The sequence below is a fragment of the Schistocerca serialis genome, chromosome 2, assembly GCF_023864345.2.
Source record: "Schistocerca serialis cubense isolate TAMUIC-IGC-003099 chromosome 2, iqSchSeri2.2, whole genome shotgun sequence".
Classification (NCBI taxonomy): domain Eukaryota; kingdom Metazoa; phylum Arthropoda; class Insecta; order Orthoptera; family Acrididae; genus Schistocerca; species Schistocerca serialis.
Window position 1 is genome coordinate 912,376,971 of NC_064639.1, and position 144,179 is coordinate 912,521,149.

Consider the following 144,179-nt stretch of genomic DNA (forward strand, 5'->3'; position numbering starts at 1 on the left):
GAAGCAGTCTTCAAAAGCAAAGTACCAGTGTGTAAGAGAGCAGGATTTCACAGGACCAGCTATTGCAACACCACCGTTTTGATTAGTAAACGGATTTACCATAACAGAGGGCTGGCCGTTTTCAGTGTGTGAAACCAAAAGGTACCACACTCCTTCCAACTGGCGCACCCAGCTTAGGTGATTGTGAGGTGTGACCTGTGGTGTGAACAAACACCTGACAATCACCTGCTGCATGTAAGACACATGGGACAGCATTTAGTTGTGCACAGGAAGGAAGAAAAAGAGGAACCTCAAACACTAGTGAAGGGAAGAAGAAGAAGAAGAAGAAGAAGAAGAAGAAGAAGAAAAGGAACAAAAACCATTTGAGAGAATGTTCTGATGTCAGCTACTTAAAATGCAGAACATATTCCCAAAAACATTCCAGACATGTTTGCCAAGGGAGGGGAGAAAGAGTAGCAAGAGGATACACATACAGAGTGGAAGGGAAAAGATGCTGCAAAGGCTGGGGCCTTGTGAAAGCCAAGCACGATCCCACTGAAGAGTGGCAATCAGCCTCCCCACCCCCCTCCCTTGCTGGTTGGTTGGTTGGTGGGGGCAGGGGAAGGGGGACGTTATTTGGATAACCTGCTTGTACTAAATGTCTTCCATCAGTATTATTGTTTAAAATTACAGGTAAGTCTAACTTATGATACAAATTTCACTAACCAAAGGCAAATGTAATTAATTGCTTTTTATGTGTGACACTAACTGCTGAGAATATTGTATATTGTAAAACAGATTCATTCATACCTCCTCTGCTACTGTATACAATTGGTCTGCCATTGTTTTTCCCGTCTGTTGCACCATCCTGAAGAAGATCCCCTTCTTGTTTTGCAGCAGTATGTATGGATGGTCAAATTCCTTAAAAATTTAACAAAAACAATTTGAGTATTTTTTTCAGAAAAGCAGATGTTTTAAATTCAAGATGCAACTTCAGTACTTTGATTCAACTAGAAAGTGAAGCTACCACACGATCATCTCATTGCACATGAACATGGCAAGCTGAGGTCAAATCAAGTTAAACCCACACTCAAAGTGAGATTATTTAATGCATTGTTTTGTTTGTGCAGTTATGCAAATATGATGACTATCATATTGGAAATAGTTGTAATACTTACAACAACACTTCCAGAATCCATTACAAGCACTTTGTCACTGTCCATGACAGTGTGCAAACGGTGGGCAATTGTCAACACTGTGCAGTCCACAAATTTCTCTCTGATGGTATGTTGTATGAACTCATCGGTTCTGGAAAGGAATATATTTCTGTTGCTTTATCAAATCTAATACTACATAAAAACTGTCTCACCAGAATTATTGTCTTACGGCATTTAATTATTAGAGGGCTGTTTCAATGTGTTCCATTGAAAAATAATTGAAACATGCATTAAGACATTTCGCACACTAGGAGAGGAGACAATCAATTCCTATTTTGTAGAGTGCAGACGGCTGCTGACAGTTCACAACAGCACCCACTTTCACGCCTTACAAACTGACATACATGAATTTCTTCAGGTTGTCAAAGATGTGAAAATCACACAGTGAAAGACCCAGGTTGCAAGGAGCACATTACAGTGTTTCCTAGCCAAATCGCTGAAGCACAGCCTTCATCCAGTTGTGTCTGTGGGGGAAGTCATTATCATGCAGCATGGCAATTCAGTCTGACAGCATTACTGGGCATTTTAACTTTATCATGCATCACACTTTCTGCAAAGTGTCTTCTCATAGGTGCTGCATATTAATTGTGGTTCCACACTTAATGATCTCAATGAGCAGAAGACCCCTGCAGTCTCAGGAGGTGGTTAACACTACCTTACTGTAGCTTGCCAACAGCTTTGTATTTCTTTGCCCGGGGAGATGTGGGATGCTTTCAGCATTGACTTTGCTGTTTGCTGTCTGAATGTTGTATGACAGAATCATCCTGTTGCATGGTAACACCAACTCCCACACTTCAGCAATTTGGTTGAGAAACACTAACATCCTCAGTGCAGGCCAGATCATTCACTATGTGCTTTTCATGTCTTGATGCACATTGACTGTTCACCAGTTTTTCAACATTCAAAATGGGGAAAAGCAGCATTTGACATCATGCTAACTGTACCTTTGGTCTTTGTAATTGGGAATGTTATTAAGGGGAGCTGGAGGTGCCTATGCTGCCCATGTTAAAATCACTAAGTTTGAGGAACATTTATGAATAAACTACCATATAGAAAAATTTGAAATTTTTTTACATGTAGAGTGGTTTAGTATTGCAGTTATGACAGAGGGAGTTTGGAGTATCTTTTCTAGTTTCCTTCCAATTATTTTTTTTATTAATGACCCAAATTTTTTTACAAATAATTGCTTTATAATTAAACTGAAATGAAACTACTGGGCATATTGCCAAATGGCTGTGTTACAATGTAAGTTTGACCACTAGGAGTGCTGTATGAAAATTTCATCTCTCTAACTTGAGTGGATTTTGAGAAAATGTTCCTGATATTCGAAAAATTCTAATTTACAAATGGCTGTCAAAGTTTCTCAATACATTCCTGCACTATAGGATGGATTATCAGGGTCTTCTTCTTCATCCTCCAAAAGCTTCCTCTTCTGTCTTTTCTGGCCTGTTGTTCCATCATACTTCATATGCCTTTCTCTTCTTTTTGTTACTCTTATCCTTTCTCTGTCAATATTTCTTAGTGCTCGTAGAGTGTTCACCCCAGCTGTAAATCCTAATGCCTTCAGAACTTCACACTGTTCCCTTGGTTGTAGGTTGCTATTGTATCATAAATGCCAAAGTGCAGTGTTTCTATGCTTACAAACACCCTTTTAGGAATCACTTTCCAAATCAAATTGTTTACGCTCTCATTAGGATTCTGCGTCTTTCCGTGTAGACATGGTTCTGGGCGATGCAGTCTGGAACTGCGAGACCGCTACGGTCGCAGGTTCGAATCCTGCCTCAGGCATGGATGTGTGTGATGTCCTTAGGTTAGTTAGGTTTATCTAGTTCTAAGTTCTAGGGGACTAATGACCTCAGAAGTTGAGTCCCATAGTGCTCAGAGCCATTTGAACCGTGTAGACATTTGTGTAACAATTCTGGCTGTGCTAAGTCATGAAAAATTGGTTTTATTGCATTTATGACAGCTGCTGGCAAACCATGTTTGTGATCATATTCCTTTTTTGCATTATATTTGCACCAGGAATCTTTTGGGCACAGGCTGTGTTGAGGGTATTCATTGGAAGAGGCAGTATGAAGGAACAATGCCCACACTGCTTTTCGCATATCACTAACATTACTAGTATTTTGCCTTATAGCATACCCATAGTATCTCTGTAGACGTTCAATCACCTCATCAGTAAGCCTGCCTCTCCCTCCTATTGTCTTTCCATCACTGAGCTTACTTGAACCCAAAGTTAGTTTGAGCCTTCGAAGCCGTGCACCCATACGCTTTTGCACATGACCAATGCATTCCAACTTTTCAACTACAAATTCATTTCCATATGGTTTCAGTTCCTGTATAGTCTTGAAACCTTTGGAGTCGCCATCCCCAAGGTAGTATTTGTACCTAACGTTGTATCTGGGAACTGAATGTTCAAAAATTTGTTTCACTCCATCCACTTCCATTGCTCCACTTGATCCACTAAAATTTGCCTCACAGGTTCCACTGCGCTCTCCTTTGATTTTATTTTTGCACCTACAATGTTTTGATAATATTGCAACATCTATCACTTTTGCACTATCACCACAAGTAGCAGTTACAACCCCATTCAGTGATTTATGACCCCTCTTTTGCCAGGAACCATCTAATGCCACTACCAAATCCCTAGAACCACCGTTCATTTCTACAGATTCCTCCACTGCTTCCTTCATGGTTTTCAAAGCCACATCTTCAACAGAGGATCCTACCAGTTCACAGTAGTACCCAAATTTACTTGGAGGCGATGGCAAGTTCATAATACCACAAAACAGTTACCAGCAGCAGACCCTTTTCCAATGGATCGAAGACCATACGCAAGTCGAACATTCACATCAAACACTCTAGATCGTCCATTTTCACCAAAGAGACAGGCATATGAATTGTAGAAAGTCACTTGATACTTGCAACATGCACAGATTATCTTCATCTCACAAGCTAAACCAAAGTGCTTTGTTATCTCTAGTCCCACTCCTACACTAACACATTTTGCACAGAACACTTTCTTTCAGCACAGAAGATAATAATCCAATATTCAGTACTTCGTTAATATCATCACTGTCACTAACATATTCACGAAATCTGTCATTTCCACCAGTCAGCTTCTTGCTAAATGATGTCACAGGGCTATGGCTGGCCATGTGCTGCTTAGCAGAAGAACGCACTGTTTCAGTAATTGTAATATCTCAACTTGGTATTAGTGTTAATTTTCTTTTCTCTGCATTCTTCCTCTTATATACACTGTTACTAAAACGTGGCATCGTAACCAGAACAACGCTTTACACAAAAAGTATAATACTACCAACAACAGGCGCAACACTGAACTAATTCAAAATGGTAAACAGCAAAGAGACGATGTTCCGCGCTCTTAGCGCTTCATTTGTCACAGAAAACAATGTAGCCAACCCTTGTGCACTCGCTGCAAGCGTAACATAAGGCACTGTATGCGTAACAGGCCAAGAAAATCCCAAGCAGTTCACCAGGAAGTCACGAGAGGGTGTTAGATGCATTCAGTGGCCACCCATTTCCTCTGCAGGCGTGGGGGAAAATGGTAATAACTCCACTTCTCAGCGAGTAGAACAATAATTCAAAGTTTACATTAAAGAGGAATGTTCCAATTATTTTTCGGTAGCAAAAAAAAGGTCTTAATTTTTTGGATTTGACCACCTCCGGCTCCCCTTAAACATCATTGTAATGAACAGAGTAGGCTAACATGGCTGGATAGCAGAGTTAAAATTCAACCATAGAAATATACAACCATAGATGTATGTGAAAATCTTACTAGTTGTCCAGGGTTGTTTTGGCCATTAAAACTGAATAATATTTAAAAGTAAATCCATTGATATCACATTGGTATTTTACAGCAAGTGAAAAATGTTTCCTGTAAATGTGACATTTCGAGAACGTACTGTAGTGAATTGCCAGCTTCAACAAATTAAAAAAAGTGCCATCAAAAGCCCATTCTTCCTCTTCCATAAAATTTCTGCTATAGTACTTTTCATTTTAAACAAAACAACTGAAAGAATATTTTGCAGGAATCAAGTAAGAGCAGCTGACATTCAGTCTTTAACAAGAGCAACTGTGATAACACTGAAAATCACTTAGTTATGTATTTCACCTGGGGTCAACATTAGCTGTAGCTTCATCAAGTATCAGTATCTTGTTTTTCCTGATTATTGCTCTTGCTAAGCAAACTAGTTGCTTCTGCCCAGCACTAAAATTTGATCCACCTTCTGTCATCTGCCAACTGAGACCATTTTCAGATTCTATTACTGTATCTTTCAGATCCACCTGAAAACAAAATTAGAATGACAGTAGCAGCTTTGGTCTGTGGAGCAAATAATTGTGTTGTGATTGCTCTGAGAAACTGTAAAATCCAGGTGTTTTGATTAGATACAGTTATAAAATGTGATTTCACAACATGGACAAGTATTTTAACTTACCTTATTACAATGCTGTTATGCATCTCTTTGGTATGTAGATTGTTCATATAATTTTTTGTGCTACTCATCCTTTCTGAAAGTACATTTGCATAAATACGCCTATTGCTGATAGTTAAGAAGAGACACTAATTGCGTAGCTATTTATTGATTATTAGTCTTTAAATGCCACCATGAAAAATTACTTGGTATGTGGGACATGGTTGGCTTTTTTTGTTCATATACATCTGTTAACATGGATTAGAGACATCAGACTTGCTGTTTCACTGACAAATTATTATTTACCACTGCTCGTAGATGTTCAATAGTTAACTATTGTTGCGGCATTTTTTTTGTGGTTTTAGGGCGCACAACTTCAACGGTCATTAGTGCCCAGACTACGTTAGGAATGCACCGTGAGGCACAAGTTTAAAACGGTAACTAAAAGGGAAAACACGATAAAAGATAGACAGGCGTAGAATTAAAAAACAGCATAATCAAATGTCCTTAGACAGGTTGGTCAAGTTGATAAAACGAAGAACGAGAGCAGCTGCTCCTGGGTCATCCACTAAAATGGCATCGAGAGTACATGGCAGGCCAAGATCAGGCCGCAGTGTAGTAAAATCCGGACAGGACGTTAAAATGTGGCAGACCGTCAGCAATTGCCCACATGAGCAGAACGGCGCCAGCGCAGCCATCAGCAGATGGCTATGGCTGAACCGGCAGTGTCCAATTTGTAACTGGGCAAAAACTACCTCCTTCCGCCGAGAGGGGCGTGAGGAGGACGTCCGAGCCGTGGGAAGAGGTTTCAAGGCCCGAAGCTTGTTGTCCGTAAGTGCAGCCCAATAGACATGCCACAGCGATAAAATGCGCCGACAAATGACCAGCTACAATCTGATGAAGGGTCACAAGAAGCTGTTCGAGGCTGGAGGACCGCAGCCTTGGCTGCGGCATCTGCAGCTTCATTCCCAGAGATACAGACATGGCCAGGAACCCACATAAAGCTAACCGGAGAACCATCATCCACCAGCTGCTGAAGTGAGTGTTGGATCCGGTGCACGAAAGGGTGAACCGGATACGGATCACTGAGACTCTGGATGGCGCTCAGGGAACCGGAGCAGATGACATAAGCAGAACGTTGGTGGTGGCAGATATAAAGAACAGCCTGGTAGAGGGCAAAGAGCTCAGCTGTGGAGACCGAACAACGGCCATGGAGCTGGTATTTGAAACTTTGTGCCCTGACAATAAAAGAACAACTGACCCAGTCATTGGTCTTAGAGCCATCTGTATAAATAAAGGTCATATTAATGAACTTCCAACGAAGTTCGTCAAAACGGGAGTGGTATACCGAACCGGGGGTAACCTCCTTTGGGAGCGAGCTGAGGTCAAGGTGAACGCAAACCTGAGTCTGGAGCCAAGGTGGCGTGTGGCTGTCGCCCACTCGAAAGGTTGCAGGGAGTGAAAAATCAAGGTGTTGGAGGCGACGAAAGCGAACTCCAGGGGGTAGCAGGGCAGAGACATACAACCCATATAGACGATCGAAAGAGTTGTCAAAAAAGGAACGATAAGACAGGTGGTCGGGCATTGACAGTAGCCGACAGGCATACCGACAAAGCAGTATATCGTGCCGGTAGGGCAGTGGAAATTCACCGGCTTCAGCATGAAGACTCTCGACGGGACTAGTATAAAACGCTCCGATCGCAAGACGTAAACCCCGATGTTGTATGGAATTGAGGCGGCGTAAGATGGACGGCCGTGCAGAGGAGTATACGAAGCTCCCATAATCCAGCTTGGAGCGGACGATCGACCGATATAGGCGAAGTAGGATGGTTCGATCCGCTCCCCACGACAAACCACTGAGAACACGGAGGACATTTAGAGAACGGGTACAACGGGCAGCCAAATAAGACATGTGGAGACCAGCTAAGTTTCCTGTCAAATGTAAGACCTAAAAATTTTGTTGTCTCCACAAATGGGAGAGCAACGGGACCGAGCCGCAAGGACGGTGGGAGAAACTCTTTGTAGCGCCAGAAGTTAATACAGACCGTCTTCTCGGCAGAAAAACGGAAGCCATTGGCGACACTCCAGGAGTAAAGATGGTCAAGAGAACGTTGAAGACAGCGCTCCAGGAAACATGTACGCTGCGCGCTGCAATAAATGGTAAAATCGTCCACGAAAAGGGAGCCTGATACATCAGCTGGGAGACAATCCATTATTGGATTGATCGCTATGGCGAAGAGAGCGACGCTCAAAACTGAGCCCTGTGGCACCCCATTCTCTTGGCAAAAGGTGTCCGACAGGACAGAACCCACACATACCCTGAACTGTTGATCCATTAAAAAGGAACGAATAAAAAGAGGGAGGCGACCGCGAAGGCCCCATGTATGCATGGTGCGGAGAATGCCCGCCCTCCAACAGGTGTCGTAAGCCTTCTCCAAATCAAAGAACACAGCCGCGGTCGGGCGCTTCCGCAAGAAGTTATTCATAATGAAGGTCGACAAGGTAACCAGACGGTCAACAGCAGAGCGGCGCCTACGAAATCCACATTGTACATTGGTAAGTAGGCGTCGAGATTCGAGCAGCCAAACCAAACGAGAGTTAACCATTCGCTCCATCACCTTACAGACACAGCTGGTAAGCGAGATGGGTCGATAACTGGAAGGCAAGTGCTTGTCCTTCCCCGGCTTAGGAATCGGTACAACAATAGACTCGCACCAGCATGCAGGAACATGTCCCTCAATCCAGATGTGATTATAAGTACGAAGAAGGAAACCTTTACCCGCAGGAGAAAGGTTCTTCAGCATCTGAATATGAATAGAATCAGGCCCTGGAGTGGAGGACCGTGACCGGGCAAGTGCATTTTCGAGTTCCTGCATGGTGAAAGGGGCATTATAACTTTCATGATTCGAGGAGCGGAAGTTAGGTGGCCTAGCCTCCTCTGTCTGCGGGGGAGGAAGGCAGGGTGGTAATGAGTGGAGCTCGAAACCTCTGCGAAAAAGCGGCCGAAGGCATTGGAGACATCCTCAGGGGCCACATGGACGTCATTCGCGACCGTCAAGCCAGAAACTGGTGAGTGGACCTTAGTGCCAGATAGCTGGCACAGGCTACCCCAGACAACAGAAGAAGGAGTAAAACTGTTGAAGGTGCTTGTGAAAGCAGCCCAGCTGGCTTTCTCGCTTTCTTTAATAATACGACGGCACTGCGCACGTAATCGTTTATAATTTATACAATTTGCCACTGTAGGGAGGCGTTTAAAGGTGCGTAAAGCACGTCGATGAGCACGTAAAGTGTCTCTACATGCTGTGGTCCACCAGGGGACTGGTACGCGACGTGGAGAAGTAGTAGTGTGAGGGATGGAATATTCAGCAGCAGTGATAATGACTTCCGTGAGGTGTGCGACCTGACTATCGCAGCTTGTGAAGGTTTGATCCTGAAAGGTCACCCTGGAAGAGAAGAGCCCCCAGTCTGCTTTGGAGATGTTCCAACCAGCTGAGCACGGAGAGGGGTATGATGCAGGAGATGGATGACACACGGGAAGTGGTCGCTCGAATATGTATCAGAAAGGGCATACCACTCAAACCGGCGTGCAAGTTGGGTAGTACATATAGAGAGGTCTAAATGGGAATAGATGTGAGATGTGTCAAAGAAAAGTAGGGGCGCCAGTATTGAGGCAGATAAGATTGAGCTGGTTGAAAAGGTCTGCTAACAGGGAGCCCCTCGGGCAGGATGCTGGAGAGCCCCAAAGGGGATGGTGGGCATTGAAGTCTCCAGTTAACAAAAATGGTGCAGGTAGCTGAGCAATAATTTGCATCATGTCTGCCCTGGTAACGGCAGACGACAATGGAGTGTAAATGGTACAAATGGAAAATGTAAAAGTGGGGAGAGTAATTCGGGCGGCAACTGACTGCAGGCCGGTGTGCAATGTGATGGGATCGTAGTAAATATCATCCCGGACCAGCAACATAACCCCTCCATGAGCCCGAATACCTACCACAGGGGGTAGGTCAAAACGCACAGAGGTGTAGTGTGCCAAGGCAATGTGATCGCATGGGCGTAGCTTCGTTTCCTGGAGGGCTACGACGAGCGGACGGTGCAAGCAGAGCAGCAACTTCAAGTCCTCTCGGTTGGAGCGAATGCTGCGAATATTCCAGTGAATAAGTGCCATTGTGAGAAGAAAAGGAAGATGAAAGAAGGTGTCACCTCGAAGGCCGCTGAGGGCATGGCTTCGAGCAAGTACCGCCGCCCCTATCAGTAGGCGGACAGTCATCGTCCATTGGTTCTATAGGTTCATCGGCCATCTCGTTAAGATGGCCGGGAGGAGGAGCTTCCTCCGCCGGTGGACGGCCAGATGTTTGGCTACCAGCGGTGCGGCCAGGCGAAACGGATGACGGCCTGGGGCGGCAACCGCTGGGTGGCGCAGGAGAAGAAATGCGCCATGGCGGAGAAGGAGAACTGTGCTTCCTATGAGCCTTCTTGGAAGGTCTTTTAGTGGAAATACTGGTTGACGGCTGAGAGTGCGAGGTACGTAGGAAGTCTGCATGGGACGGTTCCTTCTTGAAGGCCCGTGCATCTGACTTCTGTGTCTTCATCTTGGCAGAAGCTGATGAAGGTGCTTGTGTTGGAGGGGTGACGGGAGGAAGAGGAGACGTCGACCGCGCGATCTTAGCACTGGCCGAACAGACGACCGTGGTGCTGAAGGTCAGATCGCATGTCTGCGTCGCCACCTCCGTGGTAGTCCGAGGAGAGGCGAGGACAGTACTGTATTTTCCCGCTGGGAGCAGCGTGGGCTCCCTACTAGCAAATAGTTTGCGAGCAGCCGAGGTGGACACTTTCTCTTTGACCCGAATTTCTTGGATACAGCGTTCTTCCTTGTAGATGAGAGAGTCGCGGGAGGACGCTGCATGGTCACCCTGACAGTTCACACAACGAGGAGACAGAGATGGACAGTCACCCTCATGGGCAGCCCTGCCACAAGTGACATTTAGCCGCATTGGAACAAGACTGGCGAGTGTGATTAAAACGCTGACACTGGTAGCAGCACGTAGGTGTCGGGATATAGGGGCGAACAGAAATAACCTCGTAGCCCGTCTTGATACGCGACGGCAGCTGAACTCTATCAAAGGTCAAGAAAAGTGTCCGGGTCGGTACAAGGTCATTGTTGACCTTTTTCATGACCCTATGGACAGTTGTCACGCCATGCTCAGTGAGGAAAGACTGAATCTCCTCGTCAGTCAATCCGTCGAGTGATCGAGTATATACCACACCACGAGACGAATTCAAAGTGCGGTGAGCCTCCACCTGGACAGGGAATGTGTACAGGAGTGTGGCCCGAAGCAGTTTTTGTGCCTGAAAGGCGCTCTCAGTTTCTAGTAACAAGGTACCATTACGCAACCTGGTACACGACTTGACAGATCCGGCTATGGCAGCTACGCCCTTCTGGATAACGAAAGGGTTGACAGAGGAAAAATCCTTGCTGTCCTCAGATCAAGAAACGACGAGGAACTGTGGGGCAGGTGGTAGTACTTTTGTCACTGGTGGCTGGTCAACTTTCCGTTTGTGGGCAGAAGTCGAGAGAGAAGAAGAGAAATCCATTGCGAAGGAATCCCCCATGATTGCCAGCGTCGCCGATGGCGCGCTCCTTCCTTGTGGGGACCCTCTCAGAGGGCACTCCCACCTTAGGTGAATGTTTACACCTCAGGTCACACCACCCGGGAAACAGATTGAGGGACCAATCGGCATGGTCAGAAGGTATCAGCTCAGGCAATCACCCCTCCCTGGGCCTGGCCTTTACCAGGGGGTAAGTGCGTGCCATACTTGTCTACCCAGGGTGGGGAATTACGCGTTACCCCGTCACCGGCTACGCGTGCGAACGCGTGGGTCGGGCTTCAGGCGCGCACAGGGAGGAAGGAAGAGGAGAAATAAGAAGAGAGAGAGGGGGGGGAGAGGACAGACTGTCTCAAACGCCGAGGCGGAGACCAGAGAAGGCAATGAGAAGAAGGCAATGAGAAGAAGGCAATGAGAAGAATGCAAGTGAAAGAGTAAGGAAGACAGTGAGATGGAGAAGAGCAAAGAAAGGAACCAACCAAAGGAAGGAAGAAACGAGAAGAAGGGAAAAACCAAAATGACCGCAAAAAGAGGTCGTGGAACCGTCCGTCTCCGGACGCAGGCGCTAACTGCCCCCTTGAGGGGGAGGGACTCCTTTTAGTCGCCTCTTACGACAGGCAGGAATACCTCAGGCCTATTCCAATCCCCGGACCCGCAGGGGGGGTTGCAGCATGTGGAGGTTACCTGCAAACTATTGAGGTTAATTGTGTATTATTGGGGGGCTACAAACAGCAAAAGTAAGACACTGAAACATAACTGTGGATCTGTCTGCTACATTATTTACCGTCGTCTGTGTCCAAATTACAAATCCCATTCTTCAGCCAGTGTAGCAACGCAGTACGTTGACACCGAGGACAACAAACAAAATAAAGAAAGCAGGTGGAACCACCACACAGACATAACAGCATCACTTTTGCAACCTTTAAAATGTCAACACAGCTTCTATTCTCTGAATAAATAATAAGAGTCTAGAATCTTAAAACTTTTTGGTGGTGCACTTGATAAGCACACCTTTTCCATCGCATGTTTGAAGCTGCAATGCAATGTTTTTGGGCATTCTTTAGGAAACATAACTTGTCACTGTCTTCCAGTTTATTAAACTCTTCATTTGCTTGCCCACTAACAACTTGTAACCAGATAACATAATGTGAATTCATTATGAAGGACTTGAAAAAATCAATTTTTCTCATTGCGGAAACTGTCAAAACGTGAGCTGGAAAGGTTGAAATGTGTTTTCAATTTGTGTAGGCAGTATGTGTATCAAAGATGTTTGGCTCTGAAAACTGTGTGAACTTGCTAATAGTTCTTCAGATGAAACTGTGATCCTCCCGACCACCAGCTTTTCTGAACTCCGCTTATGGGAGTGATACTTACAATACATTCTCCACTCCTGAAATTATTTCAGCCCCAACTTACAATAACCTATTGTCCTTACATTCTGCACCCAACAGGTTCCTATGTTAAATACAATTTCCCGTACTTCGCATCACAGTAACACTCTGCAGACAACTGGCAGAATGTCACCAGTATGGAAAATGCTGAACTTATGAAAATATTTGTCCTAGGCTGTTTTTAATTGCATGAGATTCAAACTCACTATTTGCACTGTGTTTGGTTTCCTGGTGCAGTCCGAATTCCTGTACTGTTGTAGGGATTGTTAGTTCATCCAGAATTTTGTGCTTTTTGGTGTCTTTTTTGGAGGGGGGGGGGCACCAATTTCTGGGTACATCAGCCACAACAAGTAACACATACAGTGGATTACCAAATAAAAATAAAATACATTTTATAAGTAAAAAAATATTTAGGCTGTACTTAATGACAATATTACGTAAAGGACAGATTGCTACTCACCATATAGAGGAGGCAACATCTCTATATGGTGAGTAGCAATCTATCCTTTATGTAATATTGTCATTATTCCATCCTGGGTTTTCCATTGTTTGATCTTACTTAATATTTGTGTGTGCATAGGAGTCAGTGCCAGAGGTACCAGAGTGACCAAGTTGCTTGGTGTTAACAGCAATATAATGTTAAACTGAAGAGTACACACTACACTCTAAGCACCTTTTGAAATTTTAACCCCACAGTACAGTGAATCAAGAGAATTAGTCATGTATCATTTAAGTCCCTGGTTCAGAAATGTCACTTGCTAATTATGAGTGGCGTTTACTTGGCGAAGAAGTGCTGTACAATTTCATTCTGTTCCAGAGCCATGAAGTTGCCATAGATTACTGAAATTTACAGGTTTTTTACCATTGTTTTCTCTGCTATTTGAAGAGAACTTTACCATCCATAATCCATGCAGAAATTTCTACTTTCACTTTGTTTCAGGTAACTTAAGAAAGAAATTACATTTGTTCCTCAGGTGCATGTAATTAGAAAGATTTCACAATAGTAAGCATTCTTCTATTTCCTAAATCAGTTCATTTGTTCTGATGTGCCATACTGACAAACAGCACATGGAAACATTGAATAAGCTTTTTTCATTATGCACTTAAATTTTTACCAAACTAGTTACATTTCAGTTTTATAAATGAACTTCTACAGTTTACTTATTATTGGTGAACACCTCCATCATGTGTAGTTTTAAGAATCTTCGCCTTTTGTGTAATCTAAGTTGTAGCTAGTCATACACTGGACTGTGGTTTAGTGGTTGACAGCTACATGAAGTCTTAAAGCAGTGGCTCATTACTTACTAGCAGTAATGTGTTAACTAAAAATCTACAAAATGCCTATTTACTACAGAACTTTGAGTGTATAAAGTTTGTCAGAAAAGTTGACACATAACACTCCATTGTCTTCCTGCAACTGAAACTCTCAACTGTAAGTTATAAAATAAGATGTGAACTGTAAAGGTACAGCTTGTGGAGGTGGTGCTTTTATTTTGTATGTGGTGAACTGCATCAAGGGACGACATTTATGTTCAACATGGGACAGCAATCACAACAACTTTGTGAAAGGAAATACACTATGTGATCAAAAGTATCCGGACACTTGACTGAAAATGACTTACAAGTTCCTGATGCCCTCCATCAGTAATGCTGGAATTCAATATGGTGTTGGCCCACCCTTAGCCTTCATGACAGCTTCCACTCTTGCAGGCATAAGTGTAACCAGGTGCTGGAAGGTTTATTGAGGAATGGCAGCCCATTCTTCATGGAGTGCTGCACTGAGGAAAGGTATGAAAGGTATGCATGTCAGTTGGTGAGGTCTGGTACAAAGTCGGTGTTCCAAAACATCCCAGACGTGTTCTATACGTTTCAAGTCAGGACTCTGCAGGTCAGTCCATTACATGGATGTTATTGTCATGTGATCACTCTGCCACAGGCCATGCATTGTGAACAGGTGCTCGAGCATGCAGAAAGATGAAAAGCAATTTGGGGATTGCGATTGCAACAGTGGGAAGCAAGAAGGGGCTTAAAACATCAATGCAGGTCTGTACTGTTATAGTGCCACGCAAAACAACAAGGGGTGCAAGCCTCCTCCATGAAAAACACGACCACACCATAACATCACCACCTCTGAATTTTACTGTTGACACTACACACACTGGCAGATGATTCACCGGACATTTGCCATACCCACACCCACACCCTGCCATTGGATCGCCACATTGTGTACCATGATTTCTCACTCCACACAACATTTTTCCACTGTTCAATCATCCAATGTTTATGCTCCTTACACCAAGCGAGGTGGTGTTTGGCATTTACCAGCATGGTGTATGGCTTATGAGCAGCCTCTCAACCATGAAATCCGAGTTTTTCTTACCTCCTGCCTAACTGTTATAGTACTTGCAGTGGATTCTGATGAAGTTTGAAATTCCTGTGTGATGGTCTGGATAGATGCCTGCCTATTACACATTACGACCCTCTTCAACTGTCTGCAGTCTCTGCCAATCAACAGACGAGGTCGGCCTGTATGCTTTTGTGCTGTGCATGTCCCTTCACATTTCCACTTCACTATTACATCGGAAACAGTGGACCTAGGGATGTTTAGGAGTGTGGAAATCTCTTGTACAAATGTATGACAAGTGACACCCAATCACCTGACCATGTTTGAAGTCCACAAGTTCCGCGGAGTGCCCAATTCTGCTCTCTCACGATGTCTAATGACAAGTGAGGTTGCTGATATGGAGTACCTGGCAGTTGGTGGCAGCACAATGCACCTAATATGAGAAACATTTGTTTTTGGGGGTGCTCAGATACTTTTGATCACATAGTGTACATGCTCTGACATGGAAGTAAGTATTCAGTGGGTCACCAGCTGCCTTAGAAATGTGTAGACTTCGAAAGTATAGTTATATGAACAATGGATGCATGTAATCAGAGACAAAAGAAACCATTTTACTCTTATTCTGTACACAGAATGTAGAAGATGCTCATGTAGTATAATTATGTCAGTAACTGAAGTTAATCATAAAAATAAGGTGCAGGAATCCTGAATTTTTAAGCAGTTTTGGTCCTCTACTTCTTTGACTACAACTACTCCAACTACAACAGGCACATGAAGGTAAATCAAAGCCAACACCATGCATTTATGTGTTTTATTTATTATGAAAAGCAATAGTACAGAAAAGAGACTTACCTCCTCCAAAGCTTGCCATAATTCCTCATCTGAATGTTCATCAAAAGGATCCAGATTTGAGCGCATTGTTCCAGAAAAAATAACCGGTTCTTGAGGAATTATTGAAAGTTTTCGGCGAAATTCTTGAAGCCCAATATGTTTAGTATCAATTCCGTCAATAATAACTGACCCAGTTGTGTGTGCTAGACGGAAGAGAGCTGTAATGATTGATGATTTACCAGCTCCTGTCCGGCCGACTATACCAACCTATGACAATGGGAAGTCCTTATGTATTAAAAATATTAAAACTTTAAATAATTATTTTGTTCTGTCAGCAGTTACTTTCAGCACTCACGCATGCACAAATGGCTGTCAAGACCACTGCTGCCCATCAAGTGGGAAAAAGAAAGTAGCCAGACAGTGATCTTTATGGTATTTGTAACGGTGCCTAGATAATGTAAAAGTAATGGTGGGGCATTTCATGAGCTGTAGACATCTTAGATACCCTGGAACAAATGACAGCTCTTCACAGCCTAAAGAAAAACCAAGGAACCCAAGAAGATACGGTAAACAAGAACAGAAAACTAGAACCCAACAAAAAGACAAACAAGTTGAGAGTGGGAAAACTAAATGTAATAACCTTGACAGGAAAGACTGAAGAGATTGTAGGCATGATGGAGAGGAGAAAGTCATATTCTTGGATTGAGTGAGACCAAATTGGAGGGAAAAATAACTAAATTGTTGAGAGGGGGGTACAAATACTGGCAGGATCACAATAAAGAAGCAAAAATGGAGTGGGGTTTGTGTTTTACAAAGACATTGATCCAGTTACAGATGTGAGCTTTGTAAGTGAAAGGATAATAAGAGAAAGAGTGAACTTGGGAAAGAATAGTTCTACTATACTCCAAGTGTACTCACCTTAGCAAGGGTGCAGTGAGGAAGAAAAAAACGAAATTCCTTGAACTATAAGACCAAGTAAGAGACAATAGCATTATGATAATTGGGGATCTGAATGCTCAGATTGGCATGGATAGAAATGGATATGAGGTGGTGATCGGGGCCCCCTTTTCGATACGGAAGACGAAATGTTGAGGGTGAAGAAATTCGAAATCTGTGCATAAGGAATCGTCTTTTAGTGAAGAATACATTCTTTGAGAAACAAGATAGCCATAAGATTACTAGATATGGTTGAGATGGCAAATTAAGACCGTTATAGACTATATATTAACAGACAAATTAATTGGAGGAAAAGTAAGGGACACTAAAGTCATACCAAGTGAGCACTTTGATAGCGACCGCAGGTTACTAGTAGCTGATGTAAATTATAAGATGAAAAGTTTGAATGCTGTACAAAGAATGCCAAAAATTCAGCAGTGGAAGTCGAAAGAAGAAAGTAAGAAAAGTTTCAAAAATTGCCAAAAACTGAAAGGGGTAGTGTAGTGGAAGAGTGGAACATATTTAGAACATCAATAGTTAATAGTGCTGTGCAGATATGCAGAAAAACAAAGGGTTAAGTTGAAGACAAAGAAACCAGTTGGTGGAATGATAGAGTAAAACACGCAATAAAAAAAAGTAATATGGCAAAGAAAAACATGGAGTTTGAAAAAATCGGAACCAAGGGCTGGTACCAAAAGATGAACATGAACACAAGGTGACAACATTTGAGAAGGAATACCAACAAAAGAAACTCCAAGCAAAGAGAATTGTGAAAGAAAAAAATGAGGAGAGTTGGGAAATATTCACCCAGAAACTAGAGCCAGATAGCAAAGGGAACCAAAATCTGCTATATGGGTTACTGAAAAGTAAAAGATCTGATAGAGAAGACATAAAAACAATTGAAACAGACGATGGGGATATTATCAGGAACATGGAAGATATCAGAGGAGATATGAATTACTTTGAAATCTTACTGAATGCGGAAGGTGCACAAGAAGTGACACCGAAGTCTTTGAACTAGAGGAAGAGCAGGATTCAATCTCTTGGTTAGAAATTGGGAATTCCCTGAAACAGATGAAAAGTGGGAAGCAGCTGGAGTAGGTGAGCTGACAGCGGATATGATTAAAGCTGCAGGAATCCATGAAATACAATGGTTACACCAGGTGCTGGGGGTGATATGGAAAGAGAAAGTGCCGTATGAATGGAGAAAAGGAATTATAATACCATTGTTCAAGAAAGGTAGTAGAAAGAAGTGCACCAACTACCAAGTAATCACACTGCCTTTAGATAATGGAGAAGGCCATAGGAAAAAAAAGATTGCAGAAAAATTATAGAACACCAATTAGAGGAACAACAGCATGGGTTCAGAAGTAATAGGGGAACAATGGATCTCATTTTCTTCCTCCATCAGTTAATGGAGAAATACTGGGAAAAAGGAAAGGACTTGATAGTAGTATTCGTGGATTTGGAAAAGCATTTGACAATGTACCAAGGGATAAAAATATGGGAATGTTTGAGAAAACAATGTTCCTGATATATTAATTAAGAAAGCCCAGATGCTGTACGATGGTTGTGAGAGCATTGTACAAGTAGGAGGTGGAAGATCAAAATGGTTTAAGACAAAGAGGTGTTCAGCAAGTCAGTTTGCTCTCCCCTTTACTTTTCATTACACTTATGGACACAATCATGAAAGAGACCAAGGAAGGAGAAAATGAAGATCTCAAGGCTTTTGTTTTTGCTGATGACATCACCATTTGGGGAGAGATGGAAATGTAGGTTACTGACTAGATTACTGGAACACAAAATTTAAAAAATTCAACTTAACTGTGAGTAGGAACAAGACAGTGGCAATGAAGATGAGCAGGACACCCACACCTTGTCATATCTTACTGGAGTGGAGAAGGTTGAATGTGTGAAAAGCTTCAATTATCTGGGTAGCATCATATCACACGATGGAAGTTCTAAACTATAAGTCTTAAACAGAATAACAAAAGAATCTAACTTCTTCCACCAAGTATGAAATCTAATCTGGGACAAGGAATCCCCTCAAAGAGCCAAACAGCCCATGTATGAAATTTATCTCCAGTCAATCATGATGTATAGTCTAGAGGACTGTGTCGTAAGAGAGAAGAGAGTCAAATACAGGCATGTGAAATGAAGTTCCTTAGGTCAGCTCTACAAAAAACTAGGAGATTGAGTCAGGAATGATTAAGTAAGGAGAGACCTGCAAGTGAATTGACTACAAAGGGGAGAATTAGTGCTTTGAGACTCAAGTGGTTCAGTCATGTGAAGTGAATGCACTCGACTCAAACTCCACACCAGTGTTTGGAGATGGAGGTACAAGGAAGAAGACCAGTTGGGAGGCCTAGAAAGAGATGGACAGACCAGGTTAAGGAAGGTCAAGAGGAGAGGAGTAACGTGGGACGTAGTGAAGAGGGAAAAGCTATACCAGGACAGAAACCAATGGAGGCATATCGTTCATGAAGTTCCTACCCGGCTCGCTGGAAGGAAATCCTGATGATGATCCTGATGGAAGTTAGAAATCTTGATTCAAAATATTTCAGCACAGTTTAGATTCTCTTGGTATTTGAAAGATTGTGGATGCAAAAATATCATGTCTTCATAATCCACAGAACCATGGAAAGCAGTACACAAGGCACATTGGAGACACCATTTAAATTACAGCACAAATTTTCTTTTCTGGCAAATAATGGTTAATAGTGTTTGTAGTGCCATGTGTAGTGAGGTCACAGATGGAGACATTGCTTGCTACACGTATGGTGAACCAGGAGTCCCAAGCCCATGGCTGGCAACTGCTATCACTCCTCTCACATTGCGATGTTTAAGAATGCTGTAGAAAGCACTTTGTGATGCACTGGTGAACATTGCCACAGGAAACTGGTATCTGCTTAAAATGGTGAACAGTGCAGATGGCACAGTTTTGTATATTAAAGATAGAACCAAAGGTTTGAATGCCTGTTAAAACAAAACAGTCTGAAAACCATGTGGGCAACTACCCTGCTTTATTGGGCATGGTTAGGTGTGTGGGTTATTGGCTGAATGGACTTTTATTCAAGTGCAGTTCATAGAGAGAACTTTTCAATGAAAATATCAGCCCCTTTTGTAAATATTTACTATCAAAGTAGTATTAGATGTTCAGCGAAAGAGAGTGACAAAGACAGTAAGTTTAAAACTGACATTCAGTAATAAAACAGATTATGGAAGATTATACTTTTGGTGGATCAATTCATTTAACTGGAAAGGTCATTGACCATTATTATAAACTGCTTTGATAATATACTATAGTAAGAAAACTGTAAAATGCTATTAATTCTGTTACAGATGGGCTGTTTATCACAGATGCAATGAACACAATTTGCAAGGACATAAAGAAGTGGAAATCTTAAGAAGTATGGACACATGACCAGTCTACAAGGGATGGAACTGTGTGTTCAACATTCCAATTAGTGCCCTCCATGCTACTACCATAGCTAACAAGTGAAAGCTCACTAAAAGCCCAAGTTCACTTTCCCCATGTAGATTGAGTGCAGTTTTGCATTGTGACTGCAACAAAACCACCATGGTAATAAAACATAACTGTTAAATGAATTCAAGGCCATCCAAAATCACAGAACTATTGGCAATGACTGTAGATGGTACTCACTGCCCACCCTACTCTCCCCCTCTGTTTTAACTTATATAGTAGTTTCTGTAACTATACACACCCACATAATTGTCACACTATGTTCTTTCTCTTTCTAGGGTGACCTTTTTATTTGGAGGCACTGACGTTTTACTAAGTTGCTTGCTCAATCTTTAACAGCTCAGTGACCACCCAGCAAAACATCTGCTGCATTACCACCCCCCTCCCTGCTTAGGGATTATTATGTGATTCAGTTGCAGTCAGTGTTAATGGACGTTCATTTCGGATAACCAGTAAGAAATCTGGCCTGGAATGTCAATTTGAACTCTAAGTATAAGAAGTTAGGAAATTTTTATAAGACTGTATTAAAACAAATATAAAATTTTAGCATGAAATTTACACTTAATTTGGCAAAAAATGTGCTTACTTTTTCTTTAGGCTGCACTGTGAAACAAAGATTTTTGAGGACTGGTGGATTCATTTTGTCATATGACAAGGAGACATCCTTGAATTCTATTTTTCCTTCAGATGGCCAGTTAAATGTTTCTATAGCTGAAAAGTTTAGCAAGTCATTAGATTTGTGATTAACATATGTACAAGAAATTAGTAAGTGATCTAAATCATACGCAATACGTATATTCACAAATTCAGGTTTTTACCAAATTGTTTCACCTTACAAGACATGCATTTGTAATCACTGAACAGTGATTAAAATCTACTGAAATAATGTATGTGAGAAGTTACTAGTAAACACTGATTAGGGTAATTTTATGGCAATTATGTGGCAGTTTATGACAGTAAACAAATTGCAGATTAAAAAATTTCTTTTCTTTAGTAGTGTGCCAAAACAGAGCACTAAACTGACATACAAATCAGATGTTAAGACTGTAAACTTTCAATCCACCTGTCAAACTGTAATACAAGATGTGGCTCAGGACCTAGTCCTTTGTTTCTTTGTCTTCTTCATATATATATGAACTCCCATATGTAGCTGACACACCACAATCTTATTCTGTGATGCAGATAACATTTTGCTACTACTGGTATAAGAGAATTACACTTCAGTGATCTGCGCCTCAAAGCAACAGTCACCAAATGTCTGTTATTGATATTTAAAGCAGGCAGTTCTCCTCACACCATAGTAAGTTTATGTACCAGTTCCGAGTGTGTACATTGATGAAAATTACTGTGGATGAAGCAAATTAATTTTCTTTGTGGAGAAATCTGTAGTTCCATAATATAACCAAATATTAAAAATAGTGTACTATGGAACAATTTGCTCCTTTCTTAACAGTGAAATTTAGTTAAGAGGCTATGCAGTTGATGTTCATTTAAACAGAATGTTAGTACTGAGAATAGTATGACATAGGTAATACAAAATCACAACATGTCTTGCTTGTGCAGGGCAAATATTAACAATATATTCTTTATATTTGTTCTGATCAATTGATTTGATCTAAAAGCTTCCAACATTGTAAGTGGAATTTAAATTTCTGGCACACAAATGTATATTCATTCAATGAACTTAAAGACTGATAGGAACCAGTAACTATAACATTATAGATGTAAGAAATATAAGATACAATTTTCTGTCACTTTTTAATGCAGTTGTATTAATATTACTATATTTAGCTTTTGTGAAAACCATTGCTTTGATAGCTCCTTTCAGAAATGATCTAAATACACGATGGGCCATCAGTGACCTAGCAATCCAAGGAAAGAGTATTCACAGCACAGGCTGAACACTTAAGTGACTTCAGTTTTATAAAATACATACAATTTCTTCAAAGTGGAACTCAGACTAACTTTACTAAATGCTGTTCATTACTGTTGACCATTCATTATTATGTTATGAAAGATCTTTTTGATTCCCCACCAAGTGATCAGTCATCAGACTATGTATTAGTCTCTTGTGGCAACATCATCATCTCACACTATAATGTATACAGAGCACCAAGTAGTAATATTCCAAATTTTATGACCAAATTAGAAGTTCTGCTGAATAGTGTCAGCTCATTAAATATGAGAATAATACTTTGTGGCGATTTTAACATTGATTTATCAAAAAACAGTAATGCTAAACTTGATTTGTTAAACATGACCAAATCCTTTAATATGATCCCCACAATACACTCTTCAACAAGATCAACAGAGCATACTGATTCAATAATTGATCAAATCTTCATAACTAATACTGGTTACAAATTCACTGGCGAAGTACTGAGCATGGGATACAGTGACCATGATTCTCAGCTACTGAGCGTTGACATGGAAAATAGTAAAGTCAGCCCCAAAAAAGTATTTCAAAGAAGAAACTTCTCAAATGGCAATATTAGGATTTTTAACTTCCTATTAGCTAAGGAAAATTGGGACAGTGTTTACATGCAAACAACTGTTAATATGTTCTTAAGCTTCCATAACACCTTCCTTTATTACTTTAATACAGCATTTCCTTTTGAAACAAAAACTTCAAGCAATCACAATAGAAAGTCGTGGGTAACAAAAGGAATCAAAATTTCTAGTGAGAGAAACAGATTTCTCCAATATTGCTCCAAAAAATACATAGTCACTGAAGAATTTTCTGACTATTGTAAAGCCTACAAAAAACTTATCTTAGAGTGATTAGACAGGCAAAACTTTTATGGAATGACAATTTCGTAAGAAACTCTTCAAACAAAATGAAAGCTATGTGGAAAGTTATTAAAAAAGAAACTTGTAGTTCAACACCTAAAAAGGAAAACATTTCTCTAACACTTAATGACTAAGGTCACAGATCCATACACAGTTGTAAACAAGTTCAATGAATATTTCACCTCACTAACAGAAGATCTCATTCAGGCAAACTGCAAGGTATCGTTCTTCAATTTCACCAATACGTCAAACAGCACTAATGCTACAATGTTTGTTTATGAAACAAACCCTGATGAAATTAGGAACATAATAAAATTGTTACCCAATAAAATCTCTAGTGGCTATGATGAAGTACCTGACCTCATATTAAAGGTGTGTGCTCCCCATATAGTAAAGCCATTATCAACCATCTACAACCAATCATTAAAGACTGGAATTTTTCCAGATGCTCTCAAAATAGCTAAAGTCTCACCATTACTAAGGAAAGGTTCTCCTGATTTGGTATCCAATTATAGACCATTATCCATATTAAGCATCTTTTCAAAAATCCTGGAAAAACTTTATGACAGGCTTATAAATTTCATAAAAAACCACGCACCAATCAGCATTCAACAACATGGTTTTAGTAAATCTTTATCCACCCAGGCAGCAATTTTTGAACTGTTGGACCACATACTGAAGTCAATTGACCAACATAATATAGCTGCAGGTATCTTCTTAGATCTCTCTAAAGCCTTTGATGTACTAGATCATAAAATACTGCTTGCTAAATTGGAAAGAAGAGGAATAAGAGGTGTGGCTCACAACTGGCTATGCTCTTACCTACAAAACCGCAGACAGAAGGTATCACTTCAATACGATATTAATGTACAGAATAAAATAAACAACAGAGTTCTCCTCTCGGAGGAAAGAACAATAAGATATGGTGTTCCCCAGGGTTCTGTTCTAGGGCCATTACTTTTCCTCATTTACATAGATGATCTTGTTGAACGTACGAGCCCACAAAAAACTATCCTGTTTGCTGATGATACAAGCATAGTGTTGACTGGATCTAGTCCTGTGAATCCCTTCAGACAATATCTGATAACTCTATGAAAAAACTGAGTGGTTTAACAAAAATGGCCTAATTGTTAATAGTGGGAAAACTGTATGTATCAACTTCCATCTAATTCCCACATCCAATCAAAAAACTATCCAAGTAAAGTTAAATAATGATAAAATTGAAAATGTAAATGCAACAAAATTTTTGGGTCTATGGGTCCAACAAAATTTAAAATGGGACACACATATAAACAACTTATCAAAGAAACTCTCATCATTGTGCTACGGACTAAGAATACTAAAATCTACTACAAGTAAATCCACACTAATGCAAGAATACCATGCGCAGTTCCACTCATTGCTCCGCTATGGAATCCTCTTTTGGGGAAATTCAACTCGCAGCACAAATATATTTAAACTACAAAAAAGAGCACTGAGGATAATCTGTGGCCTCAAAACACTGGAATCCTGTAAATGTCAATTTATAAAACTTAATGTTCTAAGCATCCCATCCCTATTCATTCAAGAAACAATCCTATTCACCAGGGAATACCTCTCAAGAACAGGCAAATTAATCCAAAACAATGATATACACACTCATTATACCAGAGGGCAATCTAATATCCATCAAATTTTTTCAAGAACATCATCATACCAAAAATATATAACTCATCTGGGTGTCGTATTACACAATAAAATTCCAGAACAAATAAAAACTGCTCCAGATCAAATATTTAAAAATAAACTAAGGGCATTTCTGACAAAGCACTGTTTCTATTCAGTACAAGAATTCCTGGAAATGAAAAATTATAAAGTTCCTTTGTAAAATACTGTGATTAGAGTAAAACATTCTGTAGGCAAAATAATAACCTAATTTCTACTATACACAACTATGTTTCAGTTTCATTTCCCAAAAATTTTTAACTCACTTTTTGATTGTACAAGTACACTTTCTATTAGTATTAAAACTTAATTGTCCGTGAAATCTCAATGTTAATTTCATGTTTAATGTAGTTTTTAAATGACATTGTCCTTCTGTTGTGTTTCCAGTTGACATTTTCACTATTCTGTAATCTCAGTGATTATTTGTGTATATTTAAAGTAGCACTACATCGCCTACATGTTTCTTAGTTCCCCATTTAAATTGTTTGTATTCTCTGTATGTGAAGTTACTATATTCACCAATGAACAATTTTGTGTACATTTTTTAAATGGCAGTCCATTGCCTATTTTTTTTCTCCAAACTACATATTTGTTAAGAAAAATGACCTGTCCTATATCATGTGTACTTTGTACAATATGTGATCCACAGGATGGATAAATAAATAAATACAATACAAATACAATACAATACAATACAGACTCATTTGCACAATTATGCCCTCAGTTATTTGTTGCATGTATTCCAGTCTCAGTTTTCCCTCTTAATACCATATCTCTAACAGATTCTTTTGAGATTTTCTGACATTCCATGATTCACTGAACTAACTGCTATGCTCCCAAGGTACATTTTCAATTTTTTTTTTTTTTTTTTTTCTGAAAACTGAGGCCTACGTTTGATGCTAGTAGACTTCATTTGGCCAGAAATGTTCTCTTTGCCTATATTAATCTGGTTTTATATTCTGATTCATCCATCTTGTCTCATTTTGCTTCTAAGATAGAATTTCTCCTCTGTGTACTTCATGATAATTAATTTATATTTTAATTTTGTCACTAAACTTATTTCTGCTCTCATTACTTTCTTATTTCTTTGAATTACTCTCCCTCCATATTCTGTACTCAGGCTATTCATTCCAGTCAACAAGTCCTGGTAATGTTTCAGTTTCACTGAGGACAGCAATATCCTCTGCAAATCATATTGATATCCTTTCAGCTGAATTTTTATCCCACTCTAATCTTTTTATTCCTATCGTGCCATTTTCAATGTGTAGATTGAACTATTGGGGTGAAACACTGTTCTTTGTCTCCCATTCTTATTGTTCCTCTTCCTTAATATACTTTCGCATATTACCCATCTTTCTCTATACCTTACTCCTATCATCCTCAAAATGTAACATCTTGCACCATTTCACACTGTCAAACACTTTCTATGAAAAAATCATTTTAGCGTTTATATTTCTGTAATTTTGCTTCCATTATCAAGCACGTCAGCAGTGCCACTTTCATGCCCTTACCTTTCCTACAGACAAAGTGGTCATCCAAACAGATCCTCAGTTTTCTTTTCCATTTTTTTTTTCTATAGTATTCTTGTTAGTAACTTGGCTGCATGAGCTGTTAAGTTGATCATTTGATAGTTCTCACACTTACCTGTTCTTTGAGAGTGTGTGAATGATATTTTTCAAGTTGTGTGATGGTAAGTCTCCAGTCTCACAAAGATGAGATGCTGAGTTGCAGACAGGCTCAACAAAAAGATTTTTTTGCATTGAGCTTTCAGCCGAAGCTTTCCTCAAAAAAAAAAAGGGGTTGGTTGGTTGTTTGAGGGTTAAGGGACTAAACAGCAAGGTCATCAGTCACTTGTTTCAAATATGGTCCATTCCGCTAATGTGACATCTCAAGAAAGTCAGAACAATAAAAGGGAAAAGGCTAAAAACGTAAAAGGGCAGTCATGTTTTCAATGGTAAAAACAAAATGAGGGAAGTCAGCAAGAGATCGAACCCAACACTACGCTGAAGCAGCATAGGCAAGACCACCTGTGACTTAAAAGGAGCAACCGCTAGAACGTAGAAGTACGTATGGGAAAAGGAGACTAACCAATCCTAAAAAACAAAGGGGGTAAAAACAGACTAAAATGGGAAGAAAAGAGGAGCTCGGTCAGGGAGGTGAGTCAGGAATCTCCAAACACGGCTTACAGTGGGAGACACCCAAACACTCACCGCCCTGCCCCAACACCAGAGAGGGATTAAAAACCTTAAAACTGAGAATAAAAACCACTTTCCCGGAGGAAACCGAGAACCAGAGAGACTATCTGGGAATTGTCAGCCAACATCAAAGGTAAAGTGTGGGGGGAGGTTGTACTTAGCACGCAGAGCCAAAAGAAGGCGGCAGTCAACCAAAATGTGGGCTACTGACTGGAAGACTCCACAACCACAAAGTGGGGGTGGCTCATCACGCAAAAGAAAACCATGGGTCAGCCTGGTATGGCCAATGTGGAGACGACACAGTGTGGTCGAGTCCTTTCGGGAGAGGCGAAAGGAAGAAAGCCACGGACCTGGTGTCACCTTAATCGCACGAAGTTTATTAACAGGGGAGTAGCCTCCCAAGAATTGGCCCATGACTGTGCGAAGTGGGATTTGATGTGAAGCCGTAAATCCACTACAGGAAGGGTTACAGAAAATGGGGGGTAAGTGACTGCTCCCCCAGCCAAATGATCAGCGAGCTCATTACCCGGGATACCCACATGGCCAGGGACCCAAAGGAAGTCAATGGAACAAGCAGCACGGTGAATATCAGCGAGATGGTCATGGATGGCAGAGACCAAGGGATGGCGCGAAAAACACCATTCAATAGCAAGAAGGCCACTCATCGAGTACGTACATAACAAAACGCGGTTGTGTTGGGACTGTTTAATAAAGGTAAGGGCCTGGGAAATTGCCATCAATTCCGCAGTAAACACCCCACATATAGGTGGCAGCAGATGATTTTTCCATTCCAACAGAGGACGTGAAGGCATACCCCACATGATCAGCAGATTTAGAGCCATCAGTGTAAAAAACAACAGCATCCCGAAACTCCCATAAAATTTGGCGGAAAAAGGAACGGAACACCAGCGAGGGATGGAATCTTTCAGATCCATCTGAATTCGAGGCCGAGGAACTAACCAAGGGGGGTGGGGGAGGGGGGGGGGTGGAGGGGAGGGAGCGAGGAAGACAGGACAAAGAAGGAAGCTGAAAATCACGGCAAAGAGACGCAAGGTGGAGCCCAACTGGTAAACGCGCCCGCCGAGGATGGGAGTTGGGTGGGCGATGTCCGTGGTCTGGGAACAGTATAGAATAGGAAGGATGAGTGGGAGAGGAATGGATAGCAAGTGCATAAGACACCAGAAGCTGCGACCGCCGAACAGAAAGGGGGGGGGATCCCAGCTTCAACTAAGAGACTATCAACAGGGCTAGTAGGGAAGGCACCGGTGGCCAAACGGATACCACGATGGTGGACTGGATCCAGCACGTGCAGTATGGAAGGAGCAGCTGAACCATAAACTTGACAACCATAGTCCAAGCGAGACAGAACTAGAGCACGGTAAAGATGGAGGAGGAGGGAACGGTCCGCACCCCAAGTGGAGTGGGCAAGGAAGCGAAGGACATTGAGTTTACGGAAACATCTTACCTTCAGATGTCTGATATGGGGCAACCAAGTGAGCTTGTTGTCAAAAAGAAGCCCCAGGAAACGAAACTGTGGGACCACAGGCAATCGTCATGCATCAAGATAGAGCTCTGGATCAGGGTGGATCGTAGTATGGCAACAGAAGTGGACCACCCGCGATTTTGAAGGAGAGAACTGAAACCCGTGTGAGAGGGTCCATGCAGAGGCACGCCGTATAGCTCCCTGGAGCTGCCGTTCTGCAGATGGCATCGAGGAGGAACTAACCCAAATGCAGAAATCATTCACATACAGGGCAGGGGCGACCAAAGGACCGACAGAGGCCACAAGTCCATCGATAGCAATGAGGAAAAGAAGAACACTCAAGACAGAACCCTGTGGGATGCCCGTCTCCTGGGTCCGTGGAGAACTAAAAACAGTTCCAACTCGAACTCTGAATGACCGATGGGTCAGGAACTGGGGGATAAAAATTGGGAGTGGGCCCCTAAGACCCCACTGATGAAGGGTGAGTAAGATGTGATGGCGCCAGGCAGTGTCAAGGGCCTTGCGAAGGTCAAAAAACACCGCAGCCAAATGGCGGTGCTGGGAAAAAGCCTGCCGAACTGCGGATTCCAAGCGAAGTAAATGATCGATTGGAGACCATCCCTCTCGAAAGCCACACTAGTAAGGGGACAATAGATCCTGAGATTCGAGGACCCAATTGAGCCGATGGGCTACAATCCGTTCAAGTAACTTACAAACAACATTGGTCAAACTAATTGGCCGATAGCTGTCAACAGATAGGGGGTTCTTACCAGGCTTAAGGACAGGAACCACGATGCTATCCTCCCACTGAGAAGGGAAGTCACCCTGGAGCCAGATACGGTTAAACACCCAAAGATGATGTTGCCGTTGTGGAGCACTGAGATGTTGAAGCAGTTGGTTATGAATGGAATCTGGGCCAGGGGCTGTATCATGAGAAGAAGATAGAGCAGAAAGAAATTTCCATTCAGTAAAAGGTTTGTTGTAAAATTCTGACTCACAAGGGGTAAAACATAAGGGGGAAGCTTCAGCCCGCTGTTTCTGGCGAAGGAAAGTAGCCGGATAGGAGACTGATGCTGATGCCACAGCAAAATGGGTCGCAAAATGTTCTGCAAGAACTAATGGGTCTATACAAAGGCCATCTGGGAGGTGAAGGCCTGGGAGGTGAAGGCCTGGGAGGGTGGACTGCCGATGGCAACCTTGGAGAGAGCGAAGTGTAGCCCATACCCGTGACAGAGGGACAGTAGAACCAAGGGAAGAAACGAATCGTTCCCAACATATCTGCTTGCTCTGTCTGATTAAATAACGGGCTTTAGCGCAGAGGCGTTTGAAGGTAGTAAGGCTGGCTACAGATGGGTGCCTCTTAAAGTGTTGCAAAGCTCGACGGCAATCACAGATGGCAGTGGCAATGGCCGTACTCCACCACGGGACTTGCCGACGACGAAATGGTCCAGATGAGCGCGGGACAGCAAGGCTAGCAGCGCGAACAATCGCGTCAGACACGTCACGTAGGACGTCATAAATACTACCTGACAAAGAGGGAGAAAAAACGACCTGTGCAGTGTAGAGAGGCCAATCGGCACGGTGGAAAGACCAACGAGGTAACCTGTCCATCAGGGAGCGGGAAGGGAGCGTGATAATCAACGGGAAATGGTCACTATCACAAAGGTCGTCGTGTGGCGACCAGTGTAATGAAGGGAGGAGAGAGGGAGAAGAAAGAGAAAGATCAATGGCAGAAAAGGTACCATGGACCGGCACTGAAATGAGTAGGGGAGCCATCATTAAGGCGGCACAGGTCGTGGTCTGCAATAAATTGGTCTATAAGAAGACCTCGTCTAGATGGAAAGGCACTGCCCCACAAAGGATGATGAGCATTAAAATCCCCAAGGAGGAGGAAGGGAGGAGGAAGTTGCTGAAGAAGGGCAGTTAAGGCAGCAGGTGTAACAGTCCTGTCAGGAGGGAGATAAAGATTGCAAACTGTGACCGCAGAGTCTAGGTGGACCCTAACAGCAACAACTTCCAATGTAGTTTGAAGAGGAATCCACGTGCTAGCAATGTCTGTACGGACAAATGTACAAACGCCACCAGAAGCCCGCAGGGGTCCGACCCGATTTCAACAGAAAACACTGAACCCATGGAGGGTCGGTGAGCGAGCATCAGTAAAATGAGATTCCTGGAGAACCACACAAGCTGCAGAGGAAGAAGAAAGAAGGGATTTCAATTCCGGAAGGTGACGATAGTATCCATTACAATTCCCTTGGAGAACCACAGAACAATGATTTAAATGGGGGCTGAACACGCTAAAGCCAGTCATACCACCAGGTCCCCACCCGTCACCGACAAGGAGGGGGCGACATTCATGAATGACAGGTCAGAATCCAGTTGTGAAGTCGGGGAAGGGACCTCCGGTGACACCAGAGGCTCTTTGTCCTGGGTCTTATGTTTCTTCTGTTCAGGCTGAGATCGAGGAGGGCTGTGTGGCATAAAGGAGCCAGCAGCAGAAAGATCAGGAACAGAAAGAGACCGGGCAACCTGGGGGCCGACAGACCGCGTCTCTCGCGGTCGTCACACGGCAGCAGACCTTTGGCCTGGAAGGTGCCGGGAAGGGGCATCCTGGGGCAGATGCTGAAGGAGTGGGACACTTCTCCGGCTGGGGAGGGGGAGCAGCACCCAGAGGAGAAGGTGTGGGAGCCGCAGGGGAGGGGGGAGGAGAGGGGTCCAGGATGGGGGTAAGGAATGGGAGGAAGGGGTGAAGATGTAACCAAGGTGTAACTAGATGTATTGGACACAGGGTGAAGACGTGTATATTTCTTACGGGCCTCTGTGTAGGTTAAACGCGAGGGACTTAGACTCCTGTATCTTTTTTTCCTTCTTTTATACTGGGCAATCTGGTGAACGTGGAGAATGACTACCATGACAATTTACAGATGAAGGAGGGGGAACACAGGGACTCTCCTCATGGAGTGGACGTCCACAGTCACCACAGAGAGTGGCCTGGGAAAAGCGGGAAGACATGTGGCCAAAACGCAAGCACTTCAAACACCTCATAGGAGGTGGGATGTACGGCTTCACATCACACCGATAAACCATAATCTTAACTTTCTCAGGGAGGGTATCCCCTTCAAAGGCCAGGATAAAGGCACCAGTATCAATGCGATTGTCTTTAGGACCCTTCTGAATACGCCGAACAAAGTGAACACTCCGCCGTCCGAGATTGTCCCGAAGTTCATCAGTTTGAAGGATGAGGTCCCTGTGAAAAAAATCACACCTTGTACCACATTTAGAGACTGGTGGGGGGTAATGGACGCAGAAATTGTACCAAGATGGTTACAGGCACGAAGGGCCACAGATTGGGCAGCTGAAGCAGTTTTTATCAGCAACGAACCCAACCGCATCTTGCTCAGCGAGTCCACTTCGCCAAACTTGTCTTCGATGTGTTCCACAAAGAATAAAGGTTTGACACTGGTGAAAGTATCTCCATCAGTCCTTGTGCAAACTAGATAATGGGGGAAAGGTTTTGCCCCTAGCCGACGGGCCTGACCCTCTTCCCAGGGGGTAGCCATGGAAGGGAAGGCCAAAGGGGCAAGAGATGCAGCACTTGAGGAATCAGTTCCACGCAGAGAGATGGCCACAGAAGAACGGCCAGAGTCCTGGACCTGTATGCGTTTCATTTGCATAGCGTCCGTGCTGATACCACCCACTCCGATCAGGGGCTCTCCTCACGGGCGCCACCCAGCCACAGCAAGGGCTGTCTGGCACGGCGGCCATTGCCGGCAGTTCCAATGCTCCAGGATGACGAGCAACCACTCCAAGGCATGCATGAGGAGGTCACAGCTCAGGTATCAGAAGTGTGATCCCTGTGTGTTCAGGGGGCTCAACCAAAAGGGTACATAGCGACCCCACCACATGGGCTGGTTACCGTGCTGGCTACGCACCCTAGCATCAGACAACGACGTGAAAGAGAAGGTGGAATATACTAGGCGGGCGCACGTTGGAGACACTAGGTAAGGTGCTCTTCCCCAAATGGCTCACACTACGGAGGATAAATTTTGTAATGGAGGTCAAACCCCAGAGGGGGACCAAGGAATGCCAAAAGGAGGAGATGATTATGCAACAAAGCCGAATTTTAAAACCAACAGAACCAGGAGGATAACGGGGCCAACATAAGCAAGGACACCAAGAGAGGGAGAGGAGAGGGTGAGGGGAAAGGAGCAAGGAGGGGAAGGGGAAGGGGAAGGAAATGCAGCCCTGGAGAGAAAGAAGGCTGCAATAGCTTGGGGCCCCGTGCTCGCCACGTACGTATCCACAAAAGAGTTGTGGACCCCCTGGGGGGTCAAAAAAAGGGGGGGAGGGGGACAAAGGGGAGAGGGGGGAACAAATTCACATAGTCAAACAAACATACCTTACTCATGACTGCTAGCTCCAGTCAACCTGAAGCGGCTAGAAATAGTGGTCATGTGTGCATGTGTGTTTGTGTGTTTTTCCCTTTCTGGAAAAGGCTTTGGCTGAAAGCTCAGTGGTCAACATCTTTCCACTGTGCCTGTTTGCAACTCAATGTGTCACCTTTATGGTATTAGCAGTCTATCTTTTCATGATAATATTTCAACCTGGACTTTCCAGTGTTTGATTTTAACTAACTTTAACAATCGTTTGGTTGTCACTTCCCCAAAGATTTTAGAAATTCTGAAGGTATGTTATCTATCACTTCTGCCTTATTTGGTTGGAATTCTTGCAAAAACTGAAGAGACAGGTACTAGATCCAATGTCATTCACATCTACTCCGATTTTTTCTGTCATGACAGCAGCAGTACGAAATGTGGAAGTCGTCTGCATACAGAAAAGGTGAGAGAGGGCCCGACAGCTGCTGCTAGACAGTTAACGGCTACTAAAAATAGAGAGACACTCAATACAGAGCCCTGCGGGCCTCCATTCTCCTGGATATGGCTTGAAGATGGGAGTCACGAACTTGGACATGGAAAGTACGGAGCGACAGGAAGTTTGGATAAAAATTGGGGTGGTCCCGGGAGACACCACTCATACAATGTGGCAAGGATATGTCGTCGCCAAGTCGTGTCGTATGCTTTACAGAAGTCAAAAAAGACGGCAATCAGATGTTGCCATCTGGAAAAGGCTGTTCGGATGGCAGACTATATGGACACAAGATTATTAATGGTAGAGCGACTCTGGCGGAAGCCGCACAGACATGGAGCCAGCAAGCCACCTGTCTCCAGGACCCAATCAACCACCAACATACCATACTTTCCAGCAGCTTACAAAGAACGTTGGTGAGGCTGATGGGCCGATAGCTATCCACATCAAGCAGGTTTCCACCGGGATTGAGCACCAGGATGATGGTGCTCTCCTGTCATTGAGATGGAAAGACACCATCGCACCAGGGCCGGTAGAAGATGGCGAGAAGATGTCGCTTTTATTCTGATGAGAGATGTTTACTCATCTGGCTGTGGATGTGGGTCCAGGAGTTGTGTCAGGGCAATGTGCAAGGGCACTGAGGAGCTCCCACTCTGTGAATGGGGCGTTATAGGATTCACTGCAGCGTGTAGTGAATGAGAGGACGTTCCCTTCCAGCCACTGAGTGTGAGAAAGACTGGGGGGAGGGGGGTAGTTCTCCAATGCAGAAGCTCGAGCAAAGTGCTCAGCCATCGCATTTGCGTCAGTATGTAACTCACCATTTATGGTAACACTGGGCACAACTATTGGGGTCTCGTACCCGGAAAGATGTTTGATCTTTGCCCAGACTTGGGAAGGTGATGTGTGACACCCAATGGTAGTGAACACGGGCACGTAGCTGTTTAAAAGCTATGAGGTGCTCCACGGAAGTGTGCCGCTTATTCCGCTGTAGAGCTCGCTGACGCTCCTTAATTGCTTCAGTGACTTCTGGCTACCACCAAGGGACTGCCTTACACCTCAGACACCCTAAAGAGCAAGGGATCGCATTTTCTGCCACAGAAACTATTGTGCTAGTCACCTGCTCAACCATCACATCAATGTTACCGTGTGGGGGAGATTCAGCGGTGACAGCAGAGGTGAAAGTTCCCCAGTCTGCCTTGTTCAAAGGCCATCTGGGCTGGCATCTGTGTGCCTGATGCTGAGCAGTGACAGGAAGATGGGGAAGAGGTCACTACCACAGGTCATCATGTGCTCTCCAGTGGATAAATGGGAGAAGTCCTGGGATGCAAATTGATAAATCAATGGCTGAGTAACTACCATGAGCCACACTGAAATGTGTGGCTGCCCCAGTATTTAAGAGGCAGAGGTTGAATTGCGACAGTGAAGTTTCAACTTCTCTGCCTCTGCCAGTAAGCATGGTACCACCCCACAACAGGTTATGGGTGTTAAAATCTCTCCAAGGCAGGAAAGGTTTAGGGAGTTGATCAATCAGTGCAGCTAATATATACAGGGGTACTGCACATCTGGAGGAGGATATACATTGCCGACAGTTATTTCCTGTGTCGTCATTCTGACAGCCACAGTTTCAAAAGGGGTTTAAAGGGGCACATGTTCACTATGCTACAGTTCCTGCAATATCCCTTATAGCCACAGGGAACAGGGGTCCACATTGCTGGGAACCAGGTTGCCTGGAGGGCAATGCAGATAGCAGGTGTAAAGCTTAATAGTTGCCATTGCTCTGCCAGGCAGTGAAAAAGCCGCTGCAATTCCACTGGAGGATGACATTGTGAGACTGGGAAGGCATGGAACATTCAATGAGGCAGTTTACACCTCGGAGTCACCTGCTGTCACCGATTTATTGCGTGAGCAGTCTATATCCATGGTCTCTGAGGGTCTGGCAAGAGCTAGGTCCTCAGTGGACGCCAAAATCTCCACCCCATCCTCAGCCACAGAGCTTTTAGGTGGTGGTGGTGGTGGTGGTGGTGGTGTGGGTGTGGGTGTCACTGCAATTTCCTTGGTCTTAGGGGTGTTCTTTTTGGATCTGTCTTGCTGCTCCTTGGGTTTCCCTTGCTGGGAGGACTTCACTAGCTCAGTCTCCGGGACTGAGGATGAGCGTGAAGCCCTGCGTCCAGCTGCTTTTGGGCTCTTCAGTCACTGGCATGTGTCGTCTTTCCCACTAGAAGAAACCTGGGAAGGGAGTGATCCAAGGGGACCCCTTCCTAGCAAGAGAAGCCGAAGAAGGCTTATGCTTCTCTGGCTTAGAAGTGGGGACGGATGTCCCCGAAGGTGGCGGATGTTGCTCCCAAAGTAGGTAGTATAGGAGAAACAGGGAGGAAAACTCCCCACCATTAAGGGGGCAGGTTTAGTCTTCCAACTGAGAGGTGGGTTGGCAGAGCTGATGGTGCCAGAACTTTTGTAGCGGCGGCGTAAGACAATGTCTTACACACAGGATGCAGGTGTTCAAATTTTCTCTTAGCCTCAGTGTAGGTCAGTCTGTCCAGGGTTTTTTACTCCTGGATTTTCCTTTCTTTCTGGAGAATCCTGCAGTCAGGCGAGCAAGGCGAATTGTGCCCTCTGCAGTTGACACAGATGGGAGGTGGATCACATGGAGTATTGGGATGAGATGGGCACCCGCAATTTCAGCATGTGACACTGGAAGTTCAGTGGGAAGACATATGGCTGAAGTTCCAGCACTTAAAGCATCGCATCGTGGGAGTGATATAGGGCTTTACATCACACCGGTAGACCATCACCTTGACCTTCTCAGGCAACGTGTCACCCCTAGATGGCCCAGATGAAGGCACCGGTGGCAACCTGATTATCCTTCGGACCCTGGTGGACACGCCAGACAAAATTTACACCTCGCCACTCTAAACTGGAGGGCAGCTCATCGTTGGACTGCAAAAGAAGGTATCTGTGAAATATGATACCCTGAACCATATTTAAGCTCTTATGGGGCATGATGGTTACAGAAACATCCCCAGCTTGTCACAAGCTAGTAACTCCTGTGACTGGGCAGAGGATTGTGTTTTGATGGCAGAGAATGGTGTTTTGATCAAGATTGACCCAGATCTCATTTTGGACAAGCCCTCCACCTTCCCAAACTTGTCCTCTAAATGCTCAACAAAAAACTGAGGCCTCATCGTCATGAAAGATTCCCATCAGCTTTCGAACATACAAGGTATCACGGCAAATGTTGTCCGCTGCCATCCTTAGCCTGATGTTCCTCCCATGATGGATTTAGGGTCATGCTTCTGTGGGTTGAATTGAGCTCATGATGGCTTAGAGACTGCTGGTGTTTCACCACCAGCAAGAGATGGACTTCACTTCATTGCGTGTCATCCACCCTGATGCCACCCACTCTGACCAGGGCCCCTCCCCACGGGCACCACGTAGCCGCAGGAAAGCCACCTGGCAGGATGGCCGTTGCTGGGAGTCCCGATGCCCCAGGGGATGGGTATCTACCCCTTGGCATACATGTGGAGTTAACGGCACAGGCATCAGCAGAGTGATCCCTGTGTCGTCGGGAGGCTACAACCAACAGGGTACATGGCGGCCCCACCACAATGGAGTGGCTACTGTGCTGGATGTCAGGTGCAAAGTAGTCCATGGTCATAGTCGACGCAGAAATAGACACTGCATAGCACATGGTGGAAAACGCACCCAAGAACGTGTCCACACCCAAGAGATGGAGAATGGGCAGGACTGCAATGTGACGATGAGAAACTGGGCTAAAGATCTCAACGCACAATAGACATGATGCACCATGTAAGGCACCCTTCCCCAATTGGCTCGCTCTTCAGGAAAATTTTGAAGAGTGGAGGTCAAACCCTACAGGGGACCATCACATAAAGGCTGAAACATGTGAAACTCCTTTTAGTCGCCTCGTACGACAGGCAGGAATACCTTGGGCCTCTAACAGTTATAAACATTATCTATTCAACGTATGAAAAAACAGTGAAAACTTATAAATATTAATTATTTATATAATATTCTATGATATAATTGGACATATCGATGTGTATCATACAAAGACAATGATAATTTTAAATTCCTTTTATGATCTGCATTTGTCTTCCTTTGTTTTTACCTTTTGTTGGTTGGCTTTTGTAAGTTGCGGACGCATATCGAACTGAGGTCTGTTAAGAAATTGTAATTATTTGTTAATTATTTCTTGAAAATAGAGTTCATTATTATTATGTAAATAAGTGAATAATTATTTGTAACTTTAATTCCTCTCTCAGTAAGCATTATCTGTGTTAAGTATTTCTTTCCGCTGCAACGAGCGCAGCCAATGATTATAGCGATTTGTATCGCGTTTTTTGTCTGTGTTTTCCTTAGAAACAAATCAAATGTTTGCTTGATGAGGTCTAAATAGTGCACAATGTGAAAGTATAGTTTATAGAATTTAATAATCATTTCAAATACTTACTTATTTGGTCTAACAATAGAAAGTCTCTATCAATTGTCTGCCGCCATCTTAACAATTCTCAGCGGCAAATTAAAATTACGCAACTCTGCAGACATAAATGCCGAATGTAATACAAATGTGTAAAAATAGATGTGCACCGGTGGTTCCAAACTCATTTTAATGAAAATGATTCGAATCAGATTGGTTCTTTAAAAACAGTGCTCATAGCACGATCGTTATAACAAACTTTTCTAGCTGATGTATGGAGCCGAAATTAATTACGCACGAGTTGCAAAGAATATTGTTTCAGGTAACGTACGTCAGTGTTGTGCGCGGCTGATATTCGGTGGTTTTAATTATCATTTTGATAAAGATAACTGTTTCCATCATAATCCATAGTTGTATAGAATCCATTGTATGAACTGTGATTTAGTGACACTTACACAACTTACAGACAACACTTTAACACGACGTTAACTTGGAGTTCTTTAGCAACTTGATACAATCTTTAGCTGGGAGAAAAATTATTTAGTAATTACTCAATGTAATAAAATAAGATCATCATTTCCATTTACAAATTAGTTAAATACCAAACCACTGAATAACACAGCGAACGCCACAATGTCCTGGGGTCCAAATGAACATCACTGAGTGTCCACTGGTGTAGAGGGCAAAAAGACTCCTGGATTAACAGTACCAAAGGAAGGGTAGGGAAGTACTTCTCGTTGTCGGCTGCTTAAGGAGTCACTACAAATGACGGACTCACCAGAGCAGGAGCAGATATGATCAAGAGTGCGATAGATGGCAACCAACTCTGCAGTGAAAACGCTGAAGCCATCCAGCAAGGAGCATTGTTTAGTATGGCCAACATGAGCATAGGCATAGCCAACAAGACCGTCGTCCAGTGATCCATCAGTGTAGGTTATTTCTGAGCCATCAAACTTGCCGAGAAGAGAGAGAAAATGCCAACGGAGGGCCCCAGGTGGAACTGAGCATTTGGGGCCTTGCACTAGGTCCACCTGAAGCTGTGGCCAAGGTATGGACCATGGAGGTGTTTAGTAGTGGGCCTGCAGGAAAGGTAGTAAGAGAGGAAGCGTCTAGCTCTTGAAGTGACCCGACACGGATGGTGAAGGGATTCCCAGTTCTGGGCCGCCGTTGTGGGAGATGGACTGCTGTGTTGGGGAAAAGAAGATGGTCATTTTGATGGCGAGGCGAACTATGTATGTGAATGGTATAATTTGTGAGCAATAGTTGCCGCCAGAGCTGCAATGGAGGAATGCCAGCTTCCACAAAAATGCTGTTCATGGGGCTAGATCAGAAGGCTCCCGTCGCAAGGCAAACTCCACAGTGGCGGATAGGGTCTAGTAGACCCAGTGTAGAGGGGGCTGCTGAACCATACACCACACTCCACAATCAACACAGAACTATACCAGGGTTTGGTATAGCTACAGCAGTGTACGACAATCAGCACCCCAATTGGTGTTGCTCAGGCATCGAATAAGATTCAAGTGTCGCCAGCACTTGACAAACTGACAAAGATGGGGAAGCCAACTTGAGCAGGCATTGAAGACCAGTCCCAGAATGCGGTAATTCTCCACTACATCTAATAGTTGGTCTAAAGTTTTGGATTGGGGTGGATGGTATGACGATGACAGAAGTGCATCACACAAGTTTTGGCAGCCAAAAACAGAGCCATGAGTGAGGGCCGACAACTGTGTCTTCCGTATAGCTCCCTGCAGTCACGTTCAGCCACAGCACTAGAAGAGGATCAGAATGAAATACAAAAATCGTCAGCATATAGGAGGGGAGAGACTGGTGATCTTAATGCTAATGTGAGACCATTCACAGCAATTTAAAAGAGTGGGACACTCAGGACAGAGCCCTGTGGGACCGCATTCTCTTGTGTATGGGGGTGCACTATGGGAAGCACCGACACGAACTCTGTGACTGGAGTGTGACAAAGTCCGTATAAAAATCAGGAGTGGGCCCAGAGACGCCATTCATGCAGAGTAGCGAGGATGTGGTGTCGCCAAGTGGTATCGTAGGCCTTCATGAGATCGATAAAGACGGCAATAAGGTGTTGTCGCTGGGAATAAGCTGATCAAACGGCAGACTCCAGATACACCACGTTGTCGATGGCGGGGCGTCCTTTATGAGAACTGCCCTGGGACAGAGCCAGAAGGTTTGGAGACTCAAGAAGCCAACACAACTGTTGGCTCACCATACATTGAAGCAGCTTGCACAGAACGTTGCTGAGGCTGATCAGACAATAGCTGTCGACATCTAATGATGTCTTCCTGAGCTTTAGTACTGGAATTATGACACTTTCCCACCATTGCAATGGGAATTCGCCATCGTTTCATATGCGGTTGAAGACAGTAAAGAAGCGGTGTTGGGAATCTGCTGAAAGATGTTTCAGCATTAGCGAATGGATGCAATCTGGGCCGGGGATGTGTCAGGACAGTTGGCAAGGGCACTGAGAAATTTCCACTCACTGAATGGGGCATTATAAAGCTCAGGCTGGCATGGAGCAAAGGAGGCATTGTCACTCCACCCTCTGTTCTCTGACACATAGAAGTAAGCATAATGCTCAGCAGGATGCTCTGGAATTACATCTGGGTCGGAAGATACAGCTCCACTTTTGGAAATTCCAGGTACACCTGGTGGGTGCCGATAGCCGTTAAGTCGGCGGAGCTTTATCCAAACCTGGGAGGGGGAGGTTCATGTTCAAATGGTGGAGACTGTTCCCAACACCCCTGGTTTCTTCGTTTGATGAGGAGGCGAACCTGTGCTCTGAGCTGTTTGAAGGCGATAAGGTTCTCCAGGGAGGGGTGGCACTTATTACGGCGGGGCCTGCCTATGGTCTCTAATGGCCACAGCGATTTCCGGTGACCATCAAGGCACCGACATCCACCGGGGGCAACCGGAGGAATGAGAGATTGCCGATTCAGCTGTGGTAACAATGCTCTTAGTGACGACATGGATCACTTCATCAATGGTGGCATGCAACGGATACTCAGTGTTGGTAGCAGATGTGAGAGTGTTCCAGTCAGCCTTGGGAAACACCCACCTGGGCAAATGTTGAGATGAGGGACACTGTGGTAGGGACAGGAAGAGTGGAAAGTGGTCACTACCACACAATTCATCATTTGCTCTCCAGTGGATAGATGGGAGAAGGCCAAGACTGCAAATCGAGAGATCAATTGCCGAATACGTGCCATGTGCCATACTGAAATGTGTCGGGACACCTGTATTTAGGAGGCAAATGAGAAGGTGAGTTAGTAGGTCAACATCTTTGCCACAGCCATTAACCTTGGTTCCACCCCACAAAGGTTTATGGACATTAAAATCACCCAGAAGCAGAAAAGGTGGGGGGAGTTGCAAAATGAGTGCAGCCGAAACATGGAGTGGTGTGTCACCATCTGGAGGAAGATAGATGTTACAGATGGTGATTTCCTGTGTTTTCACCCTGACAGCCACAGCTTCCAAAGGTGTTTGAAGCGGCACAGGTGTGCTACAGAGATAAGGACAGAAATACATACTCCACCTGACAGTGTCACAGGCAGGACGGTTTTTGTAGTACCCCCGGCAGCCATGAAGGGTGGGGGTCCGCACTGTGGGAAACCAGGTCTCTTGAAGGACAATGCAAAAGGTGGGTCTACTGCTTAAGAGTTGCCGTAACTCAGCCAGGTGGGAGAAAAAAGCATCACAGTTCCACTGGAGAAAGACTTACTTTCATCTGGGCTGGCATGGAGTGACCAAGGAGGCAAATTAGGCTTCAGTATCATCTGTTGCCACTGGCTGAGTGTTGGCATCCAGTACCATTGAATCTGCATTGTCATGGAGATCTAGATCTTTAGGGGATGCCAGAATCTCCACCTTATCCTTGGACACAGAGCCGTGGGGGAGTGCTGATGTAGGTGCCACTGGGGGTTCCCATTTCTTCATGGACTTCTTCCTTGATGTTTTGCCCTTTCGCCACTCCTTAGGGGCTTGCTGGGAGGGCTCCTCGGAAGTAGCTTCAGGGACAGAGGAAGACCCTGAAGCCCTCCAACCAGCACCCAGTGCCTCTTTCAACCACTGGCTGGTGTCTGCTCGACCACTCACAGAAAGGGATGGGGGAGGGGGTGGGGGTGGGGGTGGGGTGGGGGGGATGGCCGACGAAGGTAGAGTCCAAAGGGACTACTACTGCATAAGATGAGCCGAAGGAGGAGGCGGCCATTGCTTCTCTGGCTGGGGAGGGGTGGGGGGAGGAAACTGATGTCCCCAGCATTTGGGGGGGGGGGGGGGGGGAGGGATGCTGCCAAAGTAGAAAGCTCTGGGAGCAGCAGGAGATTTAACCCAGTCAACTGGATGGGGGAGGAGGATGGGTGGCCCTGAGGGCCCACTGGAGCAATCTTAGAGGATGGGCGTAACGGCATCATTGATGGCGACACCATCATGGCAGCAGCATATGAACCTTGTGGAAAGATAGCCTGTTCAGGGTCTTTTAGTCCAGAATTTTGCACTCTTTTTGGAGTACTGGGCAGTCCAGTGAGCAGGGGGAGTGATGCTGTCCACAGTTCACATAGGCACCTATGGAGAATTCGGACGCAGCAAATGTCCGCAGCCTCTACATGTGGTGCTGGAATGGCGCTGGGAGGACATGTGCCCAGATTTCCAGCACTTAAAGCACTGCATAGGGGGGAGTGGCATAGGGTTTGGTGTCACATTGGTAAACCATCACCTTAACATTTTCAGGTAATGAATCACCCTCAAAGGCCAAGATGAAGGCACCAGTGGCAACCCTATTGTCTTTGGGTCCCCTGTAAATGCGTCAGAAGAAATGAACATCCCACCGTACTAAATTGGCAATTAGTTCATCATCCGACTGTAACAGGAGGTCACAATGAAAAATAATTCCCCCGACCATATTGAGGCTTTTGTGGGGAGTGACTGAATCAGGAGTGTCAGCCAGCTTGTCACAGGCGAGAAATGCCCAGAACTGGGTTGGGGATGCTATCTGAATCAAAACCGACCATTGCACATTTTGTACAGTGCTGTCACTTAACCACACTTATCCTCCAGATGCTCAAAAAAATACAGACTTCGTTTCCAGAAAGGAGTACCCATCAGTTCTGCTGCAAACTAAATAACATTGTGAATAAGGATCCCGTTACTCTGAAGCCCTATGTTCCTCCCAAGGTGTTGCTAGGGAGGGAAACGATTTAGGGTCCTATCTGTCAACATTGTATTGTATCTTTCCCTTCTTAGAGACTGCTGGTGCCATTCAGTCACCAGCAAGAAATGACAGGCTGCTTCATTGCAGGTCACCCGCCCTGATGCCACCCACTCCAATCGGGGTCTCTCCACGGGTGCCACCCAGCCACAGCGAAGACCACCTGGCATGATGGTTGTTGCCAGGAGTCCAGATGCCTCACGAAGACAGGCATCTACTCCTGGGCATATGTGTGGAGTTTACAGCTCAGGCATGAGCAGTGCGATCCCTGTGTTGCCTGGGGGCTACCACCAAATGGATTCAGGATGGCCCCACCACAATGGACTGGCTACCATGATAGATATTGGGTGCAGAGAAACCAAATATTGTCATGGGGGCGAAAGAGGACAGGAGACAATGGAAGAAGATGAAATACCCCGAAAGTGTCCTCACCCAAATAGTTTAATTGCTGGTGGAAATGCAAAGCCATGATAAGAGACTCAGGAGATTGAATCTAAAGAGAACTTCCGTGGAATTTGGAAAGTGGCAGGTCAAACCATAGAACGGGACATTAACTCTTAGGGCCAAAAAGTGAGAGACTCATTGCAGTCGCATCTTACAACAGGCAGGAATACCTTGGGCCTATTCTAACTTCCAGACCCGCAGGGAGGGGGGTGGGGGGGTTGTACTAAACTGTACACTTCACAGTCCAGCACCCGATTTCAGAGTCAGTATGACCAATACGTAGTCCGGCTGGAATGGTCCATTACCTCCAAGCCTTTTTCTGGTGTATCACCACCTTTTGTGATTTTTGAACAGTGTAGTCTCTAGCTGAAACTCAGTCTTTCTCCTCTCAGCTCCTACTACCAAACCCATAATCTCCCACTACTCTTCTATTCTTTCCTCTGCTACTATCATTAACAGTTCATAGTGGTGTCTAAATACAGTGCAGGAAAATTCTCACATATTCTTAAGTTGCGGTCACCATTTATAAAATAATGTAATATACGTGACTTCTATAGCACAGGCAAAATTATGACATTCTTAACAGCTAATGTCACCACATATGGAGACTTAAGTACATAATGTACTAGACAAGTATAATATAATGCAATGAAATTTTAGAAGCTAATGATACTGTGTGAGATATCAAAGATTAAAATTATAAAGTAATGTATCTGATGGCGTGCTGTACTACATTTTAAAAAAGGTTACAGGGAGAAGATCAAGCAGAGTGAGGCAAATTGTTGAGTGTGTATTTTCTGTTAGTTTCACAAACTAATCTGTGCCTTGGTATATCCAAAGTAGTTCATTCCCAGACAAGTTATTTACTATTGATTTTTGTGTAGATTACAGAAACAACATACAGCTTAAAATTGTCAGCACTCAACTTCCTAAAGAGGAAAATAGTGCTCCCTAGCATCCTCCTTACACATTGCACTTTTTATTTTTGTGTTAAATATCACCACACAAGCACACCAGAAAAATATGAGGGAGTACCAAAGAAAACCAGAATAACATTGCTGTGGGTGGAGCTTGTGTAGTATACAATTCTGCCACTGCATATGTATAACAAAACTCATTGCCAGTTCAGTGACATCTGTTGTTGACCTGGCTTGTTCTGTTCATCTGCAGTGATCGTTTTTGCTACTGCTGTTTTGTTCTTGTTTCATTTTTATGATTACAGGTTTAAGTGAACAATGTGCTGCATTGAAAGTTTGTTTTCTACATGGTAAAAATGCTGCTGAAACTTCAATGTTGAAAACAGCTTACAAAGATGATACTGTGGGGAAAACTAGAGTATGAGTGGTTTGCTCAATTTAAAAATGGCAACATGTCTATTTATGATAAACCATGTTCTGGATATCCATCAACAGCCAAAATCTATGGAAATATTGAAAAAATTCAGGCTGTCGACAGAGAATTTCTGAACTGCCAGAGATTACAGGTTTATCTTGGAGCCTGGTTCAATGAATTTTAACAGAAGATTTAGGAATGAAAAAGGTTGCTGTCAAGTGTGTTCCTTGAATTCTGACTGACGAAAGGAATGGCTAGTTTAAACATGTCATGCTTTGAAACAACAGCTTGAAATTCATTCAGATTTTCTATGAAAGGTCATTACTGGCGATGAGTCATGGTTACAACCCAGAAACAAAGCAACACACAAGCCAATGGAAGACATCGTCACCCCCTCCAAACAAAATGTCGTCAAGTCAAACCAAACATGGAAACAATGCTGATTTGCTTTTTGATATCAATGGAATAGTTCATTCAGAATTTGTTCCCCCCAATCAGACTATTGGTCAAACCTATTATTTTGAAGTTAAGAAGATTGCACACGATGTTCATCAGACAACTCTATTTGTGATTGACAGACTAGTTCTGCCACCATGACAATGCATCTCAACACACAGCCGCCTTTTACAGTTTTTGGCTAAAAATGGCACGATTCCACTGCCCTGCATACCTTACTGACCTGATCTGGCTCCATGCAACTATTTCCACACTTTGAAAGGGGCATGAAAGGACACCAATTTGACAACATTGAAGAAGTCAAGAAAAAGGAGGGGGGGAGCTGTCAGCCATTTCTAAAGATGACTTGTTTTAACAGTGGAAGCACCAGCAGAACAATGTATTAGTTGTAACGAAGAGTATTTTGAATGGGATAAGGTTGCTTTGTAAACAGTTTGAAAATATATAGCTTTTAAAAATAATTTTTTTTTTTGGGTGCCCCTCATATGGCTATCAGAGTAAAATGAATGTCATGGAGACACTTCTGCATAAGCCGCTGTAAAATTACAACACACAATACACTCTTACCTCTCTTAGTTTCTGAAGATATGGAAGTTTCATCTTCATCCTCAGATAGGTCCTGTTCAACATTTGTGAATTCTAACATCCTCTCTACAGATGTCATCTGATTGACCAGTTCCGCAGATTGTCTCAGGCCCCACTGGAATGTTCCACTCAGACTTATAGCCTGAGTTACAGCTAAACCTACACTTCCACCAAACATATCTGAAATTAACAAATTATTGACAGTTTTGTTGATCAGAATGTTTGATCATATTGTTTTAATTTTGTGCAAAATTTGCGTTTTCTTCAATTGAGAGAAATCCCCAAAAGAATTTGAAAGTTAACCTAAAAATGTGATTAGGCAGCCAGCCTTTGAATGTATGAATATTTAAATGTAACCATTTGTAGATGTGTCAACTGGTAGCATTAAGGAGAGACGGGGGGAGAGGGGGGGGGGAGAGGGGGGATGGGGGGAGAGGGGGGATGGGGGGGGGGGAGAGAGAGAGAGAGAGAGAGAGAGAGAGAGAGAGAGAGAGAGAGAGAGAGAGAGAGAATTTTCTTGAAGTTTAGCAGTTATGTCTTTTGTACATGTCTATCAACTGCCGAACACCTTTTTGGTGCATAGTCATTTATCATTTTCCATCAATGCAGTTCTTAGTTAATATAGCAGAAGATTAACATACAACATGTTTGTGCAACAAACATTAAAATGTACTGGAAGAAATTTCCCTATTTCTATCTATAAATAAACTCTGCAGATCCTGAGACTACCAGTTTACGTCAGCAATGACTATCTTCAGATCTGCAGCAAAACTTGGAAAAGACGCAAATACAACTAGTGGATTGTCTACAGGTTAAAATAATGAAATACACCATAACGAAAAGTATTTCTGACATATTTGTGAAAATTATACACTTTAAATATGATGAAGTGTAACTGTTTTTAAAACTTGTCCTAATATAATGGAGCCATAGTGGCATCAACAAAAGAAACACAGAATCAGCACAGCATCGTCATACTTACATATCATCTTGTTAACAGTGCTACTGTTCATGAACTGTTTTACAGTAGCCACAAATTGTGTCACAAGCTCGCCAGATGTTGCTTGTGTAGGTGTACACATTCTTCACTCATTATTGTACGATACGGAATGAAAAGAAGAATACAATCAGTAAAGTGTGTAGTGGGATAACCGGGTGTGCAAGTCATCACAGTAATAAAATGCAAAATTTAAACATGGGTGAAGTTAGATTGTAAATAAGGGAAAATAAGTGACCATAATTCTGGTATGCTCTTGGGGTCAATTTTAGACAAAAATATGGTAACATACCTAAGAGCTTATGGATTTCACAAAATAATATACAAATGATAGAACAAATAGGGAAGGAAGCCAAATGAATGAAAACAGCCTTTAATAAATAATCAGTGCCCCCTGTTGGCATGACTGCCAGAATGCCACCTGGACCAAAGAGTTCAAAGGAACTTAACCATCAGAGGGCTCATTGTAATCTGTGACAGTTCCTAGAAAAGAATGGTAGAACACTGTACTAGTCAATTAACAAGGTTGTCTAGTTATATGTATAATCAGAGAAGGGACAAGAAAACATGAGTAATACTCTCAACTTAAGAAAATTAATTATGTATAACATTCTATACTAGACAAAAAGGAAAAATTTATTTAGAGAGGCATTCAGTAATTAATGCAGAATACCGTCAGATTAAGCAAAGGAAGAGTTGGGTACAAAAATCACTCACTGTAATATATTTGTGACCATGTCACAGCTTCTTAAAATGTTCTTTATTGGACTGCTAACAGAAAAAGCTCCACAAACTGACAAGCACTTTCACCATAGAAGAAAGCCAGGAGTCAGTGGACACTGCTGTCTAATGATAGATTAACGTGTCTTCATCCTATCATTGTCACCAAATGGAGGAATACTCCCAGTAACAGGTTTCACCAAGCACATCTGATTTCCTTTTGTTTTGTATCTCTTCTTCCTAACGAACTCTGCATTTGTTCCTTTAACTTTGAACATTTCTGATTATCTTATCTGAACACACCAAACAACAATTAACAGACACCAAGTTTATTAATTTTGATATATCTCATTGCAGAACAGTTCAAGGACAGGAAACAGACATGCTTCAGTACACCACAACAAATAGAACGTTGTTCATGCAGCATTTTTCTTTTGTGTGTGCATTGTATGACACCACAATATTATATTGTGAAGGGTGGTTGCAAGAACAGTCTTTATGCTCAGCCAACCTTTCTACTCCCTCGATTTCATTTTCTGTGGAAAAACTAAACCAACATAAAACTTAAGCATTTTCTTAAGAATATTTAGTTTCTATACCGTTTCCTTTACTTCTGCCTTCAAAAACCATGCATGGGGTTGTCATATTCTCTAATCTGCACTATGCACAGACTTAGTGCTACAGACAAAATTAACAGCACCTTTTCGTAGGAAATTTAATGTAGTTAAATTTTGTACTGGGATACGTTTTCTCTAGGTGCTGTAGTTCGAATTATTCAAGAAAAACATTTAAAGTGACCTCCAGATGCACCCACAGACTGTGCCTACACCCTTGTTTTACCTCTTATGGGCTATGGGGTATATACTTCCCACCAAATTTATTTCTTCACAGTGTTTAAGGGGAACCTGTGCTACCACTACCGCAATTCAGTTGCAGTCCACTGCAAAAGATGTAGTTTCTGTTTGTTGTGAAATATAGCCTCCAGAACTGTGGAAAGTATGTATACCACCAAACAATGGTGTTTTAGATGTTATTGCTAAGTATGGTTACCACCAAATTAGTTTCTGGAAGAAACTTGGGAAGTATACTTACCATAAAATCAATCTCTCATTTGTTGCCCCTGTGAAACATACAAACCACAAACCTACAGGTATCTCAAAGCTTTTGGGAATGTGTCTTACCACCTCTGTCTATGACATCTTGTGGTAGTACACTGCACCAAGTGTATGAAAACTGCTACAACGGTCAGTTTCTGTTTATCATGTGATCACTACTGATGTCTGAACACATTGCTTTGCTTCTGCAATATACATTATTGTGATCTGTATCAATTCATATCTGTATTGCATGGTAAAGTTTCTAGGATTGTTTTCACATTGTGGTAAGTTGTTGTGGTCTTCAGTCCTGAGACTGGTTTGATGCAGCTCTCCACGCTACTCTATCCTGTGCAAGCTGCTTCATCCTCCAGTACCTACTGCAAACTACTTCCTTCTGAATCTGCTTGGTGTATTCATCTCTTGGTCTCCCTCTACCATTTTTACCCCCTACGCTGCCCTCCAATACTAAATTGGTGATCCCTTGATGCCTCAACACATGTCCTACCAACTGATCACTTCTTCTAGTCAAGTTGTGCCACAAATTTCTCTTCTCTGAAATTCTATTCAATACCTCCTCATTAGTTATGTGATCTACCCATCTAATCTTCAGCATTCTTCTGTAGCACCACATTTTGAAAGCTTCTATTCTCTTCTTGCCTACACTATTTATTGTCCACATTTCACTTCCATAAATGGCTACACTCCATACAAATACTTTCAGAAACGACTTCCTGACACTTACATCTATACTCGATGTTAACAAATTTCTCTTCTTCAGAAAAGATTTCCTTACCACTGCCAGTCTACATTTGATATCCTCTCTACTTCGACCATCATCAGTTACTTTGCTCCCCAAATAGCAAAACCCCTTTACTACTTTGTCATTTCCTAATCTAATTCCCTCAGCATCACCCGATTTAATTCGACTACATTCCATTATCCTCATTTTGATTTTGTTGATGTTCATCTTATATCCTCCTTTCAAGACACTATCCATTCCGTTCAACTGCTCTTCCAAGTCCTTTGCTGTCTCTGACAGAATTACAATGTCATCGGCGAACCTCAAAGTTTTTATTTCTTCTCCATGGATTTTAATACCTACTCTGAATTTTTCTTTTGTTTCCTTCACTGCTTGCTCAACATACAGATTGAATAACATAGGGGATAGGCTACTACCCTGTCTCACTCCCTTCCCAACCACTGCTTCCCTTTCATGTCCCTTGACTCTTATAACTGCCATCTGGTTTCTGTACAAATTGTAAATAGCCTTTCGCTCCCTGTATTTTACCCTTGCCACCTTCAGAATTTGAAAGAGTATTCCAGTCAACATTGTCAAAAGCTTTCTCTAAGTCTACAAATTCTAGAAATGTAGGTTTGCCTTTCCTTAAACTTTCTTCTAAGATAAGTTCTATGGTCAGTATTACCTCACGTGTTCAAACATTTCTATGGAATCCAAACTGATCTTCCCCGAGGTCAGCTTCTATGAGTTTTTCCATTCGTCTGTAAAGAATTTGCGTTGTTAATTTGCAGCTGTGACTTATTAAGCTGATAGTTCGGTAATTTTCACAGCTGTCAACATCTGCTTTCTTTGGGATTGGAATTATTATATTCTTCTTGAAGTCTGAGGGAATTTCACCTGTCTCGTACATCTTGCTCACCAGATGGTAGAGTTTTGTCAGAACTGGCTCTCCCAAGGCTGTCAGTAGTTCTAATGGAATGTTGTCTACTCCCGGGGCCTTGCTTCGACTTCAGTCTTTCAGTGCTCTGTCAAACTCTTCGCGCAATATCGTATCTCCCATTTCATCATCATCATCTACCTCCTCTTCCATTTCCATAATATTGTCCTCAAAACATTACCCCTGTATAGGCCCTCTATATACTCCTTTCACCTTTCTGCTTTTCCTTCTTTGCTTAGAACTGAGTTTCCATCTGAGCTCTTGATATTCATACAGGTGTTTCTCTTTTCTCCAAAGGTCTCTTTAATTTTCCTGTAGACAGTATCTATCCTACCCCTAGTGAGATAAACCTCTACATTCTTACATTTGTCCTCTAGCAATCCCTGCTTAGCCATTTGGCACTTCCTGTCTATCTCATTTTTGAGATGTTTGTATTCCTGTTTGCCTGCTTCATTTACTGCATTTTTATATATTATCCTTACCTTTTTAAATAAAGTAAAAGGAAACATAATATGAAAACAGAAAATAATGTTCATTATTTTTTTATGCGTAATGGCAACACACAACAGCTCACAAAAGGAAAGAGAGAAAATCCATTTACCAGGAATTAAGTACCTCAAAAAGGTGCTGTGGGGATTGTGTGTACCACCATAGTTTTTGGTCCTATATCACAAAAATAAAATCATCAAAAAATCTAGTCAGTAGATCGCAATTCTAATAGGATAGCGAAAGAATTATCTTTGCTAAGTTGCTACAAAACATTCACCCACTAAAGAGTTAGCTGTTTTAAAAGTTTTGAAGCATCAGACAACCATTCTCATCAATTGAACCACTGGCAGACTGTCAGTAAATTTATTTTCTTATTCTGTGAGTGAGCTAACACATGGGGCCATTTCATGGCTGGTTATTCACTTACTTCTACCTTCTTGTTGGTTGTATGTATGACTGTACAGTGTGTCCTGCCTTTCCTTACAAGGTAGCTTAAAGGTTAAGATAATATGTGCAGCAGCGAACTATTTTGCTTGTTCTACTGCATGTAAAAAGCTAAAACTTGTCAATTATTCTGCAAGTGGAAATTAATTTGGATGTTGCTGGATGAAAAAAATAAAAATTTAAACCTGAACCCTGAACTCAAGTGTGACAATACAGTGAATGAATTTGTGTACAATAGCAAGTCAAACGATCATAAAAAATGTTGGACTCTGCATGAAGAAAGTGCATTTTGTTGCAAAAATTACTTTTTAATCATTTTAAGTAAACTTCATTGGAAAACTTGCAAAAATGTAGGAAATTTGGACGTAGGAAGAAAGAAACAGGGCACAGGGATTCCACAACCTTGTGCTAGTGTGTGTGTGTGTGTGTGTGTGTGTGTGTGTGTCTACAGGTGATTCAAGAAAAGGAGACGGTTTCTTTGCAGAAAAAAATATTTACACTCTCAGAAAGTTCCATTTATAAAACTCCCGCCAAAATACTACTTTGTGCTGAATAGAAGACACCGGAAAATGCTTGCACTAGGACATTTCATAATGAACAGGAAGTGACAGCAAATGTATTTCGGGCTGCTTTTAAAGTCACAAAAAATGTTTCGGTGGTTTTGAGACAAAAATTGACTGCAAAAACTTAATGGACTTGACATGGGCCACCTTTTACAGTCTGGAAATGTGTGTCCTAACATTATTAATGGCATTGCACTAGGAAAATACTGATTTTGACAAGATCAAAAATATCTTATTATTGATGATAGCACATCAGTTACTCATTTTAATAATTTATTTATGAACCAAACTCCCCAACACAAGAGCCCACAAATATATTCATTCATATAGATGATTTGAATAACATTACTGCTGATAGTATTTGTAACCCATTGCTAAATTATTTGTAATCCATGGGACTTTCTAATGACTTCCTGAAAGAAAATCTTATTTCATTCAAACCAGATGCAGCAGCAGTGATGATGGGATGAAAATAAGTAGCAGTAACCTCAATGGAAACCCAGTTCTAAGCAAAGAAGGAAAAGCAGAAAGGTGAAAGAAGTATATAGAGGGCCTATACAGGGGTAATGTTTTGAGGACAATATTATGGAAATGGAAGAGGAGTTAGATGATGATGAAATGGGAGATATGATACTGCGCGAAGAGTTTGACAGAGCACTGAAAGACTGAAGTCGAAACAAGGCCCCGGGAGTAGACAACATTCCATTAGAACTACTGATGGCCTTGGGAGAGCCAGTCATGACAAAACTACCATCTGGTGAGCAAGATGTATGAGACAGGTGAAATTCCCTCAGACTTCAAGAAGAATATAATAATTCCAATCCCAAAGAAAGCAGATGTTGACAGCTGTGAAAATTACTGAACTATCAGTTTAATAAGTCACAGCTGCAAATTAACAACGCAAATTCTTTACAGACGAATGGAAAAACTCATAGAAGCTGACCTCGGGGAAGATCAGTTTGGATTCCATAGAAATGTTTGAACACGTGAGGTAATACTGACCATAGAACTTATCTTAGAAGAAAGTTTAAGGAAAGGCAAACCTACATTTCTAGAATTTTTGGACTTAGAGAAAGCTTTTGACGATGTTGACTGGAATACTCTTTCAAATTCTGAAGGTGGCAAGGGTAAAATACAGGGAGCGAAAGGCTATTTACAATTTGTACAGAAACCAGATGGCAGTTATAAGAGTCGAGGGGCATGAAAGGGAAGCAGTGGTTGGGAAAGGAGTGAGACAGGGTTGTAGCCTCTCCCCGATGTTATTCAATCTATATATTGAGCAAGCAGTAAAGGAAACAAAAGAAAAGTTTGGAGTAGGTATTAAAATCCATGGAGGAGAAATAAAAACCTTTGAGGTTCGCCGATGACATAGTAATTCTGTCACACAGCAAAGGACTTTGAAGAGCAGTTGAACGGAATGGACAGTGTCTTGAAAGGAGGATATAAGATGAACATCAACAAAATCAAAACAAGGATAATGGAATGTAGTTTAATTAAATAGGGAATTAGATTAGGAAATGAGATACTTAAAGTAGTGAAGGGGTTTTGCTATTTGGGGAGCAAAGTAACTGATGATGGTCGAAGTAGAGAGGATATCAAATGTAGACTGGCAGTGGTAAGGAAATCTTTTCTGAAGAAGAGAAATTTGTTAACATCGAGTATAGATGTAAGTGTCAGGAAGTCGTTTCTGAAAGTATTTGTATGGAGTGTAGCCATTTATGGAAGTGAAATGTGGACAATAAATAGTGTAGGCAAGAAGAGAATAGAAGCTTTCAAAATGTGGTGCTACAGAAGAATGCTGAAGATTAGATGGGTAGATCACATAACTAATGAGGAGGTATTGAATAGAATTTCGGAGAAGAGAAATTTGTGGCACAACTTGACTAGAAGAAGGGATTGGTTGGTAGGACATGTTCTGAGGCATCAAGGGATCACCAATTTAGTACTGGAGGGCAGCTTGGAGGGTAAAAATCGTAGAGGGAGACCAAGAGATGAATACACTAAGCAGATTCAGAAGGATGTAGGTTGCAGTAGGTAACGAGAGATTAAGAACCTTGCACAGGATTGAGTAGCGTGGAGAGCTGAATCAAACCAGTCTCAGGACTGAAGACAACAACAACAACATCAATGAACCGCATTTCTCCCGGATTTTAGTTTCCTGTTGCACTAGTTATAGACTGTCAGTTGGTGATGTAATAAAGAGTTTGCATCACATGTAATTCACTTCAGGTCTTTCTTAAACAAGGTATATTCAATGCACCACTATTTACTGAAGAATGCTGAAGTTAAAGTAGCATGCAGACATACTTTAAATTGAAATTCACAAAATAGGCAGAATCTTTGGTACCAGGTGGGTAGGATCAATCTTCTGATGTGTGTCAGTAGTTTGGGAAACTCCAAAGCTTTGGTTGTTCACCTCATAGCTGCCGAAGATGATCAAAGCAGGAAGTCAACTGACGTTTATTCAAGTCCATCACAGAAGTTGATTTCATTAATATGTGATACCCTGCAAGAATCCTCAGAGCGAAGTCTAACTACAGTCACCAAAACTACAGTCACCAAGACATCACACAGCATTCTGTCCAACAAAAGATCAGAAATGTTCGAAGAAGGAAACTGAACAGCAGTCCTCATTACTGTGAAGCTCTCAAAGCAGTAGAAGAATTGAATGCATTGGAAAAGGGAACAAAAAGCAGACATCCTCAGCTCAGCAGTTTTCGTGATTGTTTAAAACAGTACTTGGAGAATTGTCTCCTGCAGGCAGACAATACTGTTATCTCTGAATGTGCATATGTGTTGGACTCATCAATTTGTGCTGAAAATCCTGGAACATATGTTGAAACAAGTGTAAAATTTTAGGTCGTCATTTTGGTATTCCAGACAGGGACACTTTTAGGATTTCAGGATTATTTGATAAAGAATAGAATTTCAGCATCCTTCCTGCCTCTGCTCAGTGCAGCGACATATGCTCCTGTATATATTGGTGAATGTGAACATAAGTTTTCACAAATGAATCACCACCACACCAGCAAGGATTTCATATCATCTTTATACTGTCAGTGACCTGATGATCGTTAAATTAGTTGGTCCTCCACTGCAATAGTTCCAACCTATGAGTTACCCACACTGTTGGTTGAGGAGAGGCAGACATCTTGCTACCAATACCAAGAGTAAATTAAGAAGACATGACTGCAGCAGCTGTGAACTGGCGTAAATTTTGGAAACTGTTACAAAGCTAGGTAGTGTTAATCTCAATGCAGCTTTACACTTCAATAAATAATGAGTTATATTAAAAACTTAAGTAATTGTTAAATTATATATAGTGTGAGGATACTACCAAACATTTTTAGTAGAAGGACACTGCAAGCAGCTGTAATAATAAACTACTACTATAGCAGGTTAATGTGAAAATTTGGGTTTTAGGATTGCTTTAACAAACTTAAAGAGTTGGAATGTTGGAAAGTACAGATGCCAGTGCTGCAAACAACATCATCTGGTACAGAGTTAGAAGAAACGTAAAGAAAAAAAGTTTAGATGTTACAGGACGTGTGGAAGAAAAGTTGTAAACTCTGAACTAATACAACTAGGGTTTGCCAATGAATCAGTGACAAAATTTGAAACAGTTGAAAACCAGGAAAGTGAAATAGGTACACTGTAGTAAAAGGTATCCCCATGGTGTCACAAGCACTTTAAACATGGGTGTTGCAAGTCCAGGGTCCAATGCTCTTGCAAAATTATTTCAAAGATTTTGACTTCCATACTGCATGTTTTGTCTGACTCCTGTTTATCTTCATACAAATTTCCTTTTGCTATCAGTCTATCTTATTCTTTTTGTGTATAAAGAAATTTGTAGTATATATATTTATGACTTAGGTTAAAATCCATGATCTCACTGTGATAATGAAAATTATTTTGAAGTACAATGCTAAAAATGGTAAGATTTTGAAATAGAGAATGATCATGTCGCTTATGTTGAGAAACTTTGAAGATTGCATTACATTCACTGTAATTCATAAATTTCACTGAATATGAAGTTAGTGAAATTTGTGTGAACAAAAAGTTAAGTGTAAAGATTTTTAAATGTTTTGAAACATTTTTGATCTAGTGTATTTACACGAAGTTATATAATGCTGTATGTTTGCTATCTCAAAATAGCAGGAAGGGGAACAGATATGAAATACTGATTTTTTGGGGCGGGAATTTTGACTGAAGGGTCATTCCATGTCAAATCAACACACTTTAAATAAAAAATTTACCTCGCCCTCTTAGATTTTGCTGAAAGTTGGTATTCTTATAGTGGGTATTCTTATAGTGGGTGCTGAAACTAAGAAAAATACCAAATTTCAATTTTTTACCTCAAACCATCCCTGAAATATGGTCATGTAAACTTTTCAAAAACTGGTGAAAATGTGTGAGAATGGACTTTTTTTTTTAAATTGCCCTAGGAGCTGCCCTAATCAAGCTAGAGAGCTGGGAAAGGTGTCATTTTGCAGCATTTTTCATGCTCTTTCCAGTGGTAGACAAAAACATAGCTTCTAGTTAATAACCTTTTTCAAAATGGTAATTAATATTTTGATTTATTTTTTTTACGGAAAGTACATAATTGAAAATTTTCAAAATATTTCCATAACTGCTTCATACTGTTGCAAATCACATGGAAAAATATAAATGTGGATGATGATTGAAATAATTTTTTTTAACAATGAACCAGACTCTTGTTTTTCACTAACGGTCCTAGTTTGACCAAGCTGACCTTTAAGGTAGTACGTCAGTAGAGGACCGTATACGTAGGGCTTGATGTCTGTACAATAATTCAGAGACTGGAGCCATTGTTGAGATGAAGTAGTCTGCATTGTTACCTTCCAAGGCTTTGTGTGCCTACAGCATTATTGTGCAAACTAACTACAGTAGCAAACAGCAGCTTAAACAATTATAAGCAGTGCATTGCAAAAATGCTTTGCCACCCATCATCAGTTGATTGCAACATGGGAAACTGTGAATACTGCCTAGGAGAAACTGTCATATATAAAATTTTAAAAGACCCTCTTCATGAAAACTTAATTGAACAAGTTCAGTTCCAACAGTGGATGTCAGTTGACCGTTGTAATCTGGAAATTGTTCAGAAAACTTCTGAAGAATTCATAGATTTATTTTGCAGTAAGATGTCAACTTTGATTTGGCATGATTTCATTGCCAAGCAACAACGAACAGTCCTCAACTCCACAAGAGAAAACCTCATGGAATCTGAATTTGTTGTCATATGTGATTTTTCAGAAAATTATAGTATAGTTCTACAGGATGAAGCTCAGAGTTTCCACTGGACAAGACAACAGATTACCATTCATCCTTTTGTTATATATTACAATCAGGAAGACAAAATTGAGCATATGAGCTTTGTCATTGTTTCTGATTGCCTGGAGCACAATACAACTGCGGTTTACACCTTTCAAAATAAGCTAATTTCATATCTAACAAATAAATTTCAAAAGATTCCAAAAAAGATATACTATTATTCTGACAGTTCTGCCGCTCAGTATAAAAATAAGAAAAACTTCCTGAACCTTTGCCTTCACGAGGAAGACTTCAACATAAAAGCTGAGTGGCACTTTTCAGCCAAAGTACATGGGAAAGGGCCTTGTGATGGAGTAGGGAGTTCAGTAAAGAGACTGGCAGCTCGTGCAAGTTTGCAAAGGCCATACCAAAATCAGATCCAAACTGCACGAGATCTATTTGAGTGGGCAGTAGATAATATCACAAATGTTGATTTTGCATATTCCACTCAAGAAGACTACGCTGCTTCAGAAATTCTTAAAAAACCGACTTGAAGAGGCACTGACAAAGGAACACAGCAATTTCACACTTTCATTCCCAACACTACATCAAAATTAATAGTCAAATACTTCTCTGGTGATATGCGGAGTTGGGAGAGGGAAGTAACTACAGCACCAGACAAACTGAAGTTACAAGATGTATCAGGCTATGTCACCACTGTATATGGCAGAAACTTGTGGCTTGGGTACATTTGAGAAAAAAACCAAGAACTTGATGAAGTGAAAATAACTTTTCTTCATCCATGTGGGCCAGCTAAGTCATTCTCTTATCCTGCACATGCAGATGTCCTGTGGGTCTCAGTTGTGGATGTTCTCACAAAAGTGAATCCATTTACTCCGACAGGGAGAACATACATTCTTAATGAAAGTGATGTAAACCAAACCCAGTCAGCTTTATTAAAATGTAATATGTGAAGTTCCAAGACAATTTATTGGGAAACTGCTTTCAACTCAAAACTTAATTTTTGTCTCAGGTTAGTGTTAATGTATATTTTATAGAAAGTTGTTTCAAAATTATTATTAGTACCTATTGTGTTAAATTTAGCTATGTACAGATACCTATTACTCAAAAACAAGCATTACGTATTTAATTTGTTTAATAGTTCCATTTCAAACATCATGGACCAGAATTATAAAATAAATACTTGCACTTATTCATACTTTATTTCAGTTTGTAGTTAAATGGTCAATTTCTTGTTTTTGTTATATCGGTTAATATACTGTTAGTGAAGTTGTATGAAATTAAAATAAGCAATCAACTTAATTATAAAATAGGCTGATTAGTTTTGGTTTAATAAGGTGATGTTTTGATATTTCTAACACTTTTTTACTTACCTTTCAGTATATTTTAAAGAAATTCCTGTTCGTTAAAGGTCAATTTGGTCAAACTAGGGCCATTAGTGAAAAACAAGAGCCCGGAATAATTTTTTTTAACAATGAACCCATCATCCCAGATTTATGTTTTGCCATGTGATTTACAATAGTATGAAGTAGTTATGGAAATATTTTGAAAATTTTCAATTATGTACTTTTTGTAAAAAATTAAAATTAAGTCAAAATATTAATTAGTATTTTGAATAAGGTTATTAATTAGAAGCTACGTTTTGTTGTATATCCCTCGAAAGAGCATGCAAAATGCTGCAAAACGACACCTTTCCCAGTTTTGTAGCTGAATTAGGGCAGCTCCTAGGACAATTTAAAAAGTCCGTTCACACATTTTTAGCTGGTTTTTGAAAAGTTTACATAGCCATATTTCAGGAATGGTTTGAGATAAAAAATTGAAATTTGGTATTTTTCTTAGTCTCAGTGCCCACTATAAGTATACCAACTTTCAGCAAAATCTAAGAGGGTGAGTTAAAATGGGTGTGTTGACTCTGAAGGTAATTTATCATTATATTGTAGTTACAGCCAGCAGCTACATTTGATAATATTTGTGGCAACTATCAACCAAGTCAAGTGTAATATCTTTGTTTTGCCAAACTCTTTGCGGCAGTCTGTGGCCGCATGCAAAAGTTTACAAAAATTGACAGAGATCAAGAATATATCTAACTGTACATGTGAGCTTCCAAGTAATAAAATAGTGTTTATTACATGTGGTATAGTGTGCATCATTGGATTCGGCAGTCCTACAACACTAAAACCCATACCAGTGATGCCGAATTTTGTTTGCGGGTGCTACAACAAACTTTCGTTCCATCGAGCAGTACACAATGGATCGCATGCCATCCACCACACCGCACACGTGCCAGCTAAGTTTCCCAACGGACGCTTTGGTAGGGTTTTCAATTATCCACTGTGTGTTTGTAATAGTTCAACGCAGTTTCCGAACACACCTACTAGCAGTACGTAACAGGACAGTGCTTCTGCATTCCCACAGCCATGTGTGCCGGCATCAGGTACAAACAATAACTTTCCATTATTGGACATGAGTCAGCAGTCATGTGGCAGTGTTCCTTACCAACAGAACGTTTTTTGCACACAAAACTTTGAATACGAATGTTTTACATTCAGTATGAACTTTCCACGTGTTCCGAGTGCTCAAGAACCGCGGACACAATGTATTCAAACCCCTGTGACTATGTTTTCGGGTTTCCTAAGTGCCAGTGTGAACTTTCCACCTGAATCAGTGGCATTACAAATCGAGCCGGGCACCCAAGATAGGAAATTTGATGTTTATCCTGGAACTCCACAGTTTGCACCAGACACCCCCCCTACCCCCTTTCATTTTTAGTCAACACGGGGGCCGAGGTTAGTGTGATACCTTTGTGCATAGGTATTAAATTCGAGCGTCAGCCTTGCCCCCCACTTTGAGCTGCCAATAAGTCCCTGATTCAATCTCTTGGAATAACTAATTTAAGCCTTAAACTGCAGGACATTAACACCCCCTTCCAGTGGACTTTTGTTATCCCGGAGGTGGATGAACCCATGCTCGGGGTAGATTTTCTCTTAGCTCACACACTGTCACCTAATCTACAATGAGGTACACTAACCATTAACTCCACAGACCGTACCATAAGTTCAGGTATCTCTTCCCTCTCATCTGAGAGCGCCACTATTGTGTGAGCTAGCTGAAACCGCTGTTGCAGTGCTCTCTCAGATCACACAACGATGAACTTCGAGACAGCAATGAAGCCCTCTGCTTATGCATTGCCACTGTGCAAGCCAAGCTCACAGACACTCGCAATCAGGTCACCAAACTGTCACACACGGCCATGCCCCCAACCTCCACACTGCTTCCTCGCACCTGCCGACGATGACGTGTGACGTTTATACTGTCGGACAGAAGCTGTGCCCGTGATGCTGCCAAGTACCCCACTGAGCTCTACAACAAGAACTACCAGTGGATCACTGCCACAGCTGCTGACCCACCGGCCTGGGACACACAAGTGTCTGCATTACAGGTTAGTTGTTTTGCACCGGGTGCAGCCCCATTATCCCCATCGGTGTTCGCAATCAACAATGGTACTGTCCACAGAATCAGTACCACAGAAGACCCACTGGTACGTGCAAAAGGCTAGGCACTTAAATCCGGAAAAACTTACACACACCAAAGCTATTATTCAGGAACTTTTAGATAATAAGCTCACACACTGTCACCTAATCTACAATGAGGTACACTAACCATTAACTCCACAGACCGTACCATAAGTTCAGGTATCTCTTCCCTCTCATCTGAGAGCGCCACTTTGCTTCCCAACTGCATGGATTGGTTGGTTGAGGTTTAAGGGACCAAACAGCAAGGTCATCAGTCCCTTTTTTCAAATATGCGCCATTCCGCTAATGGGACAACTCAGTAAAGTCAGAACAATAAAGGAAAGGGGAAAAAACGTAAAAAGGCAGTCATGTTGTCATTGGAAAAAAACAAAATTAGCGAAGTCGGCAAGAGAACGAACCAAACACTATGCTGAAGCAGCATAGGCAAGACCACCTGTGACTTAAAAGGTACAACTGCTATAATGTAGAAAGTACGTATGGGAATAGAAAGACTAACCAAGCCTTAAAAAAATAAGGGTAAAAACAGAGTAAAAGGGGAAGAAAAGAGGAATTCGGTCAGGGAGGTGAATCAGGAATCGCCACACACTGCTTACAGTGGGAGACACCCAAACACTCACTGCCCTGCCCTAACACCAGTGAGAGATTAAAAACCTTAAAACTGAGAATAAAAACCACTTTCCCGGAGGAAACCGAGAACCAGAGAGACCATCTGGGAATCGTCAGCCAACATCAAAGATAAAGTGTGGGGGAGCCTGTACTTAGCACACAGAGCCAAAAGAAGGGGGCATTCAACCAAAGTGTGGGCTACTGACTGGAAGGCTCCACAACCACATAGTGGGGGTGGCTCATCACGCAAAAGAAAACCATGGGTCAACCGAGTATGGCCAATGCAGAGAGGACACAGTGTGGTCGAGTCCTTTCGGGAGATGCGAAAGGAAGAACGCCACGGGTCTGGTGTCACCTTAATTGCACGAAGTTTATTAGACAGGGGAGTAGCCTCCCAAGAATTGGCCCATGACTGTGCGAAGTGGGATTTGATGTGAAGCCGTAAATCCGCTGCAAGAGGGGCTACAGAAAACGGGGGGGGGGGGGGGGGGGTAAGTAACTGCTCCCCCAGCCAAGCGATCAGAGAGCTCATTACCCGGGATACCCACATGGCCAGGGACCCAAAGGAAGTCAATAGAACAAGCAGCACGGTGAATATCAGCGAGATGGTCATGGATTGCAGAGACCAAGGGATGGCGTGAAAAACACCGGTCAATAGCAAGAAGGCCACTCATCGAGTCCGTGCATAACAAAACGTGGTTGTGTTGGGACTGTTTAATAAAGGTAAGGGCCTGGGACATTGCCATCAATTCCGCAGTAAACACCCCACATGTAGGTGGCAGCAGATGACTTTCCGTTCCAACAGAGGACGTGAAGGCATACCCAACACGATCAGCAGATTTAGAGCCATCAGTGTAAAAAACAACAGCATCGCGAAACTCCCACAAAATTTGGCGGAAAAAGGAACGGAACACCACCGGGGAGATGGAATCTTTCGGACCGCAGCGGAGATCCATCCGAAGTCGAGGCTGAGGAACTAACCAAGGAGGGGGGGAGGGGAGGGAGCGAGAAAGACAGGACAAAGAAGGAAGCTGAAAATCACGGCAAAGAGACGCAAGACGCAGCCCAACCGGTAAACCCGCCCGAGGGCGGCAGTCGGGTGGGCGACATCCATGGTCTGGGAACAGGATAGAATAGGAAGGATGAGTGGGAGAGTAACGGATAGTGAGTGCATAAGACACCAGAAGCTGGGACCGCCGAACAGAAAGGGGGGGGGGGGGGGATCCCAGCTTCAACTAGGAGACTATCAACAGGGCTAGTAGGGAAGGCACCGGTGGCTAAACGGATACCACGATTGTGGACTGGATCCAACACGTGCAGTGTGAAAGGAGCAGCTGAACCATAAACTTGACAACCATAGTCCAAGCGAGACAGAACTAGAGCACGCTAAAGACGGAGGAGGAGGGAACGGTCCGCACCCCAAGAGGAGTGTGCAAGGAAGCGAAGGACATTGAGTTTTCGAAAACATCCTACCTTCAGGATGTCTGATATGGGGCAGCCAAGTGAGCTTGTTGTCGAAAAGAAGACCCAGGAAATGGAACTGTGGGACCACAGGCAATCGTCGTGCAGCGAGATAGAGCTCTGGATCAGGGAGGATTGTAGTACGGCGACAGAAGTGGACCACTCGTGATTTTAAAAAGAGAGAATTGAAACCCGCGTAAGAGGGTCCATGCAGGGGCACGCCATATAGCTACCTGGAGCTGCCGCTCTGCAGATGCCATCGAGGAGGAACTAACCCAAATGCAGAAATCATCCACATACAGGGCGGGGGCGACCAAGGGACTGACAGAGGCCACAAGTCCATCGATAGCAACGAGGAAAAGAAGGACACTCAAGACAGAACCCTGTGGGATGCCCGTCTCCTGGGTCCGTGGAGAACTGAAAGCAGTACCAACTCGAACTCTGAATGACTGATGGATCAGGAACTGGCGGATAAAAATCGGGAGTGGGCCCCAAAGACCCCACTGATGAAGGGTGAGTAAGATGTCATAGGCCTTGCGAAGGTCAAAAAACACTGCAACCAAATGGCGGCACTGGGAAAAAGCCTGTCTAACTGTGGATTCCAAGCGAAGTAAATGATCGATTGAAGACCGTCCGTCTCGAAAGCCACACTGGTAAGGCGACAATAGATCCCGAGATCCGAGGACCCAATTGAGCCGACGGGCTACCATCCGTTCAAGTAACTTACAAACAACATTGGTCAAACTAATTGGCCGATAGCTGTCAACAGATAGGGGGTTCTTACCAGGCTTAAGGACAGGAACCACGATGCTATCCTCCCACTGAGAAGGGAAGTCACCCTGGAGCCAGATACAGTTAAACACCCGAAGATGATGTTGCCATTGTGGAGCACTGAGATGTTGAAGCAGTTGGTTATGAATGGAATCTGGGCCAGGGGCTGTATCATGAGAAGAAGATAGAGCAGAAAGAGATTTCCAACCAGTAAAAGGTTTGTTGTAAAATTCTGACTCACAAGGGGTAAGACATAAGGGGGAAGCTTCAGCCCGCTGTTTCTGGCGAAGGAAAGTAGCCGGATAGGAGACTTATGCTGATGCCACAGCAAAATGGGTCGCAAGATGTTCTGCAAGAACTAGTGGGTCTGTACAAAGGCCATCTGGGAGGTGAAGGCCTGGGAGGTGAAGGCCGGGGAGGGTGGACTGCCAATGGCAGCCTTGGAGAGAACGAAGTGTAGCCCATACCCGTGACAGAGGGACAGTAGAACCAAGGGAAGAAACGAATCATTCCCAACATATCCGCTTACCCTGATTGATTAAATAACGGGCTTTAGCATGGAGGCGTTTAAAGGTAGTAAGGCTGGCTACGGATGGGTGCCTCTTAAAGTGTTGCAAAGCTCGACGGCAATCACAGATGGCGATGGCAATGGCCTACTCCACCACGGAACTTGCCGGCGACGAAATGGTCCAGATGAGCATGGGACAGCAAGGCTAGAAGCGCGAACAATCGCGTCAGACATCACGTAGGACGTCATCAATACAACCCGACGAAGAGGGAGAAAACTCGACCTGTGCAGTGTATAGAGGCCAATCGGCGCGGTGGAAAGACCAACGAGGTAACCTGTCCATCGGGGAGCGGGAAGGGAGCGTGATAATCAACGGGAAATGGTCACTATCACAGAGGTCGTCGTGTGGCGACCAGTGTAATGAAGGGAGGAGACAGGGAGAAGAAAGAGAAAGATCAATGGCAGAAAAGGTACCATGGACCGGCACTGAAATGAGTAGGGGAGCCATCATTAAGGCGGCACAGGTCGTGGTCTGCAATAAATTGGTCTATAAGAAGACCTCGTCTAGATGGAAAGGCACTGCCCCACAAAGGATGATGAGCATTAAAATCCCCAAGGAGGAGGAAGGGAGGAGGAAGTTGCTGAAGAAGGGCAGTTAAGGCAGCAGGTGTAAGAGTCCTGTCAGGAGGGAGATAAAGATTGCAAACTGTGATTGCAGAGTCTAAGTGGACCCTAACAGCAACCGCTTCCAATGTAGTTTGGAGAGGAATCCACGTGCTAGCAATGTCTGTACGGACCAACGTACAAACGCCACCAGAAGCCCACAAGGGTCCGACCTGATTTTGACACAAAACACGGAACCCACGGAGAGTCGGTGAGTGAGCATCAGTAAAATGAGATTCCTGGAGAACCACACAAGCTGCAGAATAGGACGAAAGAAGGGATTTCAATTCCGGAAGGTGACGATAGTATCCATTACAATTCCATTGGAGAACCACAGAATGATGGTTTAAATGAGGGCTGAACATGCTAAATCCAGTCATACCGCCGGGTCCCCACCCGTCACCGACAAGGAGGGGCGACATCCATGAACAACAGGTCGGAATCCAGTTGTGAAGTCGGGGAAGGGACCTCCGGCGACACCAGAGGCTCTTTGTCCCAGGATTTATGTTTCTTCTTCTTTTCAGGCTGAGATTGAGGAGGGCTGTGTGGCATAAAGGAGCCAGCTGCAGCAAGATCAGGAATAGAAAGAGACCGAGCGACCTGGGAGCCGACAGACCGCTGCTCTCGCGGTCGCTGCGCGGCAGCAGACCTTTGACCTGGAAGGTGCCGGGGTAAGGGGCCTCCCGGGAGAGGCGCCCTTGACCAACAGACGCCGAAGGAGTGGGACACTTCTCCGACTGGGGAGGGGGAGCAGTGCCCATAGGAGAAGGTGTGGGAGCCGCAGGGGAGGGGGGGGGGGGAGGAGAGGGGTCCGGGATGGGGGTAAGGAAGGGGGAGAAAGGGGTGAAGATGTAACCAAGGCGTAACTAGATGTCATGGACACAGGGTGCAGTCGTGCATATTTCTTACGGGCCTCTGTGTAGGTTAAACGATCGAGTGACTTATACTCCTGTATCTTTTTTTCTTTCTTATATACTGGGCAATCTGGTGAACGTGGAGAATGACTACCACGACAATTTACACATACAGGAGGGGGAACACAGGGACTCCCCTCATGGAGTGGACGTCCACAGTCACCACAGAGAGGGGCCTGGGAACAGCGAGAAGACGTGGCCAAAACGCAATCACTTGAAACACCTCATAGGAGGTGGGATGTACGGCTTCACATCACACCGATAAACCATAATCTTAACTTTCTCAGGGAGGGTATCCCCTTCAAAGGCCAGGATAAAGGCACCAGTATCAATACGATTATCTTTAGGACCCTTCTGAACACGCCGAACAAAGTGAACACCCCGCTGTCCGAGATTGTCCCGAAGTCCCTCATCAGTTTGAAGGATGAGGTCCCTGTGAAAAATCACACCTTGTACCATATTTAGAGACTGGTGAGGGGTAATTGACAGGAATTTTGCCAAGATGGGTACAGGCACGAAGGGCCGCGGATTGGGCAGCTGAAGCAGTTTTTATCAGCAACGAACCCGACCGCATCTTGCTCAGGGAGTCCACTTCGCCAAACTTGTCTTCAATGTGTTCCACAAACAATAAAGGTTTGACACTGGTGAAAGTATCTCCATCAGTCCTGGTGCAAACTAGATAACAGGGGAAAGGTTTTGCCCCTAGACGACGGGCCTGACCCTCTTCCCAGGGGGTAGCCATGGAAGTGAAGGCCGAAGGGGCAAGAGAAGCAGCACTTGAGGAATCAGTTTCACGCAGAGAGACGGCCGCAGAAGAACGGCCAGAGTTTTGGACCCGTATGCATTTCATCCGCATCGCATCCGCCCTGATACCACCCACTCCGATCAGGGGCTCTCCTCACAGGCGCCACCCAGCCACAGCAAGGGCCGTCTGGCACGGCGGCCAGTGCCGGGAGTTCCAATGCTCCAGGATGACGAGCAACCACTCCAAGGCATGCATGAGGAGGTCACAGCTCAGGTATCAGAAGTGTGATCCCTGTGTGTTCAGGGGGCTCAACCAAAAGGGTACATAGCGACCCCACCACACGGGCCGGCTACCGTGCTGGCTATGCACCCTAGCATCAGACAACGACGTGAAAGAGAAGGTGGAATGTACTAGGAGGGCGCACGTTGGAGACACTAGGTAAGGTGCTCTTCTCCAAATGGCTCACATTACGGAGGAGAAATTTTGTAATAGAGGTCAAACCCCAGAGGGGGACCAAGGAATGCCAAAAGGAGGAGATGATTACGCAACAAAGCCGGAGTGTAAAACCAACAGAACCAGGAGGATAGCAGGGGCCAACATAAGCAAGGACACCAATAGAGGGAGAGAAGAGGGCGAGGGGAAAGGAGCATGGAGGGGAAAGGAGGGGAAGGGAAAGGAAATGCAGCCCTGGAGAGAAAGAAGGCTGCAATGGCTCGGGGCCCCGTGCTCGCCACGCACGTATCCACAAAAGAGTTGTGGACCCCCTGGGGGGAACTGCATGGGGCATGAATTTTTAGTGTAATCGACTGTCACAAGGCATGTCACCAACTGCCAATGGCACCGGAGTAGTTGAAAAAACCAATACCACCACCTCGATCGGGTTGTTCGAGTATTGGCTTATGCCATTCGGTGTTCAAAATGCTGCACAGACATGGCAACGGTTCATCGACTCGGTCGGAAAACTGGACTTTGCATTTGCCTACCTGGACGACTTGTTAATTTTTTTTTTTCCTCCCTCGAGGAAGATGAACTCCATTTAAATACAGTGTTCCACCTATTAAAAGCAAACGGTGTCATAGTGAACAACGACAAGTCACAACTCCACTGCACTAGTGTCACTTTTCTGGGCCACTGGGTTTCTGCTGATGGCATCCACCCCCTACCCTAACGAGTTGAGGCCATTAGTATGGTGCCTTTGCCTGAAGATTTTCAGGGCCTCCACCACTTCCTTGGAACAGTAAATTACTACAACACATCCCCCACACTGCCGACATACAAGCACCACTGATGGATGCTCTCGCAGGAGAAAAAAACACTTCAGTGTCTCAGGCAGTCACGTGGCCTCCAGATATGCTTGCGCATTAGATAACCTAAAGTCAGCCTTACAGACAACTGTTACGCTCGCTCATCCCATTCCTGATGCTCCCATCTTGCTTACTACAGATGCGAGTGATACAGCAGTGGGGGCGGCACTTCAGCAAACCGTAGGTTCTGTTTTACAGCCATTCAGATTTTTCTCCCACAAACTGTCTGCTTCCCAGCATAAATGGTCGACCTTTGACCAGGAACTGTTTGCTGTTTACGACGCTATCAAATAGTTCCAATACGATATCGAAGGTCGCCATCTCATGGTATTTACCGACCACGAGCCATTGATATACGCTTTGTCACCCAGGCAAGGACTCGTTCCCAAAACGTTTGTCATATGGACCTCATATGTCAGTTTATGAATGACATATGTTACGTCAGAAGTGCAGGCAATGTCGTCACCGATTTTCTATGTCGTTTGTCGGTTTTATCTTCACAACTGGACCTCAGTGAACTCCCTAATTTGTAGACAGATTATACTGAACTCACCGTGTTGCCCTCTGATGTTAAAACGGGACTCCAACTAGCGTTACGGACGCTTTCTGGGTTTTCATCACCCATCTGGTGTGGCATTTCAACAGGACACACACATCCGGTTATTATGGCACCTCTCCGCCGGGACATTTTTAATAGTCTCCACAACTTGGCACACCCTCGCATTCGCACCACCACACATCTGATATGTGAATGTTTTGTTTGGCTTGGGGTGATAAAACAATGTCGCAGTTGGGTGTGAGCGTGTGTGGCTTGTCAGTGCACAAAAGTAGGATGCCATGCACAGCCCCCCTTCCCCCCATGGGTACATTTGATGTGGCAAAAAGAAGATTCCAGCACATACACATCAATATTGTTGGGCCCTTAACCCCCTTGGGCCCCTTCCATTACATACTGTCCACCATTGGCTGGTTTACCCACTGGGTAGAGGTAATTCCTCTCACTACTATCACAGCAGACATAGTGGCCCGAGCCCTTTTATTAATGTGGATCTCACACTTCGGCTGCCTGGTTTCTATCACCATTGACCAGGGCCGCCAGTTTGAGTCTGCCCTCTTCCAACAGCTTTGTGAACTGTGTGGGGTGAAATGATTTAGGATTACGGCATTCCACCCCCAGAGCAATGGGCTTGTCGAATTCTGGCACCGAATTCTTAAAGCTTCCCTGATGTGCCATGGAGGTGAGTGGGCCGATGCCTTACCATGGGTAACGTTAGGCATTCGGGCTGCATGCAAAGAGGACCTTGGCGCATCCCTGGGAGAAGCACTGTATGGAGAACCCCTCACACTCCCAGCAGAGCTAGTCGAGCCTTCACTCCCTCCAGATCAAATCTGTGACTCGACATTCGTCGGGCATGTTAAGGAGTTAATCGCTAACATTCGCAGGCTTCCACCTCGACCACATTCGCCCCCTCCCGTATTTATGCATATGGACTTCGTGTCGTACACTCATGTCGCGGTGCGCGATGACACTGTCCGACGCACTCAGACCTCTATACTTGGGTCTGCACAAAGACATATCGCAGCGTACCAACACGTTCGAAGTGCTCATTAATGGCACACCTCAAACCGGCATGGTCCCTGGGAGAACTGCTCGATACCCCACCCACTCAGCACTGACCCCCTGCTGCACCCGCCTCACATGAGGCAACTACCGACAGTCCACAGATGAGTGACGCCCATTCCTGTACTTGTGACATTACCCACTCCCAGTCGTGTGACAGTGCTACAGGTGTGTGCGACATTCCCATACAGAGTGATGCGTGTGATGACTCTCCCCTCATACAGGCAGCTCCCCACCTCCCCCCTGTTAGGATTCAGCGCCGTATCAGGGGCCAGCCTTGGTACGGGTGATGTTGATGCCGATGACTCGTGGAGATTCTGTCAACCCGTACACGGGAGGGGTAGTGAATATCAGCACAGGTTTTATTTACGGATATAAAGTGTTTTTGTTATGCAGCAGGATAATGTGTGTATCTTCTATGAACGAGCCAGCTGTCTCAATGACAACTTAACCCACATTCACCTTCTCCAGTCTGTCCCCTTGCCTGTTACTGACCCATCAATGGTAAAAGTACTACGTACTGCAACAGGCATTCAGGTCCACTACCCCGACTCCTCACAAACCACAGTTCCCTCCCCGGATCACTCAACTGCTGTACGAGCATTCACCTGGTCAGGCAGGATCATCCGCCCTCCCCCCTCCCCTCCCTCCCCCCTCCTCCCCTCACTGGCTGAAGGACTTTATTACTAATGTAATGTGATTTAAGGTGTGGTATGGTTTGGTATGGTATGGTTTCAGTTTAAACACCCTTTCCCTCCATGGTTATTCCATTTACATGTATACCCCAATATTTATGTTTTGTGCTCCACACTCTTGCTCGGTGAGGAGGAGGGGGGGGGGGGGGGGGGGGAGTGCCTAATGTGGCAACTATCGACAAAGTCTTGTGTAATATCTGTTTTGCCAAGCTCTTTGCAGCAGTCTGTGGCCATGTGCAAAAGTTTACACATGTGGACAGAGATCAAGAATGTATCTAACTGTACTTGTGTGCTTCCGAGTAATAAAATAGTGTTTATTACATGTGGTATAGTGTGCATCATTGGATTCAGCAGCCCTACAACACTAAAACTCATATATCCAAATATCTGAAGTCCTAGTGAATGGAAAATAATGATATGAAACTATTAGATTTATTATTGCAAACAATGTCAGATGTTTACCTGTACTACTTTTAGGGAAAGTTAACTAGATGAGAATGATTGCAGAGAAAAGGACTGTGAATACTGTAGGATGTTTGAAAAATCAGTTCCATTGTAATGCGCTATTGTTCTGAGTGATGTATGTGAATTATCTGCAATGCATTGCTCTGCTAGGAGTAATATAATAGTTTTTAGGAACTGTGAAGACAGGATGTTATGAACTATATTCTATAATATTAGAGATTATGATTAAGTTAGCTTGAGGATGTGTTACAGATTTAGTGATGCTCTGTTTTGTAATTAATATTATTCTTGTTTGATAGTATGCTGTATATAGTTTTGACAAGTGACTAACATGAGTTCATGCTATTTGTTGAAGTAAGGGTTTGATCTATGATTATATTCATGAGTTATTGACATGCATGCTTTAAGTCTGACATTTGTGGCACATATATTCTGTATGGAAATCTTTCGGTGATTACATGATGGCATAGTATTGGATGACAGAAATAAATAGAATGAAGCAGATATTGTACCAAACTATGTACTTTTCACAGATAATCTGAAGGTGGCAATCACACGAAATAAGCCTATAATACTAAACGATATAATCAAACATAGCAGTCTGTTTAGTTCCATAATATAGTACAGTATTGCCATTATATCCTAATCCTAGTTTATACCATAATTCATTGATATCATAGAAATGTGGCGCTTACCTTCACCGTAAAGCAGGAAGCTGAAGGTGACAACTGCTATGTAGGCCAAGCATCCCACATCAAGCCAATAAGCAAAGGCTCTGCTAGTTGACAGGAACATATAGAACGCAGTTGTATTCAGGTCCTGGAAACAGAGAAACTATTCCTTGATTACTAGTTCAGTAATTTTGGTGTTTTTAATCATCTTAATTAAAACTGAAAAGCAATGGAAACTTTGGTCTTTAAGAACAGAAGCAGCTGAAAAATTAATGCACGGGGGTTTTGGTGTCAGGCTACTCATTAATCAAACTTTTGATAGTGAAACAGGCTTATCAGTGAAGATGAAATTAACCCCTAGGCCATGAAACATTTTCTACGAATACCTTTTTCCAGTACCTTTAGTCTAGCAAGATAGGCTAAAGTGCTTTGGGAATTTTTAATGCAATAGATGATTATTGGAAAAGGAAAGCTGTGAGGTCGATGAGTGTTTTCTGGGTAGCTCAGGTAGAGCAATGCCCACAAAAAGCAAAGGTTGAGGTTTAAGTTTATTGCACCATATGTTAGATAAAGAAAATATGCCTGTCCTAGTAATGCAAATATCAGCAATGTGAGATAATTAGTGTTCAAGGAGTATTATCCAAGTCACTGGATATACACAGTGTTGTGCGCTAAGGAGATGTGGTGGCATGTGTTCTTTTAAATATAAAATTGGAACATGTGATAATAGAAGCCAACCTGTTGGCCAGGGTGATTTATCACAGAATAGTTGAAGTATTAGCCTTATGGTAGAACACAAGTGAGAAACATGCCAAAACCAATTACTCTAATTTTAGATTACAGTAGATTCCACTTTTCAAATTCACAATGATACATCATGCTAAATTAAACAGTGGCTATTGGCAGCCAATAGAACATGTTTTATTGTAACAAAACAACTATCTTCAAAATACAATTCTAATGCTCACATATGCTTCAGAAACTTTGCCACTAGTAAGGGATACTAATATGCTGATTGCCTTTGAGAGTAAGGTACTCCAGAGAGTAATAGGCCCTTGTTGCAAGGGAAGGAGGTGGAGGAGGAGACAGTATAACAATGAGCTTTCTGCAACATGTAGAGCCGGCTATTGTAAAAATTGTAAAGCCAATGAGACTGAGATGGGCTAGGCATTTGAGGTGGATGGTTGATTCAGATTGCCAAAGAAAATACTAACTGGAAATCCCAAAGATCAAAAAGAGCACCTGAGTGAAAACCAGGTGGGTAAATGGTATCAAAGAGCAGGTAAAGACAATGGGACACATGAATCAAAGAATTAGCATGTAATCTGAGTACCTTCCAGAAAAATTTGAGGATCCAAGGTCCACAATGAGCTGTAGAGCAACAGAAGAACGTAATGTAAATATCAATCATGTATATGAACATTAGGGAGACATTTAAGCCAAAACACAGGCAGAAAAGCAAATAGAAATTTAATTTCTTGTTTGGAAATTTAACGAAATGTGGATAAATAATCCTTTTCAATTTCTTGGAAATTTACACTAAATTCCCAATGATTTTATGATGGAATTTTCTTTTATTCAGTCATCACTGCACTTTTATAAATATTCTATTTCTATCTCCTTCCTTAACCACAGGTAGGTGTGTGTGTGTGTGTGTGTGTGTGTGTGTGTGTGTGTGTGTGTGTGTGTGTGTGTGTGTGTGTGTGTGTGTGTGTGTGTGGAGGGGGGGGGACAATAATTTTCTGGTTTATGCACCCATCTGAATTTTCTGTAAGCTCTGTTCCTCTGTAGTAAAACACAAGTTAACACACAATTTTCTTTTTTACCTTCAGAACACACAGTTCTGCAATTTATTGTCTGTAACTAAACATCAGTTTGGTTTCTAAGTTGATAGACATGCTATTTAGCCAAATTGTTTCATGACATGCAGGCACAGCGAACTGTTTCATGGTGTGGAGGCACAGAAGTAGCCAAGTGTGATCAATGTCTAAAGCCAATGATTTTATTTTAATAGTCATTTTGTCATCAGTAGTGCAGTGTGAGTTAATTAGTGTAGTTTCATGCCACTGTTATGACCAGTTCACCTCTAACTTTTTCTAGCTACATGTACTTTTGCCAGAGACTTTGGCCTATGCTAAATCACGAAGGCATTCATGACTGTTCTCGAACAGCTTGAAGCTACAATGGCCACTATCTTCCAGCTTCATACAGCCTTTGCAAATTGCACTGGCAACTAAGTGGTACGGCAGTTTCCCATTAAGCTTGACAGCTAGAGTTTTTGCTGATGCGGGCCCTGAGAGAACCCTGGTCTGGCAACGAACAGTCACCTGATGGCAGTTGGCTGGACATGCCAAAATATGGAGCTGTTTTGCAATAAAGGTAGATAGCTAATGTCATAAATACCAATCGCATACCACCACCACCTAGGTTTGAGGCATAAATGGGATAACTAGAGAGCCAACAAGCCTTGCCTGCCCTGCTTGTGCAACGATCTCCTCAATCAGTCTGGCCATCTCTAGAGGGAAAATAAGGAGCTGTTATTAGTAAGCTTTTTTAATAACAGGTGCACGATTGCCCTCTTGGGGAAATAGTATCAGAAGAGAAAAATTAACTGATGTACACTCTTTGTATTCCAGGAAGAATTTTCCATCCTGTGGAAGAGGTCATTCTGGGAGCAGTTAAAAGCACATGTTGCAGATCATTGTCCCCTTCACACCACATACTGTCACCCAAGTTCCAAGACCAAGTTTGAAGTACACTTGGGGTGTTTTAGATTTGGCAAAACTGAGTCCAGGTATTTGTCAATTACATGAGTATTCACAGTCGAGTTCCAGAGCTCAAGTTTAAAGTGAGCAACTTTGACTCTTCCATCTGCTCTTATTGCAGCTCTGCAGAATTTTTTTTATTTTACTTATTTTTCAATTTCCATGGACTTTACTAATTAGTATACAGGCAGTAAGTGCTCAGATATTTTGAAACCTTAACTAACTTTACTCCATTTAAATTTTTTAATTAAAGCATTTTTCATGTGCTGATCCCAGTGACAACTAGTTTTACTGGAAATCTGTTACTTAAAAGATGTAACTAACTTTTTACTGCAGTTAAATTCAGCAATGTGTTAGCTTGAATGTATTTATGGACTTAGTGACAGCACTCAGTAGGACGACTGGCATCCTAAATTTTCAGTAATGAACTTCAGTGGATGTGAAACTAATTAACTTGCAAGATAATTAACACTAAAGTCCAGGAGTAGCTACATTGCCCATTACAGATTTTGCCTCTTTACTTGTTGGATTCTGACCTTTACCATTATAGTTCTGATGACCTGATTTTAAGCACTAGTTGACACAGACTCCATCTCCAGACCCACAGCAGTCATTGGACCAATGACTTTTTCAAACTCTTCAGTGTCCGGAACTTCTACAGACTGACGTGTGCACAGTCATCATTCTTGTCATATAGCTTTACAAACAGAGCGCGACCCTGCATTGAGACATGTCGAACGTTACAGACGTGAATGGAGGAAAATCCGTGTACCTGGTGTGTTTATACTAACTTCAATGGGTCGTGCACATGACAGGTGTTTACCATTTATGTATTCTGACACATACAGCACCATCTATTGATCAATTTTCACAGTATTTTTTTCTTTTGTCATGTGTTTCCACCTTCTCTGATAATTTTATGTCATTCTGACCAGCGGTTCGAAAGTTTGATTATAATCACTATGTACATGTGGGCCCCATGCTGTTGTGTATGTGGGAGACAGAGAGAGTGGTGAATTTTTCCGTCACTCATTGGTCAGTCACCACTTGGTTAGACTACAGTCATCTGGTACACTAAGTACTATACATTTTTAAAATAGACATTTTTAGTTAATAAACAGTCAGTAGTTCATTAATTTTGACAACATAAAAATTCTCTTCTAAATGTTTCTGACACACTAATTTTATTAAATCACTCTCTTGCTTTATGAGTGAACAATTTAATAACACTTCTTTCTTACCTGATGTTTATCAAACTCTTTGCTAAGAAGTGTCTGTGCACCAAATGCTCTGATAGTGCTGAGTCCCTGGATAGAGGCATTTAAATGTGTGAATATTGGACTCCGAGCTGCAAGAGAAAGTTTTAATAATTGCAATTACAAAAAGTCAGACATTTTGAAGATCTAATATTTCTGTTTTTACACAGTAGCATAACAAACTGGACATGTACTCACTAATTGCTTCCAGTCTCTTTAAACTGCCTGCAGTTGAAAGGAAGAGTTGGCGCATAATACAACCAAAAACTGCAAGTAAACATGTAGGAACTAGCAACCAATAATTTACAACTGCTACCATGGTGACAACTCCAAGAAGTACCAGGATGATCTGAAAATTGGAGCTGAACAATAAGTTTTGAAACAACAGATTTCGCTTACTTTTTGAATGTACCACCAATCCACTCACATGAAAGCATTCCATAATAGAAACTGGCAACTTCTCATCAACAATTCCCATGTCCTTTGAAAATCTGTTCACTATTCTGCCTGTAAAGAAAATTAATTATTAACCTTGGAAGAATATATTTTGTGTGAATAATATATTTTGCATTACAACTGTTACAGACTATGATAATGCAAAAATAAGTAAAACCAACCTGAAGGATTAGCATTGAAGAAACGCATTGATGCAGTTAAGACACTCTTAAACATGTTGTTATGCAGGCACATGGAAGCATGGATTGCAAACCAAAAGAATAAAAATGAACGTCCAAGTGTTGACAACAATGTCCCAATTGTCAATCCAGTATAAATATAAGTGCATGTGAATGTATCTAACCATGACACTGCTCCAGTTTTGTTTCCAGTAATAGTAGTATTAGTAATGTATTGCTGCTCCTCATTGTTTGTCCTGTTGGAAAATCATTAATGGTGAATAAACCTTTTATGTTAAAAATTTTGTAGACAATAATTATTAGGATATTACATGGTGCTTAAGTGGTTTCCTAGTCTAACTTAAGCTAAAATTATAGAAGAAGTCCTTTTCTCATCATTTCAGTGAACCCTGTTACATAATACTTATGACCACTATAGTTTTGCAATTTTAAAAGCAGATTGTGCACAAATAGGTTGTTTGCCACACCATGTAGGTAAGTTGTTATATTTAGTAATGGTATACAATTTTAAGTTATGTAATTCTACACTGTTAGACATCAGGACACTAGGTGATATATTTTACACTAAATTCTTACACCAAGTCGAATTCTCTGTTTTCATTAATCATTATACTCTGATTTATTAAGCAAGTATTAGATTTTTAATTAAGTTATACACAGGTCCAGAATGTTTATAGATATTGTGGATTATTTGTAGCCTGACAAAGTCAACTGCATGTCCATTTCATGTTACATTGGTGTGTGTATATTCTAATGGAAAGTTAACATTCTTTGTAGGTGATTATAAACGTATAAACTGAGTACTGCCATACAGTGTCTGGTACATAATTTATTGGTGTAAATTTTCTAGCTAAATATCTGCTCAATACAAAATCCAAGAAATGTTTCTGATTTACTGTCTTCTCCAGTGTTTTTAATTTACATACCTCTTCCTCTTTTTTTAAGAAGGAATTTGCCTCTAATTAGTCAGTGAATGTTTCTATTGGAAGATTATGTTTTAATTAACCCAGTTTATGATATTGATGGAGCATTACATCACCCACATAAAATACTGTCTCACGAAGAATGGTAAATTTATACCTGCAGTACTGTAGGGGACATCAAACACACAACTGTAGGAAACAGAGTATCATAACAAAATGTTCTATCAGGAATTTATTAATATTTCTGTTTGAAGAAGGGTTAAAAATTAATACTGCATTATTCTGTGAAAATATGAATAGTCATGCACACAATGCAAATGACGTTTGCAAATATTTTGAGGAACTCACCAATATGCAACCCAATAATCAGCTCCACTTGTTATAATGGGAGTGAGTATAAATCCTATCAAAACTACAACACGTAGGAGCCAGCTGCCACCAGCAGAAAAGTAGGCATTATATACAGTGGCTGATAAATGACCCAATGTTCTCATTTCAGACTCAGGTAAAGGGTAATTTGCTATATCCATTGACCTCATGCTTTGCTGTAACCAAAATTGAGAAATCCTTTAATGTATGCTCAACCATTTGATAAGACAATAACAGTGATAAATGTCAACTTTAGATTTTATACAATCACAGCAGTGCAATTCCTTGCTGAACACTGAGGAATTTGTCATGTGATCATGGTCTGATAAAATGTGACTAAACTTATCCATTGTGATCACTGCAGAAGCTTTTCACTGAATGTAAAATGAAATTCAACTGCACTTCACTGCAGGAAACATTTCAATGTATCTTGTGTATTAATTATGATGTGATCACTTCAAGTTAACATATATTGTGTGGACCTCACTTGGCAAAATGAGCTATGTGGTAGAACTGAAGCAGATTATTCATTCAGTTCTATACATCCTATCAATCATCTCAGATGTTAAACAAGTCAATTTGTATAAAGATAAGCAATCCATGGAAACTATCGGCTCACACCATCAACAAAATCACTGGACTGGTGAGTACTATTTCTGCTTATGCCATCCAAATTTAATCTAATGAATTAAAAGTAAATTGCTCAGTGCTGTTGTATCCTCAGTTATTGTTATAAAGCTGCATGACAAATAACAAATTAATAGGACTTAGTAGTACATATGTAAAAATATTTTCATTGGAAAATACCTTTGTAATGAAGTAAATATTAAACTCCTAATACAAGAAATAACCGCTACACAATAAAACTGAAGTGGGAGCAACTTTTTCACAGTAGCAGCTTTCCTACTAATTGACTCATTTATATGGCTAATTAGTTTCATGGTCCACAGATCATATGCATAATACATCTTAACGATGTGGACCAAGTCATTTTACATTGAATTATGAAAACATGCTGAAATTTTTTATTATTAAAGATAACAGTAATAGGTAGTCTTCTGAAGAGAGAAGGAGTTGTCAACCAGAAACTTTTTCAGTTTGTTTTCATATTTAACTTTGCTGTGTGTCAGACATTTGATCTCATTAGGTGTAGTCAAAAATTTTAATTGCAGCATTGTACACCTCTTTTTGTGCTAAAGACAATCTAAATGTGAAGTAACGAATGTCATTTTTCCTTCTGAAATTTTAATTACGTACATCATTCTTTCTTTTGAGCTGGAGTGGATTATTTATAACAAATTTCACAAGGGAATAAATTTACTGTGAAGCTGTAATCAGAGTGGCAAACTCAAACAGAAATCTACATGATGATCAAGGGCGAGCACCACATAATATTCTTGCAGCATATTTTTGAGCCACGAAGACTTTCTTCAATACGAGTTACCCCACAATATTATTCCATATCATGATATTGAATGAAAGTATGCAAAATGTCAACTTACTGATTTGTGTCTCCAAGATTTTCAATTATTCCAAGTGCAAATGTGGCTGAACTAAGTTGTTTTAGCACTTACACAATGTGCTTTTTCCAATTTATCTCTCATCAATACAGGCACCTAACAATTTTGAAGTTTCCTCCCTATTCATTATTTCCTCACAATAAGTTACACTGATCATTGGCATAGTTCCCTTGGATGTGCAGTACTGAATATATTGTGTCTTTTTAAAACTGAGGGTGAGACCATTTGTAGAATACTAGTCAATGATACATCTAAGAACACTGTTCACCCTTCTGTTTCTGTATGTATGTTTGGATTGATAACAATATTTGTGTCATCTGTAAAAGGAATTAATTCTGCTTGTTCTGTATTACATTGAAGATCATTTACATAAATGAGGAACAGTGGTGGACCTAAGATTGAGCCTTGGGAAATCGAACATGTGATTTTGCTCCAGTCAGATTAATTTCCCTGTATTACATTGTTGAATGAGTAAGTACAACCTCCTATATTCTTTTGTTAGACATGACATTGTACATTGTTTGGCTATACCACAATTCCCATAAGACTTCTGCTTATCTGCAAGAACATTGAGATTCACACAGTAAAATGCCATTGACAGGTCACAGAAAATACCAGCTGATTTTATTATTTAATGCTTCTAAAATTTTGTTAGTGAACATGTCAATAGCATTCTCTGTAGAGCAGCTCTTCTGCAATCCAAACTTATATACTGAGGATATTATTGTTGGTCAGGTGAGATTCTGTTCTCTGTTATGTCACCATCACAAAAAATTTGGAATAAGTCAGCAGTGAAACAGGTCAGTAGTTACTGATACTTCTCCTGTCACCTTCCCTATAGAGGGATTTACAGTGACATTTCTGTCTCTGGAAAAAGGCCTAAGTTAGTGTTGCATTTCATATTTCAGATAACATGGCTTATTATATGGAAACAAGTAATTAGTACTCTCTTGGAAGGAGCATAAAATCCAGATGAAATTTTATTTGAGAGAAAATATAATTTTCTTTATTTCAGGAGGAAAAGATTATGAAACTTACTTTAATTGTATGAGAATTACTTTTTAAAAATACTTCTGTGGTTTTTCTCTAACTGCTTGTCCCTGTGCTTTCTACTGTATTTAAGTAATAATTGTGAAATGTATTTGCCATCTGTGCCTCAACATTTATAGCCCATCCAATCAGTGCTATAGCAATTTATTCTGTTCTGTGGCCTGTTGTCCTGCCTCTTGTATCAGTACATTCCATACAGCTGTATGTCTGTTGTTGGAATAACTATTTCTGACATTATGTCGATGTTCCCTGATTTCTTAACTTTTCTTAGTAATTGAGCAGTTTTTGTAGCGGGCAGCTACTGTAGGATCTCTTACCTGTTCTTGCCAACAGTCATTTCCATTTTCTTTTCACAAGATACTTAAATCCCTCGTATTAGCATTTCGTTTATTATAAATTTCATTCTAGGTCATCTCTTGTAAACTGTTCTTAAAAGCATTTGTCCTGGAGTCAATTATTCTAACTGACTTCCACTGAAGAGCACCCATACTGCAAGGCACTATGTTATTTATCCTGACAAACAATGCATCATGATCAATTATTTCTTTGCTTTGAGCTTCATGAAAGAAAACATCAATTAGGATCCTACTTTCTTTATCCAACTGTGCTAGAAAGTTCCTTACTAAGAAATTGTAAGTTTCCAGATCATTTTTCCTATCACAATCCTTTAAAAAATCTATATTGAAGTCACCAGACTTACCTGTTTGTTAAGCATAGCAAGCATAGTAAGGAATCCAAATTCCTCGAACAGTTCAAAATTTCCCAGTGGGGATCTGTATAAATTTACAATTTAAAGTGAACTTTTTTTCAGTAGTAATTCACAAGCATGCACTTCTGAGTGCTGATCACTACAAAATCTTTCCCAATGTTTTTGAATTTTGGCTCTGTATTACTATACATAACTGTTAATCCAACAGTAGTTCTACATGAGTAAGCTGCTGGAGTCAAATCTCATGTGATTTTTGCTACCCTGTGGTTATGTGGTTCTCAAAGCACATGATGCATATCTTATCAGAGCTCTCCAAATTTATCAAACAGATAAGAAGCTCTTCTATGTAATTACTCAGTTCTCTAATATTCTGGTGAAATAAGCTAACTACTTTTCTGAGCATTCTTAAGCATCTTTCAAAACAGGGTGCCTGAGTCCTGATCCTGACCTAAAAGAGGTACTCCCCAGACTCAAACAGCCAGAGAGATCTTTGTTTGTGAGATTGTGGCTCCACATGCATTTTCTGCAAAAAGCTCAGCCAATCCATCTTGCCCTCTCATATGTTGCTTTAGGTAGTGTTTAGTACATCCACAACTCCCAGTGGTAGCAACAGGCACTGCACACTCATGGGATTTCACTCAAGTCAGCAGCAGCCTGCTTAACTGTGTGTCAACATTGTTTACAGCAGTGTTAACCCAGGGCTGGTCATGGCACTACAGGACCACCACAAAACACCCATTTGTGCGTGTTGTTGCTACTCCTGTTTCATCCAGGTCACCCCTAATGCTGTAATTAATGTCCTTAGCCAGACTGCTACCCACTCCTCCTACTACAATAACCTGATGCTCTGTACTTAAATGTTTGCACAAATTCCTTATGTCGTCTGTCACCTGGAAAAGCCTACCACTTTGCTTCACAATATTGATGACCTGGTACCCTGTTCCTAACTTGTCCTGTACCATCTGTCCTACACCCCTCCAATGGTTACTACCTAGCAGGAAGACTTCTTCCTACTCTTACTTTGAACTGATTCCACAGCTGGATGAGGCTTTTCCTCTTGTACTTCAAGTAACAAGTCAAATTTATTCACTACTGTAAGCTCTGCATGTTCTGGTTCAGCCTGAAGTGCACTAGTCTGTTTCCTGTTCAGCAATTCTGTTGTCTCTTGCATGGTCTACAGTTCCAAGGAAGAGCCTTGTCAGGTTTCCCACTACAGTCAACCACAGGTGAAATTCCAACCCACACTCTATGCATACCACTCTCATCAACTATTCTTTGGCAACAGCCACGTTTATCATGCATTGCATCACAGATTACATGCTTAAAAATGGAATTAAAGCAGTTTACATTTTACATTACATGAATTTTCATTTCAATGAGCCACAAAAATTATGCCTACAGCTTAGCACCCAAGTGTATGATATAATGGAAAAAGTTAACCATTTTTGCTTACAACAAGAACTCTGCACTCTTGTAACTGCAGTATCTTAACTTATTCACAACAGACTAACTCTTAATATATGCAACTGTAGCTAAACAAACTACAAATTCAAACGTTTATAAATCAAAAAACTTAATAATTTAAGCACCTACTGGCATAGATGTAACTACCATCAAGTGCTATAGTGACAGTTATTTGTTAATACAGTAAACAGATTATGCATCCATGATATATTTGTCTCATATTTATGTGTACCTGACTTGTTTCACATACCCCAAATGTTTTCCTTCTTGATGGGCCAAGAACATTAATGAAAGAAAGAATGAATGAACTTTCTAGCTTTTGGAATAAATCCTTCATCAAGCTAGAGCACACACCAAAACACACTTGTGAAATGCGTCTGAGTTACTTCAAACATGCATTTAAAAACTAACTTTTTTGTATTCTGCTCTTATTAGCTGCAGCTGTTTTCATCTACTTCCTTAAATTTATTCCTCTTCAGGCAAGTGAGATTAAGTTATTTTACCTCATGTGATCGACCTTGAACAGAATCTTCAAATAATTCAGTCAGACCTCGTGTTCTTCCCATATCACCTGCAGCTTCTTCCTTTACGAGTAACTTCGCAAAGTCCAAGCCAGTGTTTTGTAGGTCTCTGTATGAACCTTTTGCTTCTATTTCACCCTGAAATGACAATTACTGCTAGCACTATGGAGTTTTTTTCACTATGAATTATCTCAAATTAATTTGCAAGATTATGTCTTAACAGACACGCATTACTTATTAGTTAGCAGCAGCAGCAGCAAGTTATATAAATGCATCCTTTTATAATTAATAATTTAACTTTATCTCACAAACAAATGGCTAGAAGGAATTAGAGTAATTAAGAATTAAATAGTAAAAACTAAGCAAAGGATCCACACTAAAGTCAAAGAAACAAGAATGGAATGTTAACAAAGAATGAAATTTAAGTTTACATCAATGTGAAATTTGCCTTATGTTATATTCCTAACACCAGTTTCCTGTTGCTGTTCCAACTTCTTCATACTTTCCCTTTCCATACAGATACAACCAATGTTGGTCAACATTTATTTGAATGATAAAAAGACAGATTTAATCTTTTATATGATTAACAAAGGAAGCTGTTATTCAAAAAAATTGTTCACATGAATAAGAGCATTTACTTTTCTGAGACGAAAATTATTACAAATAAATGGCATTTTAACTACAAATTTATCTACTGCTCCAGTTCTTCTTCATTTATGACATGTACATGTTTAAGTCAATTTTCTGAACTTTTTTCCAAACATATCAGTTTATTTAATTATTTACTTGTTATTTAACTGTAGCATATTAAACTACATTCCCAGGTTCCGAACAGGGATCAGTTTATAATACCTTCCAAAAATTACCTTGATTTGTAGGGCAATGATTTAATCCTTTCAAACAACAATCTTATACAGAAGGAAAAAAAATTGAGAATTCAATTCCAATAGTTTGTGGTGAATAATTTTATTGTGGTTCTTAGTCAGCTTCACCATCCAAACCCAAAGACAACAGCTCTTACGTCTTCTGTAGCATCAATGTAGAGCCATCAACAATGATTAATAACCCATAATACTTTATTTTGCCTTCTGTACATCCAAAGCCCTTCCCATGAACCATGGACCTTGCCGTTGGTGGGGAGGCTTGCGTGCCTCAGCGATACAGATGGCCGTACCGTAGGTGCAACCACAACGGAGGGGTATCTGTTGAGAGGCCAGACAAACATGTGGTTCCTGAAGAGGGGCAGCAGCCTTTTCAGTAGTTGCAGGGGCAACAGTCTGGATGATTGACTGATCTGGCCTTGTAACATTAACCAAAACGGCCTTGCTGTGCTGGTACTGCGAACGGCTGAAAGCAAGGGGAAACTACAGCCGTAATTTTTCACGAGGACATGCAGCTTTACTGTATGATTAAATGATGATGGCGTCCTCTTGGGTAAAATATTTCGGAGGTAAAAATAGTCCCCCATTCGGATCTCCGGGCGGGAACTACTCAAGAGGACGTCGTTATCAGGAGAAAGAAAACTGGCATTCTACGGATTGGAGTGTGGAATGTCAGATCCCTTAATCAGGCAGGTAGGTTAGAAAATTTAAAAAGGGAAATGGATAGGTTAAAGTTAGATATAGTGGGAATTAGTGAAGTTTGGTGGCAGGAGGAACAAGACTTTTGGTCAGGTGAATACAGGGTTATAAATACAAAATCAAATAGGGGTAATGCAGGAGTAGGTTTAATAATGAATAAAAAAATAGGAGTGTTGGTTAGCTACTACAAACAGCATAGTGAGCGCATTATTGTGGCCAAGATAGACACAAAGCCCATGCCTACTACATTAGTAGAAGTTTATATGCCAACTATCTCTGCAGATGAAGAAATTGATGAAATGTATGACGAGATAAAAGAAATTATTCAGGTAGTGAAGGGAGACGAAAATTTAATAGTCATGGGTGACTGGAATTTGTCAGTAGGAAAAGGGAGAGAAGGGAACATAGTAGGTGAATTTGGATTGGGGGAAGAAATGAAAGAGGAAGCCGCCTTGTAGAATTTTGCACAGAGCATAACTTAATCATAGCTAACACTTGGTTCAAGAATCATAAAAGAAGGTTGTATACCTGGAAGAATCCTGGAGATACTAAAAGGCATCAGATAGATTATATAATGGTAAGACAGAGATTTAGGAACCAGGTTTTAAATTGTAAGACACTTCCAGGGGCAGATGTGGATTCTGACCACAATCTATTGGTTATGAACTGCAGATTGAAACTGAAGAAATTGCAAAAAGGTGGGAATCTAAGGAGATGGGACCTGGATAAACTGAAAGAACCGGAGGTTGTAGAGAGTTTCAGGGAGAGCATAAGGGAACAATTGACAGGAATGCGGGAAAGAAATACTGTAGAAGAAGAATGGGTAGCTCTGAGGGATGAAGTAGTGAAGGCAGCAGAGGATCAAGTAGGTAAAAAGACGAGGGCTAATAGAAATCCTTGGGTAACAGAAGAAATATTGAATTTAATTGATGAAAGGAGAAAATATAAAAATGCAGTAAATGAAGCAGGCAAAATGGAATACAAACGTCTCAAAAATAAGATCGACAGGAAGTGCAAAATGGCTAAGCAGGGATGGCTAGAGGACAAATGTAAGGATGTAGAGGCTTGTCTCACTAGGGCTAAGATAGATACTGCCTACAGGAAAATTAGGGAGACCTTTGGAGAGAAGAGAACCACTTGTAAGAATATCAAGAACTCAGATGGCAACTCAGTTCTAAGCAAAGAAGGGAAGGCAGAAAGGTGGAAGGAGTATATAGAGGGTTTATACAAGGGCGATGTACTTGAGGACAATATTATGGAAATGGAAGAGGATGTAGATGAAGATGAAATGGGAGATAAGATACTGCGTGAAGAGTTTGACAGAGCACTGAAAGACCTGAGTTGAAACAAGACCCCAGGAGTAGACAACATTCCATTGGAACTACTGATGGCCTTGGGAGAGCCAGTCATGACAAAACTCTACCATCTGGTGAGCAAGATGTATGAGACAGGCGAAATACCCACAGACTTCAAGAAGAATATAATAATTCCAATCCCAAAGAAAGCAGGTGTTGACAGATGTGAAAGTTACCGAACTGTCAGTTTAATAAGTCACAGCTGCAAAATACTAACACGAATTCTTTACAGACGAATGGAAAAACTGGTAGAAGCGGACCTCGGGGAAGATCAGTTTGGATTCCGTAGAAATGTTGGAACACGTGAGGCAATACTAACCTTAGGACTTATCTTAGAAGAAAGATTAAGAAAAGGCAAACCTACATTTCTAGCACTTGTAGACTTAGAGAAAGCTTTTGACAACGTTAACTGGAATACTCTCTTTCAAATTCTGAAGGTGGCAGGGGTAAAATACAAGGAGCGAAAGGGTATTTACAATTTGTACAGAAACCAGATGGCAGTTATAAGAGTCGAGGGGCATGAAAGGGAAGCAGTGGTTGGGAAAGGAGTGAGACAGGGTTGTAGCCTCTCCCCGATGTTATTCAATCTGTATATTGAGCAAGCAGTAAAGGAAACAAAAGAAAAATTCGGAGTAGGTATTAAAATTCATGGAGAAGTAGTAAAAACTCTGAGGTTCACCGATGACATTGTAATTCTGTCACAGACAGCAAAGGACTTGGAAGAGCAGTTGAACGGAACTGACTGTGTCTTGAAAGGAGGATATAAGATGAACAACAAAAGCAAAACAAGGATAATGGAATGTAGTCAAATTAAATCGGGTGATGCTGAGGGGATTAGATTAGGAAATGAGACACTTAAAGTAGTAAAGGAGTTTTGCTATTTAGGGAGTAAAATAACTGATGATGGTCGAAGTAGAGAGGATATAAAATGTAGACTGGCAATGGCAAGGAAATCGTTTCTGAAGAAGAGAAATTTGTTAACATCAAGTATAGATTTAAGTGTCAGGAAGTCATTTCTGAAAGTATTTGTATGGAGTGTAGCCATGTATGGAAGTGAAACATGGACGATAAATAGTTTGGACAAGAAGAGAATAGAAGCTTTCGAAATGTGGTGCTACAGAAGAATGCTGAAGATAAGGTGGATAGATCACATAACTAATGAGGAGGTATTGAATAGGATTGGGGAGAAGAGAAGTTTGTGGCACAACTTGACCAGAAGAAGGGATCGGTTGGTAGGACATGTTTTGAGGCATCAAGGGATCACAAATTTAGCATTGGAGGGTAGCGTGGAGGGTAAAAATCATAGAGGGAGACCAAGAGATGAATACACTAAGCAGATTCAGAAGGATGTAGGTTGCAGTAGGTACTGGGAGATGAAGAAGCTTGCACAGGATAGAGTAGCATGGAGAGCTGCATCAAACCAGTCTCAGGACTGAAGACCACAACAACAACAACAACAACAACAACAACAACACATCCAAAGCTTCAGCCATAAGGGTGGATTATGTTATGAACTATTTATACACCCAAACTCAGTGTGTGTCTTAATTTTTCCAATCACAAAGTCCTACATAATTGCACACACAAACCAGATTGAATAATCTTTCTATCTCTCAATGCCAAGGTTTTTTATGCAGGTGGTAATGTGGATATGAGTAATTTAACAGGTTTAAAGATGGTGCAACCTGACTTTACGCTTTCTCACTGTTAAAGGTGACAAAAATCCTGGAACGAACAGGAGGTAGAACTGTAAACCACCATCAGGTCTGTAATCTGAAAGTTAACTTCTGAGCCACCAAGATACAAAATACGACCACTGCCCACTGCAATGTTGTATGTTGTCTTGCCTAGTGTCGCTGAGGGCATACGACTTAAGAGAATACGAGCTGAGCAGAGATGAATAGGGGATCGTCTAGCAACTAAAAGTGGTGCAAATGCAGAAATCCTCTGTCTTGAGTGACTTTGACAAAAGCCAGATTGTAGCCCAGTGCTTGGATGTCACAATCTCAAACAGTGAAACTGATCGGCTGTTTGCATGCTACTGTCTTCAGTGTCTATGGAATGCGGTTAAAGAAGGCTGAAACCTTGAGTAGGCAACAGGAAGTTTGACGTCCATATCTTATCACAGAACATAGTGATCAGAGGCTTGCCCACACTTTATAACAGTATAGGCTGTTATCTGTGGCATACCTGATGTACTGTGCTGGTGCAGAGCACTAGTGTGTTGATGCAGAGCACACTGTTCAGCACACAGTGTTGAACATTTTGTTGCACAGCTGAGGACCCGTATATGTTCCCATGTCTTGACAACATCAGTTTCGATTACAGTGAGCATGGGATCATCAAGACTGGAGCACTGATTAATGGAATCAATGTCACTTTGTTAGACGAATCCTGTTTATTGTTAAACTGGGTTGATGGTCACGTCCAGATATGCTATCATCCAGGCTTACAGCTGCTCAAAACTTGCAGTGCGCCATGGATCAAGCCAGTAGGAGCAGTATTATGTTATGGGGGCATTCACCTGGGCTTGCATGGGGCCTGCAGTAGTAATCAAAGACACCATAATAGCTGTGGACTACATAAACATTATTAATGACCACCTTATGGTTGATCGGTTTCCAATGGCAAAGGCATCTTCCAGCAGCTTACATGAAATTTGATGTAATCTCCTTGAAAGTACTGTCCTCTGCTAGTAATGTACTTATCTGAACATTGAACCCATCACAAAGCATTTCTGGAAGGCTTCTTTCGGAAGGGGCTGCTCTGCTGTGACCACCTCAGTGTCAGAAATGGCGTCTAAACTTTCTCCTTTTAACACAGTTTTAATTTTTGTTAAGAACCAGAAGCCACAGTGCTAAATTTGGTGAGGAAGGCAAATGTGGACCAGCTAACCCTATCCAACCAAAAGTTTGTGAATAAAAAGTGACACACAACAACACATTTTCATGATGAGGGAAGCCATTGTCCTATTTTTCAGATCTTTTTGTGCATAATTACATGAATGGTGCTGTATGCCTTTGTAAAATTTACCTTTCTTCTCCTTTGAATGAACTGATCTTACTAGGCCCTTAGTATCTCAAGAAACAATGAGCACAACTGATTTTAATTGACTAACATGCCTTTTTAGGGTTTTAAATTTGACTGGTTTTCTATTGGGAACTCTGAATTTTCACCTAAGACCTATACCCATTGACCCATCTCGTCTTAAGTTGCATTTTTGGACATTAAGTCCAAGTCTAAATGAAGATGGCCCAACTGTGTGCAAACTCAATTTTCTTTCCTTTCCTTGCTCAAAATTATGGGAACAAATTTTGCACTTGTCTCAGTTTCAACTGATAGTTCGTAATTGGTTGCATGCATCTGTACAAAAGATTAAGTTTGCTGAGCTCTCCAGTAACTAGCAATTTTTGCAGGTTTTCTTTGGTTTTCTCAGGCTGGGCATCCCAAATATTGCTTATTTTCTACTGACTCATTTGCACTTAACTCACTCACTCATACAACTTGTAAACAGTCTTTAGAGTTACAGCTTTGTTACCATACACCAATTTCAACATTTCATGAGTTTCTTTAGCACTTTTTTGAAACTTTAAACATAAATTAAACTTCACACATTATTCAAAATCCATGATACACAAAATATACAGTAAATGCAATCTCACTCTTGCATGTTTGGATGATGGCCGAGAATCCAGACTGTGTTTCAACTTGACGCTGCTTGCCTCAACATATCAGGCTATCTGAAAAATTACAACAAATAGTTTTGGTGTCAACAGTTACCACTGAAAAAACATTCACTGTGTTTTTTATCACATCTTGTACATTCTGTGAAAGGAATGGTTTAGGTCATGACATCTGACATGCAACCACTTTTCAGCTTTTGTCAACACAAGCAAGTAATCAGTGAAGGTAAATTGGTACCTCACAGTGTGAAACTCCATGGCAATATGCGTGGCAGCCTGGTTTTGTTGGATACCCCATTTTACTGTTTAAGCAGCTATTTAATGTTCCAGTCTGCCATGCACCACTTCCTCTGTGTGGTCAGCAGCAGTCCATTCTTTTAATATTGTTATTCCATCCTGAATTTTAGTCTACTGTAGCCATTAGTGGCTAAGGGCAAGTCAAAGCCCTGAGTAAACATACTGTTTTCCGACAATAGTGTTGTGGAGTGGGTCTGGTGGTCCAGTCGTACCATTCGTTTTCTGGTCTGAACGTGTTTGCAGACTCATTATTGAAAAGCACAGCTACTTCGTTTTACAAGGCATGGCACTGCTTCAAAAGAACTGTGTAGGATACAGTGACAAAATTTTTAGATTTGTTTATCGCAACATTTTACTGAAATAGCTTTTTAGGAATTATTTTACATTCATTCAAATTGCTTGTACAGTATAGTAATGAACTGTTTTTTTTTGAAAACCCATACTTACATTTCGTAATATTAAAATCTGATCTGCTTGTTTTAAGAACTGTAGCTGATGAGTTACCAACACACAAGCTTTATTTCTCAATAGACCAGAGATGCAGCCATCAAATAAGTGCTTACTGACATGAGCATCAACTGCTGACAGTGGGTCATCTAGCAAATAAATGTCTGCCTTTCTGTAAACAGCACTGGAAAATAAATAGGTAATTTTAGACGAGTATTTATATTTTCATACTATTCATCATATTGCAAGATAAAAATTATTAAATTTATGATAACCATCAGATCTACAGCAGAAAAAATATAATGTTCAAACCAGGCTGCATAATTTGTCCATACACATTTTACATCAAAAACATATTACAGTCTTTGCAATTTTCATTGCACCTACTGGACTGTGCTTCATGTCCAGTTATACTGAAACACACAGGTTTGTGAACAACAGATCATTGTGTGTTTTCAGATTTTGTATAGATTTACTTTTCTGTATCTAATGTTGACACTTTTTTACTTTTACAATTTGTGATTTTACTCATCAGAGAAACTGAAGAAAGTATATCCTTGATTATGTGTTGCAATAGTTTAATTCATCACTAAATGTCCAAACATTTTGATCATGTAGTCCACATGCTCAGGCCTCTCGTTGACACTGAACTGAACAGACAATGGAGGTAGATGGTTAGTGTCGAAAATACTCCGTTTTTAGTGTTTCTCATTTGGTATTTGTTTGCACGAAGATGCTGACGAACCTGAAATTCGTTCATTGAGTACTGGAGCAACCTGGCCTTAGTTAATTTTTTTAAAGATTAAGTCATCAGCCAAGGCTATGGTACAGTAAAGGTTAACATATTGCAAAAGCATCTTCAAGTACAAAATATTGTTGACACATCAGTTAAGAAATTCGAAAAAAACAAATATGAAGACCAGCTGCATGGTGTCACATTCAAAATATAACAGGAGTTAATCAACATTAGTATTGCATTTCTGCACTTACCGAGCAAGGTTGATGCGTGCCTTCTGCCCACCACTTAGCGTGACACCACGTTCACCAACCAGTGTGCGGTCACCATATGGGAACATAGCAAAGTCTTGTTCTAAAGCGCATGCCTTCACTACCTTGCGGTATCTTCTTCTGTCAAATGGTTCACCAAACAATATGTTTTGACGCAATGAAGCTGCGAACAGCCACGGTTGCTGTGAGGCATAAGATAGTTTCCCTTTCACACACAGTGAGCCAGAGCATAAGGGTAGTTCGTTCAAAATTGCCTGGAGTAACGATGACTGTAACAAATTATTTTAAAAATCAGTTTTTCCACTATAAAGCATCTTGTTTGAATAGTATCACCAAGGAATCAAAGTAAAGCTTACATAATTTGGTTCTAAATTTATACCTACAAATCAATCACTAGAACTGCAACATTACTAGCATCTTTTTGAAGTTGATGCTAAATGATCTAAAAACCTTTGTTAGGTTGAAATGTGCCCCACTGAACTTCAAGCAGCAGTCAGCTGATTGTGCAGAGCTTACTCATAGATGTTAAAATACCAAAAATTGGTGTAGTGATTTTGTGTGATTCAGGCTCTCTTTAAAGGCACATTTACCACAATAGAGCAAAAACAGCTAAAGTTTATTTTCTGTCTTGTCAGATCTAAAATGGTATTCCAGTTTTACATTTCCATAAAAGATTAAAATTTCATTTGCAAACATTTTTTGCACAATGGAGAATAACATATTAATAACAACTTAATAATTTACAGTTTTTCATTAACATATGCTATGCACAGAATTACTTTGGCTAGAATTGTTACCAACAGTATGTGTGTTGTATTAATTACAACATGAAATCTACATCTACATTTATACTCAGCAAGCCACCCAACGGTGTGTGGCGGAGGGCACTTTACGTGCCACTGTCATTACCTCCTGTTCCTGTTCCAGTCGCGTATGGTTCGCGGGAAGAACGACTGTCTGAAAGCCTCTGTGAGCGCTCTAATCTCTCTAATTTTACATTCGTGATCTCCTCGGGAGGTATAAGTAGGGGGAAGCAATATATTCGATACCTCATCCAGAAACGCACCCTCTCGAAACCTGGCGAGCAAGCTACACCGCAATGCAGAGCGCCTCTCTTGCAGAGACTGCCACTTGAGTTTATTAAACATCTCCGTAACACTATCACGGTTACCAAATAACCCTGTGACAAACGCGCTGCTCTTCTTTGGATCTTCTCTATCTCCTCCGTCAACCCGATCTGGTACAGATCCCACACTGATGAGCAATACTCAAGTATAGGTCAAACGAGTGTTTTGTAAGCCACCTCCTTTGTTGATGGACTACATTTTCTAAGGACTCTCCCAATGAATCTCAACCTGGTACCCACCTTACCAACAATTAATTTTATATGATCATTCCACTTCAAATCGTTCCACACGCATACTCCCAGATATTTTACAGAAGTAACTGCTACCAGTGTTTGTTCTGCTATTATATAATCATACAATAAAGGATCCTTCTTTCTATGTATTCGCAATACATTACATTTGTCTATGTTAAGGGTCAGTTGCCACTCCCTGCACCAAGTGCCTATCCGCTGCAGATCTTCCTGCATTTCGCTACAATTTTCTAATGCTGCAACTTCTCTGTATACTACAGCATCATCCGCGAAAAGCCGCATGGAACTTCCGACACTATCTAAATGTGGAGAACAACTTGTTAGTACTAAGAGAACCTAATGATACTAACAACTGATTAAATTAAGTGCGAGACTTTACCATTTTGAATGAGATGGAGAACAGATATTGACAGTAACATGCACTAAACCATACCATTAGGGAGATGCAACATTTTTCTAAACCATTTCAGATAATAGAGAGACAGTTTAAGAGGAACCTGAAGGATTTATATGTTGTGCAGACAAACTATGAAAGAAACACACACACACACACACACACACACACACACACACACACACACACACACACACACACACACAGAAAGAGGAAGGTTCAAAGTTTCTTACTGACGAAGACACTAAAGCGTACATTCCACATGGGCACCATACTTTGGTTGAGAAACTGACCCTGTAATCCACTTCACTCGACACACAAATCAACAGGCCCCTGTTTACTGAATCAAAAGCTTCAGCAAATTGATTTCTCAGCTATTTAAGAGTAGCTGCCATAGGTGAGGCAAAGACTGTCTTATATACTCCAACAGAAAAATATTGCAATGTGTGAGGGCTGGTGACCAAGGAGGTCAAAAGCATTAAACAAGATCTTTTTGTTCATCACTCCCAATCCAATCTCACGAGACAGTGTCATTAAGATAATGGTGCACCTTGAGGTGGAAGTGAGGAAGGATGGCATCATTCATAAAATGAAATCATTGGTTTCTTTGTGAAGTTGAGGAAACAAATTTTGCAGCATGTCCAGGTACAACATTCATGTTGGGCTTTACACCGAGAAAAATAAAGACCCATAAATTTTGTGAACGGTAACAGCATAAAAAACTGTTTTAGTGTGTATCTTATGCTCAGTCACAACTCCAGGATTTTGCAACTCCCAAATTGTTACACTATGGCAGTTTACTTTCTGAGATAGATGAAACCAATTCATCTGAAAAGGTGAGTCATTTGGATAAAATATCGTCTGCCATATCATGGAGAACTGAAATGCAAAATTTGAACCTTCTGTTACAGCTACAAGAATGCAATTGCTGCAGTAACTGCAATTTGTAAGGCTTCATATGTGTCATTTCAGAGCACACCTCACCATTGCTTGAAGAATGGTAAGTTCCTGGCCTGCCCATCTTGTCAACTTCAGAGGGCTCTGTGTGAACGTATCTCCAATATGTTCAATATTTTCATCACATGCACATGCATCACATGAAATCAGCTTCGAAGAATTTTGTACACCAGTCATAACTTTGTGTGAATTGCAACATGCAAAATAATCTCTCTTGTGGAGTAGTTGCCATGTTGTGTCAAGCAAACAACAGCACAGCTGTGTTAAAACTTTGAACCTTCCTCTATGGAGTGACATGCACAATTTGTATCTGTCTCTTATAGTTTGTTACAGGCAAACAATTTAAATTTGTTTTTTAACCACCCACTATTGGTTAACTGTATCAAATTACTTTAGTTTATGTCAAACCTGACACCTGATCAGTGAAACTGTAAATAAAGCTGCAGTCCTTTTAGTGATGTGGCCTGTAACCTACATCTAGATAAACCACTCTGCAATACACATCTAACTGCCTGGCAGACAGTTCACACAATCACTTTCTGACTATTTCCCAAACATTCGACACTAATAGCATGTTGGACGAATTAACACCTAAAGCTTTCAGTGCAATGTCCAATTCATTTTTATTGCAATCATATTTCTCCCTATGTAGATGTGAGTAAAAATATTTTCTCATTTGGAGGAGTAAGATCGTGACAAATTTTATGAAAAGACCTCACTGCTATGAGAAATGACTTTGGTTTAATGACTTCCATCCAAGCTTGTGTATTATATCCACGACACACACTACCCTACATCATGATAATTGAAAATGTACTGCCCTTTGAACCTTTTCAATGTCCCCCAATCCCATCTGTTATGGATGCCATACCATGCAGCAATATTATAGCAGAGGTGGAAAGCTTTGTGTACTTTTTTTAACTTCTGGTGTTATGATTTTTTGAGTCCTATTTTCTTAATTATTGTTTATTTTACTTATTTACATGTCCAATAAGTAAAATAAGTAATAATCAAGACGGACAGCTGGATGAATGAGTTAAAAGGGACAAAGCTATGAGGTCATCAGCCCCCTAATCCTGTGTGTCTCAAGCTAGGAGTAGATATTAGAGAGGGACCTCAAAGGGCAAATCCTAATTAACTCAATTGCTTGCAAGAATCAGGAAAGCTAAGGGATAGAAAAAATAGAAGGGGGCACAAAAGGGTGAATGTGGGTGTGTTACCCTGCCCAGAATGCCACTGGAGGCCCCCAGGACACATTATGCAACTGGAGAGACACCCTCTGCATCTGAGCAATGTTTCCACACCCTCCACCACCACAAGAAAACTAACTATACAGCCAGTATAAAATTTCAGGAAAGAACAGTGATGACTGTCAACCAATAACAGATGTAAAAGAATAAGAAGAATTTAAAAAAGGTTGGAATGGCTGGAGCCAGGCTGGACTATCAAACAAAGGCAGCTATGGGGCACCTTGTTTCAGAGCAGGCAACAGGACACCCCTCCAGTCCCTGAAGTGGATGACAAGGCGTATGTACCGTATGTCACAGGGAGGAGGAGACACCACCTTCATGGGTAAAATGTAAAACCAAAACAGCCACTGTGGCATTGTCCACTAGTACCAGAGACAGTGTTTCAACACGTTTAAAGTTTCACAATAAGGTGATCAAATTAAAGCAGACCAATAGGATATGGGTCACCATGAGAAGCATCACACAACAGTTCTCTGGCCTGTGTAGTCCTTCACTGTTGCTGACACTGACCATCACCTGGAGCAGGAACATGCCATCTTTGGTCATGTTGAGCACCATGGTTTAAGCATAATCTAATGAGCTATATGCTGTAGCCAAGGCGTGGGTGAGCAGTAGGATGAGGAGGGGGGGGGGGGGGGGGGGGGAAGTGCCTGCCACCTCTGTCATCTAATCACTGATGGCTGCCACCTTGCATCAGGACTCTGCAACTGCACCGACACCAGCAGTTGCCACCACCAGCATGCACTGCCTGCCTAGTGGGCAAACTGCTGGCACTGGCAAACTGCTTGCCTGTAGCTCCTACCCCACAGAACAACAAACTTCCCTCCAGCTGTGATTTCACCCCTATAATTGATAAGGAAATTACTTTTTAACCAGGGATATTTTACTGATGGTCCGCCGCACAACTCTATCCACTCCCACCTCCACAGTCCATGTCCTGGCCAGGAAACTGCACTGTTCATCCTGACTGGCCAGCAGGCAACTCACCCATAACTTAAGGGCCAGATCCCAATCTCTAATTTACATTAAGAATGGTACCATAAAATATTGCTTACTTAATGGTGAAATTATTTGAAATTGTTAGTGTTGAGTAATTATCACAGTTTTCCACTAACCTTTCCTGATCCCACTGGTCCAATTACTGCAACAAGTTGCTTGGGTGTCACAGTCAAGTTAACATTATTTAATGTGTTTTCTGTATTATTTATAGACCATTTTGCTGATGCCTCCATTAGATCAATTCCTGCATCATCATCATCTGAATACTGAGTGATGGAATCTACGTTGTGTTCTTCCATGTAGTCTGGTAACTTTTTTATTTCATCATTCATTAAGAATCTCTGGAAAAGGCATTTTTCAGCAATTATTTACTATTAAGAGAAAATACTTGTTTCAACAAAAAAAAAAAAATTATACGTACTTGTACTCTTTTTGTTGATACCAAAAATTCAGCTCCAAAAATAATTGCCTTTGGAAAGCAGTCACCCATAGTATCAGCCAGAAGATTATAGTACGCTATTACTACAAAAACCTGAAAAATGAACATTTACTGAATGAAAGAAATTGTCAATGAATTGAGACACTTCCATTTTATCTTCTAAAAATGTAAAGATACTGCTACCTTTTCTGCTGTTATTGCTTCACCAAGTAGAACATAGGTCACAATGCTGATGAAGATAGAAAACCTTGTAACAAATATTCCAAAAGATGACATTGTGCAGCGGACATAAGCAGTTGATCTAATAGAGGCTGTTTCCAACCTGAAAGTGATTAAAATACTTTTTCTCTCTCATTTGGAAAGCCTTACAGCAGTGCATTTATATATATGTGTAAACACGGATATTCAAAGCATTCCATATACACACCTTCTACATGCTTCAATTAACTTTGCAAAATAGTTCTCCCATGTATACAACTTTATAACTTGAATTCCTGAAATAATTTCATTCATTAACCTAACCCTTTTGTCAGATCTCAAAGCTGTTTTCATTCGGAGGTATGACATCCTTTTCCCCAAAAGGCCTGCAATAGAAACATGTTTCAACATTAATTTAGGAAGCATATGCCTAATGCATGCATTTATGAAAATTAACAAACTAAGAAAACAGTCTTCACTTTTCATGTAATTGTGAAATAGTGACATATGAAAGGCAGATGAGAAGTTAAACTGCCAAAATTGCACATGCGTATAAAGTTAATATGAAGGGACCCCTAACAGTTAATGAGAATAAGTAGTTTGAAGCCAGGGGGAGGAGGGGGGGTTGTTCAATCCGTTCATATAACCAGATAAATTACTAATGCTCTCCACATGTATTTTGTTAGTATAAAATCTACTACTACACAGCAAATTCAAACGTAACAATCCTTTCTAACAAGGGAACCTCCCCATCACACCCCCCTCGGATTTAGTTATAAGTTGGCACAGTGCATAGGCCTTGAAAAACTGAACACAGATCAATCGAGAAAACAGGAAGTAGTTGTGTGGAACTATGAAAAAATAAGTAAAATATACAAACTGAGTAGTCCATGCACAAGTTAGGCAACATCAAGGAGAGTAAGCCCGGGAGCGCCGTGGTCCCGTGGTTAGCATGAGCAGCTGAGAAACAAGAGGTCCTTGGTTCAAGTCTTCCCTCAGGTGAAAAATTTATTTTTCGCCAAGTTATGATCTGTCCGTTTGTTCATTGGCGTCTCTGTTCACTGTAATAAGTTTAGTGTCTATGTTTTGCAACCACACCGCAAAACCGTGCGATTAGTAGATGAAAGGAGGTGCCTCTCCAATGGGAACCAAAAACATTTGATCGCATGGTCATAGGTCAACTGATTCCTCCACAGGGAAACATGTCTAATATATTCTATACGACACTGGTGACGGCATGTGCGTCACATGACAGGAATATGTTGTCGACCCACCTAACTTATACACTTGGCGAATGGGTAAAAAGATTCTTCTACCTGCCAGATTTAGGTTTTCTTGTGGATGTGAATAATCACTCCCAAAAAAGTGATGAAAACATAAGTTTGTCACAAACTGCAACAAATGAATGAACAGTTTCACAGTCGCACAGTTTTCCTTGTGCTCTGTCAAAACATATGTTTTTAACGTTTTCAAATTTTTCCGTGTGTAGACCGTCAAATCCTGCATATGTCCAAGCAAATCTGAACATGTCCTGGAATTTTGGAGAGCGAAGTTGATTGTGTGTGAGTGCCTGAACTTCAATAATTGCCTGAAAATAAAAAAAAATTGAACTTTTCACTCTAAGGAAGACTTGAACCAAGGACCTCTCCTTCCGCAGCTGCTCATGCTAACCACGGGACCATGGCACACCTAAGTTTCCACTCTCCTAAATGTTGCCTATCTTGCACATGGACTACTAGGTTTGTATATTTTGCATATTTTTTTCATAGTTCCACACGACTTCTTCCTGTTTTCTCGATTGATTTGTGTTCAGTTTTTCAAGGCCTATCCACTATGCCAACTTATAACTAAATCTGAGGAGGGTGCGATGGGGAGGTTCCCTTGTAAGATAAAGAAGCTCACAGTCAAAGTTTTCTATGAGCTATCTAATTGTCAAGAAATTATAAATTTCGTCAATAAGATACTTGATCAAAGTAATCTGCCAGATGTGCACCCATGTTGTTAATAGGTAAATTAAGTCTTTGGGAACGGTTTTACTGATGATCACACTGTAATTCCTACTTGTGATTGGCACAACCATGTAAAAATGGCAGGTATACAGATGTGAGTGAAATTAAAATGAAGCCTCTGCAGAATAAATGGCACTGGACTTTATGGGGAACATTAGATTTTGTAACAAACTGAACTGATGGTACTTTTGTCTTGGCCTCTGTAAAAACTGTTTAAAATTCCGTGACAGCAAAACCACAGTGTGTCATATTCTAAATACGAGTTCCACATGGCATATACAGTCCCACAATTTCTTATAAAATTATTGAAAATTTTCTATTTTTGTACTAATACTTCCTATCCCTGAATTTTGAAAAAAAGCAACATTCCACTTGCAGAGATGGTAGTTGACTCATTTTAAGGTTTTTGACAATTGTTTTACGATACAATCATAACCAGTTTTGGCCCTCAGAAATAGTCTTCAGTTGCTACGGGTGGCATTTGGTTAACAATTTAACTGGTAGAAGTTGATGGAAGTCTGATGGGTTCAGCAATTTTTGGCTGTGGTCAAGATTAGCTAGCCGACAGTACTGTCAGAGTGACCAGTTCTTGGAAGAAAGCAAAGGTCACATCCATCTATGATAAGTCCAATATCCTTGACATTGATTTGTTGGAGAATCTTAGAACATATGAGCTCTAACATAATGAGGTATCTTGGTCAAATGATATCCTCAGTGCCAACCAGAATGGATTCCAAAAACTTCAGTCATGTGAAACCCAGCTTGCACTTCTCTCACATGACTTTCTGAAAGCTTTCAATCAAGGCAGTCACATAGCTACAGTATTTCTTGATTTCTGTAAAGCATTTGACTCAGTTCCATGCCTAAGCTTATTGTCAAAAGTATGATCATATGGAGTATCAAGGAAATTTGTGTCTGGATTGAGGACTTTAGTAGGGAGCACAAGCACGCTATCAGAGAGAGAGAGAGAGAGAGAGAGAGAGAGAGAGAGAGAGAGAGAGAGTTGTCAGATTTAGAAGTAACTGAAGGTGTTCCCAGAGAAGTGTTGGAGGGCCTCTGTTCATCTTTTATATTAATGACCTTGCAGACAATATTAATAGAAACCTCTGACTTTTTGCAGATGATGCAGTTATCTACAATGAAGTACTCTCTAATGAAGCTGCATAAATATTGAGTCACATCTTCATAAGATTTAAAAGTGTTGCAAGGATTGGCAACTTGCTTTACATGTTCAGAAATTTAAAATTGTGCTCTTCACAAAATGAAAAAACTTAGTATCCTATGACTAAAACATCAATGAGTTACGGTTGGAATCTGTGTGAAAACCTTTGTAGCAATATGAAATGGAATGATGACATAGGTTCAGTTGGGGGTAAAGCAGGTAGTCGTCTGCGGTTAAATTGCGACTCTTGGCATATACTACAATCACCTATGTATGGCTCCTTAGGTATTGTGATAATATTTGATCAATCTACATCATGCTTAGAGGCATTCAAACAATCACTCTTACCACACTCCATATGTGAATGGAATGGGAAGAAACTAATAACTGGTACAATGGGACATACCCTCTGGTAGATAGCATGGTTGTCTGATGTGTTAATTTGTTGCACTTCACTGTATCTAGTACCAATTCCTTCCCTGGTGACAAGTGTACTTAATTGCTGTAGTCAGGGTCTTTAATAAAGATGTCAATACATATGACAAATCAGTTTTGTTTACACACAACATTTCAGATTTTTTTAAATTTGGTGTGGAAGCATGACGCACAGCCTGCAAGGGGCAGGCATGGTTTGTTTCCCATCCCACGTGACTCCTCACCCCACAGTGGTTCATTTGAGGACCAGCCTTGCTTCCTCCAGTCCCTGCTCCACCCTTCTGTCAAATTACAGGTAGGTATCAGTACATATTCTACAACTGCTGGTCATGTGAGACCTCAAAAATGCTATTGTTTATAGTGGAGTGTAAGTTGATACCACATACTCTATTTCCAGAATGCCTTTGAGCTCATTAGCAGCATAACCTGGTAGATAGACAAGATACAAGTTAATGGAATTTCATGGCAAGTAAATGATTATTTAATTCTATACTTTTGAGTGAACTGAAATTGCAATGTGCTATGATGTAATGTAGCAGATAGTGCTGTAGTTTTAGCCTTTTATGCCATACAAAAAAAGGCTTTATTAGAACATTAGTTGGCTGACAGTTTCATTTGCAATCTTTAAGCCCAAGAAAGTATACCCTGGTGCATGTAACTGAAGTATTTAATGTATACCCAGTTTTTGTAATGGTACCAATTTCTTTTAAAAATGTACAATATTTCCATGTCTCTAAGATGAACTCCAGGGGCGTGAAAGGGTTAATCAGCATGTGTTCATTACTCTTAAGTTAATGACATGTTTCCTGACCATTTAATGTGCCTAGGAAAACATTGTTACATTTTATTTGCAATCTTGGCATCACAACATGTTGCTATTGACAAATAGCAAGATTCTTAGGGTTATACACTTAAAGAGAAATAATGCTTCTTCAAACAATTGTCAGAGGTGCTGAAATTAGCACACAGTTATTCTCCATTTACAACATTTGATATCATTTAGGAGTAAAGGAGACCACTCTCCAAATAGCAGAAGCTTATTAGAGTCATCAATAGGAAAACATAAGGAAAACAAAACTTGCTAGCTAGCTGAATAAATTTTATCGAGCTACAGTACGTAGATACGAACACATGCAAATATGCATGCATGCATATATTACCTGCTATTTATTGAGTGGTCTTTCCTTATCATTTAAAATGATCCATTTATAGTATCTGCTTTTCATTGGACCTGTATACAGAGAAAGACTTTCACACTGACCACTCATACAAGAGCATGCCTCTGAATTTATGTGAAAACTCAAAGCGTTTTAAACAAAACATTAAATCTTACATCTTTTACATGAAGTCTACATATCTGCAGTACTCTGCCACAAGAGGGATCTGAAATTTAGCATGTAACACAGTGATGTCTTAACATAGCTATGTCAGTGCATGAGAAACAGCTTGCTGTAATCAAGTTCATCCACACATGAAGCACCCTCTCCTTCAGCATGAACAAGACAGACCACACACAAACACTGCATTATCTGCAATGCTGACACATTGTGTTTTATTGCCATTCATTATCCTCCATACAATCCCAACTTGTCCCCATGCGACTTTCATCAGTTTCCAAAACCTGAAAACACCTTCAGGACCTCATGTTGATAGTGATGAAGCAGTGCATACAGAGGTGAGGTGGTGGCTGTGAACTAAAAATCTACAGTTTAAGTATCAACAAGCTGGTGTCTCATTGGGAGACATGTCCATTGTCAAGGTGACTGTTGAGAAGTAAATGTGTAGACACAAAGAATAAAGATGTAGAATATGAATAGTATTTATTTTATTTAAAAAAGCTCTGAGTTTTCACTTAAAAATTTGTAGGCATAACTTTTCAGTATGCCCTCTTGGTATGTAAACTAAAGTCTTTGGTGCCATCTGTGTGCACAAAATTTTTGGCAAGAATCAAACCTTTTGATAGTTAATTTTAGTTGACCTGCACAGTTAATCCACATTTCTTTAGTTTTCATGTACTGCACAATTACGGCACACATTTTTAGTGTGGGAGTAACAGCTACTCTTGAGTGACAAAAATTGGTAACTCACCTTGAAAAGGAATAAATACCAGCAGACAGGAAACACCTGCTAATGCAGCAACCCCTACTCTCGTCCACATGAAATAGGCAACAACAACCATCTCCAATGGGCCTATCCAAAGGTAATGTACAAAAAGAACAGAAGGATCAAATCTGTTCATATCATTTGCCAATAGATTTACAACTTGTCCAGCTACTGCTCCACCTAGAGCAGCTTGACTCATTTTCATTGCCTACAAATAGAAAAAAAATTGAGCAGTGATGTCAAACATAAGGCTCAAGTGTACATTCTATTGCATACCATTGTTCGCTAAGGTAACTCTAGGAATTCCATGAAAAAGAGAAAGGAATCTTTCATGTAGCATTAGATATTTTATAGCATGCAAGAAGAGTTCCAAGAGGAAATCAACCATTACATTAACACATTGATAGTTTATCATAGGACAGATTGAGTGTCACAGATTCCACACACACTCAAGATTATACTTGGTAAAAAATGGTCACCTCTATGGTAATTACTTTCTGCTCTTATAAATAACTCTAGAAATATTTAGCATATAACAATAGGATTTTTACAATGTTTTTGCCAGTTGTGTTTTAACACTCTTTAAATTAGTTGATACCTAGTTAATGAAGAGAGAGTGCATATTATACTGCAAACTATTATTGCTTCAGAGGAAAAGATTAGTTACTAATGTTATCAGTTACAAGGCTGTGGAACTGCATTAAATACACTCACCTTTCTGTAAAGCAGTGAACAGCAAGCTACCCGTATCTTCATTCCCATGTGGAACATTGCATGGGATAGGGGATAGAGTATAAGTGAAGACACCACAGAGCAAGCAACCATTCCAGCAGCATACATATATGCCGCATGCACCTCCACTTCGCCATCATGCATGAAGTAACGCAGAAGTCTCCCAAGGAATAGAGGCTGTGCCACCCTAAGGAATCAGTGTGAAGATAATTTCTAATCCTTTAATCCTTTTAATCCTTCATTTAAATACAACTTAGCATTACAGTAAAGTATTACTGTACCCAAATAAAAATTCAAAGTATTTACTAGTATTCAAATACAGACCTATATTTTACATATGAAAGACTCAGGTATTTTAATTATTAAGAAAACTAGGTATATTCTAAAGTTCATTATTTTCCTCTTTTAGGAATACTGGTATTAAATTCAGACTAGCAACATTTCTGGCAACATTATTATTTTTCCCAAGCAAAACAGAGTGTCACAAACATTTTTGTGACTAACTATAATAGTCTTAAAAACCTAATTAATGAAAGCACTGTCTTTCTTTTATTCTTGTATAATTAGAATGAAAAGGTGTCCGGATGTTTTCAAATAATTATAACACCAAGTAAATACTCTATGGTATGTTTTTCATACCTATCTGACATGCAGCAAGCACTGAAATTCATTGAGATGAATAGTGATGTTTAGGTTACACTGAGCATGCCATTTTAAGTTTATTAGAAGTTTATTAATTATGCCTACATTTTACCAAATCTGAAGGTCTCTGCAACAAGCCTTGTACCCTCAAATATCTGTATAATATTCCCACTGCCACAACATACAGATGACTACCCTTCACCAACATCTGCCATGTCTAATTTTTTCTTACTGGTTATGATAGCTTTGTGATTACTCATGTATTTCACTATCACTATTCTTTGCTACTATTTGAGTGCTCAATGACTGCATTGTTAGTGTTCATATGGAACTTACTGTACTGAATATGAGAAGGTGAATTTATTATTTTTTAAAAATAATTATTCATACTCTTTCTGAAAGTAATACTTATACTGGAAATTATGTGGGAAGTATTTCTAGTAGTCAAGCCCAGAATCAATCTGTCAGTAGAATAATTCAAGAACTGCATGGCCATTTTGTAATAATGTTCCACCACCTTAAACATTTTGACATGGTAAAACTTCAGACATATACATTTAAATGTAAAACTTACCTCACAATAAGTTCAGCAGACATCTGAATAACACCATAGAACAATATTTTAACGCCAAAGCATTTAACAATAACATTTAGCAGCTTGGGTGTACTATTCCTGGTGTGTGCCTTTTTTACTTCCTTCCGCCACAATCTAGGGAATAAAAACTTTACTAGGCTAACATACCACTAGTGATGGAATTCCAACATCAATGTAACCACTCAATTGAAGTGGAGATATCCTTCCCAATTATAATCAATAGTAAATGTGACATCGTGTAATCAAATTTAACAATAGTTACTTAATTAACTTTTATTTATTTAATAAATTTCCCAAAGAGATTATAAAGATTACTAAAACTTATTTAGAAAGGCAAAAGGTAACTGTTAAACAATTGTTAATTCCATTTCTGTGAAGCCTTACTACAAAGGTCTAGAGGAATGCTGACTCAATTTTCAGGGAAACAAATTGCAGTACACAAAGTGGAAACCCACCATTGCAAAGCTCATGTCAGCTGATAGTGTAATTTTAAATTAGGAAATAATCCTTGTATAGTGCATGTAGTGTATGCAGCAAGTCAAAATCAAGAAATAAATAGACAGTGTAGCACCAGGTTTTTAAATTATTGAATAACCTTTTTGTTATTTATATTATACACCCACGAAAAACCAAATGAAAATGAGCTGTTTTAAACAGACTGGCCTTTTATTCAGGATGATTTAGGCACCAATCTCCATCCGGCCATCCTGAATTATGTTTTCTGTGGTTTCTCTAAAACACTTCAGGCCAATATGAGTGATTCCTACCATAGGGCCACAACAGATTACTATTCCATCCTTAAATTAGACCAGGAAAAAAATGCCTGTGTATGATTTTTCTTAAATTGCTATGTTATGATATGTCCAGTGTCATTTTGACACCAACGATGGTGACTACTAGAAGCATTAACATCTGTCCTTCCACTAACAATTCTTAATACTAATTTATATATAAGGAAAGATAATGTATTACATTCAGTACCAATTAAAATTATGTTTATAGACATATGATCTTGTCTGCAATTGGGAGAAAGAACTTGATATCTTGCTTTATCTAATTTCTCACACTGAAACCTCCAGATGTCAGACCCTCAGATAGGTACCAAATGTTTTATGTCAATATATTATCAACCAGAACTCTTTAGTTCATACTATGTGCTGGTGGCCAGTAAAATGGGCATAAATGTTAATTTTAAATTAACACTAGAGCTACAGAGCACTTGAAAAACCATAACTTAGAAGCTAGTGGATATAGCTTCTGTGGAGAAGTTTGTAGAGCATTAAACTGTCTTACCAAGGACCCTGGGTTCAAGGTCCAATGATAATTTTTTAAATGTATTTTGTGTAAAAGTGTTGTATGGATCTATTTATACTTCCGCACGATTCAGTTGTTTCTTTATTCTACTGTTCCAATTTTTTATATTTATTCTGTGAAACTGCAGATGAACTAATTGCTTCATCATGAGTTATGTCTGTTCTGTCACAGATGTCCAACAGACCACCACACCTATCTATACAAATGTACTCTGTAGGTTTGCTACTTTCAACTAACAGAGCAAAAGCAGACTGCCAAAAGAAGTTTGCCACAAACACTGAAAAGTCCTGTCACATGTCAGCAAAATGTTTCCCATGTAACAGTTTCACACACAAAAAAGTTACCAGTGGGGTTTGAACACAGGACCTTTGGTACAATGACCTCCTGCGCTACCATCTCACCCACATGATATATACAAAACAATCATTGAAAGATACAATTTTTATGTACCTGTAGTTCTTGTGTTACTTTTAATTACTTTTATGCATGTTCTACTGGATGACAGCACATAGAATGAACTAAATCGGTATTTTGATTGATAATCTATTGACATACATTTGGTACCAATCTGAGTGACATCTGAAGGTTTGGTTGTCAGCCTCATTTGGATTATTTAAATGTGGTAGAGAACTTAAAAATGGAAAGAATTAGTCCAAGAAAGATACTTAGGGAAAAAAAAATTGAAGAATCATGTCTTTTAGAGATGGAGTTTTACAGAAAAATGAAGACAGGCAGGGTTGTGCTGGTGTACAAGAAAGGAAATAAGGATGATTTCAACAACTGTAGATCAGATTCACAAACAGAATTTTTGTTTCTCAAACATCCTGGGCAAGCTTTTGTATAATAGATTCATTGATTATCTGGATAAAAACAGAACACTTTCAGAAAAGGTGAATCTATGGAATCAGGTATTGCCAGTATGGAAAAAATATACAATTATTAGCAAAACAACAAATTATCTTCAATATTTTTGGTTTTCTTCAAAGTATTTGATGCTTTTGCCCATGAAATACTGATACAAAAGTTGGAAAACTGTCATTCAAATGCAAGCAGGAGAATGGATACACTCATATTACAGGAAACAATATGGAGTGCCATAGTGTTTGCTAATGGAGTTATTGCTGTTTAATCTGTTTAAAAATGATTACTGTATCTAAGAGAATGAAGAATATATTCTGTGCAGATGGCGCAGGGCAATACTTAATGACCCAACTGTAGAATATTGTTAGAGGAGCATATATTCTGCTAACATTGCAGCCCAGTGGCTCATGAAATATGAACTGGTTATGAATTGAGAACGACAAAGTACAAAATGTTGAGACAAATAAGTTTGCTTGTGTAAGTTTAGAGGTCGAAAATACAAAGCAGCAAGAAGTATAATGCATTGGAGTTAATTATTATTGTGAATAATGGGCTGAAATGGAAACATTAATTCTAGAATGAGGTTATCTCCTCTTGTGCTTGGTAGAGCACTTGGTCACAAAAGGCAAAGGTTCGGAGTTCAAGTCTCGGTCTGGCACACAGTTTTAATCTGCCAGTTTGTCAGTAGAATAATTTAAGAACTGCATGGCCATTTTGTAAGAATGTTCCACCACCTTAATCATTATAATGGAGCCAAATTTCTTACAGGCAGGCAAACCTATGCTGTATCCTTGTCCATCACTACTCCACCCCTGCCCCCAAACTCCTTGCCTCATAGTTCATATCCCTGAATAAACTTTGATGCAAGAACTGTCCCATACATCCTCTCATGACCACCTATTCCAGTCCAATCACAGGCCTCTCTCATCCCATATGAAAGGTAGGACTACCTGTGGAAGTCACCATCTACAAACTAAGCTGTAACCACCACCCTGCTTTCTACATGGGCATGACAACTCATGCTGGCTGTGTGGATGAATGTCCACTGAAACTTGGAAAGAAAACTAGACCAACCAGTTGCTGAACATGCTGCCCAACACAATGTGCCTTACTTCAATAACTATTCCACAGCCTGCACCATCTGGATCCTTCCTACCCACACCATTTTTCTGAATTGTGCAGGTGGAAATACCCCACAGTCATGTAATAATGATTTAATAAACGAAAATATATTTTACAGTAAGAGATTACTCATTCTCAGCAGGAATTTTAACTTCCACAGTAAAATAAGTAATCTATTATTGTTTCTGAATATCCATTACAATTATGAAAATGATATGTTGTGTTTACATTCATCTACATCTACATTTATACTCCACAAGCCACCCAACGGTGTGTGGCGGAGGGCACTTTACGTGCCACTCATTACCTCCCTTTCCTGTTCCAGTCACGTATGGTTCGCGGGAAGAACGACTGTCTGAAAGCCTCCGTGCGCGCTCTAATCTCTCTAATTTTACATTCGTGATCTCCTCGGGAGGTATAAGTAGGGGGAAGCAATATATTCGATACCTCATCCAGAAACGCACCCTCTCGAAACCTGGCGAGCAAGCTACACCGCAATGCAGAGCGCCTCTCTTGCAGAGTCTGCCACTAAAGTTTGCTAAACATCTCCGTAACGCTATCACGCTTACCAAATAACCCTATGACGAAACGCACCGCTCTTCTTTGGATCTTCTCTATCTCCTCCGTCAAACCGATCTGGTACGGATCCCACACTGATGAGCAATACTCAAGTATAGGTCGAACGAGTGTTTTGTAAGCCACCTCCTTTGTTGATGGACTACATTTTCTAAGGACTCTCCCAATGAATCTCAACCTGGTACCCGCCTTACCAACAATTAATTTTATATGATCATTCCACTTCAAATCGTTCCGCACGCATACTCCCAGATATTTTACAGAAGTAACTGCTACCAGTGTTTGTTCCGCTATCATATAATCATACAATAAAGGATCCTTCTTTCTATGTATTCGCAATACATTACATTTGTCTATGTTAAGGGTCAGTTGCCACTCCCTGCACCAAGTGCCCATCCGCTGCAGATCTTCCTGCATTTCGCTACAATTTTCTAATGCTGCAACTTCTCTGTATACTACAGCATCATCCGCAAAAAGCCACATGGAACTTCCGACACTATCTACTAGGTCATTTATATATATTGTGAAAAGCAATGGTCCCATAACACTCCCCTGTGGCAAGCCAGAGGTTACTTTAACGTCTGTAGACGTCTCTCCATTGATAACATGCTGTGTTCTGTTTGCTAAAAAATCTTCAATCCAGCCACACAGCTGGTCTGATATTCCGTAGGCTCTTACTTTGTTTATAAGGCGACAGTGCGGAACTGTATCGAATGCCTTCCGGAAGTCAAGAAAAACAGCATCTACCTGGGAGCCTGTATCTAATATTTTCTGGGTCTCATGAACAAATAAAGCGAGTTGGGTCTCACACGATCGCTGTTTCCGGAATCCATGTTGATTCCTACATAGTAGATTCTGGGTTTCCAAATACGACATGATACTCTGCTCCTTTACATGTACAAAGTTTCAAATATTAAGATAATTCCCTCATATGAACTTGGTATCTCAAATTTAACCTTTTCCTCCCAGAACCTCAAATAATGAAATTTTTATAATCAAAAATATTAACAATGCCTAAATTATTTTGAGTGCGTCAAAACAAAACTTTGGTGAGTTGTCTCAGATGTAAGAGTGAAAAAGCAGTTCTAGTAAATCTGACTTATCTTTGGCAAAATTAATCTTTTGTGAATTCTTTTTGCATCTTACTAAGTATTCAGGAATAACATCTAAAACCCTACAATAGGCAGAATAGTTGACAATTCTACTTTACCTTTCAAATTTATCACCAAGATAATCTGATTTGTGTTCCTGGAGTGGTTCATACAAATCTTCTTCTTCTATCTCCCTCTTAAGTCCTATCTTGAAAAAATCTAAAGTCCACCTAGAAAAAAAAAATTCCATTCAGCTTTTAATGTGAGAAAAAACTCGTGTTCATTCACTTTCCTGTCTAAGTTACAATTTCAAAATGTGTACATACCAGAAAGTTAGTGCGGAAAGTGGATTTGCCGTTGACCTAGGATGTGGCTGTCTGCCATGTTGTTTCAGCTCTTCCATAATATGCCCAGCTTGCTTCTGCAGAAAATTGACAAAAACTTGCAGTAGTTATTAAAATTTAACACTATGATTATAAAACAGATTAATGAACTAGTCTCACTTTCTTAGTTGTTTTAAATAAAAATTTAACTAGACGGATAAATCTACCACATCCTATCCAAGTTCACGTTTCTTATGCTTACAATTTGACCATTAAAATTACCAGTTCAGTTGGTGACATACTGACCTGTAAGTCAAGTGTTGAGAGATATTCAGGAATGAGTAATAAATGAAAGACTATCTTTCGTGCCTACTCTAAAAATGTAGAGGTAGGATCATACAGAGCAGCTGTTGCTGAATTTTTACAGCATACTTGACGAGCACTAAAAATGCATAAAGGGTCATCATCCCATGTTAGATAAACCAAAAAGATGAGATTTGACACCCATTGTCTCAGATTTTGATGTAACTTGGCATATTTGTTCCTTTTATGAATGTAATTAAGGAACCAAAATATTTTTTAGTTAGCAGATTTTGGTTGAAAGGCAAAGGAAATTTAGCGAATTCAAATACACACATTTTTATTTCTTCCCTATTTACCAACTAATGCTGATCAAATTTTATTTGTACATGCATCACTATGTAAAGATTTTAGAGAAATATGAATTAAACAAAATTTCGCAGAGCCAGGAAAAATCTTTAATTGCAGTAATCAATATTTTTAAAACCAGATATTGAGACGTGCTCTAAGAGCAATATCAGTGAAAGGAAAAAGAATAAGTGAATATCTTTTTATTCTTTATTTGAAAGTTCTCTATCAAATAAGAAAATCAGTAGATTTATCACTCCTTTCCTGTTTATTACTTTACAGATGAAAATAATTAAGAAAATTAACATTTTCTTGCAGTTCCTTTTGTTTGACATCATCCACCTTGCTCTTTAAAAATTTGAAAAGCAAAAGGAATGTAATAGAACAAAGATAAAATACTGTACATAATGTGCAGGTATGAAATTACACTGGAAAAAATAGTATGCCGTGTGCCCATTTAGAGCTTTCCAATTCACTCAAGATTTATTGTTGCAACAGTTCATATGGAGTACATGAAATGATTACATTCACAGATCAATAGCACAAGCAATGCTGAGGTACCAGGTATGGATCCAGGCTGTAGCACCCATATTAGTGTGTGGTGTAGCCTCCACAGGCAGCCGTGCATGCACCGACTCTGGCATCCAGTTTATCAGATAGATGGTGAACACTGTTCTGGGGTACGTTATGCCACACCTGCTTGACCTATGCAATCACCTACCTGCTGAAAAAATGGCTTAAGAATGGGTCTAACAACATTCTGCACATATCAGGTGCTGGTTAGTGTCCCCCTCCAGAAACACCAGAGTTTTGACTGGGCAAGTCAAGTGTTTCATGGATGAATTCACTATGAGAATGCTCACCAGGCCTATATTGTGCACAAAAATGACCACTTTTGTGCAGGCAGAATTTTATTTCATTGTTTAAGACCATGGCACGTCATTCCATCTTCCAAGTGATCCTCTGGCAGCACCTTTCAAACCATACATATCGATGCTGTTGTGTGAGTGGAAGACAACCTAGAAGTGTGCATGCCTGTAGCCCCACTGCTAATAACCAGTTTGCAACAGTGTGTTTACACACCTGGGCTCACAAGCCCTCTTTTTGTGCCGTGGTAGCTGTACAATCTTCCACTGCTGCCGTTATGAGACTTCTAGAAGGCATCTGCTGTGTAGATGTCCAGAACCTTGTCTATCTACATCTACATCTACATTTATACTCTGCAAGCCACCCAACGGTGTGTGGCAGAGGGCACTTTATGTGCCACTGTCATTACCTCCCTTTCCTGTTCCAGACGCGTATGGTTCGCGGGAAGAACGACTGTCTGAAAGCCTCCGTGCGCGCTCTAATCTCTCTAATTTTACATTCGTGATCTCCTCGGGAGGTATAAGTAGGGGGAAGCAATATATTCGATACCTCATCCAGAAACGCACCCTCTCGAAACCTGGCGAGCAAGCTACACTGCAATGCAGAGCGCCTCTTGCAGAGTCTGCAACTTGAATTTATTAAACATCTCCGTAACGCTATCACGGTTACCAAATAACCCTGTGACAAACGCGCCACTCTTCTTTGGATCTTCTCTATCTCCTCCGTCAACCCGATCTGGTACGGATCCCACACTGATGAGCAATACTCAAGTATAGGTCGAACGAGTGTTTTGTAAACCATCTCCTTTGTTGATGGACTACATTTTCTAAGGACTCTCCCAATGAATCTCAACCTGGTACCCGCCTTACCAACTATTAATTTTATATGATCATTCCACTTCAAATCGTTCCACACGCATACTCCCAGATATTTTACAGAAGTAACTGCTACCAGTGTTTGTTCTGCTATCATAATCATACAATAAAGGATCCTTCTTTCTATGTATTCGCAATACATTACATTTGTCTATGTTAAGGGTCAGTTGCCACTCCCTGCACCAAGTGCCTATCCGCTGCAGATCTTCCTGCATTTCGCTACAATTTTCTAATGCTGCAACTTCTCTGTATATACTACAGCATCATCCGCAAAAAGCCACATGGAACTTCCGACACTATCTACTAGGTCATTTATATATATTGTGAAAAGCAATGGTCCCATAACACTCCCCTGTGGCACGCCAGAGGTTACTTTAACATCTGTAGACGTATCTCCATTGATAACAACATGCTGTGTTCTGTTTGCTAAAAACTCTTCAATCCAGCCACACAGCTGGTCTGATATTCCGTAGGCTCTTACTTTGTTTATCAGGCGACAGTGCGGAACTGTATCGAACGCCTTCCGGAAGTCAAGAAAAATAGCATCTACCTGGGAGCCTGTATCTAATATTTTCTGGGTCTCATGAACAAATAAAGCGAGTTGGGTCTCATGCGATCGCTGTTTCCGGAATCCATGTTGATTCCTACATAGTAGATTCTGGGTTTCCAAAAACGACATGATACTCTAGCAAAAAACATGTTCTGAAGTTCTACAACAGATCGACATCAGAGGTATAGGTCTATAGTTTTGCGCATCTGCTCGACGACCCTTCTTAAAGACTGGGACTACCTGTGCTCTTTTCCGATCATTTAGAACCTTCCATTCCTCTAGAGACTTGTGGTACATGGCTGTTAGAAGGGGGGGCAAGTTCTTTCACGTACTCTGTGTAGAATCGAATTGGTATCCCGTCAGGTCCAGTGGACTTTCCTCTGTTGAGTGATTCCAGTTGCTTTTCTATTCCTTGGATACTTATTTCGATGTCAGCCATTTTTTCATTTGTGCGAGGATTTAGAGAAGGAACTGCAGTGCGGTCTTCCTCTGTGAAACAGCTTTGGAAAAAGGTGTTTAGTATTTCAGCTTTACGTGTGTCATCCTCTGTTTCAATGCCATCATCATCCCGGAGTGTCTGGATATGCTGTTTCGAGCATGAGTGTGTGACTGTTCATCTGACCACTGACAAGCTTTGTTGCTTAACTTGGGTAGTAATTCTCCAAAAGGACCATCCTGCCACACAGAAGGCCACAGTTTGAACCCCTTGTGAACTCTTTTGGCTGTAGAAAGCACAAGTGCATCTCCATGGTACAGTTTCCTGCTTGTTTTACATGTTTGCACCACAACAAGTCTTCCAACTAGAGACTTCTCTATTAAAGGGTAGAAACAGATTGTGCTCTGGTAGCTATGCCACTACGCTGTCTGTTGGCAGACAATGTTGAAATCATTATCAGTACATCTACTTTCCCCACAGGTAGTATATGCTGTCATCAGATCAAAATCTGATATCTTCCCAGGTGTACTAATTTTTTTCCGATAGTGTATTTATGCAGTGCTTTGAACTGATAGCATATTGCTTCTGCCTGCGTGTATTTTGGAATCAATGATGTTAGGGAGGGGTCATTGGCTAATATCCAGGCCTACTTCATCCTGTTCACAGAGAGAGTTGGCATTTGCTATTCAACAGTATGTGAACAGTGTTCTGTCCTCAACTAAGGACTTTGTGAGTGATCAAGTATGGAGGCTGGAGAGGTATGTGAATTGAGTCATGAAACATGACATATTAGCAGGTGGAGACTTCATTGTGAATGAAGGTTTGTGGTATGGTGTGCAGCCTGGGCAGGGTAGTATGAATGTGAGAAATATGTGAGCCTACTTGTTCAAATACAGCAAAGAGCTCTCTTAAGTTGGGAGGTCAGATTTCTCTATGAGGTCAGCTGGCAGAAGGTTTGCCAGTGATCCCTGTAGTTTGTTAGTCCTCTGTGCACAACATGGGTGCCAAGATAGTAGCTCCTCTGATGACAAATCACTGTGGCATACAAGAGTTGCCATAGGGTGTGGTGCCAGTGTTCACCAAGTCCCTTGCTTTGTGTGTGTGTGCGCGCGCGCGTGCTTTGTGTGTTTTGTGTGTGTGTGTGTGTGTGTGTGTGTGTGTGTGTGTGTGTGTGTGTGTGTGTGTGCTGGCTCATGGTCAGAGTCTGGGTACATGCAGGGAGTGTGGCAGTTCCCTGCTGCCTCCCCAAACAGTGCAGAACCAACAGAGGATATGCAAGGATGGGTGTGCTCCATATCACATGTGTACCATCTGTTGGGTTCCATGTGGAGTCAGCAGAGTGTTCAGGTGCAGTTCAGCAATGGCTCGAGGCTCATCATTGATACTACGTGTAGGTATTGTGTGGAGTCTGCTTATCTTCCTGCTGTGCTGCAGATGCTCAAATGGTTCAAATTGCTCTAAGCACTAGGGGACTTAACATCTGAGGTCATCAGTCCCCTAGACTTAGAACTAATTAAACCTAACTAACCTAAGGACATCACACACATGCATGTCCGAGGCAGGATTCGAACTAGTGACCATAGCAGCAGTGCAGTTCCAGACTGAAGCACCTAGAACTGCTCGGCCACAGTAGCCAGTGCTCCAGATGCTCTCACCTCTGCCACTCATGTGAGTTGTATGGTGGTTTGGGTGAGAGAGGGGGTGTCACTTGTCAGCTTCATCCTCTGAATGGACACTAGGACAGGCAAGAAGATGTGTGTGTAAGAATGCTATAGGCTTGATCCACGAGATGAAGCTTTGTCTCCAAGGGTCAGAAGTGTGCGATATGACTCCCAATTCATGTGATAGTTTAACCAACCACAGAGTCCATTATACAATATCAGGCATATACTCAGCATCTACAAGAGCTCTTTGATGATGCCAGAGGTAAGACGGAGTTGGAGAATCGAGGCTTTCTTCTTTAATGATGTGATGGAAGACCTCTACTGATAGGTGTGCAACCAGGGTAGCTTCAGCAGTAGACAATGAGTAGGCAGACACAGGACCCAATAATTGATGAGATCAGTGTTGTATGTAGGTAACTGATGAGACAAATTAAATGTGAAACCATCTGTGTTGACATGGATGTTGAGGAGGTTGTTGACTAAAGCAAACAAATTCTTGGGATTGTCTTCCTACACAGGAGGGTCGTTTCAGGAATCTGCCAGCGAGAATCTGTTGTGTAGGCATAGACCCAGTAAGGGGACCAAAGGACCTCGGCAGTGACGAAGAGCTGCAGTCATCAAATCTTGATTGAGTGCCACATACAGAGGTTGAGCTTTAGAGCTGCATCACCTGAGATCACCATGGGTGGGTGCGTTAGATGGTTGGTTGGTACCAAACAGCAAGGTTGTCAGTGCCATGATCTAAGATGGCAGAAATCAATGGAGGAACAACACAAACAGCACAGTCCATTCAAGGGGAAGGAATAACAAGCAAACGAAGAGGAGGAAAAAGGGATGTCAGGGCTGCAGAAAGAGGAAAGAACATGAGGAGGTGGGATGGGGGGGGGGGGGGGGGGGTTGCAAATGGGGCTAGCAGCAATACTCCAGAAACACACTGCCACTGACCTGTCCCTACACTAGCACCATACCATTATCACTATTCTGTGGGGACAGCAACAGGGGAAGAAAACAAGGAAAGGGGAAACAAAACTGCACAACAGACTAGGTAAAATGAAGGGAAAAGGCTGGGAGAACCTGGCTGGTATGGTGGTATGGTCAAGGCCTCCATAACCAGTGCTTACCTAACTGAGGGACTTTAATTCCAGAGGAAAAATCGAGGTCTTAAACCTGGGAGGACAAACCAGTTTCACAAAGAAAACCGAGGACAGACTTAACCATGTGAGGGTTGTCTGCTAACACCCAAGACAGGGAAGGTGGGAGGGCATATTTAGTGTGAAGGGCCAAACGGCAGAGGCAGTCCAGCAAAGAATGGACCACAATGAGGGCAGCCCCACAAATACCAAGAGGGGCAGCTCATTGTGGAGTAAAAAACTATAGGTCAACCTAGCATGGCAAATACAAAGATGGCAGAGGGTGGTAGATTCGCGCTGTGAGAGGCAGAGGGAAGAAGGCCACATGGTGGGAATCTCTTTGATTGCATGAATTTCATTAGACATGAGGGTAGCCTCCGAAGAGTCAGCTCACAGTTGAGGAAAAAGGAATTTGAGGTAAAGATGCGAATCCACCCCTGAATGGGGGGCAGAGTGGAGGGTTTTTTTTTTAGTTTTAGGGCGCAAAACTGCAATGGCCATTAGCGCCCGGTCCGTGACTTAGGAAACAGTAAAAAACCTAAAATGGAAACCAGCGGCAATGGGAACGAGTCATAAAATTGCAGAAATGAAAAGCAGAAGAAAGGCTTAAAAATCCACTACAGAAAGGGGTGGTTGTCCCCAAAAAAAGCTTCAAATGGCTGACATCATTTCACTGGCACTAATAAACTCGAGAACGCGATCGGCTGAGCGCATGTCATCTGCTAAAATCTACGATATATCAGGCGATAGCTGTAGACAGGAGCGGAACGGATTAAAATAGGGGCATTCAATTAAAAGGTGTCTTACCGTCCACAGCTGAGAGCAGTGGGCACAGAGTGGGGGAGGGTCACCGCTTAAAAGATGTCGATGGCTAAAAAGACAGTGCCCTATCCGAAGTATAGTTAAAATTATCTCCTCCCGACGACGCGTTCGGGAGGAAGAGGTCCAAGCACAAGGAAGAGCTTTCACGTCCCGCAATTTATTATGGGGAAGTGTCGACCAATGTGCGTGCCATAAATGAACAACACGACGACATAAAACGCTCCGTAGATCGGCGAAGGGAATCGATTGAATAGCTGGCCGAAGAAGAAAGACTGCAGCCTTGGCTGCAATATCGGCCGCCTAATTTTCCACAGATACCAACGTGTCCTGGGAGCCAGAGGAACGCCACTGAGACGCCCCCCAGGTGGAGCAAGTGCAGAACAGTCCTGAATCCGGTGGACCAGAGGGTGCACAGGGTAAAGAGCTTGAGACTGAGGAGAGAGCTGAGAGAATCTGAGCAGATAACGTACTGTATCCACTAATGGCGGCGGATGTAGTGGACAGCCTGGAGAACAGTGTGAAGCTCCGCAGTATAAACCGAACACTGGTCAGGAAGCCGAAAGTGATTTGGGGTGTCGCCAACAATATAGGCACTCCCTACACCTAACGACGTTTTCGAGCCGTCGGTGTAAATAAATGTGGCTTCCGTCATTTGTGCACATAGAGCAGCAAATGCCCGACGATAAACAAATGAAGGGGTACCATTCTTGGGAAACTGACAAAGGTCATGGAGCAGGCTGATCCGGGGACGGAGCCAAGGCGGTGCTGTACCCCAAGTTGTCAAGAAGGTTTTAGGAAAGCGGAAGGAAAGAGAATGGAGCAGTTGACGGAAGCGGACTCCCGGTGGTAGTAGGGAGGAGGGGCGGCCTGCATACCCTACATCAAAGGAGGCGTCGAAAAAAATGTCATGGGCTGGATTAGCAGGCATGGAAGACAGATGGCTAGCATAACGACTCAGAAGGACTGCTCGCCGATTGGACAGCGGAGGTTCAGCAGTCTCAGCATAAAGGCTTTCCACAGGGCTGGTGTAAAAAGCTCCAGACACTAAACGTAATCCACAGTGGTGGATAGAGTCGAGACGCCGAAGAATAGACGGCCGAGCAGAGGTTTTTTTTTTTTTTTTTTTTTTTTGTTTGTGGTTTTAGGGCGCAAAACTTCTATGGTCATTAGCGCCCAGCCCGTGACGTAGAAAACAGGAAAAAAACGAAATTTAAAATCAGCAGCAATGGAAACAAAGTCAGAAAATTTGAGAAACTAAAGGCAGAAGGAATGCTTAAAAGTCCACTATAGAAAGGGGTTGGTTGTCCCCCAAAAAAAAACTTCAAATGACTGACGTCATTTCACTGTCTCTAATAAACTGTAGAACGCGGTCAGCTGAGCGCGTGTCATCTGCTAAAATCGACGATAGATCAGGCGATAGCTGTAGACGGGAGCGTAACGGATTAAAATAGGGGCATTCAATTAAAAGGTGTCTGACCGTCCACAGCTGAGAGCAGTGGGGACAGAGTGGGGGAGGATCACCGCTTAAAAGATGTCGATGACTAAAAAGACAGTGCCCTATCCGGAGTCTGGCTAAAATTACCTCCTCCCGACGACGCGTTCGGGAGGAAGAGCTCCAAGCGCAAGGAACGGCGTTCACTTCCCGCAATTTATTGTGGGGAAGTGTTGACCAATGCGCATGCCATAAATGAGTAACTTGGCGACATAAACCGCTCCGTACATCGGTAAACGGAAGAGACTGAAGAGCTGGCCGAGGAAGAGAGACTGCAGCCTTGGCTGCTATATCGGCCGCCTCATTTCCACAGATACCAGCGTGTCCCGGGAGCCAGAGGAACGCCACTGAGACGCCCCCCAGGTGGAGCAAGCGCAGACAGTCCTGAATCCGGTGGACCAGAGGGTGCACAGGGTAAAGAGCTTGGAGACTGAGGAGAGAGCTGAGAGAATCTGAGCAGATTACGTACTGTATCCGCTGATGGCGGCGGATGTAGTGGACAGCCTGGAGAACAGCGTAAAGCTCCGCAGTATAAACCGAACACTGGTCGGGAAGCCGAAAGTGATTTGGGGTGTCGCCAACAATATAGGCACTCCCTACACCTAACGATGTTTTCGAGCCATCGGTGTAAATAAATGTGGCTTCCGTCATTTGTGCACATAGAGCAGCAAATGCCCGACGGTAAACAAGTGTAGGGGTACCATCCTTGGGAAATTCACATAGGTCTCTGAGCAAGTCGATCCGGGGACGGTGCCAAGGCGGTGCTGTACCCCAAGTTGTCAAGAAGGTTTTAGGAAAGCGGAAGGAAAGAGAATGGAGCAGTTGACGGAAGCGGACTCCCGGAGGTAGTAGGGAGGAGGAGCGGCCTGCATACCCGACATCAAAGGAGGCGTCGAAAATAAGGTTATAGGCTGGATTAGCAGGCATGGAAGACAGATGGCTAGCATAACGACTCAGAAGGACTGCCCGCCGATTGGACAGCGGAGGTTCAGCAGTCTCAGCATAAAGGCTTTCCACAGGGCTGGTGTAAAAAGCTCCAGACACTAAACGTAATCCACAGTGGTGGATAGAGTCGAGACGCCGAAGAATAGACGGCCGAGCAGAGGAGTAGACTATGCTTCCATAGTCCAATTTCGAGCGCACTAAGGTGTGATAGAGGCGGAGAAGGACCACTCGGTCCGCTCCCCAGGAGGTACCATTCAGGACACGGAGGGTGTTGAAGCGCAGACAGCGAGCTGAAACATAGGAAACGTGGGAGGACCAGCACAGTTTTCTGTCAAACATAAGACCCAAGAATTTAGCGACGTCTGAAAACGGAAGGTTGACAGGACCTAGATGTAAGGAGGGCGGAAGAAACTCCTTACGTCGCCAAAAATTAACACAAACGGTCTTACTGGGAGAAAAACGGAAGCCGGTTTCGATGCTCCAAGAGTGGAGGCGATCGAGACGTCCTTGAAGACGTCGTTCAAGAAGGTTGGTCCGTTGATATCTGTAGTAGATCGCAAAATCGTCCACAAAGAGGGAGCCCGAGACATCAGGAAGGAGACAATCCATAATTGGATTTATGGCAGTGGCAAACAGTACAACACGCAGCACGGAGCCCTGGGGTACCCCGTTTTCTTGGGATAAAGTACGGGAGAGAGTAGTGTCCACCCGCACCCTAAATGTGCGCTCTGCCATAAATTCGCGAAGAAAAAGGGGCAGCCGGCCTCTAAAGCCCCAAGAGAACAGTGTGCGGATGATGTCTGTCCTCCAACAGGTATCGTATGCTCTCTCCAGATCAAAAAATATTGCTACTGTTTGGCGTTTCCGGAGAAAATTGTTCATGATATAAGTGGAGAGAGCAACAAGATGGTCAACTGCAGAACGATGCTTTCGGAATCCGCATTGGGCAGGTGTTAAAAGACTGCGGGATTCCAGCCACTAAGCTAAACGGTAATTCACCATACGCTCCAAAACCTTACAGACACTACTCGTGAGAGAAATGGGGCGATAGCTAGAGGGGAGATGTTTGTCCTTTCCAGGTTTCGGAACAGGAACGACGATAGCTTCCCGCCATCGTCTGGGAAAAGTACTGTCAGTCCAAATTCGATTACAAAGGCGAAGGAGGTAATGCGGACTATGGGTTGATAAATGCAGCAACATTTGGACGTGGATACCATCCGGTCCTGGGGCGGAGGGGCGAGAAGAAGAGAGTGCATGTTGTTGTTCCCGCAAGGAGAAAACAGTATTGTAGCTTTCACGATTTTGAGAGGAGAAAGCAAGATGTCACACTTCCGCTGCACGTTTCTTCGGGAGAAAAGCTGGCGGGTAATTTGAAGAGCTCGAAATCTCAGCAAAGTGCTGACCCAATGAGTTAGAAATTGCGACGGGGTCCACTAATGTATCATGCGCGACAGTGAGCCCAGAGACCGGGGAGAAACTAGGCACGCCTGAGAACCGCCGAAGCCGACTCCAAACTTCCGAGGAGGGAGTGAAGGTGTTAAATGAGCTAATAAAGAATTTCCAGCTTGCCTTCTTGCTATCGCGGATGACATGACGGCATCGCGCACAGAACTGCTTATAGCGGATACAGTTGGCCAAAGTAGGATGGTGGTGGAAAACGCGGAGAGCACATCGCCGCTCACGTATTGCGTCACGGCATGCCTCGTTCCACCAAGGAACTGGGGGGCGCCGGGGCAGTTCGGAGGTGCGTGGTATTTAACGTTCCGCAGCTGTAAGAATAATGTCTGTAATATGTGTGACCTCATCGTCGACACTGGGAAAGTGACGGTCATCGAATGTTGCTTGAGACGAAAAAAGTGTCCAATCGGCTTGGGCAAACTTCCAGCGTCACGGGCGCATATATGGCAGTTGAGGCTGCAGTCTAAGGATACGTGGAAAGTGGTCACTCGAGTGTGTATCATCAAGGGTGAACCATTCGAAGTGCCGAGCTAGCGGAACAGTACCGACCGCAAGGTCCAAATGAGAGAAATTTGTCATGGAGGCAGACAAAAATGTAGGGACCCCAGTGTTGAGGCAAACTAGATCCGCTTGGTGGAAGACGTCTAGCAATAGTGAGCCACGTGGACAAGGATGTGGAGATCCCCAAAGCGGGTGGTGGGCATTGAAGTCCCCATCCAGCAAATAGGGGGGTGGAAGCTGACCAAGAAGATGAAGGAGATCAGCTTGTGCCATTGGTGTGGACAATGGAATGTATACAGTACAAAGAGAGAACGTGTATCCAGAAAGGTAAAGACGGACGGCGACAGCTTGGAAGGAAGTGTTTCAGTGGATTGGGTGATAATGGAGAGTATCATGGAGAAGAATCACGAGTCCTCCATGGGATGGAGTGCCTTCAACAGAGGGGAGATCATATCGGACGGACTGAAAATGAGGGAGAACAAAGCGGTCATGGGGACGCAGCTTTGTTTCCTGAAGACAGAAGATGACCGACGAGTAGGATCGTAAGAGGATCGACAATTCATCCCGATTGGCTCGAATGCTGCGGATATTCCAGTGGATAATGGACATAGGGTGAACAGAAAATGGAGGAATGTGAACAAGGTTGCTGTCAACTCAACGACTGCTCAGAGCTTGCGACCGACAGCATGGAATGGCATTCAGCCGAAGCCAGAAGATTCTGATCCATAGGGTGTTCAGGAGCAGCTCCTGCCACCAGCGATCGGCCGGTTGATCAGCCGCCAGCAGTGCGCCTCGGCGACACAGAAGATGGCCGAGGGCGATTTCCGCCACGTGGTGCTGTAGATGGGACACGCCTTGGCGGAGAAGGAGATGAACTGGGTTTCTTTGTAGCCTTCTTGGAAGTATGATGTTTAGATGAAGGAGGAACCGATGGTTTTGAATTTGGGGTACGTAAAAAATCTTCACGAGTATGCTCTTTTTTCGAAGTCGTGGTGTCTGACTTTTGGGCTCGAGACTTAGCGGAACCCGACGAAGGGTGAGCCAGAGAGTGGGCAGGCGAAAGTGGTGAGGTTGAATGGGCGATCTTTGCACTGGCCGATCTGACGACCGTGGCACTAAAGGTGAGGTCGCAAGTCTGCGTGGCCGCCTCCTTTGTTGGCCGAGGAGAATCAAGGACAGTGCTGTATTTTCCTGTCTGAGGCACGGTGGGCTGTCGACTGGCGAATAATTTTCGAGCAGCAAAGGTCGACACCTTTTCCTTTACTCTAATTTCCTGGATGAGCTTTTCGTCCTTAAAAACGGGGCAATCTCGAGAGGAAGCAGCGTGGTCACCCATACAGTTGATGCAGGGGATGGAGGTGGACAAGCACCCTCATGGGCATTCTTGCCACATTTAACACATTTGGCCGGATTGGAACAGGACTGGCTGGTGTGAGTGAACTGCTGACACCGATAGCAATGCGTAGGGTTTCGGACATAAGGGCGAATGGAAATTATCTCATAGCCTGCTTTGATTTTCGATGGCAGTTGAACTTTGTCAAATGTCAAAAAGACAGTGCGGGTTTGAATGGTGTTCGTGTCAACCCTTTTCATAACTCTATGAACAGCCGTTACACCCTGGTCAGACAGGTAGTGCTGAATTTCTTCGTCAGACAATCCATCGAGGGAGCGTGTATAAACGACTCCACGCGAGGAATTCAAAGTGTGGTGCGCTTCAACCCGGACAGGGAAGGTGTGGAGCAGTGAAGTACGCAGCAATTTTTGTGCCTGGAGGGCACTGACTGTTTATAACAACAGGGTGCCATTCTGTAATCTGGAACAAGACTTTACAGGACCTGCAATTGCATCGACACCTTTCTGAATAATGAAAGGGTTGACCGTGGAGAAGTCATGACCTTCGTCAAACCGAGAAACAACAAGGAACTGTGGCAACCATGGAAGAACTGTCTGTGGCTGAGACTCGGTGAACTTACGCTTGTGAGCAGACGTAGTGGAAGGTGAGGAAACCATTGCAGAAGACTCCCCCATGATTACCGGCGTCTCCGATGACGCGCTCCTCCCTTGTGGGGGGGCCCTCTCTGAGGGCACTCCCGCCTTAGGTGATTGTTCACACCTCAGGTCACACCTCCCGACAAATGGATGGAGGGACCAATCGGCACTTTCGGAAGGTATCAGCTCGGGTAATCACCCCTCCCTGGGCCTGGCCGTTACCAGGGGGTACGTACGTGTCCTACCTGTCTACCCGGGGCGGGGAATTACACGTTACCCCATCACCGGCTACGCACAAAAATGCGTGGGTTGGCCTTCAGACACGCACAGGGAGGAAGAAAGAGAAAGGGAAAACAAAGAAAGGGAAAGGAAAGAGGAGAGGAGAGGTCTCAAACGCCGCAGTGGAGAAAAGGGTAAAGAGAAGAGGTAAGGAAAAGAGAAGGACAAAGGAAGGATGAAGACATACAAGCAGAGAAGGCGAAGAATGCGGTACATTTACGAGCATCCGTCTCCGGATGTAGGCACAAACCATACTCCCAGAGGGGGAGAAAGGGAAGGAAAGAGCCAGTGGTGAGGGGAGGAGGGGCGAAGATGGGGGAGAGGGAAGGATGCGGAAAAGGAAGGTATGCAGCCCAGAAAGGAAGGAGGGCCACATTAGCTCAGGGCCCCGTGCTCGCTACGCACGTATCCACGAAAGAGTTGTGGACCCCCTGGGGGGCGTGGTGATAGGGAATGTATATTTTAAATATTTTATTTTTTGTAAAAATGCTATTAACTTCTAAAATACAAGAATTGCATTAGTTCAGGAGAATAGATAACATTAACTCTATATAGGTCTTCTAACAGGCACACTGTTCTTTGTTGAAAACAGTTGATATGACAGAAATTGCTGCAATTTATTGCTCTGTATTTTCACCTCATTTAGCATGAAAAAATTAATGACTGCCATTACATTTTTTAACTGTGTGAAGAGCACAACATTTTTCATTTGCCCTTATCTTTCTTATGTTACAAGTTTCTATTTTAAGCAGTCAAATTTGGCTACAGCTATTTTAGATCTCAACTCCTGCAGCTCAAAAAAATCCTTGTATAATCAGTTTTGTTTTATATCTGTAGCTCAAATTTTGCTGAGGCCAGTTTATTTCTTTATGAACAACTGTGCAAACTTTCATTCCAGCCAACAATGGTTACATACAGATTATTAAAAATAATTCACTTTATCTTCAGAGACTCGTCGTTCATTTCATCAAGGGAGACAAAAATTAGTTTGGAAACTGTGAGGGGCAAACACACACACACACACACACACACACACACACACACACACACACACACACACACACACACACACACATTCAGAATAACAGAAGAGGTTCAAAATGTTGCCATCAGGAGGTATGTAGTTTGGCCAAAATTTATTATAGAACACCGATTAAAGATGATTAAATTGCAGAAATGTAGGAAACTGAGGAGATTGGATTTGGAAAATTTAAGGTACCATTGGATATAATTTCAAAGGGAGCATCTGGCAATAACTGTAACAGAGAAAAGGGATACAATAGAAGACAAATGGATAGTTTCAGAGGAGGTGGAGGATCAAATAGGCAGAAACAAAAGGCCCAGTTGAAATTCTTTGATAAGACGTCAGGTTTAAGTTGATAAAAAGGAGAAAACATAAAAATTAAGCAGGCAAAAGGCAGCAAACAGTTGGAGGTGCAAAACAGCATAGCAGAAATTGCGAGAGCATAAATGTAAAGCAGTTAAGCACAAATTATTATAGCAAAGACAGACGCAGTGTTCAATACCAAAGACAGACGCAGTGTTCAATACCAAAGACAGACGCAGTGTTCAATACCAAAGACAGACGCAGTGTTCAATACCAAAGACAGACGCAGTGTTCAATACCAAAGACAGACGCAGTGTTCAATAGCAAAGACAGACGCAGTGTTCAATAGCAAAGACAGACGCAGTGTTCAATAGCAAAGACAGACGCAGTGTTCAATAGCAAAGACAGACGCAGTGTTCAATAGCAAAGACAGACGCAGTGTTCAATAGCAAAGACAGACGCAGTGTTCAATAGCAAAGACAGACGCAGTGTTCAATAGCAAAGACAGACGCAGTGTTCAATAGCAAAGACAGACGCAGTGTTCAATAGCAAAGACAGACGCAGTGTTCAATACCAAAGACAGACGCAGTGTTCAATACCAAAGACAGACGCAGTGTTCAATACCAAAGACAGACGCAGTGTTCAATACCAAAGACAGACGCAGTGTTCAATACCAAAGACAGACGCAGTGTTCAATACCAAAGACAGACGCAGTGTTCAATAGCAAAGACAGACGCAGTGTTCAATAGCAAAGACAGACGCAGTGTTCAATAGCAAAGACAGACGCAGTGTTCAATAGCAAAGACAGACGCAGTGTTCAATAGCAAAGACAGACGCAGTGTTCAATAGCAAAGACAGACGCAGTGTTCAATAGCAAAGACAGACGCAGTGTTCAATAGCAAAGACAGACGCAGTGTTCAATAGCAAAGACAGACGCAGTGTTCAATAGCAAAGACAGACGCAGTGTTCAATAGCAAAGACAGACGCAGTGTTCAATAGCAAAGACAGACGCAGTGTTCAATAGCAAAGACAGACGCAGTGTTCAATAGCAAAGACAGACGCAGTGTTCAATAGCAAAGACAGACGCAGTGTTCAATAGCAAAGACAGACGCAGTGTTCAATAGCAAAGACAGACGCAGTGTTCAATAGCAAAGACAGACGCAGTGTTCAATAGCAAAGACAGACGCAGTGTTCAATAGCAAAGACAGACGCAGTGTTCAATAGCAAAGACAGACGCAGTGTTCAATAGCAAAGACAGACGCAGTGTTCAATAGCAAAGACAGACGCAGTGTTCAATAGCAAAGACAGACGCAGTGTTCAATAGCAAAGACAGACGCAGTGTTCAATAGCAAAGACAGACGCAGTGTTCAATAGCAAAGACAGACGCAGTGTTCAATAGCAAAGACAGACGCAGTGTTCAATAGCAAAGACAGACGCAGTGTTCAATAGCAAAGACAGACGCAGTGTTCAATAGCAAAGACAGACGCAGTGTTCAATAGCAAAGACAGACGCAGTGTTCAATAGCAAAGACAGACGCAGTGTTCAATAGCAAAGACAGACGCAGTGTTCAATAGCAAAGACAGACGCAGTGTTCAATAGCAAAGACAGACGCAGTGTTCAATAGCAAAGACAGACGCAGTGTTCAATAGCAAAGACAGACGCAGTGTTCAATAGCAAAGACAGACGCAGTGTTCAATAGCAAAGACAGACGCAGTGTTCAATAGCAAAGACAGACGCAGTGTTCAATAGCAAAGACAGACGCAGTGTTCAATAGCAAAGACAGACGCAGTGTTCAATAGCAAAGACAGACGCAGTGTTCAATAGCAAAGACAGACGCAGTGTTCAATAGCAAAGACAGACGCAGTGTTCAATAGCAAAGACAGACGCAGTGTTCAATAGCAAAGACAGACGCAGTGTTCAATAGCAAAGACAGACGCAGTGTTCAATAGCAAAGACAGACGCAGTGTTCAATAGCAAAGACAGACGCAGTGTTCAATAGCAAAGACAGACGCAGTGTTCAATAGCAAAGACAGACGCAGTGTTCAATAGCAAAGACAGACGCAGTGTTCAATAGCAAAGACAGACGCAGTGTTCAATAGCAAAGACAGACGCAGTGTTCAATAGCAAAGACAGACGCAGTGTTCAATAGCAAAGACAGACGCAGTGTTCAATAGCAAAGACAGACGCAGTGTTCAATAGCAAAGACAGACGCAGTGTTCAATAGCAAAGACAGACGCAGTGTTCAATAGCAAAGACAGACGCAGTGTTCAATAGCAAAGACAGACGCAGTGTTCAATAGCAAAGACAGACGCAGTGTTCAATAGCAAAGACAGACGCAGTGTTCAATAGCAAAGACAGACGCAGTGTTCAATAGCAAAGACAGACGCAGTGTTCAATAGCAAAGACAGACGCAGTGTTCAATAGCAAAGACAGACGCAGTGTTCAATAGCAAAGACAGACGCAGTGTTCAATAGCAAAGACAGACGCAGTGTTCAATAGCAAAGACAGACGCAGTGTTCAATAGCAAAGACAGACGCAGTGTTCAATAGCAAAGACAGACGCAGTGTTCAATAGCAAAGACAGACGCAGTGTTCAATAGCAAAGACAGACGCAGTGTTCAATAGCAAAGACAGACGCAGTGTTCAATAGCAAAGACAGACGCAGTGTTCAATAGCAAAGACAGACGCAGTGTTCAATAGCAAAGACAGACGCAGTGTTCAATAGCAAAGACAGACGCAGTGTTCAATAGCAAAGACAGACGCAGTGTTCAATAGCAAAGACAGACGCAGTGTTCAATAGCAAAGACAGACGCAGTGTTCAATAGCAAAGACAGACGCAGTGTTCAATAGCAAAGACAGACGCAGTGTTCAATAGCAAAGACAGACGCAGTGTTCAATAGCAAAGACAGACGCAGTGTTCAATAGCAAAGACAGACGCAGTGTTCAATAGCAAAGACAGACGCAGTGTTCAATAGCAAAGACAGACGCAGTGTTCAATAGCAAAGACAGACGCAGTGTTCAATAGCAAAGACAGACGCAGTGTTCAATAGCAAAGACAGACGCAGTGTTCAATAGCAAAGACAGACGCAGTGTTCAATAGCAAAGACAGACGCAGTGTTCAATAGCAAAGACAGACGCAGTGTTCAATAGCAAAGACAGACGCAGTGTTCAATAGCAAAGACAGACGCAGTGTTCAATAGCAAAGACAGACGCAGTGTTCAATAGCAAAGACAGACGCAGTGTTCAATAGCAAAGACAGACGCAGTGTTCAATAGCAAAGACAGACGCAGTGTTCAATAGCAAAGACAGACGCAGTGTTCAATAGCAAAGACAGACGCAGTGTTCAATAGCAAAGACAGACGCAGTGTTCAATAGCAAAGACAGACGCAGTGTTCAATAGCAAAGACAGACGCAGTGTTCAATAGCAAAGACAGACGCAGTGTTCAATAGCAAAGACAGACGCAGTGTTCAATAGCAAAGACAGACGCAGTGTTCAATAGCAAAGACAGACGCAGTGTTCAATAGCAAAGACAGACGCAGTGTTCAGGAAACTTTTGGAGGAAAGAAGCAGATATATGAACATCACGAGCTCCAATAGCAATCCAGCAATACCAAAGAAGGAAATTAACATTTAGAAGGGCTGTGTAAAGGAAATAAATCTGAAGACAATATTATGAGAAATAACAGTAAAATTATGATGAGCTGGATTGTGTTGGATGAGATGAATCTGACAGACTACTGAAAGACCTAAGTAAAAACTTCAGAATTAATCAGATCCTTGGAAGAACCAGCAGTGACTAAACTGTCCCACTTTGTATACAAGAGGTGTGAGGTAGAAGCCTCAGACACAGAAGAATGGAGCAATTTCAATCCTGTAGAAGGCTGAAAGGTGTGGATTACCACACCAATTTAATAATTCATGATTGCAAAATACCAACTGGTTATTTAGAGAAGAGAAAAGCTGGTGCAAGGCTCCTCAGGTAAGATAAGTTTGGTCCAGGCAAGTGTTGGAATACATTAGACAATACTGACCTGACAATTTGTCTTAAAAGAAAGGGAAACTTGTGTTTATACCATTTGCGGATTTAGAGATATGCTTTTGACAATGATGACTGGAATATACACTTCAAAACCCTGCAGTTAGATGAAAATACATTGAGCAAAAGGCTGTTTACAACTTTTACAGAAATTAACTGCAGCCTCTTTAAGGATATTAAAAGGAAGCAGTGCTTGTAAGAAGGTAGTGAGAAGATTTTAGTCTATCCCCATATGATTCCATCTGCACATTGATCAAGCAGGAAAGGAACCCAAGGAGTAATTTGCATAATGAACTACAATTCAGGGAGAACTAAATTTTTTAGGTTTGTTGACAGCATTTTAATTCTGCCAGGAGAGTAATTTAACATAGTGTCTTGGAGAGAGGTGATGAGGTGAACATCAACAAAGGTAACAAGATGTAGGCTTATTCATAAGGAGAAGCTGACAGAATTTGAGTAGGAAATGAGACTAAGAATTTTTGCTGCTTGGTCAGGTAAATAACTGACAACAGAAGTAAAGAGTATAGAATTCAGTCTTAATAGCAAGATATGTGTTCCTGAAAGAAATTTGTGTGCTTAGCTGTTGTATCTTTGGAAACAATCTTTAGCAGTAGCAAGCTGAAAACAGTTCTGTCAAAACATCCATCACTTCCAACTACCATAAAGTGGGACTACTTTGCCCCTCCAGAAATAACTTTGTAACAAGAATTCAATCTCGCCTAACACTTATCCTAATAAACATTTCAGGAGAATTTCAATTCTGTCCAACAGTTTAAAGCACCTATTAGCTCATTTCAGTTATTCTGCCAGTAGCTATCTTTTATATTTTCTGCTAACCAAATCTGTACTACTGTATTTGAGAATTTTGTCAACATTAAATATTTTGCTAGCACAATACTACTTGAATAGAAGGCAAATGGCATTCACCTATGTGTAGAAATTAATAATTGTCTAAGACATACCCACAAAATTATAATCAACATGCCATTTATCACTATGATTGCAAGCAAGTGTGAAGGGTATTTTGTGGGAAAACTGAGGTAAATTTGCAGTGCTGACAAAGCAGATTGACATCACTCCAGTTTTTGTCATCACTTTGTGTTAGACCTGATGCAGACTGATCAATCTTATTACAATGAAATGAGTACTGCTAAAAAATTAATGTTGTTATAGTACGGCATGAGTGTAAACAAAGCTAGGACCTCATAAATGCAGATTATAGCACTGAAAAACCTGATATCTATAATAAATTTAACATTTGCTTGAAATTCAAAACACTCGCAAACCAGTTCCAGGTACTAGCAAATAACTTGAGACTAGAACAGTGTTGACAGCACTTTATTATTCTTGTGATTAAGACCTATTAGAAGAACAAATTCTTGATGAGAGGTCAGACAAGAACTGGGTGTTCTACAGAAGAAATCAAATGGATGTATATATGCAGACTGAAGCAATGACTGAAAATTTGTACTAAGCGCTGGGATTCGAGACCGGGTCTTGCGCTCACTAGGCAGATGCACTAATCACAGTGACTTTGCACGACTGCATGGATTACCCTAGCACACCTCTCTTCAATCCAAATTCCCATTCAGCTGAAACCCACTTGGTATTACCCTTTAAATTAGATTTCAGAATGATCCTGGAACCATATCATTCCATTTGATTAAATTACCTATGCCTAAGGTTTCAGGAGCATCCTCCATTTTGTTCAGTTTTAAGGTGCTAATACATTACAGTTGGATAGCCTCTGCAATGCTGTTCGAGTTTAGGGGGAATACCAAGTGGGAGGAGATACGAGTGGAAATTTATATTGTGGAGGGAAGTGAGGTAGGGGAAAGCATGGTTCACCTGTGAAGGAGACCACATACAGATGTACAATGTTGGTGTGCCCTACTCTTGAGAAATGCTAACGTGTTTGGAATCTGTACCAGGTCAGATTGAAAGAATACATCAAAGCAATTCAGAGATGGGGTTCTAGATTTGTTACTGTTAGTTTCAAACATGTGTGTTATGGAGATGCTTCAGGAACTGAAATAGGAATCTCTGGAGGGAATGAGATGTTTTCGATAAATGCTATTGAAAATTTAGAGCATGGACATTTGAAGCTGACTGCTGAACTCTTCTGCCACCAACATACATTGTACGTAAGCATCATAAAGATGTAAGAACTTAGGGCTCATACAGAGGCACATAGAAAGTCGTTTTTCCGATCACTATTTGTGAGTGGAATAGGAAAGGAAATGACTAATAGTGGTACAAGCTACACACTGACATGCACCCTATGGTGGCTTGTGGAGTATCAATGTAGATGTAGAAAATTAATTAGCCCACCTCAATAATTTGGACGTTATCACAATTGCGTAAAAGAGGTTAGACATGTACCATGCAAATTCATGTCAAATGTTTCCCCATACCGTAGCTTTATGATGAGTAGTATCAAATTTTTGGACAAATCTAATAATTTAGAAGACATATAAACAATTCATTAAGCACGGCACGAACTGTGTTCACTAGTCAGTTCCTTCTGGCACTTATTTTGACACATCAATGCTAAGCAATAAAAGATGACTTTTGTACATTAGCCTTCATTTTCACTGAGCGTGAAACGTCGGCCTTCCCAATCAAAATTTGAAGTGCGACGTCTTACAGTTTCGATGCCGCCTAAAAATATTACAGTGTAATCAGATGTCACAGTCTCTTCAATTTATTAGCTATTGCACCCTTCTAGTTATACGTCTTTTCCATTAATCGCAGCGCAACAACCAACATTTAAATTGTGGTTGGCAACATGTAGTCACGATTTACGCATTTAGATTAAGACACGAGGGGCCATCCTGACAGAGTCGTTAACGTACTTTACGTTCCATTATGAAAAAAACTACAAGATGCTGTGTTACATAGACAAATCTCAGACAGTTTTACGCATCTTGGATCAATACCTCGCACTGTCTTGCAATACCCATCAAATATTAATTGTCTATGGATGGATAAACAACTTTGAAAAAATGAGGGTGGGGCAGTCGTCCCAATACTTTGACTGCACTGGGTTTCGACAAAATTAAGGATCTGTGCAGTATTTAAATTTTAGGATGTAATTTTACGTACAATACAAAAGCATAGTAGCCTTAAAGTTATAGCGAACAAAGCTTAGCAAACCAAGATAGAATAATAAACTGTTGTTGTTAAAAACTGTACTGTAAAATGTCACGCGAAACAAAGGACAGCATTTTCTCGACAGTAAATCTAGTGCGAATCCGGTCGTCCAGAGCAAAAGTTTGCGAATAACAGCCCACGCATTATTGGAGACTAGTGTGCCCTACATCTAATGTACATTCTATGTATCAACAAGAGCTCAGGTACAAAAATAAACATTCACAGCCTTACATTTTGAACGACATGTGGTCGGCGGGTGGGTTACGTGAATCGGATGCAGACAGCTTTTCCGTTTAACCTCTTATCCGACACGATCGTAGGAGCACTACACGAGTATTTTAATAAATGGACCAAAGGTAAAGTTAACAGTGGATTCTTAGACCTGATTTTTATTTAAATCGTCAGTTCCATAGGGCCAAATAAATGAGCCAGTCTTAATGGTCTTGGAACGTGTCAGTACACGGACTTGAAAGTTAATATGTACACAAATCTTAGATGGGCTGCTGCGTATATTGCAGCATAACCATATAACCGGAATTTGCGTAATTTTTTTCAAGGATCTCCCCGACAGAACACGAATGAGCTAGGATGAAATTCAGTTGGGACTCTAAAGTGCGTTGAATACTGCTAAATTTTCTTAGTTCTTGCAGCTTGTTGAAAATGGATGTGAAGCAGACTACTGCACAAGTTTGCACGAAAGACACGGAGGCGCGATTCAAACGACGATTGAATTTCTAACCGAGTGAAAGCTGCTGATTTTTGGAAATAAGCTCATGTTAAAAAAGTGATATTAAAAAAATATATATGGTGTCCAACGTCAGAATTCCTGGATCAAACAGGGATAGACAAGATGTTCGCGAACTTGCAACACACGTTATTCTAACTTGTTTTTTCTGAACCAAAAGTACCATTTGTGAACGGGAAGAGCTATCCTAGAGTATAATACAGCATGTAACAAGAGAATGACAATAAGTGTGTTATATTTATGGACGCCGCAAGAAACGTTTTAGAGTCTAAGCTTCATACGTCATTATTTTAGCACTGTGTATTCTTCAGTCACATACAAGTGTTCCATCCGCCTTGCTTCCCAAAGAATCCCTCTCGCTACGAATCGTAGTTGTACGATTGCTATGATTAGACTCACGCGGTGCTGCCTCACCATGTCGCCCCGATACGGTTAAAATTATTTCTGGTAACAACTACCGGTCACTACTGCTACAATGAAAAAAGTGCAGCACTTCGTTTTAGAATAGCTAGCAGCTGCCGCGCTAAACGTTGCCCTTTCCCAGACCCCGAATGTGTAACACTTCTCACTTCGTAAGCAGCATCGCCTGTGGTAATTAAAGACTGCATTATTCGCTAGAAAAAAAATAGTTATATTTAAACGCGATTTGCTCGAGCCTAATGAAGCGGACACTCCCAACTAAAGGTAGGTAGGTACCACTTCCAAGAATACTTGGCTATTTTTTCCATCTAATTTACGTTAGAGTACACGATGGGGCACTTCACAATAGTGCATGTATTATCGTATTTACTAGCTCCAGGTTTATAAGCGCTCGCTACAGTTATCACACTGCTCTACTTACGCCGATAACGTAAACAGTGCGCCAGGACCTAGAATACCGGCAAACAGCCGAACCTTACTGAATATTTCCTGCCACCCTTCTAGCTACTAAGGCGTACAGGTGGCGCTAGCGCTACGAAGTAACAAGTGAGCTACTACAATTTAAACAGCGACTGAAAAAGAGTAAATCTTTTGCATATTGGTTTCCGCATATACCTTTTCGATGGAGATGGTAATTCATAAGCTAAATAAATATTGCAAATGAATGCTTCTCCGGACGCTATAGTGAACTGAATTTCGATACGCTCCCACCCCTCGCAACCGGTGTTCCACGGATGCGTGTGTTTACAAAGACAGAAAACACTAAGGTGTTTATTTGGTTATGTTTATAATACTTCTCCCCAAAATATGCTATTTATCATCAACAGCCACTACACGTAGATTATTTAGCGTTGTCTACCAAGCAGTTAACTGAGAAATAAAATCAGAAACGCGGAATAGCTCAGGGAGCAAAGCATCTGACCATAGAGTGAACACGTTTTGGTTTCGGATTTAACATATCTCCGACAGAGAAGACACGATAAAACACTTGCTATGTAGTGCTGACGACTAGAAAATAAATTGTTTTACGTGACAAACAAAAAGTTTCAGAAAACTTATATCCCGATTTTCTGGTCAGAAAAACTGTCACGATAATTCTGATCACCACATCAAAGGGAAAGGTGCCGTGACGTATCACGTACGTTGCACTCATAACGCGAGCCAAGCGATTCGCTTTCCAGTGATACTTTGCTTTAACATATGTCACTTTGACTCATCCACTATTGCTAAGAGCGCTGTCGCAGTGGTAAGTCATTTGCAATTCGAGGTTGGCTGTGTCTCCAATGTCGACGGGATTTTACACGCAACTGTACTTCCCTTGGTCCCTTTCCCCACTGTAAACAGGTTGTCTCATCTAAACTGACCTAGTAGTTAGTGTCGGAAGTTCCATTCGGCTTTTCGCGGATGATGCTGTAATATACAGAGAAGCTGCAGCATTAGAAAACTGCAGCGAAGTGCAGGAAGATCTGCACCGGATAGGCACTTGGTGCAGGGAGTGACAACTGACCCTTAGCATAAACAAATGTAATGTATTGCGAATACATAGAAAGAAGGATCCTTTATTGTATGATTATATGATAGCGGAACAAACGCTGGTATTAGTTACTTCTGTAAAATATCTGGGAGTATGCGTACGGAACGATTTGAAGTGGAATGATCATATAAAATTGATTGTTGGTAAGGCGGGTGCCAGGTTGAGATTAATTGGGAGAGTCCTCAGAAAATGTAGTCCATCAACAAAGGAGGTGGCTTACAAAACACTCGTTCGACCTATACTTGAGTATTGCTCATCAGTGTGGGATCCGTACCAGGTCGGGTTGACAGAGGACATAGAGAAGATCCAAAGAAGAGCGGCGCGTTTCGTCACAGGGTTATTTGGTAAGCGTGATAGCGTTACGGAGATGTTTAGCAAACTTTAGTGGCAGACTCTGCAAGAGAGGCGCTCTGCATCGCGGTGTAGCTTGCTGTCCAGGTTTAGAGAGGGTGCGTTTCTGGATGAGATATCGAATATATTGCTTCCCCCTACTTATACCTCCCGATGAGATCACGAATGTCAAATTAGAGAGATTCGAGCGCGCACGGAGGCTTTCCGGCAGTCATTCTTCCAGCGAACCATGCGCGACTGGAACAGGAAAGGGAGGCAATGACAGTGGCACGTGAAATGCCCTCCGCCACACACCGTTGGGTGGCTTGCGGAGTATAGATGTAGATGTAGAAACTTGACATCCTTAACCCTGCTAGTACTGCTGGGGTCAATATGAGAGTGCTGAGACACTGAAGTGTCAGAATATCGATGCTGTCGATGACTTCCTGAATGGCTGTTTCAGCTCTTTAAAGACAAGGTATACGGCAATAACCCCAAAACCATCGCTGAGCTGAAACAGCCATTCAGGAGCTCATCGACAGCATCGATATTCTGACACTTCAGTGTTTCAACACACTCATATTGACCCCAGCGGTACTAGGAGGGTTAATCTATGTTACGAGATGGCTAACCCAGTTCCAGGTTCATGAGGTACAGTTGCTCTTGCAGGTTGCCTATGAAATTATTTGCAGGGGCAATGAAAATTTGATTTTCATTATGTCATGTAAATATCAACAGAATTTAAATTTTTAAAATGCTGTCATAATCTACTCACTAAGAAGTATAATATTGTGTTAAAGGTTTAAAACTGTGATAAAAGAGTTATAGTTAGCAACTCTGTGCATACTGAGCCAGTGTAAATCGTGGTGCGGTAAATTACCCCAACTACACTCCTGGAAATTGAAATAAGAACACCGTGAATTCATTGTCCCAGGAAGGGGAAACTTTATTGACACATTCCTGGGGTCAGATACATCACATGATCACACTGACAGAACCACAGGCACATAGACACAGGCAACAGAGCATGCACAATGTCGGCACTAGTACAGTGTATATCCACCTTTCGCAGCAATGCAGGCTGCTATTCTCCCATGGAGACGATCGTAGAGATGCTGGATGTAGTCCTGTGGAACGGCTTGCCATGCCATTTCCACCTGGCGCCTCAGTTGGACCAGCGTTCGTGCTGGACGTGCAGACCGCGTGAGACGACGCTTCATCCAGTCCCAAACATGCTCAATGGGGGACAGATCCGGAGATCTTGCTGGCCAGGGTAGTTGACTTACACCTTCTAGAGCACGTTGGGTGGCACGGGATACATGCGGACGTGCATTGTCCTGTTGGAACAGCAAGTTCCCTTGCCGGTCTAGGAATGGTAGAACGATGGGTTCGATGACGGTTTGGATGTACCGTGCACTATTCAGTGTCCCCTCGACGATCACCAGTGGTGTACGGCCAGTGTAGGAGATCGCTCCCCACACCATGATGCCGGGTGTTGGCCCTGTGTGCCTCGGTCGTATGCAGTCCTGATTGTGGCGCTCACCTGCACGGCGCCAAACACGCATACGACCATCATTGGCACCAAGGCAGAAGCGACTCTCATCGCTGAAGACGACACGTCTCCATTCGTCCCTCCATTCACGCCTGTCGCGACACCACTGGAGGCGGGCTGCACGATGTTGGGGCGTGAGCGGAAGACGGCCTAACGGTGTGCGGGACCGTAGCCCAGCTTCGTGGAGACGGTTGCGAATGGTCCTCGCCGATACCCCAGGAGCAACAGTGTCCCTAATTTGCTGGGAAGTGGCGGTGCGGTCCCCTACGGCACTGCGTAGGATCCTACGGTCTTGGCGTGCATCCGTGAGTCGCTGCGGTCCGGTCCCAGGTCGACGGGCACGTGCACCTTCCGCCGACCACTGGCGACAACATCGATGTACTATGGAGACCTCACGCCCCATGTGTTGAGCAATTCGGCGGTACGTCCACCCGGCCTCCCGCATGCCCACTATACGCCCTCGCTCAAAGTCCGTCAACTGCACATACGGTTCACGTCCACGCTGTCGCGGCATGCTACCAGTGTTAAAGACTGCGATGGAGCTCCGTATGCCACGGCAAACTGGCTGACACTGACGGCGGCGGTGCACAAATGCTGCGCAGCTAGCGCCATTCGACGGCCAACACCGTGGTTCCTGGTGTGTCCGCTGTGCCGTGCGTGTGATCATTGCTTGTACAGCCCTCTCGCAGTGTACGGAGCAAGTATGGTGGGTCTGAAACACCGGTGTCAATGTGTTCTTTTTTCCATTTCCAGGAGTGTATATTGAACCAATATTTCAGAATGAGTACACGTAGCGACATCCAACAAACTGTACATGTAATCTGAACCTTTGCGAAACTTTTTCTCGCTGACACACATCACAAAATGACGAATAATTACATCTTTACTTCTAACTGTATTCGCAGCACATTTCCCAGACAGTATCCATATATAGCACTGAATATAGTGAATATACTTGCAAAATAACGCTTAGGTGACAAAAGTCATGGGATATTTCCTAATATCGTGTCGGACCTATTTTTGCCCGGCGTAGGGCAGCAGCTTGAAGTGGCATATTCGCCTCGTTATTGAAAAACTTCTGAGAAACAAATGAAACAATCTACTTTTCAAGTCGTTGGACGTCATCAGCGTAAATATTGACCAAGCTGCTTCTACAGCCGTCTATAATTGCGAAAGTGTTGCCGATGCAGGATTTTATGCACACGTATGTCCACACACAATTCGCGAAATGACAACAGTGAAAAAAATTAGTGCTAATACGAGGCTTACCGACAATCATTCTTCCCAAGCGCTATTCACAAGTGGAACGGGCAAGGGAGGGCCAGTTAGTGATACCAGAAGTACCCTCCGCCTCATACCATTAGGTGGCTTGCAGATTATGATGTAGATGTAGATGTAAAAATTGAGACGTCATGAACGTTAAGATTTTACTTAAAAGGAGCGCAAATTACGCAGACTACACACAGTCAGAGTTTGAGAGTGAGAGTACTTATTGCCTTCCAGTAAACTTTATAATTTGAATTCTTTTCTAAAGTTGGACGAGTGGTTCAAAACTAATCAAACCAACGGGATTAGGGCTTGCGTCTTCAACCATAAAGGTTTTGCATGCTTAACGTGAAATACTTAACACATTAACTTATTTGTAAAACTGAATCAGTTTTACGTATGACGGTTTGAATTTTTAAGCAAACAGTTGTGTGTGTGTGTGGGGACGGGGGGGGGGGGGGGCGGTTGTTACTAGAACTTCAGAAACGTGTCGAAATACACTACTGGCCATTAAAATTGCTACACCAAGAAGAAATACAGATGATAAACGGGTATTCATTGGACAAATATATTATACTAGAACTGACATGTGATTACATTTTCACGCATCTTGGGTGCATAGATCCTGAGAAATCAGTACCCAGAACAACCACCACTGGCCGTAGTAACGACCTTAATACGCCTGGGCATTGAGTCGAACAGAGCTTGGATGGCGTGTACAGGTACAGCTGCCCATGCAGCTTCAACACGATACCACAAGTTCATCAAGAGTAGTGACTGGCGTATTGTGACAAGCCAGTTGCTCGGCCACCATTGACCAGACGTACTCAGTTGGTGAGAGATCTGGAGAATGAGCTGGCCAGGGCAGCAGTCGAATATTTTCTGTATCCAGAAAGGTCCGTACAGGACCAGTAACATGCGGTCGTGCATTATCCTGCTGAAATGTAAGGTTGCGCAGGGATCGAATGAAGGGTAGAGCCAAGTGTCGTAACACATCTGAAATGTAACGTCCGCTGTTCAAACTGCCGTCAATGCGAACAAGAGGTGACCGTGACGTGTAACCAATGGCACCCCATACCATCACGCCGGGTGATATGCCAGTATGGCGATGACGAATACACGCTTCCAATGTGCATTCACCACGATGTCGCCAAACACGGATGAGACCATCATGATGCTGTAAACAGAACCTGGACTCATCCGAAAAAACGACGTTTTGCCATTCGTGCACCCAGGTTCGTCGTTGAGTACACCAACGGCGGCGCTCTTGTCTGTGATGCAGTGTCAAGGGTAACCGCAGCCATGGTATCCAAGCTGATACTCCATGCTGCTGCAAACGTCGCCGAACTGTTCGTGCAGATGGTTGTTGCCTTGCAAACGTCCCCATCTGTTGACTGAGGTATCGAGACGTGGCTGCACGATCCTTTACAACCATCTCGACTGCTAGTGATACGAGGCTGTTGGGATGCAGCACGAGTTCCATATTACCCTCTTGAACCCACCGATTCCATGTTCTGCTAACAGTCATTGGATCTCGACCAACGCGAGCAGCAATGTCGCGATACGATAAACCGCAATCACGATAGGCTACAATCCGACCTTTATCAAAGTCGGAAACGTGATGGTACGTATTTCGCCTCCTTACAAGAGGCATCACAACAACGTTTCACCATGAAACGCCGGTCAGTTGCTGTTTGTGTATGAGAAATCGGTTGGAAACGTTTCTCATGTCAGCACGTTGTAGGTGTCGCCACCGGCGCCAACCTTGTGTGAATGCTCTGAAAAGCTAAGCATTTGCATATCACAGCATCTTCTTCCTGTCGGTTAAATTTCGGGTCTGTAGCACGTCATCTTCGTGGCGTAGCAGTTTTACTGGCCAGTAGTGTATTTTCGGCAAGTGGTAGTACACAAAGTAATAGTGCACAGTAATCATACTTGTGATCTTCTTATTTGCCTCAATATTAAAAAAACACCGAGTAACAAATGAAGCAGTCTACTTTCCTAATATACAGCAAGGCTAGTTGTGCATGGACCAAAGTTTTTTACTGAATTCTCAGAGGTGAGAAAATACAGAGAAGGCAACCCAATGAAAGGTTTGCTGATGGAACTAAAAGAAATATGTAAGGAGGAAAGGATGTGTATTGCTGAACACCGTAATTTGTGGAAAAAATTTAGATCAGTCCTTTTACCAGCAGTGAATGTCAAAACTCTGATGATGAACCATACCAGAAAATAAGTAATGGAAATAGAACACACATTATGTCCATCTGGTCACAGTGATGACCACACATTTGGTATAGACACTCCTGATCAATAGCAGTCCACGGCACCTTGTTATTGTGTGGGTCCTATGATGCATGAGACAATAAGTTATTTGGTTAACGGGATGACTCAAAAATGACGCAAAAGAAGCGTTGAAACAAGTCGTCTGAATAATAAATCCTTTGAAAATACGGCTCTGGTGTTCCATTTCCATTAATTTTGCTGCCAGCCACTGTCGCACGTTCACAAGAAAGATGGAATGTCACAAGTTAAAAATACCGAAAAACATTCGTCTCTACTCACCATTATTTATAAAAAATGCGGTTCAATTCCTTTGATCTTTTGTAATGCATTATGCACATTTATTTTATATTGGACACCTATTTTAGGTACTGAAAGTTATTAACCGTATGTTTCACAGGTATCAATAATAAATCAATTTTTGAAGAAAATTGGTAAGCAGAAAAATCATTGATGAAATTTTGGCCTGGTGTTAAAACTGGTGAATAGGTCTGAATGACGACAAATACAGTGACGGAAAAAAATAGAACAACTGCATAAATGAAGACAATTTTGATCCGATGACAGCATATGTCACCTGAGGAATAGTAATGTACTGGTAATGGTTTCAACATCGTCCACCAACAGACAGCGTACTGGGTTAGCTGCCAGAGCACCATCTGTGTTTATCCTTCAACAGAGCTTGTTCACAGCCAGAAGACTCAGTCAGATGCAAATGTGTGAAGCAGGCATTCAACATACCACAACAAGGACGCCAGCCCAGTTTGTTAGTGGGGGTTGCCTACATCAGGGGCAAACCTGTTGTTCTTCTCTGATTGACAGGTACTTAACCTATTGTTCTCCTTTGATTGACAAGTAATTAACCTATTGTTCTGCTAAAAGGTTCCTTGCTTTTGATTGATAGGTCCTTAACTTGTTGTTTCCCCCCTTCTATTCCACCTCACAGGAAACCTCTAACGCGCCCCCCCCCCCCCCCCCCCCCCTGCTGATATAGATAGACTTTCAGGTCTAAGTTATCGGAATAGCCCCTCTCACTCTTATCAATTTTATTGCCTAATTAATGAAATTGAGCAATTAATTAACCTCTCCCCCTATGGTAAAGCCCCTCTCCTTCCCCCCTCTCACCCCTTCCACAGAAAATGGCGGAAGTTCAAATTTTGGTGGGAAGATAGGTCAGTTGGGCTTTCTCCACTAACCTAAACCCATCCCCTCCCCTCCCACAGAAAATGGCGGGAAGAGCAAATTCCAGCACAATTACCTCAACTAACCTAAGAAAATGGCGGGAAAAAGGGCAACTTGGGCTACATCCACTAACCTACGTCGTCCGACAGCCACCTCTTCCTAGGAACTGGCAGGAAAAGAACTCAGCCTCTGCTGGATAGGATGGATGTAAGTCTTTATTTTTTGCATGCAGTTTTTATTTAAACAATTTTAAGCAGTAGCTCCATCCAGCGTTTTCACCATGAGGTCCAGGGTTCACCGTACTGCCACCAGAGGGCATTCAATGGAAATGGGAACTGGGAGAAGGCCGAGGATTTTTGCTGCTGCACTGTGGTTCGTCCCAAAACTACATACAAGTACTACAGATCACGTCCATTCACATCTACCCCCTTCCCCATCCAAAAATGCTACCTTCGTTATACTGTACCATCCAACAGAGAAAAATTGAACTATAAAAGCTCCACTAACTTCATGCGACAGAGAATTCAATAAGATTTATACCACATCTCTCTCTTCTCATACGTCGAAAACATATACAGCATGCATACAGATATCGAGCCATGAGACGATCCTATAAAATATACAGGAATTGATCAACTGCACAGACCAGTTTAAAGTTTCATCCCTTGTACTGTAGGAGGATGAGCGTATCCCGCGGACTATACTGTAAGTCGCAAGAGACACTCTCTGTGACCCTGTCTCGCTGTTTGAAACATTGTTTTTTTGTGCTCTAACACGCTTTGTACACTGTTAAACATTTTGTTTTTCCGCCACAACTTCGAGGTCTGTGTCAGGTTCTAAACTGACATTAATACTTTCTGATCAATGGCCTCTCACAGTAAAGTAGGCATCACACGGTGTAAATCATGTTGCTACTGCTTCTTCCGTAGCACACCACACACACTGGATGATTTCAAATAAAAGTCGGTTACAATGTAAGGAAGTTGGAAGAGTTTTGCGGCGTTCTGGAGAGTTTTCAAACTACAGTCCACCGGTGATTCACGATTCCACATTTAAACTCATCTGTCACAGTGACGGAATAACTAATACCTCTGCGTTCCATTTCAACTCATTCCCCATATTTTGGCTATGTATGTGATCACTGTTTCGCTGCTAGCCATCCCCAGAAAGTGTTGCCCCTCTACAAAACTCTTTCTCCAACTCAAACAAGCGTTGTCAGTCAATCATTACGTGGTAACGAACAGTGTGCCAGTGGACAGATGGTATGGAAAAGACACCGCCAATGTACTGAAATAATAAGCATCACAGTTGATATTGTGAACAATATTAGCAGTTTTACAGTAATTTCAACACCGACCAAAATGTGACAGCATGGTTCCTAATTTTTGTATCATAGCTAAACCACGCCTTCTCCACTTTGCGAGTATCATTGTGAATGTAGATAGATGATTGTGCAGTACATCCATTCATTGTTAATTCTGGAAGACATACAGCATCAAAGTATATCAGACAGTGCTCTACATATTTCTAACACCTCGAGCATAGTGCTTAATTTATGATCTGTCTCTATGCTGATGGGAGTCACAGAGCATTCTCGCAGTCTTAGGGTAAAATTAGAGACTGAAAGACCCCTCCCCCCCATTCATACTGTCATTGACCAACCCGCCCTGCGGAACCCGTTCCGATTTAATCTGCAACCGACCTGAAGAAAACCACTATATTCCATGTCTCGTGAATGAATGGAGCTTGCTGAGTCCTTGCCCATGCAAGTGCACAAGATTTCTCGAGATGCGCCCATGTCGATTGGGTTAGCACTTCTTAATGATGTATAATAACAGATTTGAAAGTGTTGTGATGTAATAGCAGACGGTTAAGAAGAACAAGTACGGGTGATTTTTATGTGCGATGGAGCTCGAGACGGATGGAGTTCGAAGCATTTTTATGTAAATCAACCAAGCTATCAATTTTCAAGTATTATTCCAGAGTCTAGGATCAGTAACTGGAAGTGTATTGGTAAGAGAGAACATAAACACACATACTCCTAAGGCTATAACATTCAGCACTTAAAACAGGCTATATTGTTAGATCGCTTGATTTTCCGACCTATCAGTCGTATGGAATGTAGCGCTGTTAATCTTCCAATGTAAGAAATATATTTCAAATGCATGAATACATCTTTCTTCCCGGTTGCTCTAAGATGAACTATGTTGTTGAACCTTAAAACGAAAAACCCACTTCCTTAAAACATTGGCTCCGTGTGATACGAGCACAATATAGCTTTCCAGAGATGTATAGCGTCCACTGTTCATATCCGATCACGGTTCAGAAATTATACTATGCCTGCATCAGTCCTATATAAAATGATCATTGGTAACGGAAAATACCTCTTACAAGGAAACAGATAAACGCATAGAAGCAGCATCCAACATGTGAAAATCACAAGTCATTCCACCACTAACTCTGTAAAAACCACATTTGTCAGAAAAATGTATACACGGGGATTGCAGTGCCTCACTAACACCTATCACTAACTTAGTTATGAAGCTGAAGTCTAGATTTTACACCCAAGATGCCACAGGGGGATAGAGTACATCGCATAAATCATAGTTCATTTAGAGGAATGTGTCACATTTCATCACACACGAGATGGAAGTCCTCTGATGACCAACAGGTTTACCGTTAACGATCGCAAGTAGACAGTGTTTTAAATTACATACAGAACACATGGCTGCACACGTGTCGAATGCAGGCTATGTCACGTCACTGATGCATACTGACAGAAGAGTGGAAAAATTGACCTGCAGCAACTTCTCTCTCTCTAGAATACCTCATCAGTCTACCACTAAATCATACCTCGTTAGAGCTCCATCTCAATCGATCAGCCCGTCCACTGCCTGTTACCCTTTAACGCAGATGCATGTAAGTTTAGAGGTGAATGGTTCTGCGACTTCCTGAAAAGCGTAAAATACAATAGTCAACTCGAGTGTATCATTGGTATCTCAATAGACATAGAGTATAATGCTGTCTCGACGGAAAAAATTGACTGCTTCCCTAATTCCCTTCACTTTCATGTCAACATTTTCTCGGATTCCTCTTGCTGTCGCATGCTTGTTCCCATGTACAAATTGTTCTGCGCCAACCAGAAGATACGAATTTCCCCACATTTCGGTGTGTATTCGGTCAGTTTATACCTATTCCCCCGTCATTTTTCGGAATTCTTTCGATTTTATGTCAGTCCTATCCATGCGATCATTACATAACCTCTCGTTCTGTGTTCTAAAATTGCTTTTAAATGTAGTACAGCTGCCAACACGTAGCCCAAATGCACTGGTCGGGAGGCGTAATATAGCACTGTCCTCGATTTTATTCAGTCACCTCCACATTTGGAGAGCGTTTGCTCTGTTTTCTGTATGCCTGCGTATATGCATGTGTCGCGGAAGGCTCCCAGGACCCAGTCCTCCCGCTGCAGCAGCAAAAATCCTCGACCCTCTGCCAGTTCCCGTTTCCATCGAATGGTCAAAACACAGTAACGAAGATTAGCCTGTTTCTACAT

The 144,179-nt window shown here is 42.0% G+C and overlaps 1 protein-coding gene across 1 annotated transcript; it reads right to left on the reverse strand.

Annotated features, from left to right (window-relative positions):
• Positions 1-783: 783 nt before the first annotated feature.
• LOC126456512 (ATP-binding cassette subfamily C member 4-like) lies at positions 784-109,222 on the reverse strand. The gene is made up of 24 exons (XM_050092262.1): positions 109,146-109,222; positions 108,939-109,049; positions 103,835-103,969; positions 102,601-102,805; positions 101,872-102,094; positions 96,407-96,563; positions 96,163-96,301; positions 95,962-96,072; positions 95,657-95,881; positions 90,545-90,831; positions 89,555-89,738; positions 82,175-82,330; positions 76,908-77,104; positions 75,619-75,872; positions 75,429-75,508; positions 75,200-75,350; positions 74,987-75,093; positions 71,005-71,128; positions 45,728-45,925; positions 20,809-20,933; positions 15,824-16,069; positions 5,332-5,504; positions 1,158-1,287; positions 784-900 (listed from the first exon to the last, which is right to left on the reverse strand). The coding sequence occupies exons 1-24, from the start codon at positions 109,220-109,222 to the stop codon at positions 784-786; spliced, it is 3,912 nt and encodes a 1,303-aa protein (XP_049948219.1).
• Between the last annotated feature and the right edge of the window lie 34,957 nt (positions 109,223-144,179).

Bases quoted from the DNA above. Each gene is read 5' to 3' on its own strand.
- LOC126456512 (XM_050092262.1), bottom strand. From the start codon at position 109,222: ATGGAAGAGCTGAAACAACATGGCAGACAGCCACATCCTAGGTCAACG. The intron at 102,806-103,834 runs GTAAGTTTTACA...CTGATTCCTTAG, and splicing joins TCTGCTGAACTTATTGTGAG to GGTGGCACAGCCTCTATTCC. The intron at 96,564-101,871 runs GTGAGTTACCAA...TTTCTATTGCAG, and splicing joins GGTATTTATTCCTTTTCAAG to GCCTTTTGGGGAAAAGGATG.